This window comes from Perissodus microlepis, chromosome 19 (assembly GCF_051167445.1).
Source record: "Perissodus microlepis isolate ML-2025 ecotype Zambia chromosome 19, ASM5116744v1, whole genome shotgun sequence".
Taxonomy (NCBI): Eukaryota; Metazoa; Chordata; class Actinopteri; order Cichliformes; family Cichlidae; genus Perissodus; species Perissodus microlepis.
In genome coordinates, this window is record NC_140479.1 from 6,168,741 (window position 1) to 6,312,919 (window position 144,179).

Sequence of the window (144,179 nt, forward strand, 5' to 3'; positions counted from 1 at the left end):
CACACAGGAGTTGTATTACTTGAGAACCTGGAATAATTTGTAACAGTGGGTCCTAAAGAATACATCCACAAGTTCTGTCAACTAATTCACTTAAACTTAATCAAACAGCACCTTCAAAGGAGGATCAACAGCTCTGCAATCAGATCACCCTCTCATTTGGTTTTATGAGCAGCACTGAGACAGCCTCCAAAATCAGAGGTGCATCTGTACTGACCTGTCAGGTTATTACACAACAGAAACTCCTTCACTTGGCCCTCAGCCTCAAACAAGTGGCAGTGTAACATCACGTTGTGAGATGGTACAAACAGTGTGTTGGTAAAACTCCAAACCAGCTGGATGCAAGTCTTTCCACTGTGAGCATGCATGAGCTGATGCACAGACCTGCAGCAGACTTAAGCTTACCTTTAAGCCATTCAGCCAACTTCCTGCTAAGCAAATTTGTGCAACTAATAATCTTTGTCATGCACGCTACAGCCTTATTTACTTCGACTCTGGTAAGTTGGAAAATTCTCCAAAGGCACTCGTGTGTCAACACATAATCATGAATGAGTGCTACCTGCACTTTTTTTTTTCTTTTTGCTCACTGATCTAAGTTGCCATATACTCAGGAACTGAGTTGGTAAATTGTTCCAGCACAGTGAGCTCACACAATACAGTGAAATCATGCACATCAGAAACTGAACAACTCATATTCAAACTTGAGATAACTTTATGCATTGACTTTGTTGTTCTACTTTTTCCCAGGACCTAAATGGTTTTATCAGAAAACTTGGTGTACGCTGTTTACATTGAAACAATGTGTCTGACTGGAAGACAACACAGCCCTCGCATCACCTTCAGCTAAAAACTCATGTGGAAATCAGTGTTATTGTTAGTGAGGGTGTGTGAGTGGATGACTGCACAATTCACAAAGTGATGGAAATGTTAAATAGCACAGAACAAAGACATGCATTGAAGAAGAACTCTCAAAGGTAGACTGAAGGGTGGGTTTCATATATGAAACACTGGGCCCAGGTGTCTCCAGCTGACCTGATCATCGCTCCTACCATCTGCTGTAGCATAAACATAGAACACAGACGAGCACGGCATCATGACAGAAACACAAGAAAGAATAGCAGCAAAATTAAAAAAAAAACCTGTAACGTCTAACCCATGATATAGAGGTCTCGATAACTCACAAAAATTAAAGTATAAACTAAATTACACTCAAATCTGTAAATTAATTCAAGTCAATTCAACAATTCAATGACAACAACAGTCGCCTCAAAGTGCTTTATATTGTAAGGTAGACCCTACAATAACTCATACAGAGAAAAACCCAACTCATATGACCCCCTTTGAGCAATCACTTTGGCAACAGTGGGAAGGAAAAACTCCCTTTTAACAGGAAGAAACCTCCAGCAGAACCAGACTCAGGGAGGGGCGGGGCCATCTGCCGTGACCGGTTGGGGTGAGAGAAGGAAGACAGGATAAAAGACATGCTGTGAAAGAGAACCAGAGATTAATAACAAGTATGATGAGGTCAATTAGCATATAGTGAGTGAGAAAGGTGACTGAAGAAGCAACACTCAATGCATCATCATCCACCAGCAGCCTACACCTATTGCAGCATACCTAAGGGAGGATTCAGGGTCACCTGATCTATATGCGTTAGCAAAAAGGAAAGTTTGAAGCCTGATGTCATACTTGGGAACTTCAGCTAAATGGTTCGGTAAGCATAGTGAACATGTTTGTGGTTCTACGAATTAAGTCCAACTTAACTTTTTCAGTGAAGGTTGTGGACACTAACTCTGTCTCATAGAGACAGGCATAGATAGACTTCTCAGTACCTTTTAATAATGTGTGCTTGCTAGCTTGCTAACTTTAAGATGCTATAAGGTTTAAGTTTTAACATTTCTGCTTTTAGAAGAATCTGGTGTCTTCTGGTCCACTCGGTTTTGGTTTGCCTGTATCTATTTTGAGACATGGCCTGGAAACTGAGGGATGAAGTGGCCCATTAACCTCCGCCTGGACTTCTGTAGGCCTCTTCACAGCAGCCATTAGCGTCACTGCTGTCGTCTCAGGTCAGCTACTCTGAAGAGCAGCAAACATCTCTTTTCAAGAAAATTCACCCATCCCAACCTTTGTCTTGCCATCCATCCATGCAGGAGTGCTGAAAAGATGAGTTGAGAAGTCAGCAAAAATGAGTCCTTGAGTAGCTCCCCAAAATCCACTCAAGTCTTTGGTTTCACTTGCAGGGTGGAAAAAACGCAGGTCCTTTTTGTGCTGGACATCAAAGCCAAAGGCCCTGAAATGAGATTTATATGCTCCTCTGTCAGATTGATCCTTTTTTATACATGGCTTTCTTCTACTTTGACAGCTGTTCTAAAATAAAATATCAATAAATAGTAAAAACCCACCTCGTATCCAGTGAATTAGTACTTGTACAAGATTCCAGATGAAACAAATTTGATGTTTGTTCAGTTTCTTACCTGAAGACTATAGAGCGGGTCGAGCAAATTCTATCTCGATAGTGACCCATTTATAACATACCTGAGGAAATCCCAACACATACAAGGGTCCTGCAAACTGATCACAGATGATACCACATTTGTACCTGAGAGGTCTCAGAACCACTGAGAATGATCTGAAATGTTGTGGTTTTACATTATAAGACCATTATAAAATTGGCATATCCTCATTTAGAGTTCCTACATTCACAACATCATTGGTTATGATCATGTTCTATGTATCAGATCATTTAACTGCAAATTGAAATGCCATCAAGCCAGTGTGCACTGACGAAATAGTAATTCAGTAATTTGGTCTATTTACTTTCAAAACAGCAAGCTGTAATGAAGCAATTTGTGGGAAAAGAGAGAAATGCACTGTAGTACATTGTCTACTGAGTGAGGAAGGATGCAAAATCTTTCAAAACTTAGGGAAATTCCTGAGTTTGTTTTGCACAGATGGACACCAGAGGGATGCAGGAAGCATCTCACATGGTAATCATCAGAAACCTTATGGTTAATAACAGTCTTGTATCCAAAAGGATTGGGGAATGAATGTCAATAGGAAAAGAAACATTTACTGCAGAACCTATAGGTAATCTGGTAACTCGTTTATATTGTGTGCAATTCTGTAATACACATGGATGAAGAAATAAAAGCTGGAAAAAGTCCAATGCCATGTTCTACACTCTAAGTTGAGGCCAGGAGTTCCCCTGCTGGGTGCCCTGCAATCTTTCTGTCTCTGGTAAATTACGCAAAAAGCATAAACCTTTGAACTCACGCCCATAAATCTTTGAAACTCAACCCAGAGTTTTCAAAAGACTTCATCAAGCCAAAGATTATAAAACTTGCCAATAACCCCACAATTAATCTGTCAATTGAAATATGTGCGCATTGAAAAAACAGAAACAGTTATATATATATGTTTTTCAGCTAAATTATTCATCTGGCAGCAGCTAAAGGTCCGTTGTCTCTCTAGCGAACCATCTTTCTCTGCACCATAAAAAGGCAGATCGTAACACGTTTGACACAAGATGCAAAGTCAAAATCCCGGGGCTTTCTAATGATTAGCTTCAGCTAAAAGAAGGGAAAGAGAAAGAGTGCGGGAGAGATAGTTTGTTATTCCACCAGTCAACTCCACAACTAGCATCTGCTGTAGCCTTGACAGACAGGTAGTGTAGAAAGGAAAGAGTAATGTGCCCATGGAGCTGAAGGCAAAGACAAATCGTCCAATCCGATCCTTTCCATCACTGAGGATGGGCACTAACAAGAAATTGAAGGGTTTAATGTTACAGAGGTATCATTTTGCACAAATCTAATAAAAGTTTGAGTATGGTAAGGTAAGAGCTTAAAGTGAAATTGATTGACACATCATAGAAAATCTGTTCTTAAATGTGCCAAAACAGCAAAATGCAGTAAGAGATAATGAGTGAGGCATTTCATTTTAGGGATGTTTAGATGTGATGCATGTCAGTGAACAAGAAAGAATTTTAATAGAGGATAAGATGAAAAGATAAAGGTGCTGTACCAGCTGTTTGGCGAGGGAGGAGTGGCTAGCAGGTCCAGCGGGGGAGTGTGGAAGTCAACCAGACAACTCAGAGGCTAGTCACATAGGTAGAACACTTGGCCTTTTTGGGGGCATTAACAATAACAAGACCATACAAGCCATACATGTCCTGGGGTCAGGTAGATGCCATCAAAGACTATAAAGGTTTTAAAGACTCAAAGAGAATGTCTCCATAAAGTGAAACTCACAAAATACATCATGCAGTGAAATCCACGAGGATTACAACAATATGTTGATCAATAATTACTGGAAACAAAATAGGCTGAAGTGTCATAATAATAAAATATATAAAAGGCACAGAGATGCAGGAATAGCTAAATTAATAAACAATTACATTAAATTACATTACATTAAAAAGAATGAATGCACTGGCCAGCTCAGCAACAACAAAAGGCCTGAAATCTGTCAATTTGTACGACAGCATATGGACAGAACCAAGAAAAAACAAAGACTAGTCAGCAGGTGTGTCTCACAGCTGAACCCAGGTATTGCTTCTTGTAAGAGCGGCTGGTTGTCACTCTAAAACGGACTATGTGAATGGGAAAGGGCTCAAACAGCTTGATAAGGCGCTCCAGCTTGGTCCAATCACTTGTGAGACATGCGTTCATGTCTGGCTCACTAGCTGTTTTAGTCCAGTGTCAGCAGTCGTCTCAGCAAATTAAAAGTGCTGTTCAAGCACGTGCAACATGCTGGGTTCAGAGCTTTACCACATCTTTTGATCATTTGTGTACCAGCTCCTCTGCTTTAGGTATGAATGGATCAGAAATTTGATGCTTCATGGCATCCTTTAGTGTGACCTGGATTGTTGAGAGCAGACTACACCACATTTTTCTAATTATCTTCTGGTAGCTCAGGTTCATAGAAAGCAAAAAGAGAAAACAGGATGTTATTAATAAATTAATTAATCAATGAGCAGCAAAAAATAGTTATAAAAACAGGCGGACAGACCCATAAAAAATGCTTTTAATTCTGTTTTGATCCAGGCATCTGTTCCAGTCCTCTTTCATGAGTGTTTTTTTTTTTTAGTTTCTACTTTTCCATATGCATCTTAGCCCCTTTAATACCAAGCAGATCCACATGTTTTTTATTTTGGTTCAAGTGGAGCGCTAAACATCTTGAGCGCAGCTGACTGAAACAGTGCACATCCCACTCTCAATAAACATATTGAACTACAATTCCTCCTCCCCCTTTGCGCCTGTGAGTTATCAGGTAACCAACGGAAACACTGCCTTCATGTTTTCCTTTGCCTTTCCATAGGTTAGCTTCTTTTGCTGCAGGGTGTGCTCTCTTACCTTCTTCAGGTTAGCTGGATTTTCTGAGATGGACGTTCCCACTTTGGGATTTTGTCATCTCAGAATATTCCAAATATTCTGTTTACATCCATTACAAGGTACTTACTCTCATCTTAAACAAAGTCATATTCAGTGTATTCCCAATGTTGTATGTTGATGGAAAAAGCTCGATTTTTATTATTTTATAAACCAGTTTTATTCCTGGTCTTTGCGTTCATCCCTAATCAAATTAATATATATGTGGAAATATACAAGCAAGAGCAGCACGGTTGTGCAGTGGTTAGCTTTACAGCAGAGCAGTACTGTGAAGTCCTAAACAGTGTTGATCAACCTACTTGAAAATAGTAATTAGTTACTAATTACTGATTACCTCTCCAAGAATGTAATCCCATTACTTACTGATTACATAATTTTAAAAGTAATTATTTACTTTATTACTAAAAACATGATACACAAGCTGAATACGTAATAAAGCACTAGACCTTTTAGCTCAATTTCATTTTTTATGCATAATCCATCATATAACATTTAATAAAATAAAAAAGTCTCTTTTTAAAACTTGTTTTATTAGTTTTAATCTTTTAACTTTATGCACATTGCATCAAGCAAAAATTAAATTATATGCAACAATCTTTGACTTGAAGAAAGTTGTTTAACATTTAAACCCATTTCTTTGCGTATTATAGCACATAAAATAAAAATAATTTTTTGTGTTTACACTCACTCTTTTAAATAGATGCAAGTAAAACACAGTAAAAATAAACAAAATCAAAGATTCCGCAGCACTAAGGCCTGTTGCTCTTAAATCTATTTTCACCTGTTTAGCAGGAGTGGGGCCGGTGGAGGTTTTTGTCACTTTCTACGGAATCAAACTTAAAATAATGTCAGTACTTCCCCGATTTAAACGCTGCACAGTCATACTGTTCTCCACACTCCATATTATCCATTGTTGATCTGCACACGTCTGTTGTTGCCACGGGCGTCGCACGCTCATACGTCATTGTCATGAGACACTCTCACAAACAAAATCACGGTTTAGTAACGTAGTAACGTAGTAACGCAGCGTGCTTATGGGAAAGTAACAGTAATCTAATTACTTTTTTGCAATAGTAATCCCTTACTTTACTCGTTACTTGAAAAAAGTAATCGGATCTCTGGTCCTACAGACCTTGTAGTACCATATTACCCCAATAGAGCACTATGCTCTCTGACAGGTGGCTTACTTGTAGTAGATAGTAAGATATCAAAGTAGGATATTGTAGTAGTAGTAGTAGGTACTGCTACAGTACTACTGTTTCCCTCCTCTTACTCCCAACCAGTTGAGGCAGATGGCCCCGCCCCTCCTGAGCCCGGTCCTGCTGGAATTTTCTTCCTGTTAAAAAGAAGTTTTTCCTTTCCGCTGTCACCAAAGCACTTTGGGTCATATGATTGTTGGGGTTTTCTCTCTTTGCATTATTGTAGGGTTGTTATCTTATTTTTTTCACTTTTACTTGAGTAAAGATGTTGACACAGCACTGCAACTTTTACTGGAGTATTTATTAACACAAGTATCTGTACCTCTACAGTTACGTTATGTATACTTTTGCCACCTCTGAAAAAGGCAAACATGACCCAGGTTACCAGATATGCACAGTGCTTGTGAAGGACTTTGAGACCCAGGTCCTTAAGCTAAATGTGTTTGACAGTTCAACTGTAATTTCCCCACAGGAGGAAGAACGTAAAAGCAGCACAACAAATTTGTGCCAACTCATGTCAAAAGATTGCATGCTATAGCCTTAAATAGAGTATCAGATGACAGACTCTAGCTAGTGATGACAAAGTCAAAGATGCAGAAAGAGTCTAAAGCAGCAGAAAGTCTATGAGCCTCAGCATGAGTTCAGAGGGGAGCTGTTAGGGCAGATTTTGATACAGGGTTCAGTTTTCTGAAAGGGAACCACACTGCACTCACAGTTGACGTGCTCACTCATAATGAGAGTTGATTCGGGACTTAATCATGCATTAAGCCTTTTTGTTGCACCTCCGGCCAACTGATGACACAGTGATCCGACCATCACGCTGTCTCAACCCAACTGCCCCAGGGCTCGACCTCACAGCGTGCAAATGCCATGACGTAAGGTCCGCCTCACCCTGTGTCATGTCACTTTGTGTTTTTCTGGGTGTGTGTTTGTTACAGAGCCGTAAAGGCCTAAAGAAAGGGTGCTGAAAGGTCACAAAGTCAGATTTCTACACCAGTCAGCTTCCAAATCCTGTACGTAGAAAAATGCTATTGCATATAAAACCCAAAAAAACTACTGTAATCTGTACTCAAATTTGAAATGAAGCTACTGTTTCATTTCAAATTTGAATAAAACAAAATAATCATTGAAAAAACAGGCTGTGTAAAATAAAATGATTTGCAAACCTTGTAAAACAATATTTTATTCACTACATGACATAGAAAACATGTTATATTTGAACTGAATAAATGTACCATTAAAAAAAAATTACCTCCTTTTGAACTTGATAGCAGTAACACATCTCAAGAAAAAGGTAGGGGGCTGCAAAAAGCTGGAAAACTAAGTAATATTAAAATGAAACAGATGGAGGGAAGATTTTTCAACTAACTGGCAACAGATTAGTACCATGATTGGGTAGAAAAAGAGCATCTTAGAGAGGCAAAGTTTCTCAGACATAAAGATGAGCAGATGCAAACACTGTGTAACAATTTCAGAATAATGTCCATCAAAGTAAAACTATATATTTTATCATCTACAGTACATAATATTATCAAGATATTCTGGAAATCTGCAGAAAACTGGGGCTCAGAAATCATTGACCATGAACACAGTCTGCCGTCCACACATAAAACTTTGTCATCCATAGAAATAGCCATATGTGAACACGATGATCCAGAAATACCACCATCCTCCCTGGACCAAAGATTATTTAAGATGGACTGAGGTAAAGTAGAAAACTCTTCTGTCATCCAAAAGTGAATCCAAGTGTAAAAATCTGGATTCATCTGCAAAAATAAGTAGACGGCTGTCTCCATGGACTATGAAATTGTCAGCCTGAACATTAGGAAAGGCACCATCAATGCTCAAAGGTATATTTTAAATGCATATTTCAGTGAGACAATGCTAAATTTCATATTATTCATATTCATATTACAATAAAATGATTTGCTGAAAGATCTCATATGCAGGTAGGGCAGATCAGCACCCAGACTCTTCTAAACATTGAAAGAAAGAAAAAAACCCAAAGACTGCTGATTAGCGCCACTCAGACAAAAAATGGACAGCATTCCATGTGGGAAGTGAGGAGACCACTTCCCACATGGAATGCTGTCCATTTTCTGTCTGGACATGGACTATTGTTAAAAGAAGATCAGATGCCACACAGTAGTGAACATGGTCTTGTCCCAGATATTCCTGCCATTAACTTGAAAATAATCTAACATTTTTCTAGAAATGGTACAGTTTCTCAGTTTCAAGATTTTGTATTTTTTTTCTATATTCTATTGTGAATAACATATGTCTTTAGGAGATTGTGTTCTGTTTTGTTTTATTTTATTTTTAATTTATTGTTTTTGTTTTTTTTCCGTGTCCCAACTTCAGAAATGTGTATAGGATATACTCAGACATAATGCAGCATGGACTATTTATTATTTATTTATTTATACAAACTTCCTGTACCATAATTTTTTAGCAAACTATTACATACATATATTGTATATTTTATACATGTATTTTTGATTGCTTTGTATTACTTGTACAGAATAAACAAATGTACATCGGTGTATTCTATCCAGATAACATCTCACAACAGGGCCACAGCCTCTCTGAGACTATAAAGTTCTCAGACCATTGTAGATACATTATATATCGATGGTTTACACCAAAAACACTTCAAATATATTATACCCAAAATGCAATTTTTTGATATTTATGAGAAAGCAAATAAAACATCCGCAATATCAATGTTTGCTTGTGTTACTTTGCAGTATGTCAGACAGTGAATTAGCCGAGTTTGACCGATATATTGCATGATGCTGATGCTCAAAGCACTGATAATATCTTTCTGAACAAAAAGCAAATGTTGGCTTTAGATCATGACCTTTGACATTGGTGTAACACTGACTTGCTTGTAGGTTTTAACAGAGCTTGAATGTTTTTTTCAGTCATGACCTTTCTTCAAACTTGACATCAATATTGATCCTAATGACACATGTAAAGCTTTAAATGTGTCATTAGGATACTTCTAGTTAGTTCTACCTGCAGTAGGTGTGTACAGGACCACACGGACATAACACATGCTCAGAAAAACATGGAAAGCAGAAAACTGTGTTCCTATACGATGTTGTATACGTGAGAAACGTCATTGTTGCATTTCCTTCACTTCTATAGGTCCAATAAAGGTTATCTTATTCATGTATTCTAATGGCATGCTTTATGTTGGTGTCTGTACATGCATGAAACCGCACTGTATGCTTTACGGCTGTCAACCATAGTTGAACTTTTGCTTTCACCTTGAGGCACTTTTTTGTTGCTTTATAAAAATCACCGACCCATGCGATCTACTTTGTACACTTTATACTTTGCGGCACGCACATCTATGTAAGCATAAAGATAATGTGTTTTACAGCAACACAATAAGATCCACTTTTCCCTTCCTGTGAAGGAGACTCCTCAGCTTTCTTTATGTGTGAGCACTGCAATTCTAACATGAAACAGATCCAATTCATTTGTCAGGATGAATAGGTGGATGATATTGGGAGTTACGGCGTTCCTTTCTGAGTTGAGGCTTGTCTATGAAATGTGTAGCCTTGGGTGGTGTTCATGTAAGCCAGGCGTGCTGCTTCAGACTCTTCAGATTTCAAAAGGCGATGAAATGACTCCGCCGCTTTGACTGAATACCTAATGTATTAGTTTTCCTGAACTGCGTACTTACACAAATGTTTTGAGCCTGCTGATTTAATGCGTTGATAAAAAAAATAGTCACCGAGATAAGATGCTATTAATTTACAAATGTTTCCTGTAAGAAACATTTATCAATGCAGTCAGACAAAAAGCTATGTGGTTAAAAAAAAAGTGTAGATCCATTTTTGCCAGTGTTTGAGCTCCTGCTACTTTTCAGATGAATTAAGAGCCTTCTCATTTTGCATCAAACTGCCTCAACTAATTTACTTCTATTTTATTTTAAGCCAAATTACACCTGTTTTCACCAATGTGCATGTGCATTTGCTACACTTGAATTTTCAAATATATGACAGCAAAACATATTTCAATATACTCGTTATGTGCAGTGATTTATTGTTTCTTATTAAAGTGCAGCCTGTTAACATACAAGCTCAGAAGCAGTCATGATGTCATCTGTGGCACATAAGGATGTCTTATCTGTGCTGCCTTATAGCAAAGCATTTAAAGAAGTTCAATAACGAGTGGAAAGCACTGTTGCCTCACAACAGGAAGGTTCTTGGTTTCAACCATGCTCTGCAACTCCACACAAGAGCCAGACTTTCTTCTTCTTCTGGTGCTTTTTCACTCATTTTTAGCCCAGTCCTTATACCTGACCCATTTTCAGACAAATGTTGTTGTTGTTTTTTGTTAAGCTACTTAACACTAACCTATGACTCATTCAGATATCAAAAGGCACCTAACAACCAGTGTTGTGTTTATACATAAAACACAACTAAGAAAAGAGTTCATTTGCAATTGTATTTTTAGGCACTTTGTCACTAGCAGTTAGTGGATTAATTCAAATTTCAGTGTTTCTTTTAGTTGGAGAGGTCAGCGAGTGTCTACATCAGTCTGTAAAACACAGTGGACGGAGCTGAGTTTGGAGCTGCAGTTCAGCCAGTGGTGTCAAGGAGTTCAGACCTCAACATTAAGGAAGCAGTGTGGGATCATCTTGACAGAGAATGGAACAAAAGGCAGCCAACATCCAAAGAAAACCTACAGAATGTACTTCACAAAGCAAGAATCCTGTAGTCTGTCTAAAGAAATTACAAGAAAGCTGCCGAAGAGAGATCAGTCTGTGTTAAAGACTACAGGTGGTCATATAAAGTGTTTACTTTCAAGGTTGTTAAGCTCCCATATAAACTCTATTTTTGCCTTATTTTTGCCTAAACTCCCAGGGTGTATCCTACCTCTCACCACGGACGGAATGGATGAATGGTGGATATTTCAAAATAAGAAAGTACAGAATGCTTCTGTAACATAAAAATGTGACTTGCTGTGACTTTGTGATTTTTAAATCCATTTATTTTCTTTTACTGTTGCACTTTTTGCCTGCAAAACTGTGGACAGAGAACTTTACAAATAAAACGTGATCTTTAAATTTTAGTTTCTTATTTTTTTGAGTCATTGCCTGGATAAAAGTTCCACTTTTACTCCCTTTCTTGTACAATAACTGTAGTATGATTGAGGAAACTATAGTATGCATCATTTTACTTTCGCACTGTGAACATTTTTGAAAGAGTGGAGTGTTGAAATTTGGCACTTTTCAATTTGTGATACTTTTTCTATCATTTTGAGCACTATATAAAGGTACATAAAAATCTCTACAATAAAACTTCAGGACTGAAATACACACTAACAAGAAAAACAAAAACACATAAAAAGCAAATGTCACACAATACAGTGAAATATAAAGGTACATTTCTTCATGACATCTTTAATCATATTAAAATTGGTTTATGCAGAGGTGGTAGTGGTATATTTGTTACTTATGTAGAGTTTGTTAATCCAAACACTCCAGTACTGATTCAGTTTGTTTACTGAAGTAAAAGTAAAAAAGGAAAATTGACATTTATACCTGCTATTTTATATGCAAAGCTAACTGATCCTTTTGATATATTAATATAATTATAAAATAATACATATAATAATACAGTACATGGGAATGCAAACATTATCTTTTTAAATTGGCTCCACACCTAAATAGAAAGAACGAGTGCAATAAGATATTAAAGTGGCGTTCAACAGGTTCAAACATATGGTCAGTTATAGTGGCTCGGTCTGGGGAAAAACAAGCTCCTGTAGATTTTCTTTATGTACATATCAGTGCTGCTGCTGCTCTGAAGTTTACTCCTTTTTGTGGATTTACACAATTGAATTGTGACGTGAAGATTCAAGCACATGTTTAACAAGCTGTCATCTACACTGACAATCAATCTCTGCTGCTCTTCATGTAACCCAACGTTGACCATGAACACCACAGCTGCTGTGCACCAGTCCAACACAACCTTTGAATATCCTTTGTTTGGTTTGCAGGACATTTCACAATATACTCCCTTTATGCTCACTCAAAATCTGGCGTGCTAGCTAGGTGCTGAAATACTGGGACCACAACTTATGGAGGTCTGCACCAAACGCGCTGTTTGGATCATTCTGACTCATTTTAACCCCTGATAAAAGTAAGTGAAAGTAAAAAGTTAGCAGAAACATTCTCCAGTAAAGTGCAGATACTTGAAAATTCTTGTACTATCTTGTACTATATTACTTCATTGTGAAGTGATCATCTCTGGTAGTATTACAGCTCCCATTCAAGGATGTAAGTACTTCTTACTGTGAAGCACATGTTGCCATGCATTACATGAATACTGTATGTAGAGTACAGTGTGGATTGAATTATGAGCAAAAGTATGCGAGTGTGAGCTCATAGACAGTCAGTTCTCTGCTCTCCGGATTCATACCCACAGGACATAGGCATTAATGTCAACTATTCAGATGAGAGGCCCAACCCACTTCTTACCCTCATAAATCATTGATTCCTCACTCTGCACACACTTACACTCACATAAACACACACATAAGACCTTCGCTCTTCTCTGGAAGTGCTCATTGTTTTGAGTCCTCCTCCACACTTTGATGTGAAGGGGTCAAGCGGAGGCTCCCTCCTTGACTCCAGAGAGAGCCAAAGAGCAGAATAATCAGCGTCAGGAACATCTGGAAGCGCATGTTAAGCAGGGCTTACTTGGCAGGCAGTTGGTATTGGCACCGGCAAACCTTCCTACTGGGGGCCTTTCATCTCCGTTTGAACATGTGGATTCGGCCCTAACCCTGGGAGGAGTCAGAGGGCTCACCGCCAACAGTGAGGCCAAGGTGTGGCCAGCAACGACGAGGAATCCTGCTGCCTTCAGGATCAGTCTGACTTCCCTCTTCTTGCTTCTGTCTCCTTACCCGTTTCCACGCTCCTCTGTAATGGACTGTCAAACCCTGAGCCTCAGTCTGCTTCAGACTTAGTTTGGTGTGTAAGAATTCAATTAAACTGACCAAACCCGGCTACAGCCTTATTCTGTGATTACACAAAGAAGCAAGAGAGGAAGTACTGAAAAAGAAGCTTAAAGACTTTAGACGTAAACATAGTGGAACAAATCCTGAAGATGTAAAGGGCAATAAATTAAGTGCTCAAAGCAATTTGAGTGACTAATTTTAATCATTTGTAATCTAGACTAATATTTAGTGACTGGACAAGCTACAGCAGTATCCAAGTTTGGTTTTAAACCATGTAAACCATGCAAGGCAATAAAATAAGGACTGAGGGCTCAAATCAATTGAGGTTGAATTCAAAATTAGGCTTTGGTAAGTAGTTCTGGAAAATGCATGGCAATAGGATTACATAATAGGCTTCAATTTAAACTGAGAAAAGACCAAAACGATGTCGACATGTTGGTGAAATGGTGGGGACAAACTCTGTACCCTTGGTTCAGGTTCAGAAACCTTGCTGAAAACATTTGGATCAAAGAGATAAGACATTACATTACAATGAAGTAATTTAGGTGAGGCTGTTGAAAGCAGTTTGTTTTTATGCGGGCGTATCATTCAACTAGTTCAATGCTACAAAAGATTTTCATTCTTTTAAAAAATGTTAATCCTTTAAAAATTCAACAACATAAATTCTGTCTGAAGCAACGAATTCCGCATAATCATGGTATGGGGATAGAAACCTGGGCTAATTCACTTGAAAAAAATCCTCAAACCATAACTAAACACTTTTTGAAAAGAGAACACACTGTAACACCTCCAGCTGTTGTTGTTGTTTATTATCGGGCAATGCGTTCTAAGCAGCTTTCAGACATAAACTGGATACCAGCGCTTGCTGGGACCTGGTCCAGGAATAGAGATTGTGGCAGTTATTTGTCAGTGCTTGGGTGTGAGAGTGCGTGAAAGCTCGCTGCTGGTGGTCAGGCAGAAACAGGTGTGTGCAGAGAAAGGTTTCAGTTTGTGTGGGAAGCAGGAGGAGGCCGGGAAAAGTCACTGAGCCTCTCAGCTTCATTATATCTGGGTCATTGTGTTTAAAAGCTAAGCGGCGCCAGACCAGCAGGTCAGGGAATAGCTCGGATTTTACTGTGAAACCCTGACGAAGTAGACACTGCCCGGTTACCTGTTGGAGAGTCACTCTGCCGTACACACTTGTAGCTTTTTAGTGAAATATCAGTAACAATCAGTAACAATCATCTCCATAGGCTTTAAAAAAAAAAAAAGTTATGGAGTTATAGCTGGGATGTTAGTTATACTGACACATTTTGGCACTGCCACCAAAGAAAACTTAAAACGTTCTTCTTTCTTTTGTTATAGTAGATCAGTGTGTGTTATACTACCAATACTTTTTTTCTTTAAGTAAAACATCAGTGCATAAAATAAGCTTTCTAAAAATATTTTTGACCTTCAATAAAGGCAAGGCAGTAATTTTGAGTTGAACTGAAATATCAAAAATGTAATTGTGAAGAAAATGTGCTTGGTATAAAATGAATGTATGCAAGTAATTAAGTAAATGTTATTTGACCAGATGTCAATCAATTTTATGTTTTACATTGTATGTATGTCACAAAATGGCATGGAAATTTTACATCTAATCAAATTACTTAAAATCAGTGTTTTGGGCATAAGTTTTTTTTTCCTGTGTGGAATGTAAATAAAAGTAGAATGTAATATTTCACAAATAATTTATTGTACTTAAAGTACATAACAACATGAAAAATAAATAAATAAATAAACTAACACTGTTTTTTATGGAGTCAGATTCAGTTATTCAGTTTCAACCTTTCATATGTTGTATTTGTTTAAAATACAACCGATTTGAAAATATCTTTGGTACTGTTATGTTTCTCTTACACACTCGACCACTTTGTTAGGTATTCCAGTTCAACTGCTCGTCAACTTAAATACCTAATCAGCCGATCAGATGGCAGCAACTCATTGTGTTTTCACATGTAAACAGGGCATCAGAATGGGCAATTAAAGTGATTTAAGTGGCTTTATTGGTGCCAGAGAAGCTAGTCTGAGTATCTGAGAAATTTATCATGACCAAATGTTTTGTTGATGCTACAGGTGAGAGGAGAATAGGAAGACTGCTTTGAGCTGACTAAGATGTACAGAAGAGCATCTCTGAACGTGCAATAAGTCAAACCTTAAGGCAGATAAGCAACAGCAGCAGAAGACCACACTGGGTGTCACTCGTGTAAGTTAAGAATAGATTTTTGGGCATCTTAGTACCAACTGAGCGTCATTTAAACACAAGACCACTTACCTGAGCATTGCTGTAGACCATGTGATCATAAAGGCATGACCAATATTTATGACCATCTGTTTATCACCACAGTTTACCCTGTGGTTAAACAAGGCTTTGATGAGTGTTCCTGCACCCTGAGTTAATGAGTAATTAGATCTGACAAGCAGGTTAATGCATATTACTGTTGAGTGGGTTCATTTTTCATTTGCTACATCCTAGCTAGTGATGATATGTGATGTATTTTTGGTGAAGATGGAAATCTAACTAGCTGCTGAAGAAGAGCATTCATAGACAGAATGATGTCTATGAATGCTGTGCACCAAATATCACCAAACACACAAACTGTTTCTACATAATGCGTCTACTAGCAATTGTACGGTTGTTGTATTTTCCAGGGATGGATAAAAAAATTGCAGCATTTTCAAAGGTAAGGACAGCTCAGAAGTTACAGTCTATAATATAAAATGTTTGATGTTGAGAAAAACTTTCTTTGCTTGGAACTATTTGGAATTATTTGACTTCTGACACTTTCACTTATTTCTGATATCACAATGATGCCAGGTAAGTCTTCCTGAAAAACTGAGGCACAGTCACAGGCGTGTATAAAAGGTGAACAATGGATGCAAGTTGATTTACTAGAAAAAGCCTCAGATGACTCAAACATCCGCCTAAGTTTTTCCTAAACTGAAGGAAAAAAAGACTAGAAAAAAAGCATAATCATCAAGCTAATATTGCAGAAAGTGAAAGTAAATAATAACATTTCTTTTGATTTGTGTGCAGCATCCAGACTGACCAGACTTTATGAACCGCTTCAAACTGTCAAACTACGCATCCATGCACCCTTAACAGCATCCAAGAAACCAACTGGCCGACCTGCAACACAGTTTATCAATCATTACACATTGCGCGCATCATTCTTTTCAGCCGCTTATCTGCCACATTGAGTCATCCTTCTAGGTACAGAGGATGATAAATTTTCAGTTAAGCACAAAGCAACGTCTTGATGTCATCACCATAGAAACGATTTTGAGTTGGTAGTTTAAATTATCCAGGATGACAAGCATCAAATGGTCCGTGAATCCACAACACATCTCCCATCAGTTAGAGTTCTTCAAGCATGACAGGGACCAACTTGGAAGAGTTGGTTGGTTAGCCATCCTGGTAGCAACAACTTAAATAGCCATGTTGTAATGTTAAAAAGAATGGAAAAGGAGGTTAATTATGTTTACTTGCACTTTGTATGTAGGTACATATTTTTAAACAGTACTCTATATATGAGACATGCTTCTATTGTTCAATGTGTTGGAAAATTTCATATTTTTTAAACTTACTAAATAGACTGTCAAGCCTACTGTACCCAGTCTTGGATTGTATGTAAGCAATTTGTGTTTCCCTTAAACAAAATTATTATATTGACTAAAACAATATAATTTTATTTTTTATTTTGTCAAAAACTGATGGAAAGCAACTTTGGATCTTTGATTTTCTTAATACCTAAATGTCTGCCTGCCTGTTGGGCTTTGTCTTATTGTAAAATGTGTTATTGCACAAAAGGAAGCTTGTGGATTTTGACATATTTGGAATGCTGTACAGTGTAGCGAGGAATGCTCAGACCTCTACATTGGAGAGACCAAACAGCCACTTCATAAACGCATGGCACAACATAGAAGAGCCACCTCGGCAGGACAAGACTCAGCGGTTCATCTGCATCTAAAGGACAAAGGTCACTCCTTTGAGGATGCCAATGTTCACATTTTGGACAGAGAAGACAGATGGTTTGAAAGAGGAGTGAAAGAAGCCATCTATTTCTCCCACCCCAACCGGTCGCAGCAGACGGCCGCCCCTCCCTGAGTCTGGTTCTGCTGGAGGTTTCTTCCTGTTAAAAGGGAGTTTTTCCTTCCCACTGTCGCCAAAGTGCTTGCTCATAGGGGGTCATATGATTGTTTTGCTTTTCTCTGTATCTACTGTACAATATAAAGCGCCTTGAGGCGACTTTTGTTGTGATTTGGCGCTATATAAATAAAATTGAATTGAATTGAATTGAATTGAATTGAATTGAATTGAATTGAATTGAATTGAATCTATGCCCACTGTGAGCGACCATCTTTGAACAGAGGCGGTGGCTTACGACACCAACTGTCTGCCATCTATAATCCAGTTCTGAGATCCCTTCCCAGACGCCTTAATACCCACTCACATCCTGGGCCATCTGACCTCAGGAAATCTCATGATAGGGTGGGGCTAGGTTTCACAATGAGCTCACCCAAAACCTTGGCTGACCTACACCCGTTTTCACACCTTGGCTTGTGTGATTAAGTAGAGGATCATTAGGGGGTCCATTGTCCCTCTTGGGGGGACCCTCTCATAGGGCTTAAATCTGGGACTCTCCACCGTTTGACCCTAGAACTGAAGAAGCTTCTCGGATGAGAGGTGAAAACAACTTAAAGAAGTCCAGATGCTTTTCTTTCCAAGCTCCTTAGACGACATATTTGGAGCTGTTCATGTTTTCCCTTTTAACTTTTTGCCTCTATATGTGCTTAAAAAGCTGAGCTAAAAACAAAACACATCACAAGTAGATGTTCTTGACTTCCTTGTAGACAGTTATTTGGCTCTTTTCACCCCTGGAGGGACATAAGGCACTTCCACTTGTATCTTTTCTGAGATCATTTGAGATCCATGAGGAATCCATTGTTCATTAGGAAGGACATTGCTGTTATAAAGTGAGACCTTAGTTCTTAAGCTTTATTGCTCTGACTTTCTAGATGGGCTGGAGTTACAAATTCTCTGCGTGGCTTCCCAAGCCTTGAACTTTATCATCAGATGGAATTTGCTGATGCCATTAAATTACTGATTCCCAACGTGGACAATGTGATTTTAACAGGCCTCTTAGGTAAATCTTAGGTCAAGTTTGTCTGAGGATTATGTGATTTTACTGGCAGCTCCTGTAAATGGTAAATGGCCTGTATTTGTATAGCGCTTTTACTAGTCCCGCCTAGGGACCCCAAAGCGCTTTACACACCCAGTCATCCACCCATTCACACACTGGTGGAGGCAAGCTACAGTTGTAGCCACAGCTGCCCTGGGGCAGACTGACAGAAGCGAGGCTGCCAATGTCGCGCCATCGGCCCTTCTGGCCAACACCAGTAGGCGGTAGGTGAAGTGTCTTGCCCAAGGACACAACGACCGAGACTGTCCGAGCCGGGGCTCGAACCGGCAACCTTCCGATTACAAGGCAAACTCCCAACTCATGAGCCACGGTCGCCCCACAAAATGGTTCAATAATTATACCAATCATCTCTTTTCTCATGCAGCTGGGCTCTCACTGTGATATTCAGCTCTGATACAAGCAGTTTAATTCTGTTTACATGCTACATTGTGGGATGACACCAGTTGCTAATGCTATCGCTTGTTCCTGCTGTTTGTACTGTGCCGTTATTTTTCATTCTCCCATTGTGCTCCACTCCAAGCAGGTCAGCAAATGTGCGCTGAACGTGCATGTGACCTGAAAGCTATGCCATCCAGGATTCCAGACACATTTCACATTCTTCCCAAAACAACTGATGGGTTAATGAACACATAGCATAGCACATAACGTCCCACCAAACATTAAGGATATCCAACACAGCTGCTGGAAGGCTTTCATGCAGAGCGGGCTACTGTTAATCATTTCCCACCATGTCATTAAAGGGGCAGATGTAGTCATGCAAAGGACTTATCTTATTGGCTTGGCGCTAAATGAAGCGGGAGCGGGATGCTGGGCGATTGTCTCCATGGCTAAAGAAATGTTTTGGGTGTCAAGCTACATACAAAAATAAGATAGGATAGAAAATATTGCAGAAAAAATGTGTATTTTTTTCTTCTTCTTTTTTAGAAATGTAGAAAGTAAAAAAGGTAAAACAACTCATATTGTGAACTCCTGAAATTTAAACCTAGTTTGTAACCCTTTACAAATGAAACATAAGCAAAAATTCAGTTTATGGAACAAACTTCATTTAGGAGAGTTTAACCACACTCCCTGTAAACATTTTGATTGATTGATTGATTGAATCTTTATTTTGAACATGTTGAAAAAGTACAACAAAATAGAATTAAAAGAGACAAATGAACAAAGCAAAACAAAAGGAAAACGAGCAACCACAACTCCAAATAACGTTCATGTTCAAAAAGGAGCAGGAAGAAGCATAAGCTTATTTAATCCCACCCCTTTTCCACTATATAGTATCGATAGACTACAGAAATACCTCCTTGCAATTACATTATATGTCATGTGTAATTTTTATTTTTTTTTATATATATACACATATATGTTTCTATCTATCCATACCTACGTATATACACATACGCACATATACACATTTTCAATAACCCCATTAACACCTCAAGGATACACAACCTACAAATATATATATATACCCATACCAACATACCCGTGCACCCGCACACACATGAAAATATTAGACAAGAACACCCTATCAAATTTCTACCTTTTCCCTGTACCCTGTAAAAACCATATCCTTAAACCGCTTTTTAAACTGCGCCATGCTTGGACATTGCTTCATATCTTTACTTAGTCTGTTCCACAGCTTCACTCCACACACAGAGATGCAAAAACTTTTTAATGTTGTACGGATACGAGGATGTTTTAAATTTAATTCCCCCCTCAAATTGTATCCCCGTTCCCTTTTAGAAAACATTTTTAGAATATTGTCAGGAAGCAGGTTATTTATTGCTTTATATATAATTTGTGCAGTGAGAAAATGAACCAGATCTGGGAATTTTAGAATTTTTGATTTTAAGAATAGTGGATTTGTATGATCTCTGTAACCAGTTTTATGGATTATCCTTATGGCCCTTTTTTGTAATATAAAGATTGATGATAGCGAACATTTGTAAGCTAATTGTAAGCTAATAAGCTAATATTGACCCAATACAGCAGTTCTGTGTGACCTAAAGTGGACAGACTTTTAGTTTGAAAAGGAAGGAAGTGTCAGCTGATTGACACTCCTTGATTACAGCGCCTTTTCTCAAAACTAGTGAAAACTAGGTTAGCACCAAAAACATGCGGTAGGTTTAAATTTAGGTCTGCAAATAAAAAACTGCAAACTGTGATATACAATTGCTGAATGAAAATTGAAGTTCCAGTGACAATTTGAGTCAAGGAGGAATTGTGTGGGATTTAAAATTGAATGAATATAACTTTACTGGAAAGTGACGCTCGAGAATTGAGGTTGGAGTTTTTAAGTAGGAAGTAAAATTCTACAATACAAATGTAAAATTTTCCCTTTCAAAGTGCTGATTTGAACTAAATGGAACTTGGAATTTTACAATGAATACATAGAAACACTTTACAACTTTAGGATGAATTCAAATGTCTAGAATGAACAAGTTACAGAATGGAAGGTGAATGAAAGCTTCAAGAGTACCTTAGTGAAAGGTCCAGTTATAAGGGCATTTGCAGTAGCCAATGACAGCTTTTTAACAAATGACAACACAAAACAGACTTTGGTATAAAATACTTTAATAAATAATAGTATTGTTCTAAGAACAAACAAAAAAAATTCCACTAACAAACCAAGACTTTTACCAAATATTATACAAAATAATTACAATGTTCTGCACATTCAGCCCTCCGTGTGGGGCTAACAGAAAGTAAAAATTTACTGAGAGAAAAATTATTTGGGTTTTCTATGAATGCATCTGCATTAACAAAAAATATTGAAAAAAAATCATCATATTCATCTGCAAACAGTGACGATAACTGACCCCCAACCCCCTCCTGCAACTGCTGTGGAGGTAACACTAAACATTTCTCTTCCTGTGTGTTCTTAGTGCAGAAACAGACTGGACAACATCCACAACAGTCAAACAACATCAACAGTAATACAACTTGTTCCCTTCATTAGACCAGAGTAGATACACACAGGGAGAGGCGGTACATTAGGATACAGACACATCTATTGCAAGCAGGTTCCCATTCACACAACACACTGTCTGTGATGAGGTTTCAGTGTCTTGCTAAACAGCACTTCCCCTGGGTGGATGATTACCATGGAGTTGTTTGAAGCCAACACCATGCTGCTCTGTGCAGCATCTCTGCTGTCGGCAGACTGTAGAACTATAAATTTGTAACTCACATACTAAGAGGCTAAAGTGAGACTGGCAGCGGGGCTTTTAAGTTGTTTGGACCCTGCGTCCTCTACATACTGAAAATAGAAATCAGATGCATCAGTGCTGATTAAAGATTCACCAAAGTTTTCCTTTTTGCCATTTGGTGTCCAATAATCTCGTAAGCAGCATGTGGCAGAGCACCTCAGAACCGTCAGTCAAAAACTTTCTTAACTTGAAATTATATTTCCATTCTGCCAGACATGAACAGAAACCACCCAAAATGAACCGCAAAAACAGTTATCTGAATCATTTATAGCATGCAGCGCTTCGCCTTTGCTTTTGACAAGACAAATATCAAAATTCTTCAATTTGCTTGCCTGCTGTGATGCCAAAATGATGATTGTCAAATGTCAGTACATGCATTTCTGTAGGGAGTATGACATTAATGAATTAAGAAGTGCTTTCGGGAACAGCTTTACTCATTTTGAGTGATGATACTGAGGAAAACCTGAACAAAGAAACCTAGATCTGGATCTACTCGAACTGTTTCAAATGTAAAAGAACAATGTGGATTAGAAGGTAGAGATCAGCAGTTATGAGTGAGTCATTAAGTGATAAATGACAATGGTGTGTTACAGCAAGTCCAATGTGGAGAAAATGAAAGAAAATAACATAATTTAGCAAAAATCCAACAGAAAACTGAGCAAATACATAAATTAGAACCTATCTGGATACAAAATGGCATAAAATCAAAATAACATCAGTCATATTAATATATTTTTTGGAGGACTGGCTTTATACTTAGCCCTGAACACTGTGATAATGAAATTCAGGGACCGAAGTTTAAAAAAATCAAATGGGACCCCCCCCCCAAAAAAATACACTACGAATTGAATTTGTAGAATTAAAAATATCAAAAATAATAAAAGGTGACTATTGCAAATGCTCATAAAATTTCACTCTGGAGGTCTCCAATGAGATGAAAATGACTGTTAATGATGGAGTTCCTGTAGCTGTAGCACTGATGACCCAGCTGATCCTCACAGCCTGTTCCAATGACTGGCAGGTCTGGGATCAGCTCTCTAACAAATAATTCTAAACATAAAGACAAACAATCAACACTTAATTTCTCTTTAAACAAGTTTTCATGACTCAGTGGGACCACGGGCACTGAAAAATCTGTCTAAAACCTGTCGTAGTGTCAACAGACACTGATAAACGGAATGACATAATTAAAAAAAGAAAGAAAGAAACAACCACAAAACAATCTTATTCTTTAGAATAACTATGATACAAAGCATCACTTAAGTTATTAAACTCAAATATAGACAGCCATTTTTTATATTTACATATGTACAATGCAAAGAAGAAAACAGCATTTACTGCGATCGAGTTGTTGTTAGGACTTCTTTCCCTTTTTGTGTATTTAAAATCTGCGTACAGTCTACAAGAGGAAGGAAAGAAGTAAAAATAGGAGCTGAAGGCACTTTTCTACTAAAGCAATATGCTGAAAAATAATCATGCAGACTTGCAGGAAGTAGTGCCAATTATTTTCAAATGATATATAAACCTTTAAGATGTTTATGACTGTAAACAAACAAACAAAAAAAATCATGCCAGGCATTATACAGTGGTTACTTTGTGCCAACTTTCAAAGAACTTAAATATATATATATAAAACTTGTTTTTAGTATTTTTTTTCTTTAAATAAAAACACATGATTTGAAGACAGTGTAGAAAAGGCCCACAGGTGTGGGCTAAGGCAGACAGGAAACAAATGCACCACGCCACGCAGTAGAAACGGCGTTAACAGCTGCCAGCCAATGACGTTCAGTTAAATCTCCAAAGTTTCAAAGAAACAAACATGAGCGTTAGTTTTTTTCTAGTGAAGCAAAAAAAAGAAAGAAATGTGTGTAAACAGAAAATCTAGAAATGTGAAAAGAAAATTCTTGATTTCAACAGTGTAACAATCCAGAAATCCCGAAGCCGTGATGTTTAATTTTCATGCCTCTTTTTTTTTTTTTTATAGTAACATCTGTGCTGCAGAAGAAGAACTTAAATAAGGCGAGGCAAATAAAAAATATAAAATTAAAGCATCTGTAATCTTCACTTTTGGTGCTTTTAAGAGTTGAAAAGTCAGTGACATTGAAGACATCGCAGTTTCTTCCTTTTACTCAGACGGTCCCTCCTCTTCCTGTGTGGGGTTCACACGTAGTGATCTTTAATGTCCTCGCTGAGTTTGGCGGCATTCAGGTTTTTACACCGGTTGTCTTTGGGGCTGTACGCTGTCCGGTGCGGCACCTTCAGCGGACCGCTGCGCGTTGTACAAATCATCCCTCCCTTACCCATCATTCCCCTGTCCTGTGTTATGGTGCACTTCTGAGGCGGACACTTGTCTCCCATGCCCAACGCCCTTTCCTCGTCTTCCGCCTGATCCCCCTCGTGCTCCCCGTCCTCCTCACCCTCGGCCCCATCGCACGTCCTGTCAGAGGGGCCCATCAGTTTCTTGCATTCGTACTGAACGTCTTTGTCGCGGTTATCCTTGAGAGCGTTGCTTCGCAGCGGCTCCAGCTGGTTGTTGACTGTTGTTTCCTCAGATCGGGCCGCTCTCTCGCGCTCTTTCTTCCTCTTGCGGGTCCACCAAACGCAAACAACGATGCAGAAGATCCAGAGAACGCTGAAGACCACACACAAAACTGGGACCAGGTAACCTGAACAGGAATGTTTAATGGGATATTAGGAGATCATTGCATTTAAAGATGTTACAAAGATATATCATACCATCGGCAAAATTAAGAAAAAAAGCATGTACCTATTGTTTTGTACAGAATATAATAACTAAATTTGACTAAATTTGGAACCGCTTGAGTTTTTTCTTGCAGATCAGAGGCCAGAGAGTGATTGTATAGAATTTTGTAACATCAGTGTGATTCGTGATTGCGCAACACAATTTTAAGTGATAAACTGAACAAAAATGCTGGCTGTAGCAAATATGACAAAAATACGGTAGACTAATTCTCACAGAGGAACCGATGTGTAACTCACCAACAGTAGGGCACTCCACCACCACCTTCACTTTGACCTCAACCACTGCCAGAATGATGGTGCTGTTCTGGCGTTTGGACAGCGCACTGGTGATAGCGCTGGCCACCTTCTGGATCTGTCCACAGTCGCCGTCTTTCGATCCTCCATCCTGCTCAAAAGACTACAAAGAGGAAGAACAGGAACCATAAGATTTATTTCTCTTTTGAATTCAAAATAACTTGTTTCGCCATTTAGATTTGAATATGTGGTGGGTATAGCTCGGGCCTGGAGTAGAGAAAGTTTCGGGTTTTCATAGCTGATTGCAGGAATTAATGGTTTCATTCAATTATGGTCCTGGAAGACACTTGCTTTTGTATAATCCTGGATTACATGAGAACATCTCATTGCATTCATTTTTGGTTAAAATCACATCATTTCTATGCCTCTTCTGAAAGGTTCATCGTGTCACGTTTAGTTTTCTACTGCCAGAAAGTTTGATTTTCACAAACCAAACCCAGAAGATAAGCAAAACCAGAACCATCGTGACAAGAATAACAGAGAGAGTTCCAATCAAATCATGATCCCTGCACACACTAAAATATGTAATGCACATCTTCTTAAACATCTGACAGTTGCTTTTCATTACAGGGGACACAAATACTCCCTCAAACCTTTCAGTGCTCTTTGAATAGAGCTTTTCAGCGATGTAAAGAAAAGCTGATTTGTAGGTAAAAAGAAAAAAATTTGCAAAACACAGATTCCCTCAATGCAGCGGAGAAAGAAAAGAAGTCCCATTCGCCAAATGGTCAAAGTCTCGCTCGAGGCTATGTAAGAAGACAAAAAAGAAGAAGAAGAAAAAAAACCCACATTCATCCGTAAGAATAAAAGAGATTCTCCTCCCAACATCTGGCAGACTGTGAACCCACCCCCCCGCTGAGGGTGGAGTTAATTGCCTAATAAGGTGCTGATGGTGAGAACAGAGAGGTGGAGTTGGGGATGCAGGGCTGTTGTTGGGGGATTAGCTGTGTGCTGTGTAGTTCAATTAGGACAAACAATAGAAAAGAGGCCAGCTGTGCTCCCTGCTCGCCTGGGGACAAACACTCCTTTTTTCTTCTTCTGAGGAAATCAGCAGCTCATTCACACACCCAACTTCCAGACTGACTGACAGATCACATTGCAGAGATACTGAGCTCAGTGCACAACGTGCATGCTGTAGACTGCACGGAGATCCTTTGGAGTTTTCTCTATATATTGTTTACTGTGTGTGGAGGTCCGAGATAACTGATGAGGTTGATGAATCAAATCTAAAGTGTTTTTCCTCTGTCCCATGTCTGCTTAATAACACCCAGATACTATTGAAGGATTTATTTATTTTACCATATTTTGTTCCAGTTTTGAGAGTAAATGTATCTAACACACTTGACAGCAACACATGCTCAATTCTAGAACAATCACTGTTCTAGTGTTCCTCTTGTGCCAGAAAGCGGCTATCCTGAAGCAGGAGCTAAAACATCCCAACGCTGGAGTTCTAAGAACTTAGTCGTAATTTTGGGCATGTAGACAGGGCTCCCTCCAAGAGCTGTAAGAAGAATCAGTCCACATCCTCTTACACTATTTCTACCTAGCGGGAAAGGTAATCCTCAGCAAAAAAAAGCTCAAACAGGAGGAAATAATTTTTTTTTGCAATTATTTGGGACTATCTTGAGCAGCGGATGAAAACACATTTAGTGTTTAGTTCATTAGTGTTGGTTTGTGTTTGTCCAACCCCAGCTGGTCACGACAGACGGCTGCCCCCTCTGGAGTCCGGTTCTGCTAAAGGTTTCTTCCTGTTAAAAGGGAGTTTTTCTTTCCTACTGTCACCAAGTGCTCGCTCAAAGGGGGTTGTTTGATTGTTGCAGTTTTCTCTGGGGTTATTTAGGGTCTTTACCTTACAATACAAAGTGCCTTGTTGTTATATAAATATATGTATACCATATATATATATATATCTATATGGTATATAAATAAAACTCAACTAAATCGAATGCATGGCTACAAAGACAGAGGAAATTCCACCAGCGCAGAGAAACATTAGCAGTCCTCCAAAAAGCCAACAGCATTGAGCCAAACGTTCGCGATGCTATCAGCAGACAGAACGCTGACTGGTAGAAATGCTGGCTTGGACAGTAATGGGAACAACAGTGGAATTCCCCATGAAGAGAAAGAAGCACAAAAAATCGTTAAAATTAAAAACAGTTTCCAACACTCCACTACAAAAAATTTCTTATGTATGATGACTGTTTTTTCCATGCCAAGCGCTAAAGCAAAGGACCAACACAGCATGAACATAAACAAGTGTTTCCCACCTTACTAGTTTTTCCATATCTGTATATAAATTCAACACTGCCACACCTACAACAAGCGGACATCAGTCTGCAAAGTTCTGTGCAGCACCCATGGACAACCCTGTGATGAGCATGCCCGATGAAACAAATCGAAGTAAACACTTTCAAATATTTGGCCTCAACTTCTTGAACATCACTCAGTTTTCCTTAAAAAACATTTGAAGAGGCCACAACATGTTTGAGGGCACACAAACCAAGGCAAGCCAAGCGTGCCTCACTCGTCCCCACATGCATTCTGAAACACAGGCATCGCACTTCTTTCTCCGCTCAGGTTAAAGCCTGCGCTCAGATCATAAATATTGAAACTGAGCGGTGACATATCACTGCAACACAAGTCCGCAACAAGTGGGAGTGGAACTTTTTATTTTTTTCCTCCTTCTTTTTATGAAAGCCTTGTTGAGGACTTTGGGTGGATGTCAGGCTCACCACTCCTTTTCCTGTATCTGTCGCTCAAAACAGGCCTGCAAACATCAGAGGAACAAAAACTAATCCCCTCCATTAAGAGCTTAGATGTGACTGATCCCTCAAGTCTGGGTGGCCGAGAGTGAGAAATACAGAAACTAAAACAAAGAGGGGGGGAAACAATAAAGGAGGGTGAATAAAAGCAAGCAAGGGAGACAGATGGGATCAGACAGATTGTGCAGATATTAAAGGAGAAGATAAAGAAGACGGGGAAGGAAAAGATGCAGAGGAAGAAGAAGAAATACGCAGAAGGAGAGCAAGATCACCAAGTTCCCAAAAGTAAAGCTAAATTTTAACCAGATGTTGTTAAAAGCATCAAATACTTCTTTCTTTCCTCTCTCTGTTTTCTAAAACAAGGACGAAATAAACCAAAAATAGAAAAAAGATCTGATTTTATTGTCCTCTACTGGAAACAATTTGCAGTGGGGGATTATGTGCGATTCAATAAAGTGGAAGAAGAAAAAAAAGGGACAAGTGAGGAGGAGAGACTGGGAGTTCGTGTAAGCAGGATCAAAGATCAGACAGGCATCTCCACAGAATCATGGTAGTGGGTGGATGCAGTAGCCATAATGGGGGATGAATTATTTGCATAAAGATACATATTTCAAACTGAAGAAGCTTCTCGGATGAGCGGTGAAACATCTTCAAGCAACTTAAAGAAGTCGCTTTTCTTTCCAAGCTCCTTAGACTATGATGACCTGTATGACTGAGAACCTTCACAGACTTTCTAAACGTTTCTTTCTTCCTTTTCCTGTCTTGGGATCATCCTAAAACTTCTCACCAATGCTTTTTGCTTTTTGAAATATAAAGGCACACGTCAGTCTTATATTGTGGGACAAGTGCACACAAGTGCGTGTGTGTGTGTGTGTAATAATTACCAAAGCGACCTCCACGGCATCACTGGTGGAGTAGGACTGGTCACAGAGGATGAGCAATGCCCGCTCCTCAGCAAGCGTCCGAGTCACGGGGAGATACCTCAGCTCTGAGCAGATGTTCTCCACTGTGGTTCCCTGCGGCACACGGACAACACGGGTGAACAAATTCCTCTCATTCCTTTTAAGTCTTTCTTACATGGATTCAATCCGAAAGCATCCCCCAGCAGGGGGGAAACCTTGCCTCATCAGCACTTTGTCAGAGGAGCAGATTTGTTCCCATTCAGACATGCCCGACAGGCACATTAAATGACCCAGACAGCCTCCAGGTGCTGAAGTGATGTGACCATTAAGAGTAGAGCATTCGTGCAACAGTCATACTATCTTTATTTGTATGTTTTCACATGTTCTGGAAGATTTCCAAATCTGAAGAAACGTTCAACCTAACTAAAAAAACCTCCGAACATCACTGTCTGAATCAAGCAGTTATGGGATAAGACGCACTATCAAACATCAGACTGTCAGCAGAGGAAATAAAAACATGCAGCGGGGCGACAGAACAGACAGTCTGCTCTTTTGCGTGTGTGGCTCCAGATTCAAAGAAACGGGACATTTAAAATAACTGTTTATGATCTTCTTCCCATCCTGTATTGTTAGCATTTGATAATTCCTGCCATTATCAAATGTCAACAATTCCCGGCGGGAGGACAATCATTTCCAGTGTTTTGTTATGACATTGCGCATCACCAGGCTTGAATGATAGTGTTTGATGGTTGGGTAAATGCTTCAGCCTGAGCTCAAACTTTTCCCCTCCCCCTGCTAAGACTCAAAGTTTTTTGGTCAGTACAGAGCTGATCCAGCACCGGTCCCTTTGTAAAAGTGTCCTTTATATTAAAAGCCATGTGTTAATATTAATAAAGTCTTGAAATGTATGGAGAATACATTAAGAATCACGTTTATGTGAACCGTGCCTGCAATGTAAAACCACAGATTTTTATTCAGTGCCACTAAAGCATAAGACATAAAAGGCTTTTGTAGCTGGACCCACAGACCAAGCTTAAAAAAATTCAGAAGACAACGATTCAAGTTCCTACTTCTGTATGATTTACTCACCTGTGGCACTTTGTCCTTTTTAAAGATGAGTGTGATGTGAGCACAGTTGTTATCCAGATAGCCGCTGTTGGGTTCGCACTGGGTGTGCAGAGGTGTGGGGGGGTCTGGCGTTGAGCACACCCCCCACTGATGACAGGGTGGCGAGAAGCAGGTGAGGAACTGGTGCTCCACACACTCGTGACCTCCGGGGCAGGACGGAAGGTTTGCTTCGGGAGGCGGAAGAGCCTTCGGGAGGATGCAGAGCTTACGGCCACATCTCACCTAGAGGAATTCAGCGTTCAGAGAGAGGGTCCACACCAAACGCTCAGTTAGCTAATACCGAGCTAGCTTAGATTTAGCAATTACGATTCATTCTCGTATTCCTAACCTTGGAACAGTGAACATTCCCGTTGACACACTGGCATGTGTTACATTCCTCCTCCCAGCGGCTGCCGTGAGGAAACTGTAGGTCAGTGTGACGGCATGGCTTCCCAAGTCCGATGACTGGAAAGAAGAAAGAATTAAAGCAACAATTGAAGTTGTCAAATGTAATCTTAAATGTAAGTTATAATCCTTAAGCTGCTGGAGTTCACTGTAGTCACATGAAAGCCACAGAGCTGCCCTAGGTAGACATATTATTCTCTCTCCTTTTCTTGTGTCATATACAGTACCTACTATCAGAGTAGTGAAAGCTTACATTAAAAATGGTGAAAGTTCAAAATAATGATGTCAGTGTATGCCAATGTAGTCCTGCAAGCCAAAAGCTCACTCCATTTCAGATACTTTTTCTATTTTTAGCTCTGCTTGATGTCATAGACAGAGGATATTGCAAATATGGTCGTCTTAGCCCCTCCTGCTTTTAAGACCTTGTGTTTACTGGGGACAGCCAATCAGAAGAAAAGGAGCTTAAATAGAGGGTCAAGGGATCTACGTATAGGCTTCAGACCCAAAGGGCACACAAAGGGTGCTAAATAAAGACAAACGTTTGTGAAAAATGAATGAACAGCTACTCTGATAAAAGGTCCAAGCAAAGAAATATTGGAAACGAGCATAATAGGTCTTCTTTAATAAAATGATTCAAATCTGATTATTGACAAAAATATGGTTTACGTCTAAACCATCATCTTATGAACCTCTATAAACAGCTATTTTTTGCACTTACAGTCTTGGCAGCGAGGTCCAGCATGTCCTGGAGGACAGAGACAGCGGTAGCCATTGATCTCGTCCATGCAGGTTGAACCTTCAGCACAAGGAGACGACTGACACTCATCAATGTCTGAAAGAGAAAACCGCAGGCAGCGTGCAGAGAATTATTAAACTTCTAATGCCCACCGTAGACCAGTCTAGACAAGTCCCGGTGACTCACTGTAACAACTGTGAGTGCTTTATTTAAAAAGCAACCATTGTAGGCATTGTTGGAAAAAACTTTTCAGATTATAGCGCACAGAAAGTTGAAAACTACAACCTAAAAACATTAAGAACTAAAAAGTATTTTTAAGTACAGAGATTTCTTTCAGTGTTGCATTTCTCTTTTGAGTGTTTCTCTACTTTTTAAAAAAAAAAACGTCTCAATGACCGATGTACCGGTTTGGTTTTAAACTCTTTAAAAGAATAGCGCTTTGGTTCAGCGGGGGCTTTTTCTGAAGAGCTCTCTCCCAGAAGGGCCACGGGAGAGCGCACAGACCTGTCTGACAAACTTCAGCTCTGACCTCGCTCGGTGCAGAGGGGAGAGGTTAAGACGGTCTTCCTGAAAGGCTTCCTAATCTGTCGCCCTGAAACAATCGGCTCACGCTCCCTCGCTGCGGCCTTTCACCCCTGAACCCCCGCCCATCTGACCCCAGCCTCATGCCCCCTTCCAGTTCCCAGGGACTCACTGATGCGGCAGTCCGGTCCAGCGAATCCTGGAGCGCACTCGCAGCGAAACCAGTTCACACCATCCACGCAGATGCCACCGTTGTAGCTACAAAGGAAACAGACCCAAACAAGTCAATCAAAAGTGGATTTAACCTAGAAACAAATATTCAGTTTTTGATGTTAACAAAAGCTCTCTGAATTTTTTTTGTACTTGGTAAGTAAATATTCTAATTTGACCCATATAACCCCGCCCACAAACACAAAAGTGATAAGAAAATGTACGCATAGGTGGAAAATGGGTGAACGGGTAGATATGTGTAGCTTAGTAGTCCTGATTTATCCCACGCTCTGCTCTGTGAGTCTGCAGAGCCTCTGAGGCGCAGCAGGATGAAGCTGATCCCAGATCAATGTCCAGGCTTCATATGTAAATCTGCCCAGGCCACATACCGAGCCCCCCAAACACCCCTCAACACCTTCACTCCTTACAATGTTTCCCAGGTCGAGGTCGGTGAATGGTCAGAGGGGTGACACTTCACACTCTCCTGCACTTCTCCCCCTCCTCATCCACCGCCTTCTCCAAAAAACCAAAACCACCACTAATCCACCTGTCAGTCATTGAAGGGGAGGGCAAGGGGGAGGGAAGGCTTTTGTCCAGGGTAGCCTCTCTGATGTAGAGAATCCCAAGATCTCAACAGTTTGTGTACTCCTCATTTTTTCAATAAATTGCAAAAAACAAAAAAATTATAAAATGTGTTGTTTTGTGTAGCCAACCAACCAACAACCTCAAACTCATTAACAAAAACAAATCACATACAGATTTCCTTAGATACTGATATATCGTAGCACCAATACATTTTTGAAAATCATTAGAGGGCAAAATATTTCCATATCTTACCAGGGATGAGGATTGCAGTCATCAACATCTGCAAGAGGAAAGACATAATTAACTTTAAAACTTGAAACCTGTCATAATCCATAGGTGAGAATGAGTGAGTTGTATAAATGTATAACAAGCATATGTAACTGATTTTATCCTGATGCTATAACAGTATATAGATATACGTTTTTTTAAACACACAGTATCTGCATGTATCCTGGTTAGTAAGAGAATGTAAGAAATACCCAAAACTTTGCATACTCTGTGAACATGTGGGTCCTTCCCAGCCGTCTTTGCATATACAAGTGTAGGCGTCTCCCCCTCCAACACATGTCCCTCCATTTTCGCAAGGACCTGAATCACAGGTGCTGTTCTTGGCTAAAAAAACAAATAAAACACAGTAAAAAATTTTTTTATAAATCATTAATGTAACTCTGTGTTTTTGCAGTGAAACAAAAGTGAGGCTGGTGTCTCACCCGTGTTGCAGGTGCTGCCACCCCAGCCTGAGTGACAGCTGCACAGGAAGGAGTCTCCGTGGTCATAACACGTTCCCCCGTTACTGCAGGTAGTGGAGTCGCACTGGCTCTCGCCTACACCGAGATGGCATGGGGAAAAGATTTTAAGCTTTTGACGCAATGCAAAGTGTCTATATAATGAGTTGGCTCACATGTTGAACTTACGTGAGTGGCAGGTCTTTCCTTTCCAGTTGTCTACACAGTTGCAGTAGAAGTCATTAAGCAGATCGACACATTGGCCTCCATTCTGACAGGGGTTCCTGTTGCACTCGTTTACGTCTGGAAAAGAGTGAGACAGCAACTCAGTGCACTCGTTTTAGCTACTGATTACCGTCCTAACGTATCCATATGATAATAGTTTGGTTCAACTCTTCAGTAAAAACTCAAGCTTCTCTAGCCCCAGGCATAGTCTTGGCAGAGATTATAGTATTTTGCACTCAAAACTGTCAATGTTTATTTCACCAATAAATTACTTCTGTCTAAACCTAACCCTTTTCCTTTCAAATATAATATAGACTGTCATCTGCAAATGTGTGCACTGTCTGTAAGCACATAGCCACAAAATAGATTTTGAGTCTGTCAGCTGGCTTGATTGTTACATTTTACACCTGTATTTATCTCAAATCTTCTAGTCCTCTGCGAGGTCCTCAAACTGCTCGTCATTCCTCTTGTGTCTCCCATGGCTGTGACTCATAATCTGCATGACTCAGCCAGGCTCTCCTTTACAGCTTGTACTGTTGAGCTACACCAACACTGAGAAAAATCCACTCCTCTGCCACACACCTACACACACTCACCAACATCACAGAGGCTGCCCTCCCAGCCGTCTGGGCAGAAACACTTAAAGGAGTTGATCTCATCGATGCAAGTGCCTCCGTTCTTGCACGGAGATGATGCACAGTCATTAATGTCTGCAGGCAAAGAGAGAAGAGTTCTTTTGACACCCTGTTACTTTTCAAGAAAAGATCAAAACTGTTGATTTCTGTCTTTTACATTTTGTTTATTGAGATTCTTTCTTCCTTCTGCTGTAGACCAAACTAAGTAGACCAAACTAAGACAGTCATGATTGCTGAAGTGAGAGTTTGAATTACCGTAAGAATTATGTGGTTCCCAGTGATGGTAACTGATGATAAATATAGTCAGTGTGTGTGTGTGTGTGTGTGTGTGGGTGGGTCAGCTAATAATGACTCACTCTCATGGCAGTAGGTGCCAGTGAATCCCGGATCACAGGAGCAGCTGAAGTTCCCAGCCGGCAGGCTGATGCAGCGGCCACGCGGTCCACACACATTGGATGAGATGTTCCACACCCTCTTTTTAGTGTCGTTAGTTGTGACGGCAACAGTGCAACTATCAATCACTTGGGGTAACAAAATGAAAAAGAGACGATCAGCAAGGGGAGCACCTTGGAACTATTTGTCACAATTTTCTGACGAGTACATTTTTTAAAAATGTGAAGATGCTGGGTTACCTTCACATTGGTTGGTCTTGCAGTGGTCCTTGAGCTCTGAACAGGTTTTGCCCTCATAGTCATCCGGACAGCTGCAGTAGAAATCACTGGTCAGGCTGTGGCACTGAGCCTTGTTCTGACACGGGTTTGGGCTACAGGGGTTGTTCTGAAACTTCAGGAAGAAAAACAGAAAATGCATTTGTGAAACAAAACTACAGCAAAAACATCAAACTGTCTTCTGCATATTATATAAGTTGGATTTAGTCCTTACCTCACACGTTGTTCCAGTGAAGCCCTGTGGGCATTCACACATGAAGCCATGCAGCAGGGTGTGGCAGCGCCCGCCGTTCTTACATGGACTGCTACTGCACCAGTTCCTCGGAACCTCGCAGTGCCGACCCCCAAAACCTGGCTGGCAGACACACTGGTAGCCTCTGGCCAACTCCTGGTATAAAGATAAGAAGTCATCAAAGTGTCTGCTGACACATTTTATTTATAGAGAATAATTAAACTGTCACTTTTGTCCAGATATGTTCAAACTTTCACCATGACAACTGCTGTGACATTTGGAAAGGGTAAGTTGCACATCACAAATAGTGACTGATTTCAGTTTATAAGGAAAAAACTGTTTTTCACTAAGAAACAGCTCAACACCTTCTTTAGCTAATACATGCAAAACTAACCAGGCGGCTGACGCAGCTTACTTGACTAACTTGATCAATGCCATACATGGCATTTTCTTTAATACTTGATTTATCTGAAACAGGCTTCTAATCCAAACCCAAGTCCATATTTGAAGTTTTGTTTTTTATTTGTGTAACAAAACACAAAAACTCATTCAGTCATTGAATGTTGATAACCTTTCAAAGTCATAATAGCCTTAAGCTTATTCTTTTATGTTTTGACAGGTACTTGGATGGTTGACAAGAAGCACGTTACTTCTCCGTTGCTGTCATCACATCAAAAATAAAATCAATAAAGACCTCATTATGTTTGAACTAAAAAGTCTCACCTTGCAGGTCCCTCCGTTCTGACATTGTCCGTGACAGCTGTTCATGTCTGTTGAATAATCAATCACAAGAAAAATGTCAGATCTGAAACCGACTTTGACAAAATGGGCAGAACAGTGTTGTAACGTGCAGCTGCTACAGGAAAGTGGTCGATGAAACCAAAGCAAAGTTTTCCATGCCTGGAAGAATTGCAGATTCAGAGGTGCAGATGAGCTGTGAGAATGTGCAACGGAATTTAACTTGCAGAGGGAAAAAAGCTAACCCTAAAGAGTTTAAGCAATTTAAGAAAAAAGTTTGATAGTTTGGGAAAACATTGTAGTTTTAGAAGCGTGAGCCAGTGTGTAGCAGGTACACAGCCATAAGGGAGGTATATAAGAGACAGAATACAGCTAAAGCCCAGCTTCCTTGGCCGACAAGCTTCTCTTCCACCGCTCTCTGCAAATCTCTGGATTTCTCAGTAGATGTTTTTCTTTTTGTGCTTTCTAAGAAGATAAACTCTTCTTGACTTTTTTAATGTAAAATATACTATATACATATGAATTATTAAGGACTATACTGGACAGCAGCTCATTTTGTTGCTAGCACACCTGTGTCACCAAAGCATAAGGAAATTCTAGTCAAAATGTTTTGGTCACATAATATGAACATGTACTTTCTACTGTTGGAAGAAGTAATATTTTAAGGTGAAGTTTTGATTGTTTTGCCAATATTTTTTAAATTTACCACTGAGCTTAGAGATTGGACTGTTTCTGAAATTAAAGGTCAAAGATAAATTTATTCTTTAATATATCTTTAATAAACGTGATTAATTAAAACAATTTGCCAAAGAAAAAAACTTTGGTGGCATTTTTTTTTTTTTTGCTAAAAATATGCAAAAACAGGTTAAAACTCACATGCTTTTAAGGCCCCATGTGACTTTTTTGTGCAGATATTTTTTTCTTTATTTCGGGAAAAGAAATAACTGCAGTAAATACTATGTTCAGATATAAAAAGATGTTACCTATTATATTGGAATTTACTGGAATTTTGCTAGGAATTTTGATATCGATAGATATTAATAGCATATTGCTATGCTGTCAGTGCTTCTAGTAAGCATCTAGAAAGACCATTTTTCCTGAAAAATTGGTTATTATTTTTGAAATAGGAATTACATGATGTAGATTTTCATGAGAAACCGTCTATCAACAAACACTGATTTACTGCTACAGTGGAAAAGAAGCTGGCTGGACAGAGGCCCCTGTTTCACCTCCGTTTTCTACAGGTAGCTGGAAAGAGGCTAAAGACTAATGATCTGCTGGACTGATACTAACTGATGTCACAGTTCTGGCCCACCCATCCATGAAAGCAGGCACAGTGATATCCACCAATCAAGTTTTTGCAAGCGTAAGCATTGAGGCACGGCTTCCCCGCGCACTCATTTACATCTGAAAAATGGAGATGAGAGACACAGAGAAAATGAATTAAAGCCAAGAACCTGCTCAGAAAGCCCGTCACCAAGCACAGCCTCCCGTCACACAGTCCACTGAAATGAAGGCCAAAGATCGAAGGTCTTTCCCAAACTTCCCTTTTAGCGACAACTTATGTGAATTGTTTTTGTTTTTTTTTTCATTTCATTTACGGGCTTTAAACGCAGACTTCAGGAACAAAAAATGCTCCATGGTAACTCAAAGTGCTGCGAATTATCCTGCAATATTTGACTCATGGTAACTCTTTCCAACACCTTGATTTATGGTTGTCATCCGCACTGGGCATACGCTGTTTGTAGACCTGTTTGGAACTGTTTCCAAAACCAATTTTGGTGCTTTGATGGTTATTGGAAACACTTCAGTAGCGCCCTACCACAGCACAAGTTTAATTTAATTCCTGTATTGCTCACAGCTTTCTGCACTTATTATATATATATGACACATCAAGTTACCTTTTGCACAGTGTGCAGTCGTTTGCACAACCCACTGTCATTGTTGTCATCTGTTGTCTTGTATCGTTCTGTTCTGTCTGGTGTTGCACTGTCTTTGTTTTGTGTTTTTGCCATTTTTGCACACTTGCACTTTATGGAGTCCTGTGTTGATTGTCTGTTATATGTCATATGTAGCACTATGGTCTTGGAGGAACGTTGTCTCGCTTCACTGTGAACTGTACCACGGTTGGAATCACAATAAAGCCACTTGATTTATTTAAATAAATGAACACTGAAATAAATGTAATGTGTACTAGGTAATATTTAATCAGACCACTTTAAATGATCCCAAATATTCTGGGTTGTTTTCAAACATGAAATTGCCAGCACATTTACAACGTAAAGTTCATGTCTGGATGGGTGTTTACTTTTCCACTGGTTTCCATTGCCTCCCCCTACTCCTGCCATTTTGTCCTCATCCCCACCCCTAGGGGTTAATGTCTCTCTTTTGCATTCCCTGAGGGCCAACCTGCGGCATTCCAAGTGGTCAGTTTCAGAGGCAGCGCTCGCCGCTCCCACCGTGCCGCCTTGCCCACTATAAACCAACACACAGTGCATTAATACTACTCCCAGGAGGTAAGCGGCACCTGTTAGCCTGCTGAAACTAAACACCCCAAACCCCTTCCCAAAACCCGAGCCTCCTCCCGATCTAAAGCACCCGTTCACTTCATCTCCCTCTCCCACAGGTACCACCCTGCTCCCTGAAAGGGGAAGCACTCTGAGAATAACAGGACTCGTAACACAAGCCGCTGCATTTCGGTTGCTCCCTGTGTATGTTTACAGGTTATAAAGTGTTTCCTGGCTGAAGCCGGAGGGTGTGAGGGCTCCGCTATGCTGGGGCGTTGCCTCACTGTAGCGCATATACTCCACTGTTACGGCCAGTCTGGAGCCAAAGATAACCCCCCAGTGGAGTAGATTTGGTCCCAAGGCTAGCAGTTGCCAGGCGGGGGGTTATTTTTAGCTTTACTCAAGTCACCTGGCTCAAATTGCAGACGATGCTCGGAGAGCGTCTCCGCTGGGCATGCGCATGCACAGACAGACACACGCATGAAATTAGTGGGCCTCTTGCAGTTATACTGCTAGTTAAACGATGTGGCAGGATAAACAAACAACTAGATATGCTGTAACTCTGCGCGCAAGTGTGGATGCATGGAATTCACCATAGGTGCCACACACATTGGCTTCACCACATATCATCTAGCATGCAGTGGTTTTTCAAATTAGGATTTTAAAATTAAAATTATATAATATTATGAAGGTTCTACCTGAAAGACACCTAATTTAATTTGAAAAACACATCAATTTACGATGTTGAGCAGTGAAAAAAAAAAAAAAGACCTGCTCAAATGAGTGTATGATTCTCTTTCTTAGAATACATCATTCATTAGATGGAGACAGACAGACATACCTATCTGGCAGGTCTTGCCTGTCCACTGTGGAGGACAGAGGCATTCGAAGCCGTTCTCCATGTCGATGCATGTCCCGCCCTGAGCACAGGGGCTGGAGGCACATTCATCAGTGTCTGAAATATAAGACGTATGTTAAAGCTACTATCACAGCCACAGTACTTAGTGTGGTACAAAAAACTATAGTTATATGCATCCATCTAAGTAATATTTGCCATACCTGGGAAATACCTAGACAGTTTAGCACCTCTCACCTTTAGCACAGGTTGGCCCAGTCCAGCCAGCAGGACAGTGACACTCAAACCCCGTAGGGACTTCGTGGCACGTCCCTCCGTTGGCACAAGGGTTAGACACACAGGCATGCTCCGCTAAAAAGAAAGTCAAATGTCTAATTAGATCTTTATGTTTCTTTGGAGCTTTGTCCCAAATGTACTGTGGCCCAAAGCAAAGGTCTTTGAACCTAAATTTTTGGTGCGTTGTATTTAGACACTGACCGATTTCGCAGTTCTTGCCAGAGTAGCCATCCGGACAGGCGCAGTGGTATTCGTCTGGTTCCGTGTTCATACACGTTCCTCCATTCTTACAGGGCCGGTTGGTCCCACAGTAGTTCAGATCTGCACAGAGACAGAACAGTAAATTGTGTGTGTGAAGTGATATTTCTGGGAGAAGCTATCTGATAGATAACTAGCAGCAAAATTGTTACGTACGAAAGCCTCCCTGACCAAAAAAATAATAATTAAATACTTTGAGGTGTCATTATTCTGCATCTCTGTGCTCTTTAACTTCCAAAACACATCAGCCACCATCACTTTTTTCCTACAAAATGATGAATTTATTCCATTTCTATCTCACTACCCTGCATCCTGACTAGTCTCACCATGAGGCCAAGATGAATCCAACAACAAAGGATCACAGTCCTACAGGAGCAAGAGGTTTTCTTTATTTCCAAGACATTGGACAACTGAAATGGTACCTATTATGTCTGCTCACATTGTTGTCACAGTTATATTTTCTTTGATCACTACAACCCAAAGACATTTTTTATTTACTGACTAATTTTTAACATCACAGCTTAAATAAGCCTCGAGCATCTATTTAAGCAGTCGCTCCCTCTGCAAGCCACTTGTCAACCCACCTCCAACCCAGCTCCTCCATTTCACGCTATTCATGTTGTTTCTGACTTAATTAATTCCATTCAGGTTATATGCTGCCGCCCTCCCCACAAAACGGAGGTATACTGCCACATGTCAATTAGTGCACACAGAATAAGAATCCTGTGTTGACTAACATGGTCCCGTCAGAGCTAGCGTCTGTAATAAATAACCATAAGGATTGTTTGTCTTGGAAATTCTGGCTACGTTAAAGATGGATATCTTAGATCTTAGAAAACATATTTAACTTCTGACCTTTATCACATAGCAGGCCTCCCCAGTTCTTCTCACAGTTGCACTGCCAGGGCTGCTTGCAGGTACCATGAACACAGCCTGGGTATGGCAAGCACTCCTCACACAACGGACCCTGCCAGCCGTAGTTACACCTGCAACACAGAGAAAAGAAATGTCCTTATTTTTATTACCAAATACTTTTGCTGTTGATACAGACAGCACACCTTGGCGGCTGTTTTTGCCTCCTCGCTTCTTTCTTTTCCTCAATCAGGAGCAATATAAACCCGAAAACTGGGTACAGACAGTTAAGCTCCTGAGGACTGAAATACTTGTGCCATTACTAATAAATAAAAAGCACACAGAGAAGAGGGAGAACAGTGGGTGAGTGTATTTATTAGCAAAATAAGTGCCTCTTATTCCACACACACAATAAGAATGTGTTCTTAATAGCACAACCAGCTCGAGGGAGCATCAGGCACACAGACACGCTTAAAAATGCGAGGGGAAAGGGTGGAGGGGCGGGAGGATTTAGCCTTGAGAAAGAGTGATAGTTACGTATTGATAACAATAAAGTCATTTAATACTTCTACGATGTCGGGAAACACAGAGGAGCACTTGATGTCATGCCATCGTGCCAGTGGGACATGGCTGGTGAACACGAGGGGTGCGAAAAAAAGGGCAATTTATGGAGTTCAGAGAGGGAAGAATTCTGCATACATGAAGGGTCAGCAAGTACAAACATCACTGTACTTGACTCAGTCACACATTACCACTGTGACACTGCAGCTGAACGCCACAGCAGGACAAAGCATCTTCATCGAGGTGAGTGACATGTTTGCTGCCACTCCTAATCTTAGAACATGCAGGGCCAGGGGACATTCCTGAGTGTGTTGTGTGTGTGGGTCTGCAAATATCCCGTCATGCTTACTTTCATGTGCACATTCATTCACATTTCCTACAAAGTTTCAGGTCAATTATTTAAAACTAGCTTATGTCTTACTGCTGTAGCACTTATATATGAAATGTAACTTCACTGCTAATATAAAAGTCCAAAAGTCACGCGAAATAAGTGACATATAATGTCTCATCAGAAATCTTCAAATTGTTCATTTTGCCAACATATTTGTCCAAAACTCCCAAGTATTAAGTATTAGCAAAAAAACCTGCACTTTTATTAGAGTTAAAGCCTTCCTTGGTGTATAATACTACTTATATCATCAGAGGCAATACTGTAATCTACAAAATACTGTCGATAAAAGAGAAAAGTGACCTTCTAAGAGCCCGCCCATTTTGTTTGTTTTGTGCATTTCTTCACACAGACGTCATGCACGCCGTGTCTGCTCTCTGCCCTCTTCCTGTGCCGTGAGCGTGGCTTGAGGGCAAACTTGGAACGGGTGTTTTTTTGTTTTTTTTGTGGAACGAGGCTTAGTCGTCTCGAAGCAGAGGCCGGCACAGGGTTAGCTAATCTGTTGGTATATGGCAGCGCTCTGTTATTCCAAGGCCAGCGGTAACCTTGCTCCACCTGTCCTGTCATTTCTCCGTTGGGGCTATTTTGGGGCCCGCAAAACCCACCTCCCCACCCAACCAGCCCTCCTCTCCTTCGACTCTCACGAACACTTCAAAATGGAAGCCGACCAAAAGGCAGCGAAATGGGACCAAAAGGCAGCAAAATGGGTCTCTGTAGCCTGCTGTGATGTGCTGTAGTACTCTGGGACAATGACAGATGGGACAGCACTCAAAAAGAATTTGACTGGGCCCTGGCGTCCAGGAAAACTATCAGAAACCAAAAGAATAAAGCCTATTTGACCCAGGATTACATTTATTATGGTAGCTAATTTCAAATTTTGCTCTAACGGTCTTTAAACTCAATTCATGCAAAATGCTAACAACATATTTTCTGTAGCTGGTGACCTTTCCTATTAAATGAGCTTGGAATTCCTGTGTGGGGTATCAGGCAAACAGAGTCACACTTAAAACAAAGAAAGAAATGAAGCAGTGACCAAGTTCTGATTACATCAAAACATGCACAGACAGTTTGGTCTCATGCACAACTTGCAAGTCGAAATGTTTTTAACTGTATGCATGACTGCAATTTTCATCTGATCTCGCTCTGTATTTGCAATTCACTTATGCATATGTGTGTGTTTGTGTGTCTGGGAGACAGTGCTATGTATTGTTTACTACTGTATGCAGTGTTGTCCGGCTCTGCGGTTGGCAGTAGTGCCCTGCACACTGTCAGCGGTGGCAGAGCGGACAGCCTGTCTGGCTGCAGTGTGGGAGAGCAGGGAAATGGTTTCGGGCAGCCACAGGCCAAGGGTGGCATTACCCACAAGCACCGTCACTGGGCTGCTGCTGTCCCATCAATTGAGGGGGCCGTGGGGGCCAAGCCAGGGCCTAAAATATCCCTCCTTTACCACAAAACCCCACGCCCCGCCGCTGCCCCTCAGACAAACCACACCCTGAAGACGGGACGGTGGGCCGAGGTAGAGGGGGCTGTGTGTGTGTGAGTGTCTGTGTGTGGGACCACTGAATTATTTACAGGCAAGTCTCGCGCCCAAATCCAGCAGACGGACTTAGCCTGCTGTTGCCTAGCTACATGTTTAGTAGTGTCACATGAGGGAGCGTAGGTTGTGAATGCGCTGTGTGTAAGAAACAAGATACCAAACACACATTTTTAGTTTCCTTCTGCCAGGCTGAGATGCTTTTTTTTTCCCTGTTTCTTTCTCTTTTCTCTTCCCTCAAAATTTCCCAGACATTAACCCAGCAACTACTTCTTCTTCTTCTTCTTCTGTTTTTTTTTCTCCTCTCTGAAATATAAAATGTTTTGACCACTATGAGTCGGGTTTTCTCTGTTCTATCATGGGGACAAAAGAATCGGGGTTTAATACTTCTTCTGACAACACATTCGCTCTAACTTGTTCAGTATGCGTTCGCCCTGACACGGTTTTCTATTTGAATCATATTAATACAAGCCCGTTTGTTTTGCGAGATCGCATTACGTGTGATTTTTATGGAGCATTCAATCAATTTGCACCTGACACCTCAGGCTGAGCCACACTGTAACGTTTGACAGGCACATATTTGCGGCTTAGGTGGCTGTCTTCTGAAGAAACGGATCCTCCGTGTACGTTATTAGATTTACGTGTTTTGTAAACGGTTAAATTAGATTTTTAATTAAAGGGCCTGTATCATCCACAATTTTCATTGCATCAAAATAAAGTGGAAGTGGCTGGATCCATTTAAGACTTTTCCACTGACTCCATTGAAAGGGGGCTAATTATGTTTTACCTCAAGTAATGAAGGCAGTGTATATGCAAGTGATCCCCATGAGAAGACTTCAGACTGCTCTAAACGTGAAGTTTTATACAGTTTTTTTTCTCTTGGACCTGTATGATGTCAAAGACAGGGGATACTCTTAGTAGGTTAGTCTCACAGGAGCCCCACTCACCTGCTATTATCCAGTAAGAAAGTTGGCTTAAAGAGAAGGCATAGTTAGCTAAAATACCTTGTTTTAGAAGGTGGATTAACTTAAATTAAAGATCGATTAAGGCTAAAGTACAAAGTTGGTGTGATAGACAAGAGACTGTTTGTTTTTCTTCCGAATAAATTGTGACATAGATCAGCATTTCAACCTTAACATTGATATATAATACAAATAAATCCTTCTAATGCAATTCATTTCATAATTTATTTCATATCAGTTTTTCTGTGCTCAAGAGTGTTACGTTTATTGTCAGGTGTGTCTGTTTTAGTTTTATTCTCACACAGTTAGGCTTACAGTTTTGTTATGTGTTCGTATAAATGTGAACTATCCCCCGAGTCTCTCTTTCTCTTTTGCTTCTTCTCTTTCTCAGCGCTGCGCGTATGTGCGCTCCTGACGGCGACGAAGCTCCAAATCACATGTTGAGGCACATTCCAGGGTGTTGCTTTCTCTTGCAATCCTCTGGCCATTTTCAATGAGAAATGTCAGCCTCATCAAACCTAATCAAACCTGCCACAGTGTAAAACCCTAACCTCCCTCCCTCCCTTCTGTCAACGCTGCTCTTCTGATGTTTCCAAATACTTGGCACTATGTGTGTGTGTGTGTTTGTGTGTGTGTGTGTGTAGTTTGGCTTTTTAAAGCTTGTGTTCCACTCTGTCTAAATGTACAGTTCAGTTCCAAATGTAATCAAATCTAAATATCACTCTGCTGCCATCTCTGCTGTTCACATAACTGTAAACGCTTCATCAGCCTTTTTTAAATGCTTGTTGCTTTAAGCAACAACACTGTAGCTAGTGTAGAAGTACTGGTCTAATACTTTTCATGAACACACGGGAGCCATGAAATACAATTTTTTTGGAGCAGTAGCATCTCTGATTTGTTGTATTTGGTATCTCATAGAACGTTCATCCAATGAATTATCAAGGCTAAATTACTCAGGTAAAGTACAGCCAATCGCTAGACAACAGTGTGTGTTCTCCAACTGGTTTAAAAATGTTTTCTGAGAGTTGTTGGTAGTTGGAGAACATGAAATTGGTCACATATATATATACAACCTCCTTGTGATTGGTTTGGTCAGTAGCAGGTTGTCACGTAAACCGTACATGAAAAATGGTCTCCTCAAGGTAAAAATTCAACCCACAACTTTTTTAACTTGTGGTCAGCCAAATCTTTTACTTTGAAGATGATCATTGTTCACTTCCTTTTTTTATGAGATTGAGGTATGCAGACAAATCGACATCTTTCAAGAAACTGACGTGTGACTGCGTCTGTTAATGACCAGCAATCTGCCCACAAGAACCACTCAGAGAATACATTTTTTTCTCCTAGTGACTCAAGATTGTCAGGGGGTTGATGACATGTCTCTTAGCCTGTGTCAACCAAAGCATAATGAAGGTTATTTGTAGTGAGGTAAGTTCTCTTGGTTTTGACACGTAAACTGTCATTTAAGTAATTGGTATTTCTTATTTCATGTACTTTGTGTTGTTTGTATAAATGGACTTCATTACCTTATTATATATTTATATTCGAGGTACTCACAGACTATGTATTGACCTATAATTTGAGTTACCATTAGCAACCAGTGACACTGCCCTCAATGCCCCCTGTCTTTATCCCCGCTTGCTGTCTGTAGCTTTGTGCGCGGAATCCACACTTCCTAACATAAGAGTGCCAGCCATAACAAGATCCAGGATAGGAAGAGGTGATGTGGGCTCCAGACACTGGAAGAGGGTGGTGGAGGGAAGGGACTGCGGGGAGGTACGGTGCCTCTCTGTTGCTGGAGAAGGATGAGGAAGGAAACATGGAAGAAAAAAAACAAAAAAAAAAACAGGCTGCTTTCTCTCTTTCTGTGTGCGGGCAAGAGCAGGCCAGCTTTAGAACAGGAAGCAGAACAATAGCTTCTGGATCAGAGTGGAGCTGAGGGATGGAGGTGGAGGAATGGGGGGCAATGCATCAGACTGGGATGGGGGAGTTAAGAGTGATGCGGGGTTAGGCTGCTTGGTATGTTATTAACAACCCCCTCACCCACTCACCACTCTGTTGTGTCAGGACTGTTATTCTCATTAAGTCCCTATGTGTTGGAGGTGGTGGTGATGGTGATGGGGTTTCCATCCAAACAAGAACACATTTTCCATCACTTGACAACAATGCTGTAAGAGAAACAAAGAGGTGCATAAAAAAAAAACTAGAGGTGACTTACTTGCATTCTCCTGGCACATTACAAATCCCGTGGATGGGGCTGCAGCCTTGTTTGCAGATGGCTTTTGAGAAGGAAAAGAGAAAACGACATGTATGGATTTGTCCAAAAATTGTGAAAAACTCTTTTATTTAAAAGCATAATAAAGCTAACATAAAGCATTTGAATTCTTTTGAGCTTTCAGTCATTAAAATGTCCTTCCCTAGCCCTCCTTGCTTGTGAAAATGCAGAGAAACTTTGCTGTTGTGACAATAGATGGATGAACTGTCAAGAGAGCTGAAGGTGCCTTCAGCAATGGCAGGAATTTCCAGACATTCTTCACATTCTTGCAAAGTGACATTTGACACGAATTTCCGTGAACTTCTGAATTTCATCCAAAAAGGGCAATAAGGAAGGAAAAACTGAGGATCCACGTGATCACAGTAAGCTTGGATGAGGAGTGTTTATTTGAACCTGGCTGCTTTTGGCTTTCCAAAAGTGGTAAGTAATTAAAAAAAAAAAAAACATTTAAAAACAAAAAAACAAAATAACCAACAAGAAAAGTGGAAAAGGATGCCAATGAGAGCTTCTGAAAGACAGTTTTGATTCATTTTGATTCATTGCACATATACCAGTACTCCCCCATAAAAAGTGCTACAATTTCACTATGAAATAGTGAGAAATAGATACATTATTAACTGGTTATGACACTGAAGATTTAAGGTTTAGATTGCATTATTTAGTTAATTATTAGTTATGGATTAATTATTTTTATTTTCTTATTAACATTATTACATGGTAGATTGTGTTGCTGTTTGCACTTTGACTGATATATTTTTTCCTACCTTTGTTGCAGTCAGGCCCTGTCCAGCCCTCCATACATTCTTGGTTTCCAGTTTGGTCGCACACATAATGGCCGAAGTAGTCATTGCGTGGACGGCATACTTTATTGCATTTGGTGCCATAGTAGTTTTCATCACAGCGCACACGGATGGTGTAGCCAATACTAGCAATCAAAGTTTTATATTCCACCACTTGTTTCTCCTCTCCAGGGTTAATCATTCCTCTGTGGATGCTGCGCACTATCAGTAGCTCATCATCTGGACAAATCAAAAACAGATGATACAGAAACAGATGTTAAAAAAATGCTATGACAAATTATGCTTGTTATTTACTCAGTGGACAATTTTTCCTTTTAACTGAAAAAAAACCTGCAGCTCATGGAAACAACGTCAGTCGATTTTCACAGGGTTATCTCTCCCAGCTTTTTAGGTCAATATAAATGGTTGCCAACTGCATAGCAATGGAAGATTCACAATACTGAATGATGAATTCTTGAGGCCCCAGTGCAGAGCCCTGTGGTACTCCGTGACTAACTTTCCTGTCGCTAAACTGACTAAAATCAAGTGGCGTCATTAGTGCTGTTTATAATGTGCACTAATTCCTGACAGATTATCTTTGCTACAGTCACAACTTGTACTGTGAAAAAATCCAAAGCCTGTCAACTGGTGATGCAGTTCAAATTTTGCCTCACATGGTATACGTGGACAGACTTCCTTTCGCAGTCTAGGAAAAGTTGAAGTAGTGATTCATTTTCACGTATACAGAAAAAGAACAAAAAACACAGAAATGCTCAAAAGATCTGATGTTTTGGGTCATTTAGAATGCAAAGTCTGAAAAACAAAACTTCTGAATGGCACTGCGTAGAACAGTGCTGATGCCAGTTATGAGATTTAACCGTACTGAACTTGCTGTTTTGATGAGACAATCCAAAAGGCTTTCAAGATTGCCTGTCGCTAATACACATCAGAGAGAAGGTGTAACCTCTGGTCAAGCTTCACTCTGTTCTATCAAGAATGTGGTAAAAGAAAAAATAAAAGTTGAGGAAAAAGAGTGAAAGAATCGGAAAATTAAGCAAGCACAAGCGAGGTCTGCGAGGGCTTGATAACCGAAATGCTTTTTCAGTTTTCCTGCTTGGTGAAATGCTTTTCAGGCCCCCTCCTCTCCTGCCACCCACTTTCAGGATATCCAGCTCGACTTCATCGGAGCCAGGCCGGAAATAATAAGAGACGGGGAACAGGCAAGGAAGGGCGACATAGGAAAGGCCCTTTAGCTCGTTCTCAAGGAACAGAAGCACCACGACCCAGCAGGCTTCTCTGCATTCTCTTGTTTTTAGAGAGTGACAAGGTGGAGATGGACTGAAAGACTCGTTTTTCTCTCCTGGCTCATAAGCTAAATGCTGACAATGCTATTAATGATATGTTTCCATTATAACTTGGGTTGTCTTTAGTTTAGCAAAACTTTTCCTTCCAAAATGCAAATTATCTATGCAAAAAAAAAAAAGCCCCAGAGATAGGACTACACCTTAACGTTTGATTCAGATTTTCATTCAGTAAGTAAGCACTGAGTTTTCCTTTTTGGAATAGGGATGCGGTTGGCTTTTTTTATAGTCATCTAAGCTGTCTCAGCTCAAGTGTCAGACACTCTTTAAACTCACGCTCAGTTCACATCATTGTTGCTAGCTTAGAATGTAATGTATTTTTTTTTAAAGTTATGATGAGTCATGGGTAGATCTGAGCTGAGAAACCCAGGAGACTGGCCGTAGTCACATGAAATGTCAGTCGCAGGGTTAGTCCCACCCTGTCTATTTTAGCCTATATGTGACATTATTTACAAAAAGGAACATTGTGTTGCAATAAATAAGCTCCGAGACTAAAGACTGAGACCATAAACTCATCAGGGGAGTGTTTACTCAGGTCACACATCGAGTGAGCAGTGGGGTAATTTTCTCATAGTTTTAACTTACAATCAGAGGCAGCAAAGGTGACAGCCCCTGCTGGCCTTTAAAAGTAATTTAAAGCATTCCCATACTGACTTTAGATTACAGCAGGAAGGCATGTCCACCTTTACACTACTGGATTTAGCCACTTTTCACACACCTTTAGTCATGGCAGAAGAATAAGACTGTGAAGTTATGTTTTTAAAATAACTTTTTAAAAAATAGTCAATAGTTATGGTAATATAATACCTTAAATATATTTGTGAACAACATTTACCCTACAATAGCACAACTTCCTAAGTTAGACAGTGTAGAAAAATGACTGAAAAGCTAAAAGACCTAGAATCCATTTTCACACTGTCCTGATTTACTGAGGCTCACTGTGAGTTAACACACTGCCACAGATTTCAGTCCCACACCCACCACCTGAAACACCCAGGCACTCACTCACTGCTGTTCATCTCCAGCAATTAGATATAAAAATATAGACCAATCATGAGCTCCCTCTGTAGTGGAGGAGACACACTAAGAGGGGCCGTTGTTACTAGGGAGAGCAGGCGAGGGAAGGCCATTTAAAAACCAGCTTATATAAACAACGAGGGGCTTCAGATCCGAGCAGCTGATCATGTCAAGAGCAGCACGATTGTCTTTGCTTTCAAAGAGAGGAATTAATTTTAAAAATGTAGAGTGATGGCTTTGTCCAACAGTTTCAGTTGTCAGGCAATGTGCGACACAGTTCATGGGACAGGAGAGCTTTAAGAGGGGGTCTGGGGGTCTTTGAACTTTGACCTCTTTCTCTACCTGACATCTAGCATTTTGCAGAAGCTGTTGTTACTGTTTTTTGTTTGAGTCTGCAAAATCTACACCTTTTTCCTCACAATTTCTCCAAACCAATTGTCTGAATAAGACACGGGGTTGTGACTACAGCTGAGCTGATAACAAAAATCAGAATCAGAAAAGTTCTGCAACATCTGTCCCAACTTTTCTTTCTTGCTTAAAGACACCAACAAACAGAACACCGAGAATGAATGCCGGCAGAGTGACGTGACTCTTACATTCTCCAGTGAAACCATGAGCTAACTGGTTGGCAAGGAGTTACTTTGCTTTGTGAACCATCTTCCTCCAGGTGTACCACCTAACATTTACAGCCATTTGTCATCTCCCTACCTTCTTAAGGCAACTGTAATAAACCTGTTTTTTTCCCATAAATATTAATGGAGCAGTCCTCTCATCTGAGGATTTGTTGTGACCTGCTTGGCACTACAGACAAATCTGAGTTAAATGGCAAATTAAAGGGCAAAAAATGCACTAAATCAACTCCTTTCTTTGATTGCCAAAACTTTATCATAAATTATTCGATGACAGTTAATAGTTTGGCACAACTCAGCAAAAGACTCACTGATATTTCCCATCAGTGAAGAAGCAAATCATCCATTTTTGAAAGTTGAAATCAGGCCTCTGCAGGTTTCCATTACATTCAAGATTTAAAGGGGAACCTCAAAAAACCACCGTCATCTCCATTCCAGACGTGCAGCTGGCTGATGTATTTTTAATACTTTTAGGACCAAAGCTGAGCTTATCTCTACAGAATTCTACCAGTGTTTTAGCATCATTCATACTACCATCCAATCAGTCTGACATGCATAATTCATAATTCTTCCCCAATACACCAACAATGCACTAGCTCTGATGCTCAATAACATCTCAGCCCTCTTTTCCCAAGGCTTTTCTGTTTTGCTCTGAAACAGGCGGGGGGGCTTCCTGAAACATAAACAACCTTTGCGAGGCCTTCTTTTCCCTGAGGCCTCAGCAACCTGCAGCCCAGGCCTGTTCATGCATACACTGAAACGCAGGCGAGGAAACTCCCCTCGTATGCTCTCCGAATATTTACCAGAAGTTGAGAGGAAAAATCGACACATTGAGACTAGGGCTGCCACGATTAGTCGACTAGTCACGATTACGTCGACTATCAAAATCGTCGACAACTAATTTAATAGTCGACGCGTCGTTTGAAGCTTTGTAAGATCCCAAAAGACGCAGGAATAAGTAGTAGGATTTAAGAGTGTAATAACGGACTGAAACAGAAGATGGCAGCACTGCATGTACAAGGATGCCAGCTGCCGTTAAACCCTGAAGAAGAAGAAGCTGTGTCCCAAAATTCATAGCGCGGCCGTGTCCAGTTTCCAACAATGGCGGCAGCTAGTTAGTTTTAATATTACTCTTATTATTCTTTCTGGGTCACAAAATCAACGTTTAACATATTTTCAGGCGAGAATGTAACTGTGTAAATCTCAAATATCTGCTTGGTTTATCAAGACACCACATATTTTCAAAAGCGCTCCGACGTTTTCGGAGACGTCTGTTACCCACTAGCTCGATAGCGAGCCGGGGGCAAGGCTCACTAGAGCCGTGAGAACACCGGACTGCCGTCTTTCGCTACTCAGGTTAAACATGATATATGAGTCACTTAGACAACTTAAAAATGTTATTGTTTGGCTTTTTTTCAGTATTTTATTTGTTCCTGAGTAAATCGGTTTGGCTGAGATTCAATTATAGTTTTTACACAGCTGAATAAATGTCAAGCAGACAACTGATTATCAGAAGTGTGAGATGCTCGAGAATAAACTCCGGTGTCCTGTTATATTTTAGATAGCAAGGAGTTTATTAAACTCCACTGAGACAATCTGCTAATTTCAATAAAATTTAATAAACTATCATCTTGTCTTTATTTTTAGTTAGCACATAAGCTAATGATAGTTATATAAGAGCAGATGCATGCTGGTGCAATATGCTGTACGTTTTACGTCCAATGGATGCATGATCTGATTAGTTGACTAATCGCAAAAATAATCGGTGACTAGTCGACTATCAAAATAATCGTTTGTGGCAGCCCTAATCAAGACTCGTCACACTTTAATGTTGTTGTTTAAGTGCTGAGCTGCTGATAAAGTGTTAGATATTTTGGGAAAAGAGCAATACTTCTCTAATTACTCTGAATTAAACAAAGGTAAGCCATGTTAATTATCCCATGACAGTGAGTCATGACAGTGGACTTATCATCGAAGACTCTGTACGAAAGCAACCAGGGTTTGTGGTTTGAATTTGGATTTTTTTCTGATCATCAGTCTAAAAATAATCAATTCATAATGATATAAATAGCAGAAAATAATAAAGTAATTGACTATGCTTGCTGTTTAATAAACTGTAAAATAAAAGTAATAAAAATGTATAATAATAAAAGCTTTTATAAGATTTTAGACCATTTACAAAAATTCCACAGACCAAATCTGAAAAAGAACCAGTAGATTAATTAATCAAACCACTGTTTATTACACAATGACCACTACAGACTGAAGTCTGGCCACCTCTCTGGCCAACCTGCATGACTAGGGCTGGCTGTGGCTCAGGAGGTTGTCCACTCATTGGAAGGGCGACCTCAGTCCCTGTACTTAAACTTAGCAGTTTGTTGAGGCTGGAAATGAAGAGGGACAGCCTAAATCATGCTCAGATTTCACCACCCCAGCAGATCCCTAACCATACTCCAAGGACGATGCAACTGCTTTACACATGAAAAAAAAATACAGTACAGAGTAAACAGGGTTTGGGTTGGAAGATATTCAAAGCATTCATTTCTGGGCTCCTGGGCAAAGCTCAACTTGATTGGGACATCCCTACGTAGATTCCTATTCTTGTGCACGCCTGGGCACATGAGAACTTTCTCCTTCTCTATAATTATGCTACACTATCACTAATGTTTGCTCCACCTCCACCTGCTCCACTCTCACACACACACAGCAGGATGCTGCAGGTTTGGGCCTGCTCTCTGACGTGCGTTGTGAAAATGTAGGAAATCCCAAAACGGAGGCAGAAAAGACAAGCGAAAGTAGGCAGATACACCGAGAAGTCAACACTTAATCCCCAAACAGCTTTGGAAAGACACTTGTGGTGGCTTCTCATTATATCATTAAATATCTATTTTTAATTTGTCCAGTTTGACCTATAATTAAGCCCAAACTGTAAGCTTTCTCTCTTGACAGGACCCTCGACTGCTGACAGACTAACTGACAGATTCAGGACTGAAACCTGTGATCATGCAGTGAGACTCAGACCAACTCTGCAAGACAAGACACGGCGGTCGACACATCAGCACCTCCTGCATGCCTGACTGCCTGTCACTACCTTAGAATACATGCCTTCCCTCCCGGGATAAGTAAAGCACCCCCCTCCTGCCGCTGCACCATCACATCTAGCAAGCTAAAAAGTCCTCGAATCACCGTCCACGCTGAGCCATAGCAGCCTGTCACAGTGATAACAAAGTGGCGTGCGGTAGCCAGACAGCTGCCAGGATGCTAATTAGGAGGTAGCGAAAAGTGGGGGTGGGGGTCTGCAATTAATGGCTTAACGAGGCAATGCTCTCACAGACTTAATATAGAAAGGAGGCATAAACAGCCTGGGTGACCCCGAGAAGGGTAGAGTAACACAGTTTGTGTGTACGTGTGTGGTTGATCATAGCAGTCATCTTCATTTACATTAATGTGAAAAGGTCATTTTACCTTCAAAATTAGATGCAAACAAAGCCAAATCTGTTTGGGGATCCTCACATTATGGACGAGCACCTCCTCTCTTTTAAAGCTATGCATCCATATCCATATGCTAGTATTGCATCCCATTAAGTTTACATCTTCTCTGGCCCGAGGTTTGCTCACTTTCTTCCTTTTCTGCGTTTATGTCTGATCTGCACTTACTGGCTCACCGACCTGCTAAGTGTTTACTGTCATTACTGTTTGCACGGCTATTCATGTCTCATCTGATGGCTGTGTGACCTGATTCGTCTTGAGCTTTTTTTCCTCCCCACTATCACTAAGTGTTTGTTTGTTTGGTTAACATTGTAAAATCTTGGCTTAACTATGGGAAAACCTATAAATGCTTCCATCATGAGTTAACACAAAGTTAATGTATTGAGTAAGGAGCTGTTCCTGTGGCATAAAAACATCACGTATGTAGCTAACAAAATACAGTCTGGATACGGGCATAAGGCTGACAACACCCAGAAAATAGGGAAAGGAGTGGTGTTACTCAGGCCTCCCTTCAGCTACACTCCTGATCTCATATAAATAAAATTGGACTGAATTTCAGCTAAATGGTTCACTCAAGGAGTTTTCTCCTCACTGCGTCTGTTCCTGCACGCGTGCAACAAAAATGAAGCTAAAGCCACTGAATCAAGAGTTCTCAAGATTTAATAATGAACTTCAAATTTAGAGTGACACATCATCTTTAATTGTTCTAATGCATCTGTTTGTGTGATGGTGGTTTATGTTAGGAACAGCCATTTTTTTGTAAGGTTTATAAGCATTTTATTGCATTTTTTCTTTATTCCTTGACACCAGCTGTGAATATTAAGAAGATTTTTATAGCTAGAACAAGAAGCTGAAAAATGAGAAGAAAAGCTCCCTTGTGGATGGATGAAATGTACAGCAGCTCCCCAGAGCCGTCATCGGCCCACATGACACACCTTGAGAACCCTGGCGCTAAATGAACCGGGTCCTGAATCAACCCTGGGAAAATAAAGCCAACAACGCTAACGAAGCGTTGTCTCCTAACGTAGATTGCATCCTTCAATTAACCTTCCTCACTATGGTGCTGGAAAACAAAGCCAAACAGAACTGAGACCAGAAGTGTGTAAACAGGATACAGCTGTATACCAAAGAAATCTGGTGCTGGCAGGCAGGCCGGTTAGAAGCTTCACAAGTAGATTTGATCTTTCCAGTTCACACTGTCTGTGCTGATGTCTTGACAATGTTGACTGGGTTGATCATAAATGAACTGTGCATTTATGCATTTATGCCCCTTGAACCATCCAAACAAAAAGAAGTCAGCTGATAATAATTTATTTTCTTGATTATTTAAAGATTTAAAAAAGCCTAAATCCATTGCTTTCTTAGCAGGTGAGGATCAGTGTCACTCTCTCATCATTGCTAAGATAGATGGAAACCATGGAAAGAACACTGAAAGGTGGACCTTACCATTGCTGTGTGTGCCGTTGTCCCTGTCCCACGCCTCCACTATCACAGTGAACGCTCGCTGAAACACAGAGAGGAGGAGAGACAGAGGTCATCACGGGGTGCACTAATACGGAAACATCACAATCAACTTTTCTGCTCAGACTCGTGCCCAGTTCATGATGTAGACATGGCACACGACAGTGAGTTTACACAGAAACCCAGATACGAACAAACATGGAAGACTGCTTTCAGAAACTGGCACACACACACATCTTTGGCACAGAAGGTAAGAAGCGGTGGGAAAATTTGTTTTGTTCCCACACTGCTGTCACTGATTACCTTCCGTGTAACCAGGGCTAGTTAAAAAGGGCAGCAACCTGATCATTCAAAAAAAAAAAAGCATTCACCTGGAAAGTAGCAACACAGTTTCCATATGATCCTTTCAATTTCAGTCAGATAGACATTCTCCTAATTACATTCTTTATATTTTTCTCTTTTTTTCCAGATTCTCTGGGAGGTCAGCACCCCCAGAGCTGGCAGGTTTTTGATGACTTGCCAAAAGGCGGTTAAATGGACTATATTGATCTCCAATGGGGAAATATAATTTTCTTGCCTTCTCCACTGAAATCCGCCACAGGAAACTGTGTCCCAACTTGTTTTAAATGTCTAGGAACGCATACACCGATCAGGCATAACATTATGAGTACTGACAGGTGAAGTGAATAACACTTATCATCATGGCACCTATAGTGGTTGATGTGTTAGAAGTGGGAAAAACGGGCAAGCCTAGGGATTTCAGTCTGACGAGGGCCAAATTCCAAAGGCTAGATGATTGCTACAAAACTGTAGCTCTTGTGGTGTGTTCCTGGTCCGCAGTGGTTAGTATTTATCACAAGTGGTCCAAAGAAGGAACAGTGGTGACCAAGAGTCTTTGATGCATGTGGTCTACACCCCTGCTAGAATACTAAGATCATCTTCCCAGTCACTTTTGGTAAAGCTGAGATCCCAGCTGAAGACTAGAGGTGACCGAGCGTTTGCCTTGGATCTATGGAATAACCTCCCCATCACTATGCGCGAGTCTGATTCCATTCAATCCTTCAAATTGCGCCTATTTAGCCTCACCTTTTCTACCAGTTAATGACTGTTTGTTAGTTAGCTTAATGCTTATTTCTATCTTCGGTCTATTCTGAACTACTTTTAATCATTTTGAAAATTCCTGACTGTTTTATCCTTTACATATATTGTTCTTTTATGCTTTTATATGCATTTCCTTTACTTTTGTGTTTTTAATGCCATTTAACATGCTACCATGTTGGTACTTCGCCATAGCCTTTATCCTCCCTGTTACCTCATCTTACTCTCTTGTATGTTAAGCACTTTGGTACACCACTGGTTTTTAAATGTGCTATATAAATAAAGTTTGTTGTTGTTGTTGTAACAGATGAGCTGCTGTAGCAGTTAATACTGGTTCTGATAGAAAGGTAACAGAATACACAGCTTGTTGTACATGGGGCTGCAAAGCTGCAGACCAGTCAGGATGCCCATGCTGACCCTTGTCCACCATCTAGACCACAGAGCAATGGAAGAAGGTGGCCTGGTTACTTTGACACATACAACCCCCCTAAGCACTGGTGCAGACCATGTACATCCTTTAATGGGAACTGTATTCCCTGATGGCTGTGGTCTCTTTCAGCAGGATAATGCGTCCAAAGCAAAGATGGTTCAGGAATGGTTTGAGGGGCACAACAATGAGTTTGAGGTGCTGACTTGGCCTCCAAGTTTCCCAGATCTCAGTCAAATTGAGCATCTGTGGGATGTGCTGAACAAACAGGTCCAATCCGTGGAGGCCCCACCTCACAACTTAGAGGACTTAAAGGATCTGTTGGTAACATCTTGCTGCCAGATACCACAGCACACCTTAAGGAGTCTAGTGGAGTCCATGTCCAATGGGTCACGGGTGTTTTGGCAGCAAAAGGGGGACCAACACAGTATTAGGCAGGCGGTCATAATGTTATGCCTGATGGATGCATACTACTCTATTACTCCATCTGTTGTTTGGGTTTGCATGTTCAGGATGGTTACTATGCCTTTCTTTGGATTGTCTGTCATCCACAGAAATGAGGATTAAATTTGGATTTCTGTGTTAAATAATACCAGATACAGTAAATGTCACAATCTGCTGAGTGCTAAACTGCAGGTTTATGTGTATAATGCGTGTGAAAGCCCAGCATGCCTGCACACTATGCCCTACTTTCCTGAAGAGATGGACTCCACTGTCCCACAGCAACAAACTCAAACTGTGGATTGTTTCAGGTGCAGGGCTATTTTTCCCCCCTCTCCCTTTTTTTTCACGGGCATCAGCAAACAAACCGAGATGGAGCTCGCTGTCTGTCATCTGCATGGGGCCAAGCAAGCAGCTGTGAGTTCCCATGACCCAAGTCTGACTCAGAGTGACTGAAGGCTGCAGGGAAGATTACAAGGGAGGTTACAAAGTGGCGCTAGGAGAGATTAAAGACGAAGCGCAAAAGACATGGGGTGAGGTAGAGCGCTCAGGTGCTCGGTGGTGCTTTAAACGTAATTGCGTGGTGTGAAGCTCTTTGGGTGGGTGGGTGAGACAAAAATACAAGTCAGATATTGCTCTTAGCGCTTGTTAGCACGTGTTTTTTAAATTTGTTTTTATTTTAGGGTGTGTTCATAACATGCAGGTTGGCGCAACGTCGAAAACAAGTCCAGAATCGAATGTTTCATGGCAAATAGAGTGTGACTAAATGATTAATGACGTACTTGAAAACGGATCAAAAATTCATGTTCAGTTTTGTGGATAAGTTGTTTTATGCTCAACTAGTACACTAAACGAGTGTCACTGTTTCTTTAGTCTTATGGAGCTCTATTCAAGTAAAGTCTGTCAACTAATTAAAGGGAAGAAACAAAAAAATTGCAGTGAATTGGCATTATATAAGGAGAACTGATTTTTTTGATTATTCTAGAAATGAAATGTGACTATATATTTTTAAAAAATTACGCTTTTTTTCCCCCTTTTTTCTTCACCCATTACATTTTTGAAGTAATCACCCCAGCACCAGGTAGACATTTTTATCTTTTTACTCTACACATCACGAACTGATTAACGTAAAAACTGCTGTATCTGATGTTAAAATCCTGGGTACATGAAAGGTAAAGCTCCTGTCGTTACCTCACATCTCTTTACCTCTCATCTTAATTCAATGAATGCGCCTACTTTACCAATCCTAAATCTGAAAGTTGGAGCGATCTCAGGCATGCCTGCCAAATTAGTAACGCAATCAAATGTGGGAAAGTGGAAATGACATTAAACAAAGAGGTTTCGTAGCCGCAAGGTGTCTACGTAATGTCACAGAACTTCCAGAGAGAGCCAGAGGCATTCACAGGAGCATTTTCTTACAGGCTCTTTTCTACACTCCCTCTGTGAGTGTAGGCATGTGTTACAGCATCACCACAAGGGACAGAAAGCCGCTACAGTTTTCCCAACTTTTATTTTGTAATGCAGCTATTACTACAATCGTTTGGAAGAGGATGAGCTATTCTACCCTGCGAGATAAAGACTGCAGCAGTAATATAAGCAGTCACAGTGTGAATGGATGAATGAGACATGTTGTATAGAGTATACGTAACCATCGCCTCTCTGGGCTCCTATATTAAAAAACAAGAAGGATTGTAAAAGAGGTAAAGTCTTCAACACCAGCGCAATTTTATTTTTACAATTTATTTTAACAAGATTAAATGTTGAGAAAAGATATTCAGCCATTGGTTTTTCAATGCTGAAGTGTTTGCTAGCACATAATCTTATAATTGCTCAGAGTTGTTCCAGTACTAATAATCCCCAAACTATGGCATCATTCTGAGGACAATCCGAGCACAGTGTCCAGATCATACCAGCTTCTTCTTCGGTTCTTTAGATGACACAGTAGTGATTTATGAGCGCGGTGAGAAGCCATAATTCTACTCTGAGTGAACACAAGTGGACATTATCATAATCAATTTTCCCCTTGTAATCAATTTTAAATGTCACAGCCACTGACTTCCAGACAGATGGGGCTTTCTCCGAACCTCAGAGCACCTTGACATGAGTGTATGTGTGTTTCTGTATAAGAGTGTCTGTCATAGACTAAAGCAGGAGGCTATGTGTGTCACCGAAGGCCAGGAGCTTGAAGATCAAAGTGTCACGTCCCTGCAGTCTGCAGCGAGACAACCTTATCTGTGTGTGTTTGTGTCTGTGCGTGTGTGTGTGTGTGAGAGAGAGACATGAGGCTTGGGAGGGGAGGAAGGGAGTGTAAGGGTGTGTTGGGAGACACTTGACACCTCCTAACCAATTTACAGGAGTCAGAGGGATTTGAGTTTTCATTAGGCGAGGAGAAACCAGCCCACTCCTCACCGCCTTCACCTGTTCAATGAATAAATTACTGCCTCACCACGGCAGGAACAGCCGCCAGCGACACACAACTCTGCTGAGAATAAACTGTACAGTCTGGAGCTGCTCGACACGCTGCAAATTATGTGTATCATACGCACTAACAAGCTTTCTTCCATTGAACTGCAGCCACTAGAAAACTTGGAGTTCTCGCTTGGATAATCGAAGTCACCCTGATTTTACTTTTCCATTCCCAGAAGGGAATTCCAACTTTTTATAAAACTGATTCAGGGAGTAAAGTGAAAAAAATATGCAGTCTACAACAGCGCAGTCTCAATCTGAGTCATTTGGAGAACCCTCTGAACGCACTCAGCAGTGTGTGTAATATTGTTGGAACAAATTAAACTGCACTACAAGCCATAAGAGAAGCTATTGTGCAGATGAAGTGGTGCCAGTACTATAAAACTAAGGCCAGAAGATCACTCACTGTTAAGAACTCCTAATACTAGAGTAGGTTTGCATTATTCACAGTAATAATAAAATAAGCTGTATTTTTCTCACTGCGTATGTCTGAAACAAGATGTTTTAGCTTCCTTCTCCTTTTTTTAAGCCAACTTTTTCTGATTGGCAGCTACTTGAAAACAAAATACTGCAAAAGGTGGGTGTGTCAACAAAATCTCTGATCACCATAATAGGGCGTTCCCCTCTCACTGACATCATAAAGAGCCGGGAGTAGAAAAAACTATCCAAAACAGAACATTTGGGGCAGGATGAAACCTGTAAGGTGAGGTAAATCCATAAAACTTATACATATGCACAAATTGGTTCATTTGCTGTATTGGTTTCTGTGCTTTATGTCAGGTTCTGAGTGTAACTTCATATAGTTAGAGTAAATACAGTATATTTGAGCTTACATAAATGCAGCATAATTAAAAATGAATGTTACCACCTTGTCTTGTCTCCCTCCCCTCATGCCCCTCCCTGAGCCTGGTTCGTCCAGAGGTCTCTTCCTGTTAAAAGGGAGTTTTTCCTTCCCACAGTTGCCAAGTGCTCGCTCAAAGGGAGCCACCTGATTGATGGGGTTTCTCTGTATTATTACCTGTAAAGTCCCATGAGGTGACTGTTGTAGCAATTTGGCACTAAATAAATAAAATATAATAGAACAACTGAACTGAAGGATGCATTCTTATTCAGTAATACCTCAGGGGATTCGTTTGGAGTCAGCAAACTGAACAGCTGAAACTAACAATTACAACTAACAACCATTTTGGCTCCAGTGGGCACCTCTAACAATCATTTAATTTACTTCCACTTTAATTTTGGAAATCCTTATAAAGGATTAGAAAAAGAAAGAAAGAAAGAAGAAAGAATATCACAGCACAAACCCTTCAGAAGAACTCAGCAGCTAAAAACAAATGTCAAAAGCCTCCATGTGTGAACAGTCAAATAAATTAAAAGCAGAGTGCAGTAATATAAAAGTAATACCACAAGGATGTTGCATAAAAGATGTGCAACAACAATTTTTGAAAAACTTCCACAGTCACAGGTGGAGCATAATGACGAGGAATGTTCTTTTAACTGAAACTCACAACAGCCAGGAATTGTTCACGGCAAAAGGAGTAAAAAAAAATCCAGAGACCCAATTAACAACTTTTCCAGAGTTGTGATCTGAGGAAGAAGAAAAAAAATAAAAGCAGCAGCAACACCTGTCACGTCACACCTGTTAGTCTATTGACATGAATAAAACATGTTGCTCCCGGCAGAGAAGGGCTCGGATGGTTAATTTAGCACGTTATTAACAGAACGAGCCCAGCACCCCTCCACCCACTACCACCTCTTCTCTCTAAGGAGGCCTCAATGTGCCAACCCTCCCCGAGGAGGCCTCGTTCAGACAGCAAATCTAATCAAAGCTAATCTAATCAGGTCTTTATACTGGAGCTGCAGAATGGTGAAATGACCCAATTCACTTTTCCCACACCAAACGCATGAAAAGCTATTTCTGTCGCTCCAGGTCACGCCGCCTCCTCCGGCAACAGATAGGAATTCTGTGAATTTGCCTTTCATACTGAATCAATAGCACGTATGTCTGAGGGAGAAAATACCACCTTAAATCTATTAGTTAGTCCTAAGTGATATAACTAAGAAAGAAATGTGACTTTCTCTAATCATACCTCTACAGTAAGGTTATACGATGCTTCTCCAAATTTCCACTGAACGCTGAAAGTCAGAGCATGTACAGAGATAAAAATCTGAGTTTTTATTACCGCCTCATCAAACCGTCAGAAGCTGCCGCCGGCTGCACTTACTGTGCATGTACATCTATGTATCACAACCACAAGTGGGGGACTCTGATGTTTTCTCATGTTTTACTGCATTATCTCGGAGTACTAGCACAATCGCTCGTCTCTTAACTTGTGATCTTGGAGGAGCACAATAGGTATCTGTGCATCCGAGTCTGGATGCAGTCTGTAGAGTGAGTATGAGTGAAATTTCAATTGTGCAGATTCTCCAAACTTTGCACTGATTTATTGTAAGGAGTGGGTCTGTGATTAGCTCAAATGCTTGGCTGAAGCTACTGATTTGATTTGTAAACACAGTGACGTGCTGGAAAAGACCAGAGAGAGAGCGCCAAATTCAGACCAACCATGGCCGTAAAAGTCCACAGTGGCTCACTGAACAAATCCACTGGGTTTACTTATTTTTTTATTTATTACAACCTACTGATTTCCGAAGTGAGCTGAAGCGAAATATAAGTGTGTAGGTACTGTGGTGGGTTCCTTGGGTAATGTGCAGTTCTAGATGTGTAAGTGGCAGCAGGCTATTTTCAGAGGAAAGCTAAGCTAACACGTCGAAGACAAACAAGAACAGCTTGAGAAAAGTTGAATTTTATACAAATATTGGAATATCAGATACAGAGAGAAAAGAAACGGCACACATGTATCCATACAGCGTGAAGAAAAGCTGGAAAGATGAGTTTAGTTTGCTGATGGACAGACGATTTGTTAATTATATGATGACTCCTTAATCACATTTAATGATGCCAAATGTTTGTATGCTCTAGCTTCTCCAACATGAGGTCTCGCAGCTTGTTGTTAGGTGACAAATCTGAAACAAAGGCTGAAATCTCAACACAAACGTCCACCATACAGAATCATAATTCACGATGTCCAGTGGCCATGTGCAGCAGTTAATACCCAGTTAAACGATGTTAGTCTGGTGAAAGCTATACTGTTCAAAGATTGTTCAGGAAACTGAACTGGAACTGCATCAAAGTCATCCAAAGACATAGACCAAAAAATCCAGGTGTGCACAAAAACAGCCAGTGATGCAGTCAAGAACAATGTTTATTATCGTAACTTTGTTGTCTGCAATATCTCTCAAAACTATGTCAGAACAACTGAACTGATTCTAATGTAAAAACTGCAAATAAACAATACACTATTTCCCCTTAAATCATACTCACAGCAAACCTCTTGGCTATGAGGGGAAAACTCCCGACTCAGCACAGGCACACACACCTGGGGCTGCGACCCGGCCAGTTAGCCAGCCAATTTCAACTGACCTGATATCCGCATGGTGTTTATGACCCAACTGTGATCAAGCAGCCTGTGGCAAGAACAATATTTTTTTCAGTTCTTTTTACTTTCTTTATCAGCCCTCTAAAGATGAGCTGACGTATGATATAAATCCTAGCTTTGTAAGTCTGAGTTATTCCCTTTCTGTTTACACAAGACACGCAACTGGAAATACCTGCAACTCGTTTTTTCATGTTCTGACATTTACATACTAAACCACAAACTGATTTAACAAAGAATTCACTGATCTTTCTTCATTTCCTTTAATCTCCACCTGCAGTTTGTAAGTTGGAAATTGCCGAGACTTACAGTAATACCTCTGATACGTACAGTAGGATTAATAATAATGAGGACTAGAAGTGAAAGAAGTGATAATGAGCAGTATGGAGGTGCTACCCTGACTTCATCCCAGAGTCCAAAGACACATTTGCTGAATATATATTTATGAACAGCATATTCAGCACTTCCAGAGGCTCTAAGATCCACTGCTGACAATTTGCCCAACACAGCTGTCCTCCTAGATCTCTGTTTCGCCTTCCCTCTACTTGTCTTGTTAACTCAATATCCGGGGACAATAGCTGAGGTATAAAGTCATTGTTCCTGCTGAAAGGTGCGGTGACAAAGAGGTTTAAGCAGGCCTCATTTCCACAGCTCCACTGGGAAAGCGATATTCACGCCGTGGGAAAATCCTGACCGAGTCCTTCAATAGTGGCCCACCTTAGCACAGATGTGACAAATAAACGGTCCACCTGCCCTTTGCTGCAAACACAAATAATGTTTTTTAACATGTGGACAAGGTGGGGGCAGTTAGGTAATGTTAGGTCTAAATGCTGTTTTAAATGAACTTCTTCAATGGTAAATAAACTTTGAGTGGTATGAGAGCATGTTGGGTTCAGAGTTGTACATTTATGCCAACATAGGATTAATTTTAATGCATTTAAAAAGAACTAAACTCCTTTTAAAGTGTTCTAATGGGCATCTATAGTTTCAAGATTTCTCAAGCAAACTACACTGATGATGACAAGCTTGTGGAGCTGCTAAAAGCTACAGGACAAGTGGATGAGTGGAGCTTCATCTCTATCAATAAAAAGTGACAAGAAACAAGAGAAGCAAATAAAAAATACCTCAAAAGTCAAAGAAGGATGGAAAAGAAGGTAGAATAGGGCCCTTAATCCATCATTTCTCTCATTTCTCACTCACATACTGATGCTCGCTCGTGCTTCATTATGTGGCCAGCTGGCTGAAACTTTGGTGTAACCTTCTAACGCCCAGCTACGTCTGATAAAGTACAATAGGAGTAGAAATGTCACATTTCTTTACAACGTCATTTTTAAGTTGCCTTACAATGTAAGACAAAGACATCACGGGCACTTTTTATAGATTCGATCTGGGACTTTAAGTTAAACACAACACATTTAAATGTCTGTTAATCTTATAAGCATACCGGGTTTATAACATTTGCTTTGTTTGATCAGCTTTAAATGACTAATATCAGACATGACAACCTTACACTTTGATCCTTTACATGGAAAAAGAGAAAGGTAGATTAAGTTTAGTTGCATTATAGCGCTTCAGAGAGTATTTCACGGGTTTCTCCATGAAGGGGAGGTTGGGCAATAGAGATTATTGGCAGAGATTTGGGTCCCACATGAGTTGAGAAACCCTGCTGAACCTTCACCCAATCCCTCTGGAGAGGCCAGTTACAACAGGCTGCACAGTATCCAAGTTTCAGGAGGATACAGAGGACGAAGAGGGACTTGTAGTAAGATGTGTAAAGGCCCATTTCTATGAGTTTCTCTCCAGTTTTATTACTTCAGCCAAATGACGAGTAAGGGTAAGGTCAGGGTTTATTCATGCTGTATATCTTTGCAGTGGTTTACTTGAACTCTAGTGTGTTTATTCCTTTCGTTCGCTTCATTTTTCCACAAAAAGAATGACAGTCGTGTCAGGAAGTCTAACTCCTACTTCATGTGCTCTTTACTGGAGTAAACTCTAAAAAAATAAGATCTACCAACAAGTGTGTCACTCTAGTGTAAGTATAAACTACAAAATCCTGCAAACAACTAAAAAAAAAATCCTTATAAGATGAGGATTAAGATTTGATTATGCTTGTTGAATTGCTGACCTTGTGCATGAAAGAAATCCAAAACTTCTCTCCATGTCATTTTAGTTCATCAGCTGGTTCACAGCGTGAACCTAAATGAGCCAAATACAAAAAAAAAATAATGCAATGCAAAGATCTTTTCCCAGTCTGTTTCTGGACAAAGAAAAAGCAAACCTCAGGTGAACGCTGAACCCTGAAAACAAAACAAACTAACCAAAGCCAAAAACCTTTTAACTAACAAAATATGTAGTTGGAGGGTGTTCTCCTGGTAGGTACCCTGTGAGAGAAAGAGGGAGATGGATAAAATAAACATGGGATTGATGGGAGATTTTGGGAGGTAAATAAATAGTGGAACAAAGGAAGGTTTGGCCATCACACAAAATCGCTTTCTCTTTTCCATCCCGCCTTCATCCCATCATAATGTCTCTCCCTGTACCCACATCTAACTGCGCTCTATTAGCCCTGTCAGCAAAACTGGAGAGTCAAGTGGGAAATTAAGCTGCTCTGTGTGTATATGCCTCTAACATGTTGTTTTCATCACCCCTGCTCACCTCAGTGTTCATAATCCATATACTACTTCATGTCTGCCTCACCAAAACACACACGTTATGAATTTAACACAGTTAGAATGCTGGAAAGTCACTTATATGACCGTGTGACCGAGCACCAAATCACAACATCAGTCACCTCAATGCATCAAGGCACTTTATATTGTAAGCTATACTAATGCAGACAAAACCTCAACAATCAAACAACCCCCTTTGAGCAAGCACATGGTGACAGTGGGAAGGAAAAAGTGCATTTTAACAGGAAGAAAATCTCTGGCAGAACCAGGCTAAGAGAGGGAATGGCCATCTGCTGCAACCGGTCAAGGATGAAGGGAGAAAGAAAAGACAGAAGACACTGTAATGCAATAGTATTAAGCTGCTGTGTTATTTATGATGTGAAATGTCAATTACAAACCATGTAAAGCATTCTGTGTAGTTGTATCATGACTAAATTCTATTCACGTTTTGCTTTAGAAAGTAGCAAGCTAAAAAAAATTTGTATTTACTTTAAAAAGTTTGAATTAATGATGTAAACCCATTTATATCACCACAGCCTAATAAGTGCAGAAACACAAATCCGCCCCCGCAGACACACAAGTTACACATAAAATCAAATCCATCCACAGCATGTGCATCAATCAGCTGACCAGGCAGAGCAGCTAACAACACATTTCCATGCCTCTGACCAGAAACAGGTCATCTGACATCAAACCAGCGTGGGAAAGATGAGCAGATCCACTGTGAGTGCAGTTAACATCACGTAACAGAGCCTCACCATGATCACGCTGCAGGCTTTTAGGCTTATTAAACACAAACTAAGAGAAGCAGCAGGCTGGAGACCACAGACTATCATTTCTATTTTGTGAGCGGCTGCGTTTTCTGAAATCTGCATCCATGACTAAAAGCTTGCTTGTTTTCTAAAACTGCTTACTAGCACTCTGGTGGACACAGCCAATAAAGCTGGTTCAAACTGTTGCATGCAAGTAACTAATTATGCAGGATGTTGTTCAAAAGCATTTTAATCCAGGAAATGAGCAACCAGTCGCAACTCTAAATACTTCATCTTTTTTGTAGTTCCTGTGTAGTTTCAAAACACTCTCGCCACCAAAAACCAGTCATTTACGTCAGCCTGCGCCAAACTAAACCACTGCATAATCCTTACATTCAACATAGATGTACCTCCCATATTCTTTAAAAATTATATATGTATGATGATCACTCAGAAATACAATCAAACTTTATTTAAAAAGCAGACACTAGCTTTCTAAATTCCTTCTCAGTCCTGTAAACTGTGTTAACGTGAAATGCAAGGAGAATTCTTCAGTAAGCTGACACCAGAATTCTGGCTATGTGACCACACTGCCCACCTGTAACACCAGGTAGTCAGCTTCATGTGCTTTTGCATCATGTGTCTTTTCATTCAGCTTCCCTAACCAGACCAACCCTACACCTCTGTCCCTTTGGGCTTCACATCCTCCTAACCAATACCCAAACCTAATCAACCATAAAAGTATCAGCAAACAGGAAAGAGCTCCCTGATGGAAGAGACAGAGACTGCGCCAAGGACGCACTCGGCAAATGAGCCAAACGAGCCTACCGCTGGCAGTGGTAGCATCGAGGACACGACCGAGGAAGGCAGCAACTCGCTGTCATCCAACATTACACTTTGTGATTGCTCACTGATACTCCTCCGAGAGACGTGATCTTACACGCCGCGTGCTGTAATCATAGCCTGCTTTCCTAATGCAATTCGCTAAAACATTTATCCGAGGAGGAGGGGGAGCAGGAGGTCTCTGAACAACAGCTGTTCCACCTCTGTCCCTTAGCTCCACCAGGCTGAGGGAGTGGAGGGGGTATTCTGGCAAAAGATGGGGCAGGCGGGAGGGGGGAAAAAAAGCGGGCTATGAAACTGAAGGAGTATTCACCCTAGATCCCTGATTTACTCACAGAGGGGTGAGAGAAGGACAGCAGCTCTAAAAATACCCCCATAAGGAGAGAGGGAGAAGGAGATGGAGGGCCGGAGGAAGGTTTGGGTACGAGTGGAGCGGCAGAGAAGGAATAAGAGAAGAAGTAAATGTTTGTTTTTGCTTCAGTCACTATAAAAAAAACAACTAAAAGAAAGCAACATCTTAAAAGACCGCATCCTAAAAATACACCTCCCTTGTGGCAAAACCTCAGAATTTTGAAAGGGGGCCCATTCTTCCCTTCTACCTCCCTTTGCCCCATCATCACTCCTTCCTTCATTCTATCGACCAATCCCTCCCCCCCTTCTCTTCTCTAATGAAAGAACATGTCATTGAAGGCCCCAAAAGCCAGAGGGGTTAAAATGAAGGAGAAATGATTGGCAAAGGAAGAGAGGGCAGAACAATGTCCTTTTTTTGCAGCTAATTTATGTCAGGACCAGTGGCCCAGATACAGAGGTCAGCCAATAGAGTCTACTATAGCAGCACCACAGGCTACAGGCCACGGCCTCATACATGTGTTCATCCTTTTGACAACAAATTTTACACGCATACGACACATATTTGGGATCTTAAACAGAGTTTTCCTCAAAAATAAAACTAATCCCAGGTGAGAAAAGGCTACATAACTACATTAATATGTTTTAGAAATAGAGTTTTCATCACTTTGCGAAAACTGACTGAAGAAGGCAGGACAGTAGCTCCATGAAATTGATGCTGCAAAAAGGTTTACCAATATCAACACCAACCCTGGTATTGATATTGGATCAATACTTTGTTTCTCTCCTCTGAGTTCACTATTGTGTTACTATACCTCAAACATGCACTATAAAGAATGTCTGAACCCTTTTGTGTTGACTGTCATGTCTATTTTATTCATAGCATTTTGCTATAATCATTTAGTTTATTCTCCTCACCGATTGAGTCATTTCCATCACTTCTAAGTGTCCAACAAGATTAGGGAAACAAGGCCAAAGTTTACACAGTAATCATTCAGGTGTTCCTGATCTGGAGGTTTGAGATGACTGAAGTTGTGGTGCACGTGCTGAAACTGTCTTTAACCAGGAATCTGAATATTTATAACTGTCAAGCTGAAAGAAACAGTTGCTTAGAGTCGGCATTATCTGTGATATCACAAACGGTTACATGCAATGGCCTCTCTTTTTCTTTTTAGCTGCTTTTCTCTCCTGATTATTATTTTCAATGATGTCTGTCTGTGGATTTTACAGTGTTGCCGGGTAGAAAGAAAACACTCAAAGACATCATTTTTGATTCCAGGCATCTTTTCTTTCTTCTTTCAATTATCTGATAGTTACATTACATGATTAATCAATTACTCCCAAATAATCAACATGATGACACTGTACATATGAAACCAGCTCACTCAACACTGTTAACTTTATGGAGCACTGCTTTAAAATGTGAAATGCTATTTATTTCTAACTATTTGTTTTACAAGCCTTCAACTGCTGCGACTTTGACATCCTCATCAGAAGAAGCTGCTGAATGCTGATACCCTCCTTCTTTATGCTGCTCTCTCTCTCTCTCTCACACACACACACACACACACACACACACACAAACACACCTCTATCTGCTGTCTGTCAGATAGCAGAAAACAGCAACCCCACACATGACGAGTGAAACAATGACCCAATAATGGGTAGAGCGTGAACCTGAGAGGCGGCGAGGTAAAGGCATCCCCCAGCCCCGATTGACCGGAGGATGTTCACTTGTTTGAGTAGAAGGTGACACTGATATCCACCGCCTGTGTCACACACAACTTAGTGGTAACCGAATCTGCCTGCAAGGCCCCAACTTACTACTTCCATCTTCCCCTCTGCTGACAGCTGACCATGGGGAGTGATGAATGGGAAGGTCTTGCTGCCAACCCAAGCACACAAAGAACCCGATATGTACATTTTGACATGAACAGATGCACGGGGACTCATCCCCCCCCCCCCCCCCCCCCCCGTCATTCCTGAAAGTAATTTCATGTTTTTATTTTTTTTGCAAAATATTATTTCTGCCAAACGCCCACCACATGATCCTAAAAGTTCAAAGCTATGTATTAACGTAAATCTTTTAAAAATCAAAAAGATTAGGTACACCGTTATACACTGACAAACTGCAACAGTAATCTGCTGACAGATGAAACGGATACCGCTGACCGTTTTGTTACAATGAAATGTTCTGCTGGAAATTCTTGGGTCTTGCTAATTCGTGTGGATGCCACCCACCGAAAAAGCAGCTCCATCCTGCAGAACAGTGCACCGGGCCACACCTCAAAAACTCCTCAGAACAACCAAAGAAAGTTCAAATCAAACACAGACTACAGATCCCATTTCCCACTGGAATAAGTCTGATGCACACCTGGGAACCCAGAGAAGTCCTCTGCCACAGGACATCCCAGCACCCTATCACGCCCCTCTATCATCATTTATCCATGACTTCATGGGTCAGACCTGAGATGTTTTTAACAAAATAAAATGCAAAAAAATGTTATAAAGTTATAAAGTTATTTTTTTTGAGTAAAGGAATCTACCAGTGTTTCCACTAAGAAATCAACCATTTTTTGTGCATTTGTTTTGAGTGTTTGTTTATTAATTTTTCTAACTATGCTAAATCATAAAATAGTTAGGAATTGGGAATGTAAATAAATGTTTGCTCAATCATTAAAAGATTTATCACTTTCCCTCCCTTGGCTAATTGATTACTGGACTAATCACCTCCATTAATATCCTGTGATTAATCCCTGCCTTGATGCTCTGATGATCAATTTTAACCTTGATCCTCTTCTCCAGATTGTCTCACAGTGACTGATGACTCTTGTTTGGACAGCTCACTCAGCTGTTTTGTGGGAACAAAACCTGTAAACTCCACCAAAACATCATTTCAAACAGTAAACCTCCCTGATGCAGATCTGTGGGTGTAACCGCAGTGTTTTTTTTTAAACAAAACTCTGATTGCCAGCTCTGATCCACTTTCCCACGCTGTTCCTCCAAATAAGGAGCAGGGGCAGGTTTTGATTGGCTCTCCATTCTGTTTGGATTAGATAATAAGTTACCTGCCACTTCTTAATCAGCACTGAAAATCCTTACATAACCCCCCCCCCCCCCCCCCTTCCTTTCATTTAAACACACAAGCCACACAAACAGCAGCTTATTTGGTATCTCATCGAACTGAGACACCACTCCACCACTATGCGTAAAAGTCTTGCGTCCTGCGCTCACCAGGTGGTTTTGGCTTTATCAGAAGCACGGGGACATTTCCTGCAAAGTTCCCAGAGAAGAGCGTGATCTACCCCGTGACTTGACTGAATCACTGATGATGTGAAGAGTCCAAAAGTTGCCAAAACTTTGGATAGAATGAGTGGCAAGCAGAGATTCAGACAAGGAGCGACTTGTTGCAGAGAACTGTGCCAAACTGATGCGCGCTGCACTTTGCGTGAGCCAGGGTTTAGCCTCAATACGTGACAACATCCAATTTTACATTTATATTTTATTTTTGGCAAATAAAATGACATATTAGTAAACTTGTGTCCACCTGCGCGTCCTAAATGGCAATTTTAACGAACATAATTGGGTCAAAGTGTTTTACGCGTTCTTTTAAGAGAAATCGGAATGTTACAGCGAAAAAAAACAAAACAAAAATTTAAAAAGCGCAATTATCACATAAAAGTGGCAAATTTTCATCATGCAAGGTCCACTTACCGGCCACGCAAACTGGAAGGGAATCTTGATCTTCCCGACATCGTTGTTCCGGTTCTGTCCCGTTTTCTGTCCGCCTTTGAACTGAAAAGTATTCCCACCGATAACCTGTGTAGTTTCCGTGCCGTAGGTGCACGGTCCATTAGTCGTGACCTCCGTTTGGTATTCCTTTAAGCACACTCTTAAGTAGGTGTCACACTCGTCCTCGCCGCAGTGGCCTTCCGCCGCGCTCTTCTCGTCGTCGCAACAATCGCCATTGTTTAGCAGACCTTTGGGGTTTTCCACCGAAATCAACTGCAGCTCGAAGTAACCGGTGGCCCGAGACACCTGAGGAGAACAAGGCAGTGTGAAAAAAAATGCCTAAGATGGTAGCAGCATCTCTCTGTAACAGGTAATTAAAATAATAATAATAGTAATTTAAACCTTACATTTAGTCAGTTTATTGTTTCTATCAGTGATTCATGCAGGTATACAAAGTGTTGCATGACCCTCGGTTAAATAACCATCGCTGCCCTTACGAGAAATGTCACTGATTCAGTGAAAGCTCTCCACAAAACTGCACGCGGACATTCCAGGTGGAAACAAGTGGATGTGGGGAGAAAACACGACCTGGGCTCATGTGTTTGCAGCGCAGTCACTCTGCACAGACGCTACTGTACATTTTTGGCACGGTTCAGCTTCGGGACCTAGCACTCCCAGTTTAGCTCACTCTGCAGATCAGTCTGCAGTCCTGCTTTACAAACACATCCACCTTGAAAACCCATCCAGTCCGAGTTAAAAGTCAAAATCACCTAAAGTGAAAAGACAAGCAAACCATTAAAAGATTTAGAGGCGCTTGCTGCTGATAACAGCAGTAGAGGGATTCTCTGTGCAGGTGAGGGTGCACTGCTAACATGTGAAGACACTTAACGATCTTTTTTTTTTCTTAGAGTAACCAAACTTTCAAGAGCGGGCGCGCATTAACGCACTCGGTGCGGATAGCAGTCATTCGGCGCCTGGATGAGAACAAATTTGCGGATGTCTGCTGTTACACGCGCAATTATGACACAGCAGAGAATTTTGGCAAATCTAATTTGTCTCCTGAAATTCCAGAACACGTGATTCAGGAGGCAATTCAATTAAGAATGGAATTTATTCCGAGCCCCCCACAAGAAACCCCCCAAAAACAAGCAACCACACACAAAAAACCCCAACAACAGCATTAATAATAATAATAATCAGAACTTCAGAGCAACAAAATCATCATTTGCCTCGGAGCTGAAAGACATAAAGTTCTCACCTCAGCCCGCAGCGTCAGGAGAAGACACACTAAGAGGAAGAAGCGCTGCAGTTTCCCCAGATTAGTCCACATGTCTCCGGCTGCTCGGTGTTGGTTACCATTAGGGAAAAGCGAAAATATGGATGTCTCAATGAGTCAAAAAATAATAATGAATGAGGCAAAAAAGCAGAATCCTCTTCCTCCTTCTATCCAATACATGCACGGCTGCTGCTCCTCCCCGGGATGCCCGCGGCTCTGGAGGAGGAAAAGCGCACTGGTGCTGCTGCTGTTTGGTCCACGGACTCACAACAAGACGCACAAACTCCAATTCCCTCCGCCGCTCGACGCACTGAGCAGCAGGGACTAGAAGCAGCATGCGTCTCTCTGCCCAAAGCCGGAGCTCTCTTTGACGGCCAGCCCAGCGGACCAATCGCAGCCCCGTTAGCGTGGAACGTCGGTGTAGAGAGCCAATGAAGAGAGGGGCGGGAAAAAGGGAGGACAGCTGATAGATTTATTATTGACGTTTTCTCACACTTTACCTCGAATTGGGCATTTTTAAGGCTCTTAGCAAAAAATCAAATCAATTCAAACAAAATTCAGTTTCTCTGTATGTTTCTCTATATGAAATTGTCACGATAAAAATGTGACAGAAAAAATGTACAGAGAAACTTTTGCTTTTATTCTTATAATTCACATACTGTAAACGATAGTCATAAATAATCAGTGAGGACATGCAGAGCGCAGTTCATGCTGTTTGCGCTACGAGCTGCTCCTCACTGACTTGCAGCCTGAGGAAACAGGGCTGTTAGCGCCCTCTACTGACTCCCGAGACTGATGCACTGTAAATTTACACCTTTGTTGTCTTATATTTTCTGACGTGCTGCATGAGTGCCTACACTAAATGACTCCTGCCAATGCAGTCAATGCATGTCAGCCTAAAAGCAACTCCTTAAGCAGCATGAAGAGTTTAATGTGTAAGATGAAAGAGGATCCCACCTACTGTTTGTGTCATTTTCTGCATCCACAGTTTCACACTGTCCCATCTCATATTTTTTTAAAAACTAATTCTAGAGAAATGTCTGCATTGTTATCTTGGTGCTCCAAATCTCCATTATCTGTGCACACTGTATGCTGAGAATATTAAAACCGTCAATTTTTTGCACCTCATTGGTCCCTACTGTTTACCTGCTAGGGTATTTTTCTTCTTTGTTCCATTTGGGGCTTCTTTTATGTTTCTGGACCTGCCACTGTGTATATATGTATATATATATATATATATTTAAATGGCATAAAGTTCTAGAGATGAATCCATGCAAGAATGGCTTGAAAACTTTTCAATCACAATTTCAGTTCAGTTTTATTCATACAGCACCAATTCACAACGCCAGTTGCCTCCAGGCTCTATATAATGTAAGGTAAAGACCCTGCAATAATACAGAGAAAACCCCAATCACCAGACGACCTCCTAAGAGCAAGCACTTGGTGACAGTGGGAAGGAAAAACTCCCTTTTAACAGGAAGAAACCTCCAGGCTCAGGGAGGGGCGGCCATCTGCTGTAACAAAAACACAAACAAACAACCACAAACAATAAAAGATGACATGCATTAAAAACACAAATAGAAACAGAAAACACAAAGATTCCAGTTTATATAAAGGGAGTAAATGCCTGGTAACCACAGTCTACAACAGCAACAGGCTTGAGAATTTACACATCAGGCTGAGCTCTTTCATACACCTGAAAGGGTGGAGAATCACTGGGGCCATACACACATGACTGGATTGCTGATGATGTAATATATTTGGAAATCGTACCATGTTGCTAAATCAAAATTAAGGCACTTTCTCTGGAACTGACAGAAATTTCGAAATTTGGAAAAACCTTAAAAGACACCTGCAAGCCTCTCAGCACAATGGTGCTCTGTACAATGGAGCCTGGAGCCTCTTCTTAAATCTACTTATTTTGATAGCTTGGACTAATGGGGGAATATACCTCCATGCTTTCAAACAATATCACAGTCCCAAACAATGTCTTCTGTCTGCCAGACCAGAAGAACACATAAAGTGAAATGAAATGTATTATGATGAAAGATGAGGGCGGTGAATGGACCCGTAAAGCCCTCAGTGTTCAACAAGACAAGTGTTACCTCATTTTGTACCAACAACCAAACAACATAAAGGAATATTTCAGTAGTAATTACTATGAATTTATCTCAAAACCTTTAGACTTCAAAAATAAAATGTTTATCTTTATGGAAAACATTATCTGTCCCTGAGACTTATATTTATTGCTGCTTCTCAGCTGTCTAAACCTTCAATAGACATCCATCCATCTTCTTGCCTCCAAATGCAGATTTTTTTTTTCTTTTGTCAGTAATTCTAAGCAAAAGCACCTCATATATGTAGTTTTAGAAATGGTTTTATAGGACATTTCAGAAAATAGGACCAAACAACCATTGGGGATATTGTCAAGTTAGTGGATTTGTTGTTTGCTGACAATTTGTTAGATATAGCTATATTTCCATCTGCACCTAGTGATCCAAAGAATGGCCAGTATTACTATTGCTTCTGTAAACTAAGGCAAGTGGGGTTTTTTGTTGTTGTTTTTTTAAGTAATTATTTAAATTGGTTTAGAGGAATTGTTCATTATTGATTTTCTTCTTACCCCATGAATTGTTCTTTTCTGAGAAATATAAGGTCAATTTTGGCATGTCAGGTGATTTCCTGTCTGGAAGGCTTCATTTAACAATTTCAGGTCTTTGGGCATGTGCAAAAACCTTGTTAATCTGTTACTTCCAGCATGCCGAAAAGATTTCCTGCTGCTTACGTAATTGACCCAGTGGGTTTCATTCGGACAAACAGTGTGAATCTGCATTGTCTCAGACAGAAGTCTGTGGCAGAGTGTAATAAGACGGCTGTTTCTCCTCACACAGATCTTCCTGCTTCAGACTGAGCTCATGCAGATAGTAAATCAGTCCTGAAGGCTGGTCAGTCAGTTGCAGGATAGAGTCCAACAGGTGGCCACTGACACTCTGCAGCAGATGTTTCCTCCCAGGGAGGCAGGTGCAAACACACACACACACACACACACACACACACACACACACACACACACACACACACACACACACACACGACATTTGTGCAAACTTGTGCATGTATGACTCATTGATATGCCTGAGCACAAATAGAGACGTCTTTTGTTCATCTCTTTACAACATCAGCGGCAATGAGGAAATTCCTAGGAAATATTTAAAATGCAGTTTCAAGGCTGATTAGTAACTGACATTACAATTGGACATTTATTCAGTGTCATATTGCAACAATGTATTGTACTTGCATCTGGATAGCCATTTTCTAGTCTTACTAACCACTGGAAGTTCTTTATACTACAAGTATTCTGGACACTTCAAACACCAATTTCTAAGCACTAATTAAAATAACAGGTGTGTCTTTGGACTGTAGGAGGGAGCTGAAGTACCTGGAAGAAACCTGTGCAGACACAGGGAGAACATGGAAATTCCTGGAAACTATTCAACAGTGAGTGTGGTGCAATGGATATAGTTGTATGACATGTTAGTATTTCCATTTTCTGTATTTGTTTAATCTCCCTCTATCAGTTTTAATAACTGCTCAGTATTGAAATGCTAGGTCTCAAAGAAGGTCTCAAAAGTTCAGTAACTTGTAGCAAGAACACAAGATAAAAAAGTATGAAGCTCAGAATTAAAAATTTCAAATTAAACTTTAAAGAATTAACAATAAAAGCAAAGGAAACCACTGATACTGACACTAGACGTGTCGAGGGTTACCTACGCAACCAGAACCACTACCAACAAAGCAATCCAAGCAAATCATTAGATACAGACATGAAGACTGGGCTTTAACCTCAAACACATTTCTGGTTTCAGGTGTTGCCAACTGATATTCAGTCCAAGTCTTCCAGCTGAAAGCCAAGCCATCGTTAGACAATAGATGGTGGTTTAGAGATTGCATTTCGGTAATCCATGGGACTGTTTACCTGGATGCCACCCAGGCTGGATTGGTCATGACTGGTCAATACAGTTCTGACAATAAGAGGATGCAAAGACAAACAAAACATCTAATGCCAAAACCATTCTCCTGTGCAAAATGTAAATGGACTGGTTCTTGTATAGCAAACTTGCCTCATTGCTTTGTGTCTAACATTCACACGCATTCATACTCCGATGCATTGGAGAGCAACATGGGGTTGGCATGCACACTGGTCTGCTCTACCACCTGAGTCACAGCCAGCTCTGTATTCTCAGTTTTCTGTTCTTACTCTTCTATTACTATTTTTTTTATTCTTACCTGATAGAAGAAGAGGAAGGCACTTGTTGTTATCTTCTCCTGCTTTAGCCACTGTCCTTCAAGCTTAATGTGTTGTACATTCACAGATGATCAAAACCATAAATAATGACTAGATGATCACTGGCTCCAAGTTATGTGACATATTTGAGCACTTCCTTTCTCATTTGTGTTGCAGGTCATTGAAGGACTCTGGCGAGCTATGTGTTCTGGTGTGGTGTAGACCAGATGTTTCTGGTACCTCTGTTGCTGTTTGAAAGGCAACATGCTTTAGGTGGTGAGCTCTCAGATAGGGATGGCTACTTTTTTACCAAACTCTGAATACTTCCACACACAGCTTGTTACATTTTTTTGTAAAACAATTGTGTGTCTCATTTGAAAAATCCTTTGATTTATGCTTTTAACTTAGTTTTAAAATTCTTTTTGATTGTCCGATTCATAAAACATGCCGTACATTCATAGCTTTGCTAAAAACATTTTTAGCTTAGTAGTCATTGACAAAAAAATTTCTTTTTTGCTTTTATGATTTTCTTGAGCAAAAAAACACAATTCCCTTACCTGGAAGTCATTTTCAGTGCCTTCTAATAATGGAAAAACAGCTTTGGGTTCTACATTCTTGAAAATGTATTATGATAGGGTCTATCTTACAATATAAAGTGCCTTGAGGCAACTAGCGCTTGGCTCTATAGAAATAAAATTGAACTGAATTGAACTGAGCTGAAAATCTGCTACATTTATTTGGTGAGTCCTGTTGCATTGTTTATACAGCTCATGCAGAGCTCACCACAGGCTTGCCACAATGCAAAACCCTATACAATGAGAAGGATTACGTGTTACAGTACCTCAAGTCCAGATTGATTAGAGATAAGATCACATGTCAGCAGTTTATAAAACTGATCTTAAGCTTGTTTTATAAATGAGATTACTGATCAGCATCACTCTACTCGGTAATGCCCTCTGTGCTTTTATTTATTAGCTTAGCTTACTACAATTTTATATTGACAACAGGGTGAGTTGGACTAGATTAACTGTACATTTTTGAAAACATATCTTAAATTTCAAAATTCTAAATTTTGAACACGAGTGGCAGCCAAAGGTGGTCAAACTATATATTTTTTTAAAACACATATGAATATGAAGCGACTGAAGATGACACAACTGATATGTTTATGCTCTTTTTGTCTACCTTTAATGGAAAGGTGCCAGTTGTAGTTACAATTTTTAAAAAAGCTGATTCAGTTTTTGTATTTAGGAGTCACAAGTTTGAAATTCAGCTGGAGATAAAGACTCGTCTCACATTGCTGGGGCCTCTAATGCAAAACAAAGACTAAACATGAGCCCTGCTGAAATCTGTACAAACCTATCTGATATGTCCTGTTGTGTAGATATGACTCTGCTTTAACAAGCACCGTACCAAATCAAACAATATTCAGAGATTCAACTCTTGGGGACAAAAAATGTTTAAAATAGTTTGGATGGATGGATGTAAAATGTAAATAAAAAAAATTAAAAAACAAATGAAAAATGAGGTTATTATGAATTTAATGGCATCAACATGTTTAAAAAAAGTTGAAACAGGCTCATGTTTACCACTGTGTAGCATCCCCTCTTCTTTTAATAACAATACATAAATATCTGGGAGCTGAAAAGACCACAAGCTGGATTTTTGGGAGAGGAATGTTGTCTTATTGTTGTCTACAGGATTCTTGTGTTGTTCTGAGTTCTGAGTCTTCTCTGTTTTGTTTTTTCAAACATGTAGGTACCTCAGCATTGATGGTGCCCTTCCAGATGTCCAAGATGCCATAGATGCACCCTAGGTCATGCAGACTTTAGGACTGAATCCAGAGGACATTGTGTCCGTTTGTCCATAAACAATTTCACATTTCGATTTGTCTGACCACAGAACAGTTTCCGCCGTTTCCTCAGTCCATTTTAAACAAGCCTTACATTTGTGTTTCTGGATAATCTTTACATACAGCTTCTTCATTGTACAGCAACTGTTCACAAACAATGATTTTGTGAAAGGTTCCTGAGCTCGTGCAGTGATTTCCATGAAAGAATCATGTCTGTTTTTAATGCAGTGCTGTGATGACATATAAAGGCCAAAGATTCTGGGCATTAAATGGTGATTTTTGACCTTTCTCCCTTGTGAACAGAGATTTCTCTAGATTTTCTGAATTTTGTAATGTAATGTATGTGAATGTAAAGCAGATGATGAAATATTGACAGTCGTCACAATTTTATGTTGACAAACATTTTTCTGAAATTGCTCCACAGTTTGTTGACAGTTCTCTGCAGACCGGTGAAGCTCTCCCCATTTTATTTCTGAGAAACTCTGCTTCTGTAAAATGATCTCTTTATAACCAACCATGTTACTGATCTGATACCAGTTCACCTAATTAGTGGCAAAACGGTTCTCCGGTAGTTTCCTTTAAAAATGACCTTAAGATCATACATTTAAGCTTTAAAAGAAAAGGTCAGCTTCTGAGTTTAAAATATGTTTAGGTTCACCGTGTTGTTTTTGTCATGTCAGCTATTATATTTATATGTAATGCACTATTTTACAAGTTTAGATCTGCAGGTGTGTCTCTGATTCTCACACATTCCTTCACATTAATCACACCTAGTGATTAAAGTAATCATTCCTCTGATTACTGTATTTTGCGATCTGAGTGGACATGAAGTACTATTATCCCTCTGTCATTGTTAGAAGCCCTGAGTCAGCTCTGCAGGTGAGTGTGGTGCAGCATGTACCTACGTGCAAAGGAGTCAGTGATTTTAACTCCTTTTCATTTTCTGCTGCTTCATTTAGAGGTTCACATCATCTTCTGTCCTAATATATACATACATACCATGCAGTTTAACAAGTCTACCACTTTTAGGTAGACTTGTTCAACTGCTCATTAATGCAAACATTCGATCAACCATTCAGAAGACAGCAGCTTCAGTGCATTAGGCCCAAGTTCAAAGTAAGTATCAGAATGGGGGAGAGAGGTGAGAAAATAACTCTGAATGTGGCATGGTTGTTGGTGCCATATGGGCTGATCTCTAGTGTTAATAGAGAATGGTCTGAAAAGGAGAAAACATCCAGTGAGGGCATTTCTGTGGATGAAAATACCTTGTTGATCTCAGAGGTCGGACAAGAATGGCCTGACTGCTTCAACCTGATAGGAAGGCGACAATAACTCACATAACCAGTCATTATAACCCAGGCATACAGAATAACACATCAAACCATAAAGGATGTGGGATAAACCAGGAGAAGACCACACTGGGTACCAATCCTGTAAACTAAGAACAGGAAACAATTTAAAATTAGAGAGAATTTGGCAAAAACATGTAACCAAAATCTCTCATAAATGTACCAACCCAGTATTAGCAAGGACTATGTAATAAAGTGTCTGGCAAGTGTATATACTGTTGATTTGATAAATGAATACTAAACATAATATGTACCAACAAAATAACAAAATGGTTTTAATGTAATTGTGAATAAATGGGACCCACAGAGTTTACCGTTCCCAAAAACATCACATTACATCCATTGTGGTAGTTATATGATGGGTTTTTGTGTGTGTGTGTTTTTTCTCCAAAACTTATAATTTTTTGTGGAAATATTCAAAGTTCTGGACATTTCTTATCATATCACCACAAATACTCATCAAACTGAAAGAGCAAATGTTGGAGGACGCCTTGTTCTCAAGAAAAAAACAAAACACAATCTAATCTGGAGCCTGATATCATTCTGGATCGAGGGTCTCAGTTCATGCATGGTGTAGATGGAATTTTGAGCCGTGGTATGCAGTCTCAGACTGCTCCAGTTTTAAACAGCTGCTGGGAGTAATTGCTTTTTAGCAGAACCTCTTCCTACTATCCCCACTATCCCTAGTCACTTCCACGTAACCAGTTACTGTCTACTGCTTTAGATGGACCACAGATTAAAGATAAAAGCAAAGTAATCTGTGTTGATTATGTTTTTGAGTATTCACACTAACATGCAAATGTTTAGCTCAGTGGGTGAGCTATTTCCTATACGCAGAGAGGATTGGCCTGGGTTTGAGTCCTACACTCCATCCTTTGCTCTGAGCATCATGGGGTAGGTGGGGTGACTGTAGCTCATGAGGTAGAGCAGGACATCTACTATTTGGAAGGTGCGTGGTTTTATTGGAAGAGGTACTAACTCAGAGTTGCTCTCCAATGCATCCATTGGAGTGTAAATGTGTGTAAAACTTTGATGTTGTATAAAGTGTTTTGAGTGCTCAGTTAGAGTAGAAAAGCTATACATAAGAACCAGTCCATTTACCATCTATCTTCACTGCTCCATTATCAAATAAAGGCAAAAAATGCCCAAACAATAACTACTTACTAGTATAACTAATACGTCTAATATTGTTTTGTTTTTGTTTGTTTTACAGCAAAAGGACTCCTTGTTCAAACCTTTTGATCAGCTGGGACCTTTCCGTGTGGAGCCGTTCTCCTTGTGCCTGTGTAGGTTTCTTCTTGGCACTAAAGTCCAAAGATATGCAAGTTAGGTTAGCTGGTGATTCCAAATAGGCCGTGGGCATGGAAGTAAGAATTTCTGATTGTCTTTCTGTTGTCACCTAATGCCAATTGGAATAAGAGCCACTATGCTGCAATCATATGAGTAGTTTAGAAAATGGGTGGATGGAGGGACATGATTGGAAGAGCTGGGATCAATAAGGAGGAGGCAAAATATGTGTGGAGTTACGAGCACTACCAGTGACACAAAGAAAAAGAGAGAATAAAAAAGTCAGCAGAAACTATCATGAAAGCTATCAGCCTCCTGGTTTCAGATGGCTAATGCTAACATGGTGCCTACCTAGATAAAAGAGCACTGAGAAGGCAATTACTTTTACTGAAAGAAACCAGGCCTGCTCTAAACCACTTCCCAACCACAAGCAGCAGAGTTTGTCTAAATGTGTCTGATAAGGTGATGGTGTCAAGGCACATGCTATTGGAACTTATCGCAAAGGCAAAAACAATACGAAGAGACGACTGTGAGAAGCTGTTTTGTAAGATATACATGCGCCCTTTAGTCTGCCTAGTACACACAGTCTCACAGCCACTCAATTTCTACTAGTGCTAGCCAAGCTGACAAACTGTATTGGAACAAGTGTAGCGCACTTACTTTAAGGCAATCATCAACGATGCTCACGTCATCTTCTAGAGTTACTCTTTATTGCAACGTTACGCACGACCCCGTTTGTTGTTCTACATAACCAAAAGTACCAAAGCGCTGCTGGTACTACTGCAACAGTGCACAGTGTCAACAACAGCTGGACTGGTGGTAGCAAGTGCACACGCTCCAAACAGGTCAGCTGAGGTACAGATGAACTAAATCCCACTAACGGTTGTGTATGCAGGTAGACAATTGTACGATACTATATCTTATCAAAGCAGCTCAAAGGCGAGCTTCTGACTCAGTACACAGAAGTCAAGGTGAGAGAGCGATGTGAGTCACTTGTTGACTTTAGAATAGCAACAGGTCTAGAAATGGGGCTGAGAACTATGACATAAATGAATGTTTCAGTGAAAAAAAATAAAGGCTTTTTTTTAAACTTGTGAGCACAAGAGAAGAACGCACAGACCTCCCTTTGCCAAGCTATAAATCTCACTTCTTCATTTATTTGTTATGTTGCGAAACGTCAGCTGGCACAAGTCTCAGAAACATTCAATATGCATTCAACAAGCTCTGCTGATGAATCACTCACACCAGTGAAATTTTATTTCTTTTGTCCAGGCATTCTTTTTCTTTCCCAATCTGTCTTTTCAATCCTCATATATATTTTCTTCTTCTGTGTCTTTGCGAGCCTTCCATTTCACGTTCTTCTTCTTCTCTCTCTTTTTTAATACGACCGCCAGGCTACTGTTTTTTCAGGGACCGTGTTGAAAATCAAAGACTAATGTGTTTTTCAGGAAGGACTATACCCAGAAAACACAATCGCTTTCACCTTCACCCGCAGCCTCAGCACACAATGTCGAATACAACTGCACACAAACAGGCCGAGGGCTGAGAGAGCTGCCATGGAAACGTTTACAAGTCCCATCCTGAAGAATGCAAACAGAACTGAGTGGAGCTCTTATCTGACAAAAGAGTAAACTTTAGACAGTCTTGTTGCTGCTTGCCTGTGCTGTGTTTCGACTACAATACGGCACACTGGAGGATCATTTTCTCCAACTGGAGGACTGATGCAGGTTTTTTCAATCCTCATAACCCAGCAACATATAAAAAATGCATTTGTGTTTACAGGCGGCTTGTGAGATGGGGAATTTCACTCACACACTCAGCGCCTTGTTTAAAGGCTTGTGAACTTCGCGATGATTATTGTTTAGGGAGTTCTGTGTGTAACTGATTCACCCTCAAGTTCCCAGCAGGGATTCTAATTTGTGATGCTTATTCCCAAAGCAGCGACTATCCCCGTGACAGATCGCTGCTGTCATCGCAGGGACGGGCTGAACCTCAAAGGGTCAAGCAGAAGCTGTGAGATGTTTGGAGAGACAGAGTTCATATGTCACCAGTTCCCAGGTTATGCAAGGGAGGTTATCAGGCAGCATGAGAAGAGCATGTCATACTTAGATGTGGATCCAGTCCAGCTGATTGTTGTCAGCCTTGGTGGGAAAACACAACATAAACACATGAAGGGTGTTTGTTCTGCCTCTGTGTTTCTCTCTCTGTGTGTGTGTGTGCGTGTGCGTGTGTGTGTGTGTGTGTGCGTGTGTGTGTGTGTGTGTGTGTGTGTGCTGATGCAGATCTCAGCAAACCTGAGTTACCTGACAAAAACCATTGAACCCACATTTCACGTCTAAAAACAAACAATTAAACCAATTACAGTCGGCTTCAGGTGACAGTGCAAAAATGTTCTGTATGTGTTCATCAGCACATGTCGATCCTTGGAAGTTTAAGGTTCCCACAGGAAAGATGACACTGTAAACAGGAGGCAAACATACCAAGACGGTTGTTGAGAAAACTGACAAATAAATCTTTGGTAAACAAAAAAAATAAAAATAAATTATAACCGCTTCATCATCTAACATTGACTATATTCAATGCCAGATAAGATTCTGAGATGTTTAGCAGGTGCATTGTGGTACTTTTATTGAGCTTACATGGTTTATCTAGGTGTTTCACACAGTAGTGCAGCGGCTTTGCCTCATGGAAAAAAGTCACCCTGATCATGGTTTCTGATCAGCTGGGTACTTTCTTTATATCTTGGGCCTCTTGTGACTCCAGTTACCTGATCAAATCTTCATATTAAATCCATTTTTATTCTAAGTTGGCCATCAGTAAATCCCTAGTTTCAGAGGTTAAAGTAGGCTGGAACAATTACCATTCTGGTACCATCAGTTAATGAGTTATTAAATCTGATTCAATTTTATTCAATTCAATTTTATTTATATAGCGTCAAGTCTTCTTAAGACATCTCTGGACAAGCACTTGACTCCCTTTTTACAGGAAGAAACCTCCGGAAGAAGGAGGATTAGGGAGTGGCAGCCACCTGCCTTGACTGGTAAACCTTTAGGTGCCACAAGAGGCCGGCTCCACAAACTCCAGTGTTCAAATGTTTACTTTTACAGAATTTAAAAACAACTTACAGCCTAGTATAGAAAACTGTTTCAGCCCTTTCATAACTACTCTGAGTATTTGATATATAGTTACATTACATATTACGTTGCAGGTGTGGCCACATTGACAGATGTCTCTGTCATCTGTCATTTGACATCTGCTAGACCTCGACCACTACTTCAAGCCACTTGAGCCTTTTGGAGCATTTTTAGCCAGTTATGTGACAAATATTATATCTTGCTGTGCATTAAAGACGGTCCAAAAACGTTTTGTTTCAGTACTGGTGAGTGAATTTCAGACGTTTCATTACTCTGTTGATTAATACTAATTTGCCAGTATGTGTTGCACCTGTACTGTTTGTGAATGGAGCTTGCTACTCAAGATAATTGAAATTAGCTAAGAAGCATTCATTAGCATTAAATGAGCACGCCATCCTTTAATCCATAAAGTAAATTTTCATCCTTTAAGTAACTTTCATTAATGACCCTGCTTCAACAAAGTAAATCCACTCTTTCTTTTTATTCCTGTCATGCTATGGACATGCAGATGTCCATAAAGTTGCTTTGCCATGCTTATCTTCACCATCTAGCTAGTGTTACAAAAAAGTGTTGTTTATTTTGTGTAGCAGGGAATTTTTTAAAGGAGGAGTAGGACTTTCGCTTGGAGTCTTCCTGGACACATATCAAGCTAACTTTGCACAATCCATTTTGATTCTGAAAACAGAAGATTTTATACACGAAGATGTTTTAGTGTTCGTTTGCATCTGACTGAAGGTACACACAGAAGCTAGCTGCACCCAGGAAACTAGAATTTGGCTTGAACTCAGTTAAAAATAAGACTTGTGGCATTGCAATGATTAAAAGATAATGGTCTTAATTGTTAAGTTTTGCCAAAGTCCTTCTAGAGCAGTTATTAAATAATGATATTAAATTAAGTTTAATTTCATTGGTCACGGTTACGCAAAAACTCCATCGAATCGACAGTCCACTCTGATTTAAAGAGAGGAAAAAAAGCATTTCCTAATATTTCATCTAAACCTTTTTTCCCCAAAGCTAATACTCTCACCATATCTGCTTATGTGGAAATCTCCTACAAACATCATTTCAGTATTGCTCGAGTGCCATGACTCCTGCTTATTATGTCCCCAGTTGCATCTTTTATTACACAAAGCATGTTTTGTTAAAGCACACTATTGGCTATAGTGGCAAGTCAAAGAAGCACAGAACAACAGCAATAATCACAATATTAAACTATAATTTCACTTAGCAGACAGGTGTTAAATGTGAGTGTGAATGGTTGTCTGTGTCTCTGTGTGAGCCCTGCATCCAGGGTGTACCCCGTCTCTCACCCTGTGATAGCTTGGACAGGCTCCAGCCCCCTGATGACTCTGATAATGATAAGCAGAAGAGAATGGATGGATGGCTGGATAGATAGAAAGAAATAAAATGTGTGCATTGGCGCAGTAATGTTTGGACAAACTCTGAAGCAGCACCGCTTGCATGCTCATGTTCAGCATTACTGTAACCTAAATCTGCTATATTTTCATAAAAGTCATGGCCTAAATATTAAAATGACACTTGGAGATTTATAAGACTGGGTCAAAAAAGCAGAAACACCCTTTGACCTTTGTTCCTTCTCTCACCTCTGTGCTTTAAGGACTCACACCTTCAGAGGAAAAACTGTTTGATCACCTGACAGCTCGCTGACAGCCCACTCTCCACCAACGGTGATGTCAAGCCTACAAATGCACTTATCGCTCCCTTACAAGTGAACTGTTGGAACAAGCATTCCAAATAGAGCAGTAGGCATCACGCCGTCCTTCTCCGGATACATTCCTCGTACACATTAAACTAGGAAGATGAGTCACTTTTTGGGCTGAGCGGGCTGATTCACAACTTCCAGTTTTGCATTACTCTAACTGCTTACTCTGGTAGGAGAGTGTTTGAAAATGTGACTTCACTTTGATCTGTTTGATATTCACTGAGATACACAGAAATTAACTTATATTGTTTGGCATACTTCAACCTTTTCCCCGTTTTCCCTTCCTTAAGAAACAATATAATCAATGGGATTGTTTATAGATTCAGCTTTCACAGGTTCAACACTGGCTTCTTTCCTTGAGCTAAATGCGCTTTTGTTATGCTTTTAATTTTAGGTCAGTGTCAAGTGGCTTAACAGTCAAAAAATACTCAGGTACAACATCTGTACTGAAAATGCCCAAAAAATAAACTAAAAAAGCCCCGAGAATTACTGAGGTAGACCAAGTCTGGCTCCTTGTAAGAAGAAATATGAAGAAATGAGGCGTGGCTCAAGAATTTTGCAGAGGATCATATGCCTTTTAAACCAAAGAACTCTTAGCCTGATCAACAATAGGCTAGAAAGAGGTGGAAGTTTTTAGTCTTTGCCCTCTGTTTGCTGCTGCATGATGATAAAAGGAGTTGATCGTCACAGCTCCAGTGACATCAGACACACATTTTGGATTATAGCAGCTGCACCTGCTCCCACACTGATCTCAGCTCAGAGGAACTGCGTCTGACCACCAGAAAACCACCTGCTTATCTCCCACCTGTCCTGTCTGTGTAGGTGTGTGCTTGTGTGCGACAGGAGCCAGAGACAGGCATGTGCTGATGGGAGTCGTGGTCTTGTGTTTGTGTGAAGGTATGCTGGAGGATGTGTGAACATTTTTATGCATGTTAGAGGAGGACTGTATGTGCAAATGAGTGTCTTCTGGGGTGTGTTTGCGGTCAATTCAAGATTAAATATTTGTGGTTTTCAGGAGAGCTATCAGAGTTCTGCAGAATGATGCTGTTCCCTGGAAAAAACCACAAAAAACCCACAAAGACACATGCCTTGGAGCACATGGAGATTCCTGCATCCGTACTCTGTTGGATTCTGATTTCAAACTTTAATATCTCAAACCACACCAGTAAAAAACATACGGCTATAAATTCTGACGTCTATTGAACCACAGATGTGACGAGCAACTCCTGTAATGCTGTCAGAAATGTAATTGAACCAGAGGTATGAAAGCGCAAACTGAGGCAGTGTCAAGTTCTTTTAAGTTTTTGAGATGATGATCTTTACATACCTTCTGGATAACACAAGCAGCATGTGCAAGCAAACCAATGGCAACAAAAAAAGAGGACTATAAGTATAAACAGTGTAGTTTCCATCAAACGGTAGCTGAGCTCATTCAAAAAAGTAGAACCACAGCTCCTTGGTTCTTGTGATGATAAGACAGTTGGTCCACTTAGTGGAATTTTGTAACCATTAAAAGTGTTGAACAGTCGAATAGCTTCAGAAACCTAATCACCCTAACAACGTGGGATTTTTTCCTGACTAAGAACAGTTGAGGACCCTCAACTGGATGTTCATTTAGGGAAATGGATGTGTGGATGAGTTTTAATTTAGTTCTAGCTAAACTCTCTACAGAGGTGCAGGAAAACACAGCTACTATTCACAGCTTTGAGGCAAGCAACTGAGACTAGGATAAAAGACTTCCTTGCAAGGCTTGCTGCCACAGACCTTGACTCAGATAAGCTGGATGAAAGTTTATATACATCAACTCAAAGGAAATAAATTCGATATTATGCAACTTTTTCTTCACTTTAAGACACAAAGTACATTCAATTCCATTTTTTTATATAGTGCCAATTCAGTGGCCTCAAGGCACTTTACCTTGTAAGGTAAAGTCCATAAAATGTTAGAAAGAAACCCCAAGAATCATATATGCTCTTGGTGACAGTGGGAAGGAAAAACTACCTTTTAATAGGAAGCCTCCAGCAGAATATTAAAAAAAACATGCATAATGGGGGCTATAAATCGGTCTTTATAGGATTGTCATTAATGGGATCTTTTCTTTCATTATGTTTTATATAGTCCAGCCACTATAGGTTTTAAACTGGTGGTCTCTCTCCTTGCTGCATGCTGGTAGAGCACTAAAGCACTGACCACAACACTAAAATCTCTCAGCGAGGCCAGAACTGCAAAACAGGTCTCTGTCATCTTGCACAGCAGTATATGGGTCCCAGTTCCCACACCCAGCTCCATGTAAACATCTCATTAGACTCTGAAGGGTGGAAAGCCCTCAGCCATAAAAGAAAAGAACAAACCAGGAGTATCGTACCCTCGCACAGACAGTGTCAATTAGACCCCTGTTTAAGAATGGGTGACTGGAGGTGCTGCAGGTTCTGTGAAGCTACACAAATTTATACCTTTCAAAGATCAAGAAGCTTCCTGAACTGCAAATGGTTATCTCAGTATGAGAAAATCTTACTTGCTTAACAAATGGAAAGAGTTTGTGACTTGATATAGCTGATGACTGTGCTATATCATTGTTTCTTACTGCTTAGTAAACATGTCTTTTTCTTAACAGAATACCAGTATTTAGATGTATGACTACAACTTATATGTTCAAACCAAAATAACAATCTAATTTCAAAAAAGCCAATATAACATACAAAAAAGAAAAAGTATTGCTGCTATAAATAGGTTTGCCAGGACACACACAATTCATGTTAAAACCAGCAAACTCCAGCTACTCTAAAAGCCAGTGTATCTGTCTCTTTATGAAGGAAATATTTTTTATTTTCCTCAGTTTTTCCTTAATGTTATTTTTTTACAATTATCCTGAAATAAGACTCAAGGACTTATAATGGTAACATGGCAACGTGTGCTAAACATCTTTGCCATATTGCAAGGTATCTTAATTCACTCTGCACATCCAAATCTGTGCTAACATTAGGAGTGTCAATAACCGAGCAACCCACTGCACTCATACTGCCACAGCTTCACTTAAATCAGTAGTGGAAAATTCCTGTGCTTTCATGACAGTTTGCCCAATATTTGATGTTTTGTCCTGTGAGTAGAGATTCAGCTGGCAATAGAATAAAGTTGTGGAGGTCAGCATGAATGATAGGATTCATATTTTGGCATCCAAGATGTCACTGTGTATCTGTGTCACAAGTACATTAAAGCTACACCAAGAAAAGTCTGTTGAGGAGGGAGCATAAGACAGAGGGTAATTCAATGGTCAGCGGTAACTTTATTGTCCAGCTCGAGTTTTATCAGTAGCATCAACAAAGTGCAATGTGCAATTGTGATGGCAACGATGCTTAAGGTTTAATATTATTAAGCATGACAATAGCAGCAGGTATACCCTATGTCTCTTCGTCTTCACTGCAGGCACTTTATACCTAGAATATGAGGGAAGCAGCCGAAAATCTCTAAAGAGAGGATAGTCTGAACATAACCTGACAGAGGTTGCCTTCCTCAACACCTACCTGTTGTAAAAGTGAGTCGTCCTTGAAATCTTAGCAGCCACTTTAGCAAGTCTGGTCTTATTTATCAAAGACAGATCACCGGACCAAGCAATGACACAAAAGATTAGAACAGATTCAACTGGGATGGACTGCTACGTTGGAGTAATAATGGACGGGCAACTTAGAGCCAGATTTATTAAATAGGCCGCAAATAGCATGTGAGCGCAATCCCCAAAGCACTCATGGGTGTGGTTAGTTTTACAGGTGATGTGTTGCGCTGTTTTCTTACCGCAGTTCATTTCAATATCAAGAGCAAAAATGACAACATGTTTTAAATATCATGTATTTAATTTCAGCACAATAAGTGTGTCACAAACGATAGAATATCAGTTGGAGCATCACGCCATTAATGTTCCTGTTTTTCCTCCAGTGGCTCCTGTTAGATGACACGTGTATCACCCTGTATCGCACCCATATCTGAGGTGTCTGCATGTTATCTACACACGGCCTTTGTTTTTTTCATCTGATGGCTGTGTGCTGCGACAGTAGATAGTGGTAGAAAAAAAACACTTTCTCTATATGTTATTCACTCAGCGCTATGCAGGATGAGTGTGAAAGAACACATTACATTCGCTGATGAAAAGATGTAGCTCAGCTTTGAGTAACCTCGCAGGTTAAAGAGTCTTTCAGGAGAGGTTTTAGTGTTTTTGCGATTTTGTAAACTCACATATACAGACATTCTTCCAACAACACATTGATATGGAGGCTAGTGGATAGGATTGTTAGTTTTGGTGTTTTTTTTTTTCTTTTCAATTAGACTTTCATCAACTGTATTCCATTCAAATCTAATTACTGCTTACTGTGCTTTGTTTTAAAAGGTAAGACTTTCATAGTAAGAGTGTTCAACTGTGACTGTTCAAACTGTCCACAGACAGGAGATTTTTCACTATGTAAACATAGTTTTGCCATAAATCAAACAACACTGACATTTAAAGTCCTAATGCAACGCTATCTGCAATCTGCATTGCATGCCAAGTTACTGCACTTCCCATCTGAACTGCCTGCTGTCATGCAACAGCAGAAGCACCAACATGCCTAATAAAGGCAGGTTTCCTGACCTGAAGAATGCTATTTGGTCTAAACATGTTAGTCTTTTTTTCCCTTCTACTTAGGGCTTGCACTGGTCTATATTTTGCTTTGAATACTTTTTTTTTCTTTTTTACTTCGCACAACATCCTTAGTGGGAGGTAAGCTGGGATGCGGGAGAGGCTTCACTCTCACCACCATCACCACAGCCCCAACCAGGAGCAACAAGTGTGTGCATGACTGCATATTTGTGGAGGTGGGCATATTTGCCTTAGCTCACGCGAATATTTCTGGTTAAGTACAGTAGGTGATACCCCACACTGGCTCAATTTACAGGAAACAAGAAGAAAGGCTCTTTCATAACACCAGAAGAAGGCATTAATCCTTTCTCATCATTGGATAGACAGTATTGGCCGCATTATCTTTGAGGGGATCACTTTCCTTTTTCTTTATTTTCTCAGCAGAAATAAGAGGGGTTAAGAAACGTGGCGCCCTGCTGCCTGATGGGGAGTTCAGTGAGTGCCAACTTCAGTTCATTCAGTTCCCCTGAGATGTTATTTTAGAAATGAGCCAATGCTCATATCTAAATTATGATTCATTACATTGACTGTCGGCTCAGGCTGCATTCAAGTGACAGCACAGATGAAAAAATACATATTGTTTGAGAGCAACGCTGCTGTATACGTCTGCATTTACAGTCTAGTGCTAAATGACTAAGGTGTCCTTTCAAGGCGAAACACACCATTGTTCCACTAACAATCCACAATCTGACGCAGGAAGTGATACACAGGACACAAATACAATGACCAGCGCGGCTGCGAGTTGGCGACAACAGAACGGCGGCTCCACAGCACAGTGGGAAAATGTTGCTGTGTGCTCTCTTGAGCCCTTAAGTGAGCAAATACAATATAGATGTAGAAATAAGCGAGCACTCCGACTCATTTACTGTACGTCAACCTCGCAGCTCTTACTGTCAGAAAAGTAAAGATAAAAAGTTATACACACACATAATTTGTATTTTGAATTGTGGCTTGTCATGCTACAGCTACAAGTAACAGTGCAGCTAATTAGAGAAGTCTTCTTACAATAATTCAGTGCCAAAAATGATTTAAGGCTCCACTGATAAACATCTTAGGTACAGGAAAAAAAAACGTAGAACACGACAAGCTTTGGAGCTGATCCCAGCACGGACCACTTCTCCTCAAAACATTTCCTCACTGTACAACCTTCCTCACAAACTCATTCCATGTCTTCACAGCTTTTTATTTCTTTTTATGGTATTTTATTGTTATTTATAAGGAGAGGAGGAAGAATTGGTTCACAGTTCAGGAACTTCTGAATACTCTATTATTTTAATGCAATCTGGTAAAATTGTAAGGATATTTTAAGGCTTTAAGATTGTTTCTGTAGATACAAACATTATAATTTAAGAAGTGCATATTATTATACAAGAAGTCCCCTTACACCTTATACCTCAGAGTTAATCTCTGGATTCCACTTTTAATCCTGTTAAACTGAAATTACCTGCTATTCAGCCACAATTCAACACATACATAAAGTAGTTTTTATTGATTAGGACTCACAGTATTCAGTATTTAAACATAAAATTAATACATGCGGGGGTTCATGATCAGATCATGATGATGATTTTCCAACTGTGGGGAGTATTATTTTAGTATTTTTGAGTCAGGAGAATTGTTGCTCAGGACTGTCACAGGGTTTCAACTTTTTACACTTGTTTATTATCAAGTGTTTTCTGTGTGTTTTCGGTGAACTTTGCGCTTATATTTTTTCATTTTTGTTTGAGATTTTCATTTAATTTTGCACTGTAGTGTCTTCATTTTCTGTTGTTTCCCTATATAGCATTTAATTTCTAGTACTGCTTTTGGAGTTTGTTTAGTCTTCTCAGTGTGTCTGTTAGAGCAGCCATGTTTAGTATTAATTTTTACACTAATGGTCATTTGTTCATTGTTCCTTTTTCATTCTGTTAACTAGTTTCCCCTCATGTCTTGTTTTGAGTTATGCTTCCTCATCCGTCCTTCCCCTTAATCTTTGTCATAGTTCTGCCAGTTACTCTGTTTGGATTTTGTTTTCTTCTGTTTTGGATTTGCTTCTTGGTTTTTTGCTAGATGGCCTTTCATTGCCATCAGACTGCATTTGTAGCCTTCTCTTCACTATCCATACAAACTGCACTTTGTGATACTCTGATATGTTGTTACACATCACATCAGTGTCTTGTGAAATCTCCAAGTAAGTGCAAAAAACCCCCCAAAACATTTATGCGAATGCATAGCAGCTTGCCTTATTAGCTAGCTACGTAGCAAGTATGGATAAATAGTGGAATAATCAGAGGTGGCAAGAGTAGACCCACTGTTCACTATAAAAGTATTAGTATTAGTATTAAAGTGGATTTGTGTGAGTGAATCTAATCAGAATCATCAGCTTAAATTTACATTGTTGTGCTATCTTTTATATTTATATTGTTGTGCTAACAATGACCATGAACACCACAGCTGCTCTGCACCAGTCGCACATAAGATATTATCGGAAAACACTGCAAACAAGCCAGTGTAGCCTACACTAAAACGCCTATTTTCTTCATGCAACTTTTCAGTAACACAGGATTAGTATACTTCAATTTATTTTTTACATGTTGCACAATATAAAACATACATTTAGCAACACACCATTTATAGATCCTATATCTTGGAAATAAATAAATTTAAAAAACCCTCTAAACTACCAGTTCTCAATCCCATCTAATTTTATTTATAGACCACAGAAAACACAAGTCTGACAAAATGTCATTGAGCTGTCCTTACCTTTCACAATAAAACCTCTTCTTCCTCCCCCATCCTGTCTCACTTACATCCATCCATCTCTGAGAGAAGGTAATCTTTAGCTAGCAGACACATTGTGTGATAAACTGCATCATTTCTGTGTTCGCTGATATTTATTGAGCTGTTAGAAATTTTGAATTTGAAATTTTATGTGATTTTAGAACATTACCTATATGCAAGTTCAAACACAATAATGAAGTATTTATACCTCCTACTTCTACACACTGATTACAAGGGAGTTCTAACATTGTCTCCCTGTCCCCTTTGAAGAATATTAACCAAGCTAATGTTTAGAATACCCTATTACAGTCGTTCCCAAAGTATGGGCTGGGGGCCTCTGGTGGGCCCCGAATATGCTGCATGTGTACTTTTTCAGTTTGAAATTATGTCCAGTTACATAAATTCATTCATTTATATGAACGGTGAATTAAATCCGGTAATAGAAGGTGGTTAGTTTGTGATATTCTCATTACCATCACCTAAATTTACTGCTCTTATATTGACGTTTCTGTCCCAGTGGCAGGTAGGTCGCTTTGCATATGACTGTGTAGTATTAGCAATTATGTTCATGTTTTTTGAATAATCTCTACATGGAAATAGATCACTTTCTTTGTTTTGATTTTTATTACAGTGAGGATTTAGGATTGGACTCCATGGGATTTTTATGGCTTTTAAGTGGGCCTCTCTTGACTATGGGAACGGCTGCACTATCAGAATACCTTTGCTAGTAATTATAGGACAACCTATAGTTAGGGAGTCCTAGCTGTTTTTTAGTATTAAATAAAATCCTGCATAAAACTGTACAAATAGTAGCATTTGGACTATATGGATCAAATAGATGAGAACAATCTGGAGTCTGAGAACTAGTGTACTCTAATGTAGTGAGGCGTAGGAGAGCATGGAACGAAGTTACACACCAATTTATAACTTATGTCTTATTTTGGTACTTTAAGTTATTGTGAACAAAAACATACTTGTACTTTTTTACATACATTTTACTCCTTTCCGTTTAGCCCTCCAAGTCAAAGTAATAAATAGGTGGATGGTTGGACGATCAGAGGGCAGTGGCAGATATGGCTTTGAGGCTTTGGAGTCAAATCAAGCATCACTGGGTTAAAAACATGAGCCCAGCCGAGAGCACTCAAACTGACCTTCCTTTTCTGTTCCTCTCTTACCACACACCCTCTGTTCTCTGTTTACTGTCAACACAGATAAGAAGCCTTTTGCAATCGTGATTTTGTTTATTTGTCTTTTTTCCTTTGTGTCTTTTCTCCTTTGGATCTCCACTGTAGAAGCAGCACTTTTTGTTGGCACTTTGTTGGAGGATTTTTTGATCTAATCACTGTGAAACGTAATGCCGCAGGTACTCTCATAGCGGTGTGCTTTGTTCAAAATACACTTAAGGGGAGGGCACACGCTCTTGAGATGGACAAACTCAAATATCTTTGTTCCTACAGGGAGCACTGCTACTCCTATGTCTTTGGAGAAATCCAAACTATCTGTCAAATTTGCAATTTCAATATGAGCTTTTTGCTTAATTTTTTTTCAAGGAAATGCAGGTTCTTGTTAATAATACTTCCCAAGCACAGAGCTGACATGACCTTGACACCACTGATTACGCTGAAACAAAAAAGAAAAGAGTGAGGAAGGCAATCTGATAGGAATGCCACTGGAATTCCCCGGAATCACCCCCTTCCCCTCCTTCCACTTTCCCCAATCGCTGTTCCCAAATCCATAAGGAGTTTTAACATGCAGTACAATAGACAAGGAGAGCTATTCTGCGACCATAATGCAAGGAAATGTTAGCTCACTGCAAAAAATGTCTGGACTACAGAGGCCCCCGGTCCTGGAAACAATCAGCAAGGAAGCCGAGGCAGGTGCCCACCTCCTGTGAAAATATCCTACCGCGACATGAAGAGGGAAGGGCTGGGCGTGTCGCTGTTGACAACAGCAGCAGCAGCAGAGCATTTAAACTATAAAATCATAACTGCTCTGCACCACAAATCACTGTAGTGAATACCACAAAACACAGGCACTCACATGAAAAAACATAATGCATGCATGCACAAGAATACTGTTTACACTTATAGCAGGAATGCAGTCCCAGTTATCGTGGTCTAGGTCTCAGATACTTGCTGTCCTACACGTGCAGCATATGCAATGCGTGTATGACATTAAATGCATGTATACAAGCCTGATTCACAACTTGGGTTTTTATTTAGATTGCTCTGACCAAATCAAAACTAATACATAGATCGTGCAAAAGACCAGAATTGGTTAAAATACCTCAACAGGGCAACACACAGTTCAGACAGTAAAACTGATTAAAGTTCATTTGAAAAGAAAACAAGCAGTAAAATTATGCAAGTGCAAATCTGACAGATTCCTGGCAGTTAACAGCTCTTTACAGTCTGTGTAGTAAAATAATAAAATTTCTTCCTGTCATCAAAATTGATTTCAAAATAGGCATTAAATCTAATATTAAAATTAAAAAAATAGAAATCTCCAAAAGTACAGCAGTAGTTTGGGATCATTTGGATGTGTTGTCACATGTATCTGTTAATAAGTGTCCATAAGTTTCTTTCTTTGTATTAAACAACGAACATGGAACTTGCAAAGGAGACGAAAAACAAATAAATATTGCAACCTCCTCTTGTATAGTATGAAGTGTGGGGTGCAGATGCCAAAATCTCATAACAGCATACTTGTCATGGTGCTGGGTGCGTTTTGGGTTTTATATGATTATTTTCATCTGTTCTAGTTTATTCTGATTTTGGTATCCTGTGTCCTCCCCTTGTGCCCGGTTTATGTCCCTGAGTTCGCGTTTTGGATTTCCTGTTTTATTCTGAAGGTCTGTGTCTGTGGTCATTGTGTTCAGCTTGTATCCTCCAGTCATTATGTGTATTAGAATCAGCTGTGTCTCCCACCTGTATGTCATTTCCTGGTCTCATGTGTGTGTGTGTATATATAGTGGGTGTCCGTCTGCGTTTTTGTCGGCTCGTCTGTGTTCCATGGTGTCCTGTTTGTTAGTCTGCGTCTCTCTGCCTTTCACCCCGCTTCATGATGGTTTCAAGTTTGCTCTTTAGTTTTTCCCAGTTTAGGTTCCCTTCAGTAATTTCTCTTGCTCCGTTGCCTGTTTTTGCCACTGCCACTTGGTAAATAAACATCACACTTCATCAGTCTGCTGCCTGCATTTTGGGTCCTTTTCCTCCAACACCACTGTTATATTTTATGCTCAGATGTGATGGATAAAACAACCTACATCCTCACTGCCATGGTGTGCCTGTTAAAAACACAGTGTACACCAGTGTATTAGTAATTACACCACCTAGTAAAAACCCTCCTCTCCTCTCAGTCCTTTCCTTACCTGATGCACTCTAGGAATCAAGACATCCTTCAGCATGTTGTACAGAGACTGACTTCCAGGTCACAGGCAGGAAGATGTAGAAGAGAAAAGGAGGACGTACAAATGATCATGCTGCCTGTTGTGTAAGCATTTAATAATTACAGTAAAACATCTGTAAGGTAAAATCCCAGAGGGAAATTGAGTTGTCATAGCAGCAAATATACAACAAACAACAAGCACTCATATAAAACGAGAATAGGAACAGAGTTATGATAGATATTAAGATAAATAGATAAATATAGAGATATAGGTATAAATATGAATATACATATAAATATACAAGGACAAAAAAGGTGTGCAAATACGTTGTGGTGTACAAAACTGACAGGGTGCACTGAGGTGTGATTAATTCTGATCCACATGTGTGGATCTGACCCAAGTGGATGAATTAAGGAGTCTGATAGCAGTGGGAAGAAATGAACTCCTGTAACGTTCCCTCAGACAGTGAGGTTGAAGGAACCTGTTGCTGAAACTGCTCTTCAGATTGTCCAGTGTGTTATGGAGGGGGTGGGAGTCATTGCCTATGTCTTGCCAGCAATCGGGAGGGAACTCAGATCCCTTGGGAAAGGGCATCTGGGATAAAGAAAATCTAGCAGAAAAATTATGTGGAGCTCTCTGTTACAGTGACCCCATATGGGTAAGCGATTATCTGAAAAAAGCAGTGTGTTTTGACACCAAATTCTCACTCATTCATTCTTTAGTTCAATTATATTCTATTCATAATGCACCAAATCAAAACAGTCACCGCTTTATATTGTTAGGTAAAGACTCAAACATTTGAGTAAATTTGAAGAAACTGAAGAAATTCTCATTAAGTCATTCCAAAGATGTTACTTTCACGCAAATGGGACATACAAGTGAGTAATAATGGGTTCACTACATGAAATGCTTGCAGTATAGAGAGAGAGGGGAAAAAATATATATCTATATAGATATATATAGATATATATAGATATATATATATGCGCAGTGGTAGAAAGTTAAACGTGCCAAATTGTGTGTAAATGATTCTCAAATGGCACTTTTATAGTCCCCTAAAGCTCCAACCGCACTTCAAAGTGCAACACACACCCATTACACTTACTCTGTGAAACATAATGCGTGATGACGATCTAGGCTCCAAACATTTTGCGTAGCTCGATAGATTACACAGACATTAGAGGCACAAAGTACAGTATTTTCTTTTTTGTGTCCTGGCTTTTTCTTGACATAATGAATGGCTCAGCGTCCCATGAGAGACGGCTGCGATCAAAACGCTGCGGCCTCCCAGAGGTCGTCCTTTAATGTCTTTGTGCACACGCGGATCTGATACCCTCCCCCCTTTAAATTAGATCCCGCTACATCCATTAGTCACAGAAGCCTCTTAATATGTCTCTTCAGAGGGAGGGGACCGCCATATATAAAGTATATACCACCCTATTGTGACTCGGAATCCCTATTAGGTTGTAATAATAGGAGGGCATACTGCTAGTCTGGGCACAAAATATTGAAGACCTGAATAACTGTTTCTTCTCACACATCTTTAATATGATAATATGAGTATGGTTGATCTTTTAAGCATGTTTCGAGCAGCACTTTGACATGAATATGTACAGAAAAAGTAGCATAAAGACAGCAAAACAGATCATGAGACAAATGTTAAACATGATCCATGTGTTAACAGGCCTCTCTGCATTGAATCATTAATCTCTGGCTCTCTTCCACAGCATGTCTTTTGTCCTGTCTTCCTTCTCTCACCCTAACCAGTTGCAGCAGATGGCCGCCCCTCCCTGAGCCTGGTTCTGCTGGAGGTTTCTTCCTGTTAAAAGATAGTTTTTCCTTCCCACTGTCACCAAAGTGTTCATAGAGAGTCATAGGATTGTTGGGTTTTCTCTGTATGTATTATTGTAGGGTCTACCTTACAATATAAAGCACCTTGAGGTGACTGTTGTTGTGATTTGCCACTATATAAATAAAATTGAATTGAATTGAATCCATGGTCAATAACCAGCCCCGTCTCCTCGCAAGGGTCTGGTTAATGCTGTTTTGCCAAAGCAGCTGGCATGGTTCATTTAGACACTTGGTGTCCTTTGGCAGCGGAGCTTAACACATCAGGTTTTGGCATCAGTGACATGGATCTATGTTTTTTCTTTCCCTGAAGGACTGTTATCTCTCAGCAGGTATCATCGCAGTGGCTGGTGCGTTAAGGGATTTACATCAGAGAACACCTTGAGCATAAAAGCTGGTGGATGCATCAGTTTTATAGTTTTATACCACAGGAAAAGAACGTATTGCAAAAACACTGATCTGATTTTGGTTGATTACACTGGCCTCAGTTAGCACGAGTGCAGCTAACTTTAAAATAACCCTGAGAAAGCAAACAGCAGTAGCCAGACTTTAATTGCTGTGTTGATTCCCCAAAGAGGCTTGACAACAGTGAGTGAAATTATTGTTTAATACCTGTGCGCTGGTTGCTCTGAAGTCACAAATTATCTGCTCATGTTTATATGCATAAAACATTGAACAGTTAATTAATTGAAATGCAGGAAGGAGCGAAGAAAGCGACTTTGTATCTATTAGCATACTGTCAACCTAGTACATTTTATTTATGGATGTATTATCATTATGCTGTTCTTGCATCACATATTACATATTAACAGCCTCGTGTAGTTACCTTTTATTATAAAGTGTATGGCCATCTATAAAGTAGGCCTGGAGGTAGAGTATAGAGCCACACTTTAAATTTATCATATTACTACACAGTATGCTAAACACTGGATCCAAACGTGAGACAACTGGGTCCACATTTTGTCAGAACAAAGCCACGATAAGCTCATCTTGGCTAAACTAAATGGGTTTCTCATTCCAAGGAACCTGTTTAGTTCCATCTTTTATCATTTTTATCATATCACTCCGGATTTCCCATTTACCTCATAAGCAGCTGGATTCTCAGTCACATACACAGTGGTTCTCTAACTTTTTCTGGCAAGCCGCACTTCATAAACAGCATGATAAACATTCCCACCCAACACCAGTTTTATCAATAAATAACATCACAGTAGCACTGGCAAACCTCTTTAATGCCCACCCCACAGTTTGAGAAGGTTAGGGAATACAGTATGTGCTTCATTACAGTTGGTTTGGATAAATCTCTGTCATAAGTATTAGCCTATAAGTTCACAGCTACTAGAGTGTATTAGCTGTGATGAGCAACAGATGATTGACCCCACATGACATCATGCTAACTACTAGCTACAATGACTGCTGGCTATCTTCCAAATCTCTTCGGCTGTCTTCTACGTTGTGCAGTCTGCAGAGCTGATTTGTTGAAGTTAGCGTGCATTAGACAGTGGCAAATGGTTCAAGCAACTGCCTAGCATTAAAATAGTTTTGAATCTACTTCTGCTTTTTCAGAAAGTATCCCAAGATTGACTTCCTTAGTGATTCAGTTGCAGGTCCTAGATTATTTCCTCAGTATTGTTACTCTCTCTCATTCGTTCACTCCTTTTCAAACAAGAGCCCCACGTAAAAGATGAAAGACTCACTTCTGCTCACAAAAAGAATGAAATCTCACAGCTGAAGGTCAAAAAGCCAAACACCGTGTGACTACATATGTTCATGGGTGTGTATATGTGTTTATCACTGGCCAGGATCTCAGGAGGGAGCAGTGGCATTGTTAATACACGGTCATTTTGTGTTGCACTGAGTGACAGGCGAACTGGAAATGTACGTTCCTGGCTTTCTTAGGAAAGTGCCAGTGCGCTGCGCTCGGGGGAGTTTAACTTAAGGAAATTACACTTTCTCCTGCAAGATCTCAATCTGGCCGAGTGCACTGCCAGCCACAACAATGCATGTTGAAAATGGGAGGGGGCAGCATTATCCTCCCATCGGCCGGCCCGGTTCCGAGCCGACGGAGTGGTCCGGCTGGTGTGCCTGATAAGCACTTGCCATAAGGCTGTGACAAGGAGAAGGGAGCTCAGCGGTACAAACTGTTCTGGTTAACACCCTGAGTGAGCCTGCGTAATGTCATCAAAATTGTCTAGACCAACAGTTGTGTGTGCAGTGTTTTGGGGAGGCAGAGGAGATTAGAAATATATCCAGTATAACCAGGAAGATAACAGTAGGGAAGAGATAAGAAAGGCAGGAGGAGAAGATGAGCTATTCCTATTACAACAGCCACAAATACTTCAACATGCCACAGCAATTACACATTTAAACCTATTAAAGATTCAATGTCTTTGTTTTCACTCTAAAACCAAATAAAGGCTCTATATTTTTTACCCCCACCTGGAAATTGCCATACGGGGAAAAAGGCAACTGTGACGTGGAACATGGTTTACTTTTCTCTGTCAGGACTGCACTGCAAAGGCAACAGACAACAGATACAAATTCTTCACGATGTCAAAGACTGTACACGTTGAAAGAAGAAACTGCACTGCTCATCTGAATCAAGGATCCTGATACCAAAGATGAGGCTGACACATTAGGAATATTTCTAGGATTTTCTTTTCTTTTTTTTGAGAATTTATTTCTCTTCTGCTTGGTAAATTTTTATGCAAAAGTTTTTAGCCTGAAACTGTTTTGTGGTTTAATGAAAAATGTGGAACAGATCCAGATCTTTTCCCCATCCAGTGTCATCTCTACTGTCATGGAACGGAAAGTCAACGTTGGTTTCTGATTGGATTGTTAATTGCCTGTAGAGTGTTTTGATGGAAACAGTACTGGAAACTACTTTTTTGATGAGCTGTCATCAGGCAGAAGCAGAACACAGCAAAAGTTTGTTGTCTGCAAGAATTTTCACGCATTATATGTGAATATATTTTCCAGGTGTGAATAGTAAAGATGATGCCGAGACGGCACAAAAACTGCAATCTTAATGCAGGTTTCATAACCAGCAGAGTGAGTCTTGTGTGGTGATTGTGTGTTTAACTGTATGGGCTTTACTCACTCTTCTCAGGTCATACTGAACAATATATCAATTCTGTTTTTCTCACTATTAGTCATTCTTGCAGTCCAAAAGGAGGATTTTCCATGATATACTCATTGGCTATCAACTTGTGACTGACAAGTGAGCATATGGCTTCATATCCTGATCAACCGCTTGCTCATCACATCTGGTTTCAAAAAGCCCAGATGTTGACAGCAAATAGGAATTCAAAAACCAGTGGATGACATCACGGTGGCTATGTTCATATTTTATGCAGCTCATTTGGAACAGGGTTAAAACCAGTGCCATGAAAGTATGGCAGAATGAACCATTTGTTCATTCTGCCAAAGCTGTCAAAGCTTTTACTTTAAAGCTTTTCATAACCCATGTTCAGATCTGACAACATCTGAACATGGGTTATGAAAAGCTTTAAAGTAAAAATGAATAGACAGCGGTAAAAAACAAGTGATAGCTTTAAAGAACACAATTATTAAAACCCTATTTGCAAGGATCATCTGTCTTAAATGGTAAATTTGTATTTGTATAGTGCTTTACTAGTCCCTATGGACCCCAAAGCGCTTTACACACCCAGTCATCCACCCATTCACACACACATTCACACACTGGTGATGGCAAGCTACATTGTAGCCACAGCCACCCTGGGGCGCACTGACAGAGGCGAGGCTGCCGGACACTGGCGCCACCAGGCCCTCTGACCACCACCAGTAGGCAACGGGTGAAGTGTCTTGCCCAAGGACACAACAACCGAGACTGTCCGAGCCGGGGCTCGAACCGGCAACCTTCCGATTACAAGGCGAGTGCAAAGTGCAAATCTTTTGCATCACTAACTTCTGTCATGTGATATACCTAAAAAAAACCACATGAAACGGGAAGATTGCCTCTTGTTGATCTTAAAATCACTTATTATACAACTGGGTTCCATTAGCATCTGGATGCAGCCTGTGTCAGGGTGGTAGTAGAAGTATTAGACAGCCATGCAGCACCGCTATTACCATCCCAAATCCTAATTACAGAGGCCAACAGTGGGACACAGAGACAAGGAGACAGGCATGAACATAAACTTCTCCAACAGTTGGGCCCCATGATAGACACACATACACATTTAACTGGGCCTCAGTCACTGCAGTTACTCAGCCACCCTGTCAGTTACTTTATGGTTTATTTGAGCCCTTGGAATTGCTACAAGGGTGCGGTTCACCACATTGGAGAATACAATGAGCAGCGAAACGTTCAATCACAGGAAAATATTGTTTCACTTCATTCAGCTTACCTTCCTGTGAGTGACAGCTTGCCTCACAGACTGTAAATTCCCACCCATCTGGTACCCTGCTTCAACACTTCGAGAAGAATTATCTTCAGCGGCTCAGAAAATCACATCACTCGCAGTCAGTTCAGTCTCTGTGCAAAGCAGGGATAAAATACACGTTCTGAGTTTGTCACATGACAGAAAAGTGCATTTCCAGTCACAGCTGCATTTTGATATTAACTGCCAAAACAGAAAACAAAGTAATCTAAGATTTTCTTAACTGAACAATACAGGTTCAGGGAAGAACTCACAACATGCACCATTTTCCTCACTTTGCTGCTGTTTCTCTAGTACAGCCAGTTTATAACCCAATTTTAAAAATAGGTTAGTTATTTTAATGTTACATGCAGTAATTCCTCCTTAGAAACATACGGATACACAACTCCTGTAGACCAGTTTGACAGCTGTACTCACAACTGCACAGCTTTCGTTCTTGTTTTGACGGACAGATACTTCTGACAGTGCACCTAAGGCATCTGAAGGTAGCATAGCAATACATCTGTACAAGAGATTTTTGCCACTTCACTCTACTCCACTAGGTATTCCTTGCCTCTATCGCTTCCATCAATAGTCCAGTAAACGATCTTGTAGCTTCTTGTTCAGATTCAGCTCAATTTTCAAGTAGACCCAATCTGTCCCTCCATGTTAGCATTAGCAGATGCTAACATGTCAGGTTTGTGCCTTTAGTGTTTTTTACCTTGCTTGCATTTATTTGCAGTGGTCATTAGTCATGGCTTGGTCAGATTTTCGACACATTTAATGTGTCACATTCCCAGAAGTTCCACCTTTCGGGAACGGACTGACACTGATGTTGACATTTTTGTGCAATGCTATATTGAATGGACCCAAAAGTACTTTTATGCAGAAACAGAAAGTGTCAAAGAAGATGAAGAAGAACAAAATATGGATGTAGATCCTTACCTGTATTTGGCCCAGTGCATACTATGATAAGCTCCAGTTCGATGTTCCAGTTACTTATTCATTGTTAAACTCACAGAAAATTCATTCAGAGCAATTTTGAAGAATTTGAATGATTAATTATTTAGAACTGGAATTAATGATAATAATAACAAAGTCGTTATTTCTTTCATAATTGACAATCTCTGGGTTTAAGACCAAATATGATTCAAATATTTACAATAACAGTAAATCACGAGAAACAAAAATTATGGGATAAATGGATAAACCAGGCAGGGAAAGATAAACAAACCTGGAGAGTCAAAGTAATAACTAATAAACTAGCAATAAATGGAATGTGTCTCTGTGTGTACTTATGCTTTACATGTCTCACATGAGCCGTAGAGACCGGACACAGACCATCGGCTTCTGACAGGCATTTCAAACCCCTCCTGCCCTCTCCACCGTGTGGCCTCGCCGATAATGGGAACCTGATCGGCGGCAGCACAGAGCGGGTGGTGGTGGAGGTGGTGCTGAGGGGGGGTTATGTGGTCCGTCTTTTGTGAGAAACTCTTCAAAGCGCTGGCCCTCCTATTTGTCCAGTGGAGCTCTTTGTAACGGTATCCTCCACTGTCATTTTGCCCCTTTTATTTTTAGGCAGAGCTATTATTGCTCCCATACCCCTCACATACCCCTGGGCTTTGTGTGCAGGGACAGGGTCAGGTTTTAACTTTTTCCCCCCCATGTTCGACTGTCTTTCCCCCCCCCCCTCCTCCGCATGTTGTTCGTAAAGAGTAATGGATAGCAGCGGCCAGCGAGCGCTCTTCTAATTCCAGGTCTCACTGGAAACACGGCAGCATCTGCTTGGTGCACGGCTCGACTCGTTATTGGACCAAAGTCATGAGATCTCCGTTTGACTGCCCCTGACTGATGGTGAAAATAGCATCCTTTCAAAGTCACCTGGTATCTGGTTTAACAGAAAAATCTGAGTTAAAAAATAATAAAAAATTAAAAAGCTGGTTTATAAAGTACAAAGTTTTCAGTTGCACTTTCCAGACTAGACTAAAGAACGGGGGAGATCGAGCTTTCTCACCCAGCCTCGACCCCCGCACCCCATGTTAGACTGGCCCCCACCTTACTCATTATTAAAGTATTCCTTGAAACTAATTTTTATTCCTTGGCTTTCAACCCAAAGTGAGAGCTTTGATATTTAGGCTGTTGTATTACCACTTTTATATTTATTTAGATATACTTATTGATGTGTGTGTGTGTGTATCATATATCTGCTATTTAACTGTGTAGCCTTTTGTTTGATTTGCAGCACTTTGGTCAGCTTTGTCATTTAAATGTGGCTTATAATTAAATTAGGATTGGATGTTCTTGTAATAATTATTTACAAATAGAAATCCATTTAGTTTCCACGCCACCAAATTAAGTTTTTCCCCAAAAGAAGATCCACATTAAAAGGTTATTTTATTACTATTTGGTTTACAGTAATACATTAGACGCAAAAAAAACAAGTTCTGCCCTTGTTTTTAGGGACATAACACATTTTTAAGAGCTCCAATCTCATATTTAAGCAAAATAAATGTAAATTCCTGTCTTTAGGTGACAGACTTATTTACACGAAGATAAAAAAAAATTACTTAAAGCATATTTTTAAAACTTTGTAGTTCAGTTTAGGTTTAGATTTTGCATTTGAAAATGATTCCGTGTATTTCATAGTCACTCTTGAAGTCTGGTCTAAGTGCAACAGAAGGGAAACAGGTGGGACATTTATAGTAAAGGGATGACAGTGTTTTCTGGGACACGGTGACAGATGCTGCATAATAGACAGAGGCCTTCAGTCCCTGCCTGCTGCCTGTTTGTCTGTTTGCCAGCCCGTTTGTGACCCTGAGGTGTAGCAGTGCGTGCCGCCCCCTTCCTAACGTCACCCTGTTCCCCTGTAATATCTGACATGAGTAAATGAATAATAGATCAGAGGCTTTAGCTGTGCTGTAACTTTACCCGATACTCCAGGACAGGAGGCAGGCCAGAGGCCTCAGCCAACAGAGGACACGTGACCACAGCAGAATAGCCATTCAGTGTGACCGTTGATGAGTAAAAGCTGTATTATTACCACCGCTCAAACACCATGTGGTTGATATAAATGCTTAACTGGCTGCTGGCTACAAGTGCCTCAGTGTGCGCTCAGCTGCCCTGGGGCACACAGCTGTGCAGAGTGATTGATCTGTGTTACCTACAGACTGTTCAGAGTCTTCATCTATGGCTTTAGACTGCATGTGAGGTCACTGTTCCATGTAAACTGTGTTTTAATTAATTACTGTGAACTTTCTGTAATGGTACTGTGCAAAGTGATGGGCATAACCACAAGGACTTAATTAAATGAATTCAAAATTTTAAAGTCTCAGCATTAGTTTTTGGACCACTGCATGTTGGGTTATTTGCTGGACTATCAGTGCTAATGTTAGCAAGCGTGGCTAGCAAGCGTGGTTAGCAAGCTGCACTTATGAACTGTACAGGTGCAAAGCAGAGACAAACACATCTGCTAATTAGTGTTCGGTAGCACGACTAGAATTTCATTTCTTGGTCCACTTGAGCAACCAGGCCTAGCAAGTAAGCTGTGACACATAGCTAGTGACTACAGCTGCCAGCGTTGGCACACCTGTCAATCAGATATGGCTTACCCTTAACTTCAAGAGTTCCTAAAATCCTGGATAAATTCTAATAAATTCTAATAAGTACATGAATAAAAAAAACCCCACCCATATACAGTTGTTATAAAAGGGGAAACATTTCATAGGGTCCAAAATAATTTTCTGTACAAGGCTGCAAACATTCTTTTTGAAGCTGTTAAACTGGGATTCTGTAGATATGGATAGAAGTCAGCCCCATGTGGCTACTTCAGGAACTGCAGATTCCATTTTAATTTATTTTTCAACCCTGAAGCGGTCACTAGCCTTAAATGTACTTTTGTCTGTCTTTTTTTTCTGCATCAGGCAACCACCGAAACTATAGCTGTTTTGCGTACTAAGGCTGGGAACTAATATGGGATTTTGAGAGTTAGCATCATTGTCAAATTACCTGTGAACAACCAGAAATGTAATGCAAACATTTATTCAAAAATAATACCATTGAACAGCTATATGTCGATACTGCTAATAATGGGTGATCATCGTGACAACTTGTTTATCTGTTGTGTCTCAACCAGACATATAGTCTGCAGATTCGGCATGCAGATAAACACCTAGAGGTGCAATCAATTACAGTTGTTTCTTGATCAAGGATGAATGTTTCATCAAGACCTGCATCAACATCCCCCCAATAGCACAAATCACTGTGTAATGATGTGTTTTAAACTTTTTATGCTCAAAGCTTGTAAAGTCAAGCTAAAACTGAGGGTTCATACACAGTATAAAAACTTCAGTAAGGATCTGAGCTGTCACTGTGAAAGAATCATTCAAAAAACAAAAAATATCAGTTCAAACTCTAGAAAAAGTATTTCTCATGCTCACCAAGCAGGAGAACTGAGAAGTATCATCAATAAATTCAAAGAGAGCCACACAGTACAGAAGAAGCCCTGCAGAAGTAGGATGTGAAAGATTTTAAAGACTCTGTGATGAAAACTAAAGCCCCCAGAACAGCTGCCAAGACATGAGTAAGTGACTTAACCAAGTCGGGAATTGTAATCCCAAAGTAGACAAACACTAGAACCCTGCACAGGGATGACTGTGAGGTTAAAGACCAAGAAAAACTCCACTTCTGCAGAAGAGAAACCTTCAAGTCAGACTGAAATATGCTAAGGATGACCTGGAGAAAGATTATGCACACTTGAAGCACGTCCTTTGGTCAGATGAGACTCAAGTAGAGCGCTTTGCTACAGAGATGCCGCTTATGTTTAGAGAAAGAAGGGAGAGGCGAACCCAAAGAACAGCATCCCCACAGTGAAACACGGTGGTGGGAGTATTATGCAGTGTGTCTGAAAATGGGAATTTCATCAAGGTGGAAGGAATCATACAGGAAGCAGAATATGTGAAAATTTTGAAAGAAAGCCTCAAACAGTTGGCACAAAAACTGTGTGGGTCTTTACTTTGTCTTCCAACACAACAACGACCCAAAATATACATCACTCCTGTTGAAGAACACAAGACTAAAGTGAATGTTATTGACTGGCCTAAACAAGCAAAAAAGCATAAAGCCCTGATTTGAATCCAACTAAAAATCTCACTGGGGTGAACAGTCCACACCAGAAGACCATCCAAATCTGGAGGAGGTTGAGAGATTTGCCAAAGAAGAATGGGCTGGGGCCGCTCAGGAGACATGGTGTTAAAATGTCTTGCTTTGTTTAACAGAACTTCAGAAATACTTTAAAAAGATGATGCAATTTTCCTATAGGGGCTGATACTTCTGTCCTCATCTATATATGAGGTTTACCTTTGATGGAAAAATACGCACAATTTATTTGGAATGAAAGAAAAGAAACACAAAGAAACGGACATGATTCATTTTAAAAGGATCTCAACTGTAAGACAGGAAGCAAACATCTTGAAGCTAGAAGGCATTGCACTATTAGGGATGAAACAACAGAAGCAATTTCAATGTGCCAGGATGAATGGAAAACAATATAATGAGTCAGCCAGCAGCTGCTTGAAAAAAAGTTCACTTTTCACTTTGGGCAGAAAAATATCAACTCAGTTCCTGCTTTTCTTTCACTTTAAGAAAATAAGCTTAGGAAATATGAAATCCTTAAGCACTCAGTAGATATCTGCTAGAACTGCAACTAATCTGATTTGCTTTTATTTGATCGGATTTTAAGCAGAAAACAAACTTTCCCACTCCACTAAAACTAAGCAGAAAAGTGAGTTCATGTGAACAGTTAGCTGTGATGCTCATTCATGTTGGAGGTGTAATGTAGTTTAACACAAGACGGCATCGCAGATGAATAACTGCAATTAGACCAACAACCCCCAACCTATCTTCATATATTTTTGGCCAGATCATCTACCTAAATATTGCAAATTACAATCTTTTTTCCCAATTAGGAGATGTATTCATAAACCTGCTTCATATATTGTCCCTTCATTTGCAAAGCGTGGGAGAAAAATGTAGATTTTTAAAGGGGACATGAAACGCTACACATATAAAGGGAGGGGTTGGAGCTGCCTGTTGGAGCTCAACCAGAGCCCAGTGCCCACTTTATAGCCTATAATGGCAGACCTACATCTAATATGACAGCCGAGATCACTGCACTGAGATTCTAACTGGAGGAGTATCAGCAAGTGCAAAAAATAATTCACTACAAAATGATAGCTGCAAATCACAAAGCTGCCAAGTGCAAAATGCACGATTGGCTTCGCCTGCAGTTAAAGTGCTGCAGAGAAAATGCAGAAAACGCTCTTCTTGAGCTCCATGAACAACTGGAAGAGGCTCACAGAAACAGACCTGAGTTCAAGCTCCTGTGGAAGACGGCAACACACCGCTGTGGAGCTGAGTGTGGAGGCTTCAAAACAAACTACAGATGCTCCACACACAGACTCTCATAGAGCTGAAACAACTAGAGAAGCTGAGTTGGAGATCTAATGTAAGAAGCAGCATGAGGACATTGAACAACTCCATGAGCAGCTCCTCAAAATGAAAATAAATCTAGAAGCGGAAGTGGCAAAACGCAAAGAACAAGAACAAAGTTCTCTGTGAGTTCAAAACCAAACTCTGCACCAGTGAGGCCCTTTGTCAAAAAAGGATTTGGGGGCACAAAACTTAAAACAAGGACTGGAAAAGACTGAAGCTTCCTACCTGTAAATCGTAGAGAAGAAAAACCGGGAGAACACAAGCATCAAAAACAAACTCCAGCAAACCGAAGAAGAGAAGATCGTACTGCAGCAGAGAGCAATCTCTGCAAGAGACAAACCAGATAGTTCTCAGACCCAAAAAAGACACTCAGGGAAATCTGCAAGAAAAACATGAACGTTAACAGAGGCCCAAAATGAAAACATGACAGAGGAAAAGCCCTAAAAGAAAAAGATGCACACCTGGGTGCTTAGACTATTCACTTAACTGACTTCACCTCTGTCTCCTATAAAAGTTATATACAACTAAGTATTATTAGTAAATAATTGAAAACCAGAGAGTTACTCCTAGTGCCTAAACATCTATTGTTCCTTTAATATTTAGTCATATGTACATTTATCCTCGCCCCCCAACCGCTCACGGCAGAGGCCGCACTCACTGAGCCTGCTTCTACCAGAAGTTTATTCCATTTTAAAGGGAGTTTTTCCTCCCCACTGTTGCCAAGTGCTTGCTCTTAGGAAATTGTTGGATTTTGTTCTTTAATTCAATGAAATTCAATACATTTATATGTAAATATGTTTGAATTGAACTGAATTAAAGATGATTTTTAGGAGATGGAGTTAGTCACTGAGTGAATATGCGTCGTATTATAACATCTTACCCATAAAAAAATGACCATCAAATTAAAATAAAATAACTGAAATAACCAAAACATCTAACATGTAAACAATAATTTTTTTCTGATTTAAAAAGTATTTAAAAAGCCAAACTACAACAACTTATCAGCTGTAAATGATTTCTATTGTATAGAATCTGTATAAAACTTGCTCAATGGTACATGGAACTATTAACAGTTAAGTCTTTTGTTGATTGAAATTCTACAGTTTTATCTGTACTAGGTGTGCTACAAAGAGGAGACTGAGAACGTTTTATATTTCAGATCATTAAACAAATTGGAATATTAGAAAAAGATAACACGAGTAAACACAAAATGCAGTTTCTAAATGACAGTGTTTATTGTTTAGAGGAAAAAAAATTGAAACCTACATTATATATACTGTAACTATGTTTGTTATGATTAAGATCGGAAATCTCATCAGCACGTCTGCAGGGAAGGTAGGTCAAGGTGTGCTAAGAGGAGACTGTAACGTGGAGATTTTTCGTGTTCGGTAAGAAACTGTTATGTTTGTGTTGTGATACGCATGTAGCAACCTGTGATGTTGTAAACTTTTTGTTTGTGTTGAGAAAATAGAATATTTTGTAACATAAAATAGAGCTGATTACATCCTGAGAACATCTGCTTTGCCAGCTGATTGCACTGCTGGTACACCCGGCCTGGTGAGGAAAGTGTTGGACTCCAGCTGCTAAAGAGACAGACAGTGAAAGTGGACAGCATGTCCTCGATTTCTTAACATTAAACTCATCGTTACAGCCTGGGGCAGCATAAAAGTAATCCCAATCAACTGATTTTTAGTTTTAGTGTCCTTATTTTCCTCTGAGTAACTGATTTGGTCGCTTGTTAGCATAAACTAATGTAAGTCTTTTAGCCACAACCAACAAATCAACCACATGACATCACGGTCTGTACTGACAAAAGATGGCGCTAAACATGTTTTTAAAACTTTTAAAAGCACTTACTTCTTAAATCCAGCTTCACAGACAAAGTTACATCGATGTCAGTTTTTGAAAGCCCGGCTTATTGTTGTAAATTAGCCGTTAAAGTGTAGCGTTTCATGTCCCCTTTAAATAACAAAGGCAGTTTGAGACCTCCATAGCTGAGACTGGTTTGCAGTGTGAACTGAACCATCCTGTAGCTGTACCATTGTATTTCTTTCTTAGCACCTTATATTAACTGCTTTGTAAAATATTCAGGCAAATAAGTACTGAGAAAAATCAATGTGCACTAGCTAAAACAAGCTAACGTAGGCTAAAAATGGTTTTAATGAACAACATACGGTAATGTAATTTAATAGTGATTTTTTTAAAAAAATTATTGAATATTGGACTTTGAGAAGATAAAAGGTAAATGTAGGCAAAAATTCAAGGTGACACAAGGAGCTTTTTCAGAAGCTGCACTCTGGGGAGAAACAGTAGCCGGCGTTGAGTTGATTAACAAAAGTCAATAACAGCAGAGCCCAATCAACACAGTTCATCTGATTCACACACTGACCAGAGAATAATGCCGTACGCTTGGATACTCATGCAACAAATGCATGCCGGGGACACACACAAACACACGCCTCCCTCTCCGGAGAGGATCGGGTTTCCTTCTGTGTCCAGTAGCTTATTAAACATTAAGCTCAGCAGCTTCCCTACAGAAGGGGGAAAAAGGCCTCCCCCACCTCCCTCGAACTAACCTTCCCTCTCTCATTACAGCTGTTGAGGTATGAAACAACAGGAGCATGGCCACAACAATAGAGCCAGAGGCCAAGAGCCAGTCTTTAGGTTGACTCTAGCATTCGCCCAGCAACAGCAGGTAGGCCTGAGTGGGTGACAATAACTGCTTCGACACAATAACGGAAATTCAGCTTTTCATGTGGTAACAAATAGTCTGAGGTGAATATTATACTGGACACTTGCTCATTATCAACAATGCTCTCGTGCCTCTGCATAGATACAAAGATCAGTAACAGGTGGATATTCAAAATGTAACTAAATTACACTGTTAATCAATTTTGTCTAACCTCTTTAACCCCAACTGTCAGATAGAAATCAAATAATGAAAAAAGATGTGATTCCAAGAACCGACAGCTTCACTCAGGGGTCATTTTGGGAAAGGAATGAATATAAAGTCAATTGTGGAAAATTGTTAAAGAAACTAAGCATGTAAGAGAAATGTTTCTTATCCTCAGTGGATTACTGTCCTCACTCTGAGCAGAGGGGATTTCTCAGCTTCCCAGGTGTTGTGCGGACACTCCCTCAAGTGTGTATGATAGTTTGGTAGTTTGACATCTGACACCTGACAACAGGAAAGCTGTGTGTGTGATAGAGAGAGGGAGTGGACTCACACAGGCTTAAAGCAGAAGTCAAACAGTAATGAGTTACATGTGACCTGAAAAACCTTTATTTAAACAACATTGCCCCCTGCTGGAAGCACCACAAATCGCTAAAACTGCATACTAAATCTATTATGGTTACTTTTTAATAAGAAAAGAAAAATAATAAAATTTTCAACTTGTCTAGTTTTAAAAAATATATATTTTCAATTAATTTTACTAGGAGTCAGGGTAAAGTTTGGAATGCAGTTCATATAAAGATGAGGTCATGGTGGATGAACCTATTAAACACACAACTTTCACCTGTTGGTGTTTGTGTCACATTTAAAAAACTACAGTGGCCCTGAGAGGTCAAATAGAAAAATGCCCCAAAAGCTCACAAAACACAACAGAAGTATTTTTGTTGGATACATGTATCTACAGTATTACACGAATCATGTGATTAAAACAAGCTTGCACCTTTTTCTCCCTCACAACACCGATGAGTCCTCCATTTCTTTAAGCGTATCAAAGTGTGATCCTTTACATATTTTGGTTCCTGTCATAAACCGCAGTTGTTCCAACACATTAATGTCTCTCCAGAAACATTTCTGTTGTATTTTGTGAGATTTTGTTTTTTCTCCTTCAGTTTTGTGTGCTTTTGCAGCGTTTTCCTATTTGCTTGTTGTTTTCTACAGCTGTGCTGTGCTTGACGTTTCACGGCCACTCTAGAAAACAGCCACAAGCATGAGTTTAGGTGAACTTTTTTCATTAAAATCAGCCCTTCCTCTCTCCTTTTCCCTATTTGCTCTGTCTTTTAATCAAGTGTAATAACTACTCATATCTAACACATGTGAAAAGTGCAATAAATCAAGTTGGATTGTGACAGGAAAGTGACATAAAAGGGTTTAATATTTAATAAAAACAAAGATTAACAGATTAATTTTAGTGCTATGTTTTTTTTTTCTTTTATTGCCAGAAACAAACAAGCCACAAATTTAATACCTACAGCGATTTTAAAGGAAATAAAAGACATTCTAAGAACTTACCCTCCTTGACATTTTCTCCACTTTCAAACATAAAGAGTATCGAGAATGCAAATGATTTATCTCATTTTTATGTTACTCATTGGAAGAGGAGGGAATGTAGGAATTAGTGTATTAAATATCAGAACCATAACCTCCAATGTCTTGACCATCATGTGACTCTGATCTTCCTCCTCACATCATCTACTTCCAAGAAACTTCTTCCTCTCCCTTCTCGGCAACTTCTGACAAGCTATCAAAGACCCCCGTGATTTCTTCGATTTCCTGTCTTTTCACAGAAGCGCTCCCTCAGTTAGGGCAGGTATTGATAATGCATTAGCAGTATGCAGACAGAGTGGCAGACATGTCAGTGATTTAATTAGCAGCCATATTGAATTAGTCTGACTGAAGGGGAGAAATGACCCCATAAAGGGTCTCCTCATCGCATCCTCTGGAATCTGCCATAGAGCTGCATTATCGACAGGGCAACAACCGTCCACCTGTCTTTACAATTACTGCGTAGAAACTTGATCAGTGTTTAATATTTAAAAGTATCCACAAATGGAAATGACTCACAACATTCGTTCATAGTAGCAGTTCAGAGTCTCTGCATGGTCCGCATACAGGCTGACATCTACTGGAGTTTAGATTGTCTACAATACGCAGTAGCACATGTAAACTTTTCCAGACCAAGACGTTTTGTGCCCAACAAACTGCAACATGTTTTGCTGTATTTACTGTTCTTTTACCTTTGTTGAAAAAACATACTGCCATGTATTGTGTTGCTTATATAGAAAACAGGTCAAGGTTTAGATTGATGTTACCCCCTCACCACATCTAAATGGCCCCAGCGTCAACTTAGCCGCCACTTAATTTCAAGCATATTGATCTAAGCTAACACCACACACATATACACACCTGAAAATGACCATAACGAGCCATATAAATCATGTATGAGGAGGAAAATGCTCTATCAGAGGTGCCTAAGTGGCCCTGATATTTATACACCGAGAAGGGAGGAGGGAGCGAGGGGTGGCTGATGAATTGATGGAGCAAGAGAAGACGAGGGAGCACTTCAAGAAAGAAAGGGAGAAAAAAGAGTAATAAAAACTAAAACTTGTAATTTGTAAGGGCAAAGCTGCATAAAAAAAACGGTTTAGGAGTAAGAAAGAAAAAAGGGCCATCCAGAAGACAAAGATAAAAGTGTGAGAGGAAGAGATAGATGGACCCCTTGGGTTCAATTTAAGCAAAGAAACATGAATATTTAGTTCTCAGTGACGAATATGCAGTGTTGTCCTTTCACCACTGGATGGCACTGTATGATTATCATTGTGCCTTCAGGTTTGTCCTCGTTTCACCTCACAAAAAACACAGTTGAACATTCATCAGTAGTGGATTAGATTTCAGTTTTGTTGCTATCACACAATAATTTTTTTCTGTTTATCAGTTAATTAAAGCAAAAAACGCTTAAAAAGCAACAATTAACTTTGACTTGAGTGTACATGCTAATGGTTCTGGACTGATTGTATAACAAAAGGAACAAAACTCTGATAATCTGTTTCTGTTTATTTGAATGTTTCAGCGATATGATATGTATTAAAATGACTTTTCTCAAAGTCAAAAGGCTCATTAACATAAATTTCTGCGTTGTGATCAGAAACCTCCTGCATCATCATGTAAAAGGACAACTTTTACATTATTTTATTCATTCTGGGATCTACAGATAGATTAAAAAGCCCTCTTAGGCAAATGTTTCATTCAGCTGACTTGACACCTGCTGCAGGTTCTTCTGCTGCCACTGATTTTACTGCCAATACTGCTGCTGTTGCTTTATCCTCTTACTATTAATTTCTTTATGGCCCTTAGCAAGTTTTCACAAAACCAATCAACTGCTTAAATTAGCAGATCCGGGTGGTTCGCTTTAGATCTTTGAAAGTAAAATGTGATTATTCAGGACTGAAGCAATAATAAATCCTTAAACATCCTACTTCCTTTACTTCCAAGATTTCAAAAAAGGGTCTATATTTGGTTTATTAACATAATGATTGAGTCAGTTTTAGGTGGCAGTACCAGGTCAGCATTAACTGTGTTTTAATGTATTCATTTTCACAATTAATTCACTATTAAGCTGCAAAACGTGAACACACTGTTCCCATTTTATGTGAATGCTTTGTGAAAATCTGAAACATGTAAAGATAAGATAAGAAGCCTGCTGCTTGACAAACAAGTGCTTCCGGTGTGCATTCATCAGTGCTTTCTTTTTAAACATTTAAGATAACAAAACCTGCTGTCATAAATAAAAATGTGAATTTATAGATAAATGTGTCACTATCAATATCCTGTGTGTTTCGGTGGACCTAATATTTCATTTAATAAAAGCTCTGTGGGCTTCTTTTAACCCTGAAACAGAGATTACAGTTAACATTAATATTCTGGGTTTTTGCCTCTGAAATTTGAAAACATAACGTACCCTGTGGAGTGGGCTGTTTGTCACTGCTTGGTAATTATGAGACCAATGTGCTTTCATTTAAACATAAAAATATTAAAACTGAGAAATCAGCATTTCCATGGTAACAAAACATAAAATGTGTTAATAGTTGGACCCAAAGTGATCTTTTAATTACAGACCAACATTATCATTAAATAATATCAGTGCAGAATTGACTCCTGGCCTGTCGGAGGGCACTCAGTCAGAAACATCCTGGCCTCATAATGAGGAAATAAGCGATTCTTGTCTCCATTGTTGTCGCCTCAAAGAGGTGAGATTGATTCTTGCTTCGTTTTACGGGATACAAAAAAACCCTTAATGTATCCTTTCACACTCCTTCCTCCCTCCTCCTCCATCTTCAACAGAGCACCTCATTCCTCACTCTCATGTTCCAGGTTAACTCAATTACACCGAATAATCGGCTCCTCCCTGGCCACTCACTGCCCAGGCTATTTCCCTAATATAAAGAAAAAGGAATCTCATTGTGCAAGAGTGTAGCCTGTTATGTTTCCAGTGAACTGAAGATTTACAGCTCGAGGACTTAGAGCCACTTCAAAAGCTGTTTTAAAGTGGAAGTCCACTTTTGCCTATTGCCCCGTGTGTACTGTTTTACCCTAAATAGTAACTTTAAGTGGAAATTCCTCAAAATGACCACTTGAGGCTGGGACCAAAAGTGAGTCAGTAAACTTCCATGTTGAAAACACCCAACTTCACAACAAAATAAACATGTTCACAAAGTGGCACAAAAGACAGTTTTGTAATATTTAGCTAAATGTAGCTATTCTTTATATCAGTTGCACAAAGTGTGACTTTTTTTAGACAAGATCTTTTTAAATTGTAAAAGTACACAACTGTATTTTAATACAACAATCTGTTATCTCATGAAGCTTGTTCTGTGGTTAAAACGTACACAGACCAGGTATAACATTTTAAGCACTGATGGGTGAAGTGAATAACATTGATTATCTCTTCAGCATGGCACCTGTTAGTGGGTGGGATATATCAGAGAGCAAGGGAACATTTAGTCCTCAGAATTGATGTTAGACGTAGGAAAAGTGGGTGTGAGAAATAGAGGTGTAAGGATTTGAGGGAAGATGAGGCCCAAATTATGATGGCGACTGGGTCAGAGCATCTCCAAAACTGTGGGGTGCTCCTGGCCTTTGTTTAGTATCTATCAAAAGTGGCCCAAGGAAGGAGCAGTGCTGAACGAATGACAGGGTCTATGGGCACCAAGGCTCATTGATTCACGTGGGGAGTGAAGGCTGATCCAACAGAAGAGCTAATGCAGCTCAAATTGGCCTGGTCTAATGAATCAGTGTTCTTTTACATAATGTAGATAATCGGCTGCATGTGTGTTGTGTACCTGGGGAACACCTGGCATCATGATGCACTATGAGAAGTGCATCCTGGTGCCAGGTAGCTTGATCGGTGTATGAAGCAGGCGAGCTGGTGGAGGCAGTGTGACTCTTTGGGCAATGTTCTACTGGGAAACCCTGGGTCCTGCCATCCATGTGGATGTTACTTTGGCACGTTATGACCTATTTAAGTGTTGTTGCAGACCATGTGGCAGGATAATGTGACTGCCACAAAGCAAAAATGGTTCAGGAATAGTTCCAGAAGCACAAAAACGAGTTTGAGGTGTTGATTTGCCCTCCAAAACTCCCTAGATCTCAGTCCAGTCTAGACAGACAATACTGATCCATGGAGGCCACAACTTACAAGATTTAAAGGATCTGTCGCTAACATCTTGGTTTGGTGCCAGATACCACAGCACACCACAAAGGTCTAGTGTAGTCCATGCCTCGAAGTTTCAGGGCTGTTTCAGAAGCAAAAGGGGACAACACAATATTAGGCAGGTAGTCATAATGTTATGCCTGACTGATGTAAGTAAATCTGTGCTCTAGTTTTCATCTGATACCTTTTTTTTAATGGAACTGACTTAGCACTAATTAGGAAGCACTCCATCCGGTTGCCTTAATGTGGTCGCTCCTGGACGAAGAAAAAACACTGTGGTCATGAAGCTAAAGTTGAAGAAATGTTGGTTCTTACTTCCAGGTGACACCTGTTTGATTTGTCATAGATTATCCACTGTGTGTTCTTCCTGACAGAAGCCTCACTTTAATCCAGCACTAGGCATACATTAGCTTGTAACCAACACAGGATCAGTTTGTGTGTCTGCTAAGAATCAAACCAGGAGTCTTTCACATGTAAAGCACACACATTAGCCACTCCACCAAACTGCCACACAAGGCAGGTTAGAGCAATCTCATACAACATCTATGTGTTCAGGGTTCTAACATTGGCAGCTCTCTGATGCAGCAGCACAGCGAAGTTTACTGAAACATTCTTTCAGCAGCAATCATCTGAACAGTTTCTTTGCTTCTGTGAGGGAAATCCCATCAGATTGAAAGAAAGAAAACAGCAAACTAACCATTTTAGCACTCACCTAGCACTCTCTAAAATTGGCTGAGCATAACGAGAGAGCAGAATGTCCTCTCTTATGTTGTTAGCATAATCTGCCCACGACACCACAAGACTATCTCTGCTTCCTCCTCCGCCTCCCCAGTAATGCTGGAGAGCGCTGTGAAGTGGATGAAAGATGAAATATTCATCTTCCTGAATTTATGATAGAGAACAGTGGATGGGGGCGGATGGGTAATGTTGGTAAGAGTGAAAAAGAGGAAGATGAAAGGTGTCTAAAGAACTGAGAAACATTAGACCAAGATGTCATGTGAAGTGAGGAGTGAAAGTAAACAGAGAAAAGCACAAAGTTCTCCTTTACATTCTTACTGCCAAACTCTTCATTTGAAATCTCAAGTGTAACAAATGACAGAAACTACCAAGTAAAAACAGATCAAACTTTTCTTTCTTTTAAAACAAACATTTTTCAAGAATGTCCTTGAACAAAAAAGGATCTTTTTCACAGTAAATTTTTGTTTCTACACATAATGATGCCAGAAATGGTGAAGAAATGTGAATACAAATAAGATTAAAGAGACAGAACCTTTAAACTTAAATTATTGAACACTGGTGAGCTGTCCAGGGGGTACCCTCCCTCTCGCCCTGGGGTAACTAGGATAGGCTCTGTGCGCCCCACAACCCTGATAAAGATAAGGAGGAGAGAATGGATGGATGGACTAGTCTTAGCATTAGTGCCATTTCCACTTTGGCTTTTGAAGTCAGAAGTGACCACATTTGAAAAAATAGGAGTCCTTATGGGGTGATTGTGGCTCAAGAGTTGGGTGTTCGTCTTGTAATCGGAAGGTTGCCGGTTCGAGCCCCGGCTCGGACAGTCTCGGTCGTTGTGTCCTTGGGCAAGACACCTCACCTACCGCCTACTGGTGTTGGCCAGAGGGGCCGATGGCGCGATATGGCAGCCTTGCTTCTGTCAGTCTGCCCCAGGGCAGCTGTGGCTACAACTGTAGCTTGCCTTCACCAGTGTATGAATGTGAGAGTGAATGAATAGTGGTATTGTAAAGCGCTTTGAGGGTCCCGAAAAGCGCTATATAAATGCAATCCATTATTATTATTAACTTGTCAGTCTGTATAGACACAGTAGAGGTGGGTGGATTGATCCAAATATCGATAGTATCGATACCAGTGCTGATATTGATATGGGATCGATGCTAGCAGGACAGGATTGGTAATTTGTTTCTGTCCTCTAACTTGTGTCACTTTTTTTAATGAAAAAAATATACCTCAAGCATAGACTATGAGAAATGTATAGCCTATATCACATTTAAACAACAGAAGTTGACACCAGTGTTGTGGAGACCGGCACATTTACATTCCAGGTCTCCAAAAAACTGCTTTGAGTACTCAGAACAGAGAAGCGCTATATAAGAACGAATCCGTTTAGCATTTACTCACTAAAAGTGGAGTATAGACTTCTTAAACTGACTGTTCAAGAAGTTCAAGTAACTACTCAGAAAGCTGTATTATTGTTAAACAGAAACAACAACAAAACACATGCTTTTTTGAAGGTACAGTTCAGCTATTTAAACTAGCTGAGGTGATGACTAGCAGAAAGCCAGCAGCTCCAACTGCCTGTGTCGACAGCCACGTGATACTCGTTTAAAAGCCCCTGGGCCATGAGAGCAAAAGGTGTCATCATTTTCGTTTGTTGTGCTGTGCTTTGTCCTGCAGGTGCTGATAAGAGGCTAATTAACTGTATGAGCTACACCTGGCGCTGTGTGCTCGGCTATAAAAGCTCTATCATCTCTGCAGCCTCTGGTGCTGCAAGGGGAGGATCGCTTACGTGGCATCCTGAGCAGCTTTTCTTTTGTACTTGTAATATACTTCCGCCTATCAAAACAATCTTTTACACTCCTGACCTGTTGATAAATACGTGTTCTGGTAAGTTACTTGTGTTATCACGGGGCTCTATGAGGACTGACTCAGTTTTGGAGTCACCCTCAAGGAGGAATTGCAGTTTCTGGCATCTCAATATTGCCCCAGAAGTTGTCACTTTGCACAAACCCAAACCCTTTATTTTATTTTTAAAAAAGCAGAGGAAAAACACCATCCTGAACTTAACTGTCCCAATAAAACAACCCCCGCAAGACATGACAGTAAGGTCTTGATTGCTTATGAATTACATAAAAGAAAATCTGAAACCGCATCTGCTGGAGTACAGATCATTTAAATTACCTGCATATTCATAGAAGTTACTCGTCATTTGTCAGGGTTAGACTGTGGCAGTACAAATTCATGCTTTTAAAAAAACTGCGAGCTGAGCTGTTTCACATTTAGCGACCTTTTTAGAAAAAGAGAGGGATTCTGATGCTGATAAAGCATCGAGTTCATACTGTAACCCTGTGGACGGCAGGCAGGGGCGGAGTTCTGCTCATGAGGCAAAGGGGAAGACAAAGGAGAGACAGGGAACAGCACCTGATCCCCATTAATCATGCCCGCAGTGTAGATTTCTCTTGGTTTGTGTCAGCAGGAGCAGCAGAGTGGAAAGAAAGGACACAGCGAGGGAGTGTTTGAGTCCAAGTCATGACATGAAGAGTATTACACTGACCAGAGTTGACAAAGGAACACCGAATGGGTGCTCTGTCTCACCGAGAGGTTCTAAAAATAACCCACCTGGTAAAGTCACTGTTCGATGACTGAGTTACACTTTAATAGTTTATCATCATCTCAAATAGTAGCTAACCTAAATTTAAGGCATTCACATTAACTTTGTCTGTATAAAAGTAGAGAAAGGTTGGTCCAAAAAAGTCCAAATTGTAAAATGTATTTAGAGTAAAGGGAGTTTTCTTTGTTGCTATTAAATTATTTTTGGTATTCTGATTAACTTGCTGTATGTTCACACCAAGAACAGACAGACTGTAGAAAATAAATCTTTAAGTCTCTGCATTACGCTGTGCTGCAAAAAGGGGGTAAAGGTTAGAAGGAGGTGGTTCTGCCACACTTATGTATGCATGTGTGATGTATTTATTCCAAAGTGCATACCTATGAACTGATTCAGGAGCGTAGTTGCTCATTACAGCCGCTCATAGATTCACAGCATTTATATGGGATCCATCCAGAACAGCCAAAGTCATGTACTGCTGACCACTGAGCAGATGCACTGTAGCAGCAGGAGGCTAAGCACCTTGCTCAAGGGCACCTTGGTTCTGCTGAAATCAACCTTCATATTCAGTGAACTATCAGACCAATTAAAATCTAATTTCCTCAGACTTATTTGGGTGGAACACACAAAAGTTGGAGTTTTGGAAAACAAAAGGTTTTGATTTTGGATTCATTAACTGTTATCTGTGACCTTGTCCTACCACTGCAGTGCAGTAACACCAAAAACAACACCTGAAGAAATGAACTGCAACATCAAATATGTTGTAAAAGATATAATAGATAAAAGATTAAAGTCTTGGGATTCAAGTTTTTCATCAGTATTCCAGAAAGCTGGCACACGACCTCTCTCGCCTCATAAAAAATCAAAAAGAAAAGGTTTAGAGGCTGACAGGAGAAAAGCACTATTTCATGGTTTTGAAAGTTATGTTCATACTTTGTTATAATTAGGGTATCAGGCGTATAATTAAAACTGATAAAAGGATGGGTAGCTAATGTGTGTTTTGAGCTTCTTTTTTTTTTTAAACACTTTATGTGACTAATGGCATAATTACAATAAATGGAATTTTTACCATATCATATTTTATTTGGAATGACAATGAAATTAAATTTACTTATAAAAACTTAATGGTAGGTACTAGAATAGGGAGGTAACATGAGGTTTTTACAGGAAATAAAGACATAATTATACTGTAAAGAATTTTAAGTGGCATGTAAGTAATTTACAGTAATGTGTAAATCATTTTACACACTGCATGAGTAATTCTAAATAATTTCACAACTTTACGAATTTGACAAAAAAAGAAGTTGTAAGTAAATTTAAGTAGTAAGTAATAAGTGTGTAATTTCTTGGTAATTTATAAGAAGGGATTTAGAAATTAAGTAATTTTAAGTACTGTGTAAATAATTTGAAGTACTACACAATTTCTTGATAATTTTTCTTGAAAAACAAACTATTTGTAGGTAAATAAAATTAAATTGTAATTTCAAATAAAATATGTTGAAATTCTATTTAATTACAGGGGAATTATGACTTGAGTCGCAGGCCATATTATACTGTTACCTTTTTTAACAGTTTTTATAGATGGATTAAAAAGATTATTAGATTCTGGTTTTGTATTTCTGAAATGGGCCCTCTTTGTTATCTGGATTGCAGCCTGCAGCATTAGGCTGAGGATGGTAGGATGTTTGTAGTATTGCATACATTTAGATACATCCTCAGTTTTAAGAACACACATGCTTATTCCTTTATTAAGATGAAGGATACAGAAGACTTTCATGTTCAAAAACTACAGCAAAAGGCAAAATGGAGTGGGTCTTTTATTCCTCAAGTAGCTGATGGAGAAAAGGCAGAAAACAATACATACACTTCAACCATAGTAAAGAAAGCAAAGTGTTTAAAGTTCACTTTTATATGCAAGAGATGTAAAATAAAACTGCTAAAGAAGACATTTACCCTTGTAAATGCAATCGGATAACATATTGTTTCGATCATTTATTAAAATTTTAGTACAACACAAAGTGATATTCAGGTACTCAGACATAAGGAGAAACCTCCTCCTGTCAGATGAATGAGAATAATAAATGTAAATTATATTATAATGCAGATGGTGCCCTCTGTGGGTCCCTCCCTCTGCCTCAACCCCCTCATGCTCCCACGCGCCTTGCCTTCTGGGTCACCACTACAACACGGGTCACCAGCAATTGATTTGCTCCGCGTCCCTACCACATGGATCATCCATTCAGCACTTCACGTGTTGAAGGCTGACGTCTGGCAATAATCAATTCATCAGCAACAAAAAAAAGACCATCGCACATACTTCTAGGCTTGTAGTAGAGCGCTGTTGTCTCGCTGCATGGGAGCCTGCTTTAAAGCTATTGCTAGGCTATAAGCTCACTTACACATCAACCATCAGGCTGTCAGAGACAATCATGAAAGACAGCAGTGGATGAAGGCTGGCGCAGCTACGTGGCTGGAAGGCGGGGGGTGTTTTGACAGATACAGCTGATGTCCTGAAAATGACACCATTCATCTAAAAGCTCAACACAGTGACGCTGCACTTGGGAATTTTCTGGTGCGATTAAGGGATCTATCCCTTGTTTAATAGAATAATTACCTCAGTGTGTGTACTTATTAATATTACATCCTTTTAAGCTTAATAATGCAATGAACCGTGAAAGTAATTGACATCTTATATTGTCCTAATTAAATGAATGCAATAAATCCGTCCCCTTGGTACACCAAGTGTTTAAATCCCCATTGTTGAACCACTGTAAACAGATGCAGAATATGCATCATAGTCATACACTGTGTAAATTAAATTAATCAAGGGTCAAAGGATTGTATTAGAAAGACTGATTTTATTGTAACTTCAGTGTTACATGGAAAGGTCAAATCAAAAAGATCAAATTAAGCGGAAATGAAGCCAAATTGAAACTTTTAAAGAGCAACTCAATACTTATTTGTATTGAGTTGCTTTACACTATTATTTCTGTTATATATATGATATTATTTTTTGTATTTTAATACTTGTACTGAAATTTAATGTTTGAAGCACTCTGAGATGCTTATCTAGAAAGGCACTTATATGAATACATTTTACTTACTTATGACTTATCTTACACTCAAATCTCAGCAACAGCCAAATCAAAGAGTGACTGTTGGTCTGCTCCTTCTTGTTCAATGGTATATCCCAGCTCCTGCAATCAAATATCAATGATACTAATACTCTGTCGACAGAAAATTGTGTGTAGATAATTTCAAAACAGGCTTTTTTTTCTCCAAAAAACTAAAATTAAATGTGTAGGAGTAAAATAACTCAATAAAATATAGACAAACATAATCTAAATAAATAAGAAAAGCAAACTTGAGCCAATCTACCGGCCTGAGTGGCATCTTCCATTTGTATCAGCGAAAGGCCAGTGGCACTTCCAAGGTCTTCCAGTTATAACACTGCTCAACATAGACAGACACTCATCTGATCTTTGCTTTCAGATCAGTGTCACTCCAAATCACTACCAAACAGTCTGCACCGGTGCAAAATCCTCTTTTGGCATTAAAAAACAACTGTCAGGATTTACTAAAAAGACGAATTATACGACTGAAAGGCGTGGAGTATTCCTTATTGCACATGTGTATGTGTTTACCTTCTGGAGTGCAAAAAATGATTTGCTAAGAGGCAACACAGACTTACTGTAAATTGCGCTAATTTAAAATAAGAAAAGCTGTTAGTTTGCATCTGATGTTGCTGCGATATGTTCTGCCAGGACCATTCATGTACTAGGAATGCCAGCAGGAGATGTTGTTAGGATAAGCATGTTAATTTGACATGGACAGACTGCACAAAGCTGCAGTGTCAAAGTTAGTCTCTGTCCTGGGCACACTTCACACAATAATGGTCCTCAATATTACCAATATTTGGAGCACAGCAGAACTTGACATGGAGTGGTATAGAGGAGGAGAATACCAATACAGGGCACTTGCTTTTTACAGATAGCCAAGTTCCCTTTTACAGTAAGCTCATGCATTTGCAGTGTTTAACACAATGACAACTCTGGAAGTCTTTTTGTTTCTCAGCACAACCTTTGCTCTCTAGTATTATAACTGTTACATACTATACTTGTCTACATATACCTACTGACACTCCTTCCTCACTTTCCTTCTCCTTCCATTCCCCATCTTCCCATTTTTCCTAAATGATCCTTTCTCTTCCTTCATCTCTTCCAACCTCACCCCGTTCTCGCCCCCATTCACCCTGTATCTTTCATCCTCCTTCCCTCACAATTGAAATGAAGATTATTCTTCATCATCACAAATCAATAAAAATCAGTAAATATTTCTGCATGTATCTGCCTCTATGATGGTATACATTGTGGTTGTTGGATGCTGTGTTACGATTTGAAAAAGACTAAGGCTCTCAAGACTATTATTGGCGTTTGTTACAAGAATAAATTTACAGGATAAAATATGTTAAGTGCTTTAAATGTAATATATCCTTAATGAGTCATGTGTGTGAGTGGAATAAATTTCATCTTCCTCATTATACAGAGATCCTGCAGTCTCAAAATGTGGTCATTTGTTTTACGTGCATTCACAAAAACATTGCTTATTAGGACAAATCATTTCTTTTTTTTATTTAGTAGTCATGAAATAAGTAGCCTCTAACTGTCTTTGTAGGCTCTGGTTTTGTAACACTTACATCGTTATTTACAGTTTACATCAACTTGAAATTACAACCTGTTTCCTTAACTTGCTATTTTTATTTAAGTCGAAGCATGCAAGTTATTTTCACTTGTTCTGCAACTTATTATTTGGGTTGATCTGAATGTTAACTTAAATTAACAAGTCTACACTTAAGTAAACCAGGTGTTACCAGCTGACATAACAGAGTTTAGTTGTCACAACAGTTTTTTTTCAGTGTGACTAAGTTTAGAAACGTGAGTCCAAATTAAAAGCCTGATCTAAAATGATACCAAGATTCTACACCAATGATTTGATATTGTTGGGAGGGGCCGATGTAAGGACTGACCTCTTTAGAGTAGCTATCAGGGCCCAGCATGAGAAATTTGATTTTATATTTAACAGGCTTTGCAATCTCGTCCTGCACAGCAAGCAGACATATCCACTTTGTTTACTGCCACTGGCACACATCCAGGAATTCATAGTTAGCTTCATAATTTCAGTTTTCCCTTGTTTTTACTGTTGGTTTTACTTCCTGTCATTCCTCCTATTTTCCTGATTGTCTGCCTGTGTGCTAACCCACTTTTTTCCAATACTAGTTCTAGCTTCTTATGTTCTGTTTCCAAGTAAAAGCTCACTCTTTGTTGAACATGCAGCCTCCACTGTTCTGGCCGTAGGACCTCCATACTGCATCCTAACATATCTGGAATAAGTTACAATGACACACAATGACACACTATACCATTAATCAATAAGTAATACTTCATTCTGGATCTTTTATTTTCAGTAATGGTTTTTTTTGTTGTTGTTGTTGCTGCATATGAATTCCCAGCCCATTCCCACACAGAATATGTTGTTCTTAAAGTATTTCTTCATGCCATGCACATCCACATGTGCTCACACACACACGTTTCCACAAAGACATAACTAATATTCATACAGCTGTCAATTCAGATTTGAGATAAACAATGAAGCTCTTATCAAAGATGTGTTTCTCTACTTCAAGCTGATTAAGTTAGCAGTGGTTAGGGGGGAGTAGGGCCAATGGGCTAAATGGGGCAAACACAAAAGAATTCCTACTTCTGTTCCTTTGATGCCAATGTACTCATTTCAACAAACCGGGGCAAATGAGCATCTGTGCCCTTGGAGAAGACAAAAGGGCAAACTGTCGACCCAGTGGGGACTTATCTGAACATGCTTGTTACCCCAAAACCTTTTTAAAAAAGAGACCTGGGATAAAACAGACAGAGGAAGGATTAATGAGGTTTAAGAGCTAAAGCAGGTTCAGAAGGGAGAAGAAAAATGGATAAAGCCTATGACTTGAGTAACATTAATCAATTAAAAAAAAAACATGTTAATGGTAGACGAATGCCAACTTTTGTGCCAAACTTCTGTAAATATCACTGTCATGTTCTCTCTCTCTTCCTATCTACATGCATATATATATATACAGTCCCAATCAAAAGTTTAAGGCCACTTGAAAAATGGCAAAAAAATATATTTTGCATGGTTGGATCTTAACAAGGTTCCAAGTAGAGCTTCGACATGCAACAAGAAGAAATGGGAGTGAAACGAAACATTTTACTGAGCATGCAATTTATTGAAAACAACGCTTAAACTGTAACAGGCTGTTTTACAGCTGATCAAAACTTTAGGACCACATGCCTTTAAAAGGCCAGATCTGTGCAAAAATGTGAATTCATTGTCATTTTCTGTCAGGTTTTTCTGTCACACTGTCATGACGTTCTGATGGCAACAGACTGAGTGGGGATTTTCTTTTTAAATCCTAGCAAATCAGGCTTCATACTGTAGTAGGATGCCACAACAGGTCTGGCGATCTCATCTATACATTGTTGGTGATGGCTTCAGTAATGGTCATGGTGGAGTTAACTTGGCATATTCAGCTAGCTTTCTAGTTCCTCTACTTTTTCAGCCACACCAAAAGCTTCAAGGCAGCTATTTTCTTTCCCCCTACATTTCTAAATTTCATGGTACAGCTGCTCATACAAGACAACAACTTTTCAAGAATTCTGTCACCAAAAATCCCGCTGCCTTGGATCTGTGACTGCAAATGTTTCTGTCTGTCCTCAAGTTATGGCATACTTTTTCTGTGACAATGGTGACAGTTGCTTCTCCTTCCTCCATCTAGAGAAATTGCACCACATTCATGTTTAGATGCACCATAAATTCTCGCATACAGGAGGAGCACAGGGAATTCTGGAATACAGACAGTTGTTGAAAACAGACAAAACAGAAATGCCAACAATAAAATAAGACAGAGGAGCAATGTGTGAAGCAGTTCTTCAGTACGGGCAAACCAGAAACGCAAACAGATGAGGGCAAGGAAAGAAAAAAACATCACCCCAGTTCTTTAACACCCTGTTGAAAGACTATAAAATGCACACCCTGATTAACATCCAGACACACACATGCCAACGCACACGACAGCCAACACTGGAGGGGTGCGAGACACAACAGCTGTCCTTTTTTGAGAGGAACCACAATGGAGAAGCTCTGCGGGGTGGGGGAGATGGCACCTGCCTCTGTGAGCACCCTCCCCTCTCCATCCTCACCCATAGGACACGACTGAGAGATGAAGGCAAGAGGCAGTAAGGGTGAAGGCGTGCGTGCCTCCAGTCGGGAGTTGTCTATTCACCCCATTCAGCTGCCTCATCTGCATACTGTTTGACTTGCTGCTTCTAATTTGGGTGCTTTCCCCTTTGAAGGCAGATGTATGTAAACAATGTCTCTTTTCATCTCAACGAAGATTGGAAGATGACGGATTCTAGGTCATTAACCCCCGGAGGACTGACAGCTAACAAAGGCAAACCTGCCGGGGGGCATAATCACCCACAACAGTTGAGACTGACTGTCCAAAGTGTGTTGAATAATTCAGGGAAGTGTTCAGCCAGCAAATGAACACAGCTAGTGAGAGCCTTGACTGATCAGTGAAAACCTGAGGCCTTTCTAAACATATAGAGGTTTATTTCTTTATCAATGTTAATAAATATGTACTGAGAGGAGAATGAAGGTTCTCATACCATAATGATCTTAAGGCATATGTTTATGTTCATAAAGCGTATCTCATGTGATGTGATAGAACCAATGATCAGCATTCAGTCATATGCAAGAGTTCAGACACAAACCTTGCCTTAAGAATATAAGAGTCCTGAAAACTGGGAATAGAGATCCACCAATTCCCCAAATAATTTCAGCAGGTGTTTATATATAACCTTGTTCTTCTAGCATTAATTTCAGCTCAAATACTGACTAAAAACCTTGAAACACAGGCCCTCAAAAACATATTAAAACAAATCTTTCAGGTCATTCTGTGAGCAGTTCCCTTATTGGACTTGAAGCGATGTCCTTTAACCATGACTGAGGAACCACAGCTGCTCTACGTACATTTGAGTGCAGCCTTTTACTTCACGTGCACATGTTATTTACAAAGTATAACCACAGTTAATACTCTTAGCAACCCATGAAATAACTGGTCCGTGGTTACTGTGAAATGTGACACTGTGATGAGATAAATTAATGCAAAGATAGAAATCACAACACAGCTGTTTATGAATTAATGACATCTATGTGTTCATCTATTATTCATTAACCATAACCACCTCTCCTTTAGAGTTTCACGAACAAACTCTTTAATATTAAGTGTTTATGTCCCTCCTCAAAAATAACATTGTTACTAATGACAGGTGGCTCCTACACTTCCATGCTCAGGGTTACCATTTTTTTTCTTTCATTCTGTATTTTATAGTTTGGTTTTGTTTGTTTTTATTCATTGGATCAGAATCTAACACCACTGGTCAAGATGCTATCTTGTGTGTATATCAGAAAGATTACAAATACTACCAGGCCTATTTGCAGAGAAACCTAAGAGAGAGGTAGAGCGTGGGCAAAGGAAGAAAGGAAAAGAAGGTCTGACTTGTTTAAAAAATGGAGATACATAGAGTAGGGTTGTTGCTGATTTACATTATTGTCTTAATGATCTGTGCTCTCCAAGTGGCCTTTTGGTTGTAATATACATACAGGAATTTATGCAGCTGTAATCACAGTGTGCATTAAAGAAATATACGATGTAATAATTACTGTTCAAAATTAAGTAAAGTAAAAGTAGCGTAGTAACCAAACTAAACTAATCAAACTATTATGTCATTGCTTTTGTTGCATGTGGTTACAATGTGTTTTCACTCTTGGATAAATTTGCAAGAATTTCAAGCCAGCCTTTTTTTACTTTGTCATCACAGGGTATGTAGTATTTTGTGTGAGTGGTATTTTGAAGAAATTACTTTAAACATTTGTGAATAAGATTGTAACATGAAAAAATGTGGAACAAATGAAGCACTGTACATGCTGTCTGGATCTACGGTAAAATAGAAGAACGTAATTGTTCTTTTATCCAGCAAATGTTTGCTTTCTGTTATAATTACTGTATTTCCTGACATAGGAAGTTTGGAAAAAGTGTTTTTCACATTTCAATCTCAAACTAGTCCCTCACAAACCTACTTTCACCCAGTTTAGTTTGTTAGGATCTGGTTTTTAATTTGCTGTCGGCTCAGTGTTAGAACTTAAAAACTAGCAGATCGTGTTTGCGTCCCTAATAGAAATTTGAAAGTGTGTGGGACTGTAACTTAAAGTTTAACACTTCCCGGGTAGTTATATGACAAAGCATTCTTGCATCATGATTTGGAATAGCAAAAATAAACAAGTAGCATAATAAATTACTTTCTTCAGGGAGTAAATAAGAAACATAATGCAAGCAGTAAAATACAATGATAAAAACCCAAGAATAATAAAAAAAAACTTGATAAAAACACTATCAGCATCTAGAATATTCACATATTGTCTTTATGACAGTGTCTCCTTTATAAACATTCATGGTAAATTACAGCTGACCTAACAGGAAATACCGAATGTTTTTTCAACTTTACCAGACAATAAAACATTAATGACTGTGAACCACGGTACGTACAGTATGTTGTTTTAGGGGGAGATTGTTAGCCTTGCCACAACATGAGAATTTTTAGTTCACTAATGAGTACATCACTACTTGAGTTGACCCTAGTTGTTGCCCCGCAGCAATGTTGAGTATGTTCACAGGCAACATGTGCAAGCGGGTATTTCTTATGTAGTATTTATGACTACTCTGTTATGTGAGATGAATACCTTCACACATGTGAGAGAGATGGGAGACAGGAGCCTATATGTTTCATTGCAACAAGAATCCCTGCAGTCAGAATTGGTTAATGTTTTTATGTTAATGGCAGTAATGAAAGCTTTAACAAAAATGCCTGTTATTTATGTAGCACAGGTCTTGGTGCTACTATAAGTTGGACATGAATCTCTGGGCTGTACTTTGTCACACATTGTATGGACAGAATTTCCAGGCGTAGCCCGATGGTGGAAGGTTTCCACTTTGGTTGCCTCAGAACAGAGCTGGAAAGTAACTCTGTTCTCTGTAAACTTTGTTATTGTACTCAAGTAAAATTTTCAGGTATCTAAACTTTAATTGAGTAGTTATTTTTCTAGCACTTTTTTTAGTTTTACCCTCTACATTCTACTTCTTATATTTTCAAAACATACTCGTTACTTTTGGTTTAACGCCTTTGAGGAGTTATTATCTCACATTACACGGGCTTTCAAACATCAAACTGATTTGAGCCTAAGCAGTAAGACATGAAAGGCAATCCTGTTCATTTATTTATTACAAGGAGACACCACATTAAAAGAGAGGTGAAAACCATGTGCCATAGTCAGGGTTCAAAGTGTTCTTGGCACAACACCAGAACGACTGCACATGTCCAAAAGTTGGGATACTTCAGGATCTAGCTAGCCCTACAGAAGACGAGTGAGTATATAGGGAATAATATGTTGTGGCGAGTAATTTGAAATGCAGCATTTCTGTCAGCCTAATAAACATCAGCAAAAACACAAACTGTTTGTGTGCAGTTTGTTGCACAGTGTGTTGCAAGCTAAAGGTTCAGCTGCTGTAGTTCACAGGGAGAAGAAAGAAAGAGGGCTAACTTCACTCAGTGATGGAGGAAGATGAAGACCGGGCAGGAGAGGAAGAACAGAGGTTCGATTGAAAGGTAAGGACTGCTCAGTAGTGCTTGATAAACTCAAAATATAAAGCTTACATATAAGTCTTCATGTTTTTAAATCACATACTGGGTTTGTACATGTGACATTATGCTTTTTTTTTCATATTGTTAAACATGCTGCAAAACAAATTGACGTTGACTAACTGCATTATTGAACGGTTGCATCAAAATCCTCTGCAGGTTAATGCAGGCTAAACAGGTTAGTTTGCTGAGCTGTGATGGGTTGAAAGTAAAGAGTAGTGTGGGACTGGTGCAGAGTGGCTGTGGTGCTCATGGTCAGAGTAAGGTTACATCAGGTGTAGCAGAGATTAATGGGATGTTTAGCTGATGATGCTTCACTGAATTTCACCTTTATACCAACTTTATACCATCTAGTATAAAGACAGCATTTACTGTCAGTGTAGAGCCAGGTCAACTTATGAAACATCATGTTACATCTTACTGAATTCAGATGTGTAAATCTATAAAGAGCAGTAAACCCCAGAGCATCTGATCACAGCATGTAGAAAATATACTGGAGCTCTCAATAGAAATTATTTTTGACTTAATTTTCTTTTGCCCATGCTAAGCCATTACTACAAATATTAGGGTTCCCCCATCCGGTGAATCCCATTTTAACCCCCGACTGTACATATTTTCCTATCTAGAGGCAATTTAACTCTCTAGAATGTAGGCAACAGAAAATAGAGTTTTTTTCCTTCTTTTTCTCTACTAATGTTTTACTTAAATTAGACCAAAGTAAAGTTTGTATGGTAAAATTTGTGCATGGTTCATACTTGATATGGATGCTTTGAAGCAGGGGTCCCCAATCCCAGTCCACGAGGGCCGGTGTCCCTGCAGGTTTTAGATCTCACCCTGGGTCAACACACCTGAATCACATGATTAGTTCATTACCAGGCCTCTGGAGAATTTCAAGACATGTTGAGAAGGTAATTTATGCATTTAAATCAGCTGTGATGTATCAAGGACACATCTAAAACCTGCAGGGACACCGGCCCTCATGGACTGGGATTGGGGACCCCTGCTTTAAAGTGTCCTCAAAAACAAAGCTTTTCAGGTGGTTACAAAAATATCAGCAATTTCATTTCCTGTCCATTTTCTGTTATGCAAATGTTTTTTGGTGCTGTTGCTAAATAAAATTATTTAGGTATTTGATCCCTTTACTACTTTGTTCCCATTTCTCTCCCATAGGTTGGCTAAAGAGCACTGCATGCCAGTGCTATTGACAGTGAACTGTCAAATTTAGATTTTTACCTGAGACAAACATGTATACAACCCATATTTACAACTGCTTACCCAAGTTCAACTAATCAACTGGCCAATGAGATTGTTGAGACACAAGTTTGGATGCACTGACCCAAACAGGAAGCTGAAGAAGCAGAAAGTCTTCACTCCTTAATGGGGTGGTCTTTGGAGTGTGTATGTTGTGTGTGCGTGCAGTTCATCTGGGTTAGTTGGTCTGGGTGTGTGCAGGGGTCATGGGGCAATACAAACACACATTTACCACTGTGTATAAACAGACATCTGCAGCCTGAAGTCTGCCTTCTGCTCTGTGTGTGACTGTGTCCTTGCATGTGAACACACGCATGTGTGAAAGCGTGTTTGGGCATGTTTGTATGCGTGCTTATGTTACACTTGTTTGATAATATACATCTGTTTTCACTGTCACATTACTGAGTTATAGCAAAAGAAAATCCCCCAGTTTAAAGGTTTAGGTTGATGAGTTGGTTTAAACATGCATATATGTGAACACACTGCAAACCCATAATAGCCTATGGACTGATATCTACATGATACAGTATGGATTTTCTGCAAAACTTTAAAGGATGATGCATCACTCCCAAGAACCTTACCTCAAAACCTATTTTCTGTTTCCCTACAGCAGCAGCAGTTCTAGCTATGTCAGCAACACCAGCTAACATCAGCCAAAGGGAAGCTCCAAGCACAACTCTACAGTGGGCCAAAATGAAAAATTGTTGTGGCTTTGGATATTTTCATATTCATATATTTTCACATTGTATTGTTAACAGTTGAGTAGGTGATAAATTCAGGAAACAACCTGTGCACCGCAATCCCAATGGCACACTCTGTACTCACAGGAGTATCCCAGATCCACTCAACGTGTCTACATATGTCTGAATCTTCTGTTGCCTTAGAGATGGATCTACTGAGCCTGTGCTGACAGGTCAGATTTAGGACTGAATACTGACTCTCTGAACCCGAAGAGACTGCCTGCCACAACTTTGAAGAATCAGTCAGACAAACTTTAGTTGTGCAGAAAGTTCAGTACAAAGAGTGTGCTGTGCAACACACAGGGACATTAAAACACAAACGATCGTGTTTGATCAAGCGTTAAAGCTGCCAAGCACCTGCTCTTCTCATGAAGCACACAGACCGGGGGAATTCCACTGACTGCTGTGATCCATGACTGATTTCAGGGGTTAAACCCATGAGTGACAAAGAGGTTAAAGAGGCTTTCTGTGCTTTGATGCGATGCAGAGACAGATTGCAAAGGTTATCAAACCTGTAGAGTTCAAACACCACAGAAGAAGGAACTTGGAATGTGCAGTTTTAGAAATCCTCTTGTGGTTTTAAATTTACACCTGCTTATTTTTTTAACTTAACTTCCTTATTTGTCTTCTCAGGATGCAGCTTTTAAAACATCACAGTCAGTGAAAGATCAGCTTCTGATGTCTCACTGCATAGAGACATCAGAAGCTGTGCAGTTGAAGAGGTGAGGAATTACGTACATTTTCAGGAATAAGAAAAACATGCATCAGGAGGTTCCGATTAATCTGGGCTAATATGTAAAACGATTATGCAAATCTTTTTGAAAACACTTTCAGTAAAACAGCATGCTTTACCTGGTAAATCCAGGGATTTATTAAGAAAGGCAAATTTCTTCTTTTTACCGGCAACTGAAGAGGTTTATTACAAGAACCTGAAACCTGTAGCAACCACTCTCATCAACCATGACAAAGACATAATCAAATATACTGAGCAGAGTGGGTGATGCCTGGAAATGAATAACAAAATGAAAACGGGACTTTGATTATCAAAAAACTCCTGGAAAACATTGTGGGCCGAACTCCATTTTTACTACCACTGAGTCATGAACTTTCTGCAAACAAGCTCAACACAGTTTGGATGATGTCTTAAGTGCAGTTGCATATATAGCCATCCTGATTATGATTCTAAAAAGAAAAGAAAAAAACACACCATATGTGACTGAGCAAAGTTCCCCAAGCTCTTCCAGTGTACACATCTCCTGTTCCCTTCGGCCCCAAAACTTTGAGGTACTTTGAGGGCAAATTTCTCTGAGGCATCACAATCAGCCTGGAGGAGAGAGCTGGGGAGTTGATGAATAAAAAATACGGTGGGAGTAGTAAAGCGCTTTGTATTTTAAGCACTTGACTGGCTCCTCTTTTCAGCCTAGGCAGGTAAGGAATTCAGAGAGTTGCTCCAGGGCATTTTTTCGGGGGTGGGGAGTAAAGAAAGCTGCTGATGGACACAAAAGAACTAAAAGTAATAGATCATTTTTATAATGAATTTACAGATTCCATCCTTGTTTTAGCATGATCAGATATGTCTGGGGTTTAGGTACCAGTGCATATTTGTGATGTGCTCCCACTAATCACGGTTTCTATGTACAATGCACAGCATGATTGTCCCCTAACTCCTCTGTGCTCATTCTGGGTTTACTCCATTGTTCTGTCTTTCTTTCATCCCTAACTCAAAGTCCCTGGCACGTCCTCTCATGCACAATCATTTTTATATATTTTCAGCTTAATCATTAAGTGGACTCCCTATCCTCTTGCATGCCATATAGAATTATGTCCTAAAATCCAGAAATTTTGGAAAGATGTCATCAAATGTCTATCTGAAGTGTTTAAGGTAAAAATCCATTTAAAAGGTAAACTCTGTGTACTTGGAATATACCCAAGAGAATTTAAGCAACTGGAAAAACAAACTAAATTACTGGTCCATGGGCTACTTCAAGCCAGAAGAGCCACTGCACTATGTTGGAGGAGTATGGATGCTGCCTCTATGAGACTCTGGAAGAAGGAAATTGCAGACTCTCGGCCTGGAAAGACTAACATATATTGCCAAGGGCAAACAATGGGACATATATGTGGAAGCCATATATGGATATTTTAGGGAGTGGAGGTGAAGGACGTTTATGAGAAAGAAGGAAAAGAAGAAGGGAAGGAGGGGAGAATCTTGTTTATCCTAATTCCTTGTATTTTTGTAATACCGTGTGAACTATGCTCAATTCTACATTTGAATACGATGTATGCAGGTTTGATGTATGGATGGGTGTGTGAATGTGAGGGTGTTCAAATATTTGTTTGTATTGTACAACAGAAAATTTCAATAAAAATATATGGAAAAAAAGGGAAAAAATAAGTGGACTCCATGTCCTCTTGCATGCCATATAGAATTATTGATTGACTTAACACGGTGATTTTTCTTTTTGTTGAGCTTAAAGAAGTTCCGTGTAGGTTTACAAGTAGTGTCGAACAGTAGGAGGTAAACTCAACAAACTCTCAGGAGTAGGAAGCTTTTCCATTACCATTTAAGTTTGAGATGTCTTAGAAATTGTCAGTACAGACAGAACAAGCTTTCTAACATAATCTTCCCATTACTGTCATCTTTAATCTCTTTTTGTTCAACAAGCACGTGAAGTCTGGATGCTGTTACTAATCCATTACGGTTAAAACAATTTCATCTCCGACCTGGTCCAGTTTTATGCTACACAATAAAACATTTCCCCAGGTCGACGTCAACGTTCTCTGATTTTATTAAAAGTGCGAATCGAGTGTGGAAAAACACAGAAATGGACGCGTTTTCAATATCGCTCAGCCTTTTCCAATTCCACTTTAGGTCGACATGCATTATTAAGAGCTGCATCTCTGTGAAAGTACCTGCGCTGTGTCGAATGAATAAATTGTGATGGCAAATAGGATGTGAGTGAGAACTGGGTCAGAACGACTCGGTACAATATGACTCAGCATTATCGCACATCTCTCCATTTCCTTACCCCCCCACCACCACCACCACCGCTAAGCTCCAAGTGCCATACAAACACACTCAGTCCATTAAAACTTCCAAAGCTTCCATTTCCTACATTTAGATGCTCAGCGTGTAGCAGCCTCGCTCTCACCCTGCTGCAGCATGCAAACTGATCTGCTGTGAGGAGGGAGGAAAAAAGCTACAGTCGATACTCATTTTCAATAAATCAAACTTTTCTTTGTTCCTACATTTCTCTCCTACTCAGGCATAAAATTACATTCTCTTCGCTAACATGCTGTCACCATTTCAAACCTCTTTACAGGTTTATAAGTGCCTTTATTTTCAGCACAGCGAGATGGGATTCCTTGCAGTGTTAATGCAAAACTGAATGCTCTTTTTAGATCGGTTTCGATGGTTTGGATGTAGTGGACGCAGTTCCCACATTCGCATTTTGGACTTTTCTAGAGGCCCCTGATTGCTTTCCAGTTCTAAACGGTGCCACGCACTCAGTCACTGTCAACAGCCTCAGTTTCACAAGCGGAGCTGCTTCACAGCAGCAGGCAAAAATAGACCTCGAAGTGGCTGCTATCGGGGTGAAGTCTTTGACGAGATAATAAATGTCTGCTGGAGGAGATGATAAATGTCTCAGTGCTTTCTCCGTTCCCCCCAAGAGGACATCATGTGCCCACATCCTGTCATTTCAGGAGAGGCTCCAAGCTCATTCGCTTCGAGAGAGAGAGAGAGAGCAGAGCAATCACTATTTTTATTGTCTGAGCAAAAAAAACAGCCAACACTTCCATGATGGCTTGTTCTGACTAAACTGCTTGCTGACTGTGTGCTAGATGTAAGGGGCAGCATGACCCTTAGAGGTCACATTAAGTCTTTCCAAAATGCATCAGTAAGAGCTCTTATGTAATAAAAAAAAATGATGGCTCCCATTTCAACCACTTATCCACACATGTACACTACCAATCGCAGCGATAGCCTTTAGACAAGTGTATAATATATGCTGCTTAAAAACAAGTCGTTGTGACAACAAAAAAACTTTACTCTTATTACATTTGCTCCCGTTATTATTACAGGTGCAGTTACAATGGCTCATAAAGCAGTTTCGTGGCATCATATTTAGACTGCAGGGCTTGTTCAGAAATGGTCAGAGCTTTAAGGTGTGGACTTGGCATCAAAGTCCCTCATTAGTCAGATGGACTTTTAAGGCTCTGCTGCTAATGTCTTGTTTGTTGATAACAAACAACACCTTCAAAAATCCTGTGGAGCCTCTGAGTCACCAAATCAGCACAAGACAAGACACACTGACTCATAATTGGACAGATAAACTTTGTGCATGTCAAAAGTACTCAAGTATTGACTTGTAACACTGTAATGCTTGTAGATCACCATGTGCAATTAATCTGGCAACAGTATCATTTCCTTGTTTATTCCGTCAATTCATGTCTCGTGCTTGGAGACACCTAATAGAAACAAAAAGTCCATTATGTAATGTATGTAATGCTTTTAAATTAGGACTTGGTAACGTTATTACTGCCCAGTGTTGTCATTACTCAAAAAATGTGTTACATATTACTCATTACTTTTCTTTAACCCTTTCATGCATAGTGGTAACTACATTGGACAGCTATTCAAAGGCTGTTTTCTTGTATTTGTGTCAGTGTTGATGGTATACTTGCACATAAACCACTCCATACCCGCCACCCACTGGTCGTTTAATGTTACTATAGATGTACGACGTGTTTCACTGTAATCATTGTTATTTAAACCTGTCATGCATGAATTATGACAACCTCTTTAGTATTTTATTCATCTTTTATGCCTAAAGATAAAAATACTTAAGTATAGTTCATGCATGAAAGGGTTAAAGTAATGCAAAATGTTGCATAATTACTCGCCTGGGAAAGTAATTTGTTACACTACTCATTACATTACTTTCTCGTTACTCTGTAAAATGGCGTAAAACATATGTTGTCATAGTTACCAGTTAACAATATTACCCCGAGGCTACAGTTCCACACATCAACACAAATGCCTGTCCTAATGAGGACACACATACAATCTTTCTTTTAGTTTTTCTAAGCAGAAAACGGACAATCCAAAGCAAAGTTGGAAACCAGCCCAAAGCGACTGCAAAGCGATCGCCACACTGATTAGACACATGAACTGGTAGAAATGGAGGATAGAAGCCTGACTGCTCATCACTGCCTTTGTTACTTGTTAAAGTTCAGGTTCTGGCTGCTGATCTGGGGTCAGCGTGCACTCAGCTTTAAAATCAGCCTTTCCACTTTTGACTAGCTTCTAACCTTCACACACAATCACCAAAACTCGGGGTGTAGTATCTTGTCCATGCAGATTGGAGACTGGAGCCTTCTGATTAGAAGATGACCTGCTCTATCTCCTAAGCTACAGCCAACCTGTTAGCATGGGTTCATCACTATGGGGGTATTTATATCACACACCCTTGTCTGTTCTTATAATGTTTCAACTCCTTATCTATAAGACTGAGGTGTGCAAATGTTCTCTGACCTTCTGCTCTGACCACAATGAGGTGGTCAGACAAGTTAGAGGAGTTCTCAAATCCTTGTCTGAACACTTGCCTCTGTCTGTACGTGCCAGTATTTCAGCACTGACTGCGAGAGTGTGTGCACATAGATTCAGGAATGCAAAGAACAAGCATGTGGTCACAATAATCAGATCTTTTTGTTTTTTTTCTCCCTTTTTTAAAAAAGAGAGTCTGGCTTTGCATAGCATCCTTTTGTTGGTTTCTAATAATGCCTGCAATCTGGACAACAAAACAAAAGGAGGAGCAGGGGTAGGGATGGCATGGGGGGTTGGGGGTGCGTGATTTTGTTTTGGGGAGGAAGATGGAGGCGGATGTGGCACTGACTATGAATCGCTTTAATTGCTTTTCTTGGCTGAGTGGGAGTAACTGATTGACTTCTGTGGTATGAAGAGGACAGACTTGCTGCCACAAGGCTGTGCATTCATGCACGTGTGCACATGTGTGCAACTGATTCCAGTGCTTCTGCAATATTTGGAGATTAGCTTTTGTCTCCTTGCACTTACAGCATATGCATGTAGGGCTGCATGAACATCAGTGTGTGTATTTGTGTGTGTTTATGTGAGTGTAGGAAGTCTGTCAGCTGTGTGTGTGTTTGTCAGAAGCATCTGCTAAGGCACGGGCCAGATGGAGTGTGTATGAGGATTTGGTGTGGAGGCACGGGCTCAATTCTTCCGCCTCCTCCTTCTATTCTGCCTTCTGCTCTGTTGCTCCAATAAAGAGGAGGCCCAGCCGGGGGCCCGACAGATGTGTCAGTTTAACATTGGAGGCCCCTGAAGGAGACAAAAGGAGGCAGGAGACAGCAAAGTGACCGTGCAACTGGCCTGACTGACCTCTGAATTTAGCTATAGATAAACATGCTTCATATGTAGACAGGGATCTGCAGCAGTGACCTGAATTTACATAACTGAAACACCCCGCTAATTCACTTGTTGCTCCTTTTGAACCAAGCAGATTTGGTGCAGAATGTCATCCCAGTGGAAATGAAGAGGTTCCGTGTGTTAAAGGTTCAAACCTATCAATAAAGATGCATTAAAGATACATGTGGTTTAATGTGAATATACCAAATTACATATTGCGAAATACATTAATATTTAATACAACTGCCATTTTGGTTAATTGAGCTTTAAAGCCCTCTGCCCCGTTAATCATTCTAAAAAAGAACAATGCATAATTTTATTATAAATTGTTGTGCAGATCCATTTTTCAAACTGTGAATTCAAATATAATGCTTTACCCCTGTATCATATAGCATATCTTTTGCATAATTACTCTTCAAAAATGTATGGAACAACCAGCTGATAAGAAATCTGAGAGAAAGAAGTTGATGGTTGTTGGTTCAAAACAAGGGTCAAAACAAAGAGGTCTATAACAGCGTGTAAACTAGATTTAATCTACATGCAACAGCCTTAATAGTGCATTAATCATGTCAGGTTAAGATGACAATGATATTAAATATGACATTCCAAACAGTGTGTAGATTCTTTGCACAAGACAAGTCAGCTCATATTTAGCTAGTATCTGTACTAGTATTTGCTAGAGTTCAGGACTCACATAGCAGCTATGATACAAAAAGATTAGAAAGCATAAAGAAATTAAATAACTAATAAAACGCCAGGTTACTGTCAAGGGTGATGTAAGCTAAGTCTAGCAGCAAACATCATGGCTTTCCTGAGACTAAAGCAAGAATGGAATTGCAATCTCAGAGATTTTAATATAAAGTTTTTAAATTTCTATAAATGTTGGATCAATATTTACTCAGGGTTTGTCACAAATCTGTGGCGGCAAACTGAGCCAAATGCAGCCACTCAAGGCAGGGACAGGGTTTAAGATTTAAAAAAAAAAAAAAAGAAAGAAAAAAGGAGCTGGGGTTCAAAACCAGAGAACAAGAATCTAAAACCAAACACTGTTCAGGAGGTCGGTAGAAAGACTACGGGCAGAAACGACACACTCCAGGGGGCTCCCACAAGCAACATAGTTCAGGTGGCCGACCACATGGAAAGTGGCGGCGACGGAGCAGTTCAGGGGCCGACATCGCGGAAAGCGGCGGCTGCCCAGGCAAAGCAGATCCAGAGGCCAAGCAGGATGTGCGGACGCACTGACCTCTGGCGGAGATGGAGCTGGACCAGGCGACAGCATGGCAGCCACCGGCGGTCGAGCTGGTGGTTGAGCTGGTGGTGGCATAGAAGCCGGAGGTGGTGGAGCTGCAGGCAACAGTGTGGAGGCAGAGAACAGAGCCCCCAGCGGAGACAGGCAGCGGCGTGGGAGCCACAAACGGCTGGGTGGACTCTCCTGAGCCTCCAGAAACACTGACAGACAGAGGAAACAGCTCAGAGGTAAGCACAGGTAACACAGCAGTCTCGGAGCTGACAAAAGCAGAAAAACAGTCCACACTAAACTTCAGGTGCAACATTAACAGTCTGTGAATGGGCGACCCAAGGAACAGAAAATGCAGCTTTAGGAAGCTGGAAAATGTACAGTTCAGTTTCTTTAGGATCCAGTTTGGGTTCAACAAAAACCTCAGGGTCCTCAGTTTTAACCTTAACAGTAAAGTTCTCAGTCAAGGAGAAATGGTCTCCAAATGTCCTGCTGTGAGGTTATCAGTCTTGATTTTTGATCAGAGAGGAGCACAGGGAAAGCATTCATTTTCACTCACCGTGGTGGACAAACTGTAACCCGAGGCTTGGAAAGCTGGTGTCGGAAGGTCCGTTTCTTCTGAGAGGAGGGAGGCAGCGGACCGGGCTGCTAATCCCCTGGCGGGTCCAGGAGGTTGGCAGCCAAGGCTGGACGGTGAAGGTGGAGTGTGGTGAGGAGGAAATCCTATACCAAGGAGTGTAGCGACTCCAGTAGAGCTTGGAATGACAAGTTGTGACTAAGAATCTTGGCACAAAACACCTAACATTACTATGATTGTGGGTTAGTTGCTAGTCTCAAATCTCCTGCTCCTGCGTGTATATATACAGTGGACATCTCTGAATTTTGTTTGTAAAGATATGAAGTGGAACGTCCAATTTTCCCCGATCCTTGCAGTTATAAGCAGATCTACTATGCGGAAAGCTTTGCTCAGGAACTCAATGCCTTAATTACAACATTTTCATTAGTTTGTGTTTAATTTAATATGATTAACCTTTTAAAAATGTATAATGTCTCATATGGAGGGAAATGTATTTATTGTTGTCTTGTTTGCTTTGGTTCTTGATGATTGTAAATGGATGTGATTCCCTGCTCTAGCTGTACACTATTTTGTTGATTGCAATCATAGAACAAATCCCATTTTAGCCACTGGGGACACACATTATATCAGCATCACATAGATGCTCTCATTATGACTATTATTTTCAGGGTTTATTACGTTTTATATTTCAGTGCTTATTACCTTTCGAGTCTCGGCTGGCCGATCTACTCGTCTATTATCTGCTGTTGTGATGACTGCATTTTCCTTCAGGGATCAATAAAATAAAACATATCTGATTTTATATTATTTTGCTTCACTGAAGGAGGAACCCCAATGCCAAAGAGTTTACAGCTAACAAGCCGTCTCATGATGCTTTTCAACGCTATGACTCCAAAAAACAAATCTAATGTTGATTTATTCCTCTGTGAAGTGCATATTTCTACTTGTTTGTGAATTCCACCATATTATACTCCCCAGTATTATACAAGACATACAAATGTAATGAAACATCTGCTTTTGCAAGTGCTGTGTGTTCTTTCATTAAGTCAGATTTAACAATTAATGTTTTGACGGATTGCATCGGTGATCCCTTTCATGTCCCCTGCACACGTGTGCAGAAGTTATTTTTCAAATGCAAGTTAGTGCGCAGCTATGCAGCAAGTTACAAGGGCTCCTAGTGAAGCTGAGAGTGAATGAAGAAGCATTTTTCTTATAACCACTGGCACAAAATCCCTCTTTTACCTCCTTGTTCTGCATATTAACCTCCAAATGAAACTTGTACCCATGTACGCAGTTACACAACCAGTCAACAACCATTTAGCAAAAAATTAATTATTGTTGCAGGCGGTCCACTGCCATAAACTGCCATAAACTTGCCAAGCACAAAAAACTTGGATTAAGTATGTTTGACTATGTATGTTAGTCCAGTGATCTTTTATTTTCAATTGGGGCAGCTTCACAGCAATCCTGATCGGCTCTCTCTTTAGGTCACGGCATCCTACTGAAATAGGGAAGGCAAGACCAGGTGATGTAGAACAGCTGTGTGGGTCAGCCTCCTCTGACACCACACCCTGAACCCACCACTCCACCCCTCCCCTGCAACTGTGCCACAAAATGTCTTGTTATGAATTAAGGGCTCGGTTTTGGTGGGATAGAAGCTCATTATTAAAGAGCCTGAAAATAACTGCAAATCTAAAGGACTTGGTTCTATATTAGTGTCAGTTGTAATGGGTTTACTCACTTTTTAAGACCCCCCAAACAATGATACCCAATCATAATGTCTTAAAATGTTATAATTCATTTATGAATTATTCGCCTATAATCACTGTTTAGCTGCAAAGTTCAGTGTCAGTGACAGTGAACCTCTGGAAACAAACTGGGCTTAAAAAAATATAAAACTGTTCAATTCTGGGGATCAGAGTTGTTATAGGATTGTG

At 40.0% G+C, this 144,179-nt stretch overlaps 1 protein-coding gene across 2 annotated transcripts; it reads right to left on the minus strand.

Annotated features, from left to right (window-relative positions):
- Positions 1 to 21,342: 21,342 nt before the first annotated feature.
- Positions 21,343 to 72,571, minus strand: LOC146365247 (protein jagged-2-like). Of its 2 annotated transcripts, XM_084914253.1 has the most exons (26): positions 72,238 to 72,571; positions 70,962 to 71,285; positions 54,695 to 54,752; positions 46,738 to 46,992; positions 45,917 to 45,977; positions 40,257 to 40,387; positions 39,345 to 39,464; positions 39,105 to 39,218; positions 38,853 to 38,966; positions 36,798 to 36,911; positions 35,490 to 35,536; positions 34,749 to 34,922; positions 34,499 to 34,649; positions 34,223 to 34,387; positions 33,828 to 33,941; positions 33,196 to 33,309; positions 32,992 to 33,105; positions 32,777 to 32,893; positions 32,534 to 32,561; positions 31,659 to 31,744; positions 30,947 to 31,060; positions 30,173 to 30,288; positions 29,806 to 30,066; positions 28,699 to 28,830; positions 24,996 to 25,155; positions 21,343 to 24,661 (listed from the first exon to the last, which is right to left on the minus strand). In XM_084914253.1, exons 1-26 carry the CDS (start codon positions 72,307 to 72,309, stop codon positions 24,156 to 24,158), a joined length of 3,762 nt encoding a protein of 1,253 aa, XP_084770379.1. In that variant the 5' UTR covers positions 72,310 to 72,571; the 3' UTR covers positions 21,343 to 24,155. The 2 variants fall into 2 exon arrangements, with proteins under 2 accessions (XP_084770379.1, XP_084770380.1); XM_084914254.1 differs by lacking the exon at positions 36,798 to 36,911.
- Positions 72,572 to 144,179: the final 71,608 nt, after the last annotated feature.

Bases quoted from the DNA above. Each gene is read 5' to 3' on its own strand.
- LOC146365247 (XM_084914253.1), bottom strand. From the start codon at position 72,309: ATGTGGACTAATCTGGGGAAACTGCAGCGCTTCTTCCTCTTAGTGTGT. The intron at 38,967-39,104 runs GTGAGAGGTGCT...CTTATATTTCAG, and splicing joins TGGGCCAACCTGTGCTAAAG to ACACTGATGAATGTGCCTCC. The intron at 34,388-34,498 runs GTAACCCAGCAT...TGTTACCCCAAG, and splicing joins CAAGACCAACCAATGTGAAG to TGATTGATAGTTGCACTGTT.